A 144,179-nucleotide genomic window follows, 5' to 3' on the forward strand; every position below is an offset into this window, starting at 1 on the left:
AGAAAGATTGTTTGCCAAGTTTTCAAAATGTGAATTCTGGTTGAACGAGGTGGTGTTCCTAGGGCATGTGGTGTCAGGAGAAGGCATCCGAGTTGACCAATCCAAGATCACAGCAGTCTTGGGTTGGAAGCAGCCAAGCTCTGTGGCAGAGGTGCGCAGTTTTCTTGGGTTAGCTGGATATTATCGACGCTTTGTGGAGGGATTTTCAAAAATCTCGAGTCCTCTTACTAGGCTGACTCGGAAGGACCAGCGTTTTGTGTGGTCGGGTGATTGTGAAGAAAGCTTCCAGGAGCTAAAGAGGAGACTTACTTCTGCACCTATTCTCATAGTGCCTCGTAGTGGAGTAGGATATCAGGTCTACTGTGATGCGTCACACATGGGCCTGGGCTGTGTTTTAATGCAAGAAGGCAGAGTTGTCGCTTATGCTTCACGGCAACTCAAGGATTATGAGCGTAATTATCCCACCCATGACCTAGAGTTGGCAGCAGTGGTCTTTGCATTGAAAATTTGGAGGCACTATCTTTATGGGGAGAAATGTGAGATTTTCACTGATCACAAAAGCTTGAAGTACCTTTTCACCCAAAAGGAGCTGAACTTGAGGCAGCGCAGATGGCTTGAATTGGTAAATGATTATGACTGCACTATTAGCTATCATCCAGGAAAGGCAAATGTGGTAGCTGATGCCCTGAGCCGGAAGTCTACAGGCAACTTGGCTTGTTTGATCACTCAGCAGGAGGGCATCTTAAAGGATCTGCAGAGGATTGATATTCCTATTATTTCCAGCAGAGCGAGCTTAGGACTTTTTGCTCATTTGGTGGTGAGACCGACTCTAGCTGAGAGGATCCAAACTGCACAGGCGGAGGATCCTCACTTTCTGTAGATAATTCAGCAAGTCCAGGAGTCAGGCAAAGGAGGCTTTCGTATTGATGATACAGGAGCCTTGAGGTTTGGAGATAGATTTTGTGTGCCAGATGTGAGTGAACTCCGAAAAGAAATTTTGGAGGAAGCTCATCAGACTTCTTACAACGTCCACCCTGGGCAGACGAAGATGTATCATGATGTTCGCAAGTCTTTCTGGTGGCCAGGACTGAAGAGGAACATAGCGGAGTTTGTATCCCGATGCCTGACATGTCAACAGGTAAAGATTGAGCACCAAAGACCTGTAGGGACTCTTAGACCTCTACCCATTCCTGAGTGGAAATGGGAGCACCAAAGACCTGCAGGGACTCTTAGACCTCTACCCATTCCTGAGTGGAAATGGGAGCATATTACTATGGATTTTGTGGTTGGACTGCCGAAGACTACAAAGAAGAAAGATTCCATATGGGTAATTGTTGATCGGTTGACCAAGACTGCTCATTTTCTTCCAGTTAACACCACAGATTCCATGGAGCAGCGGGCTACCTTATTTCGAGATGAGATCTTTGCTCACCACGGGGCTCCCGTGTCCATCACCTCTGATCGGGATCCTAGATTTACATCTAGATTGTGGCAATAATTTGCTAAATCTCTGGGTACCAAATTGCATTTCAGCACAGCTTATCATCCTCAGACCGACGGCCAGTCAGAGCGGACGATCCAGACATTGGAGGACATGTTACGTGCTTCAGTTGCTGATTTTGGACTTAGCTGGGGTAGGCATCTTCCTTTGATTGAATTTGCCTATAATAATAGTTATCACTCCAGCATCGGGATGCCCCCTTATGAGGCTTTATATGGTCGGAGATGCCAGACACCTATCAGCTGGGATGAAGTGGGGGAGCGGAAGATAGAGAACTCAGAGTTAATCCAGGAAACCATTGATAAGGTCCGAAAGGTACGTGAACACTTGCGGGCAGCCCAGAGTCGACAAAAGAGCTATGCTGATCGTCGACGTTGATATCTAGAATTTCAGGTTGGAGATAGAGTTTTCCTCAAAGTCTCACCTTGGAAAGAAGTTGTCTGATTTGGGAGGAAGGGCAAATTGAGCCCTCGATACATTGGACCTTATGAGATACTGGAGCGGATAGGGTCAGTTGCATACCGTGTGGATCTACCTTCAGAGTTGTCACAAATTCACAATGTTTTTCATGTGTTAGTATTGAGAAAATATTTACACGATCCCTCCCATGTGTTGAAAGAGGAACACATTCAGCTGAAGAAGGATCTGTATTATGAGGAGCAACCCATTCGGATCGTTGATAGATGCGTAAAGGTGCTTCGGAGAAGGAACGTACCACTGGTCAAAGTTCTTTGGTGGAATCATGGAGTAGAGGAAGCTACTTGGGAGCTTGAGGAGGAGATCCAGTCCACTTATCCTCACTTACTAGATAACTCCGGTACGTAATTTCAAGGACGAAATTTTTATTTTGTTAGGAGTAGTTGTAACACCAGTAAAAAAAAAAATTTTAAGCGCACGCACCATGCGCGTGCACCCTAACCGCAGCGCACGCGCTTGGCGCGTGCGCTGACTCCTCCTTCCCTCTCCCCCACCTCTCGCAGTTAGTTGCGAGAGGTGGGAGAGAAGGGCGCCGGAGTGGAGTTAACTCCACTCCGTTGCCCTCTCCACCTCCTCTCTATTTAATCTCCACCCAATTCCCCCCTCGAGTTCTTTTTTTCGGAATCTTCTCTTCTTCGCTTTTCCCTACTCTCTTTTCTCTCCCGAGCCGCCAAAGTTTTCGTCACGGGCAGTGAGTCACCGGAGCACCGGCAGCCAACCAAAACCCCTCACCTCGATCGTCAAGTTAGCCTTCATCCCCTCTTTATTTCAATTTGAAAATAGTCTAGTTAAGCATGCGTAATTAGGATTTTATTTTCGTCTTCTTTCACCGGAGAAATACGCCGACCGGCGACCTCGGGTCGACCACCCACCGGTTTAGGAAGTTTCCCTGTTTTTCCCCCTTGCTGTAGGTACCCAAATTGGGTACCCACGGGGTGCGAGGGAGGTGATGCCATGTCGCCTCCCACCGCCGGGTTTCTTTGGCACCAGCGGCCACCATCGGCGGTGGTGGCCTCACTCGTCAACCTCGGCCGACCCACCTCTTCACTTGAAAGAGGTGGGTACCCGAGAAGAGGGCTTCGAGCCCACCTAGCTCTGAGTTGAAAACTCCATGGCTGCCGGCCATGGAGTTCCTCAACTCTTACCCTCCGGTCGCACTAGCCGGAGGTTCTATCCACTCCTGCGCCCAAGTCGAACTAGTCAACTTGGGGAGAAGTTGCTGGAGCCGGGGGGGCTGCCGGTGACGATGATCACCGGCAGCAACACCCCTCTCCTCTGTTTCTCCTTCTTTGTCAAGGAGATGAGGAGAGGGTGGAGGTTGGGTCCCCACCGCTCTCTCTCTATGGGCTGTGGCGTGGGCCCGCAACCCACCTCCTTACTTGTTGTCAGACTGGGCTCTGGAGCCCAGTCCACCATCTGACCCTACTAGACTGGGCTCTTGAGCCCAGTCCATTACCTCTGGTCCAGTGGGCTGCAGGTAGGTCTGCAGCCCACTCTCTCTCTCTCTCACTCTCACTTAATTTGCTGGGCCTTGAACTCAGCCCAATCTTTAACATTTTTAACCCTAGTCTAATTAATTTTGAGTTTGTTATTTTTTTAAATTCTGTTAGCTACCTAAATTGTAATTATTATAATTTTTCTCAACCATGTTATTAATAAAATTAGGGACTATACAAAATCAAATAGTATTTGAATTTATTAGTCTTCTCAATTATCTTCACATTTACAATGTGAACGGCTCTAATGACCATTATTATTTTAATTAGGACAAATAATATCTCGGACCTAGAGAATCAAACTTAAATATATACACAACAAGATGGTTAGTTTATAAGTCCATTAATTTTATGTCTATTTTATTTATAAATTATTAGATTCAGCATTGTGCGGGAAGGATCTTGAAATTCAAGAAGAGCCGACTGATTAGGAGAGTAAGACGGATTCCAGAAATACCCCTAGCGAGTAGAATTTTATAATAATCTTTAAAAATACATGCTTATGTCATATTTTACCTGTGATAGTTAAATGTCGTTTTCTTATGAAACTTATATGACATCACATATTTGCATTTAATTACATATCAGTTCTTACTTATATCATTTATCACTTAATGCACATGTATGATAGACTCTATGATTGTTTATAATATCTGTTATTGTGATGATTACGTTAAATAAATAATAGAAGTCATGGCACCACGTGCACGTATCACTATTAGTCAAGTCCCAGTTAGGCAGTGCCCTTTTACCTACTCAACCCGGGGTTAGGGATAGAGTGTATATTATATAGTATCATATTAGCGGCCTACACCTGAGGTCGGTAGCAGGTAGAGCATTCAGGTGATTACACTGCCATAGTTGGAGACTTGACTAGTATGATATTAGAAAAGATGATTGCGAGGAAGGGATTGTAGTTCTAGCGATACCCGAGGACATAGGGTTAGGGCGTCTATTGAGCTGTGTGCTCTTACCAGCCGTATGTGATGATTTCGCTCTGTGCGATAATTACTAGAACGGTGTTGATGGGCCTACGACTAGGGTCCTTAGTCTGATGGCCACAGACAACCGGTCATATGCAGCGTCGCCAGGCATGTATGGGCGATAATACCGCTAGTTGACTAGTCCTCCTCGATTTTTATGATGCTATGTGAGATATGTTATTGTGACTTGATTCCTATGTGGATTTCTATGTAAAATAAGCTATAATGATGAAAGCTATTAAAAGTCATAATGTACATTTTTCCCTGACATGTTATGAGTTGCATTTTACTTATCATGTAATATTCTTAGATTATTATTAGATTTTACTTACTAAGCCCCGTGCTCACCGTCATTTTGGTGGAAATATTTCAGAGATGATTATAGAGGATGTGGGCATCGAGGAGTAGCAGATTCATTCCTTATTTTTAGCATTGTTTATTCTATCATTTCAGTTGGACTTAGCCCTTGCGAGGGTATTTATGTTTTAGCAAATTTATGATGGACTTGTATTCCTAGAGGCTTGTTGAGGCCTGTGATATTATAATTCAGGATTATGTGTTGGATTATTATAGTATTTCTTGACTTATTCAGATACTTGGTGAGATTATTTCACTGACCGATCACGTGGGAATCACGTGGACATGCTCCACGTGAAGAACACGTGAATTTTTGGAAGTGGGTGTTTCAAAAGAAGCCCAGCAAATATGGTCTATAAGGTAGTATCCTTAGAGAAGAATATAGTAATTGTTAGCATACCTAGAAAGCAGGATTGAAAGTAATGGAAATAGAATATACTTAAAACTAAACCAGTAAAAATTAAAAACTAAAACTAAGTTGTTTCTAGAAGAGCCTTCTGCACTAATTACAGATAAGTAACTTTGATTAATTTCTCCTTAGATTAGTTACTCAAGATGCAAGCAACGCCATGTGGCATAATGAAGAACTACACATTTAAAATTGTTGAAGTGTACAGCCAATAAAGTTCTCTTTACAAAGTCTATCAGAGCAGCATCTCATAAATCTATCATATTATGTAAACCAAAGAAACAACCACAGAAAGAGATGAGTGCTCAAACCTGCAGCATAGCAGCGTTAATAAGAATAAGAATTGTTCTAGTTCCTTATCCTCTTACTTTTCTAGCTGAAGTATCTCTGTCTACAATAATAGCTTTGAACTCTTTACATCGAACGGTATCCATACACTTATAATCTTTCGGTGTTGAGTGTTGGTTCAAAACAAACTGAGCATGAAAAGAGCTATTCAATATGAGGGGATATATAACTTTTATGCATGCTTCTGATGCCATCAATTTAGCTCATTTAACCAAGGAATGACTTGTTAAAGAGATCATCTGAAATAGAGCTTTAAACAGCCAAATAGTCAATCTTAAAAATTACATGCTAATGGACAAATTGAAGCACATTGCACATTCATTGGTCTACTAGATTTATGACAGCATAACTTATTATTTACATTGAATAGTATCCATGCACTTATAATCATTCATAGAAAGATGTCAATATTAGTTCAGAACAACTTGAGCACGAAAAGAGCTACTCAATATGAGGGGATAACATATAGATATCTAACAAGTTCATCTATTTAGCTCATTTAACCAATGAATAATTCTTTAAAGAGCCCTTCTAAAAGCAACCAAGTAATAAATTCAAAAAGTTGCAAGCTGATGGCCGAACTAAAACACATTACCACTTAGATTATTATAAAATAAGACTTAAAATATAGTCAAATATTATAAGACTCTATTTTTATCTTAAATCACGGAATTAGATACATTAAGCTACCTAACAACTAGATAAACACTACATGACTCCGGTAAACCACAAGAACTCACTATAATTCATGTTGTCTCAACAGCTCGTTTTAAATATAAATATATATATATATATATATATATATATATATATATATATATATATAGCAACAAATTTTGGTTCTCTAGATAAATGGGCACCACTTACAAAATTTTCATAGACAAATAAAAATGGATTATTAGGTACACAGCTTAAAGAACTTCTTAGCGATATATCTATAGTCTCATACTTTATCGTAATGGCTTGTCGTATCCTCGTCTCATTTACAATGTAACAATCAAATTCACTATCCATGTTGAATGAAACCCTCATTTTAGATTGTTGCTAACAAAATATATAATAACCTAAAGACACATGTAAAATGATTTTTCCTCAATAAATATTGCTATCAATTGAAAAAAAAATATAACATAAAATCACCTCATTAATTTGGAAAAAAAAAGTAATTTTACTCAAGCTCTAGCTGCATCTTTATCTAAGGCAAGACATGTACGTCTTAAATGTCTTAACTTTATTATAAAAACCATATTTATATCTTCGAATCACTATAAAAGATTTTATTCTCTTTCTAGGTGCATCTTTAAATGTCATAACCATAGGATTGAGAACTTTATCTGATGGATCAATCTTTTCTTTTGATGGTCCATCTACTTTAATATTGTTATGAAATTCAACTCCCGAATCATACTCAAGTGTTCCTTTTCTTTTATGACCTAAGCGTTTCGTCAAGTCCTGAAACTCTCTTTTTTTTACTTCAATGCTTCAAAACATATTTTATTGCTAAGATTAGCCAAAGCACAAATATAAATATTTGTTCACTTCATTGGATTGTACCATCCTTTTTATTAGAAACAAAATTCAATTTTACACTCTTAGTCTATCTTTTCCAAATGCAACACTTTGGAATAATCAATTTATTAAATTTTTTTAAAACAGTAGAAATATAGGTGCAATGAATATCATCACAATCTAGTTCTAATCAGTTGCAAATAATATTATCAATACTAGTAGTTTGTGTAACATCAATAAAAAATAAATCATGAATATGTCTAAATGGAGCTATTGTAAACTTTGAAGACTCATTAGAATCTAGTATATCAATAACTTTATACTTTTCTACCAATATAATCTTAACATGTACCAAATAAAAAAAAAATTTAAGTATACATTTGTGCATCAAATGTTTCTATTTTAATGATATCAATTTTATTTACTAGAATAGTTTGAGATGCTATATAGCATCTTCAACTTGATTTCTATGCATATGAGATAAGCAATATTCATAGTGTTCCACAAGATCAAGTAATAACATTTTTTTGTTAAAATGTTTATGTAATTTAGAATTAAGACTCTCACTTCATTTATTACTTCTCATTCTAAGAAAAGATTTATTTTGTAGGTATATTGATGTCTATAACTTTCTAATCTTATATATTCGATTCATCAATTTATGAATTAAGACTCACTTCACTAATTACTTCTCATTCCAAAAAAAATTTTATTTTGTAAGTATATTGATGTCTGTAACTTTTTGATCTTAGATATTCAATTAATCTATTTATGATCTTCAGAAATTTTATGTTTGGTAATAAATTACTTTCATCTTTGCTTGCAAGAAATTGAATTACTAAAGTCATATAATAATAATTTAAAATTATTTACACTAGAAGAATGTAAGTGATGAGTTTTATTTGTTCAATATGCCATATGGACAATTGATGAATAGTACTTGATAGTATCATTTTTATAACTGTTATTATTGCTCTATTAGTGTTTGTAATTATGGATCTATGACTCCTTCATACATTGCTGTTGAAAATATAGAGAGCAACTATTTATATAAATTTACAATCCCATCTAAATTAAATAATTTCATATGCAAAAATAGAATTGTCGAACAATGATAGTTAATACCTATAACAGGAACGAAATATATTTTACATCGATTCACACGGTAAGTATTATCAAACACAACAATGTTACCAATATTGACAATCAATTTAAAACTGAAATCACATTAAAATAAATTTGCAAAATGACTTTTTATATTGATATGATATTGAAAAAAAGAACTCAACATCCTTTTTTGTCTCTCTCATATAACTTTAAGCACTATATTTGCATCATCTTCAATGATTTTGAACTTTTTATTTCTACAAAAAAAATTATATAAGTCTCTTAACACAAACCCAATAATTTTAAAGCCACCATGTTGATATTTCATCACATCTATTATTTAGTGCTTCCGAAGCTCTACTATTTTTAACATCATTAAGATTAGATTTTTTAACATTATTAATTTTGTGATAAGATCATAAAAAGGAACTTCATCTAATCCAATAAGACCATATTTATGTTCATTAATAAAAAATTTCACAAACTATTTACTAGTATCAAAATTAAGTTGAATAACAAGTTAGATAGGACATTTATAATGACCAAAGGCTCATTCTTTTCTTTTTCTATCAATTATGTTCATATAATTCTCATCTCATGCACTTACCCTCGAGCAAAGAAAATGACAATAGAATATAATACTAGCTTTGTCATGGCATTTTATGTTATATTTTCTTATGCTAAATTCTTCTCGTTTAGTATAATTATTAAAAAAAATTAGATCCTTCATTTTCACTTAAAAATATCATTTGTATTATATTCTAATATTCAGCTAGTGCTTCTATACCAAATTGATATTCTAACATTTCACCATGTTGATTATAACTCCTCTCTATATATTTGATAATAAAGAACACATAGAATGAAATATGATAAATGATAAAGCATGTATCGATCATAATAATATATTAAAGTATAAATAGTAATAATAAAAAGATGTCTAAACATATGCATGTCATAATATAATAAAAGTTAATCATAATATTTTGATATTTTATATTTAATGTCTCTATTTTTTATGGTCAAAACTAAATAAAAAGATTGAAAAGATACCTAACCAAAATAAAACCCGTTTAGATGGGTAAACAACAACCTATCTAAAACAAAGCTTGTGACTTAATTCACCAAAAAAACTATTTATAAAATAGAGAAACACTTAATAATCCTCCATAAATACCAATCGTAATATAACGACTATTATAGCTAGTTAGATGCGAGGGAGGTGATACTCCATCCTCTTTTCTACTCTATTAGTTAGACTAGTAGTATAACTACTATATTTGATTGATCTTCCCAATCCTCATTTCTCTCTCTCTCTCTTAGTAATTTGTATTTTGGGGTTTAATTTTAGAAGGCCACATGTGTGACTTGGCACGCCTATCATCCAATGTACTAGATAGAAGTCACCTCTAGATAAACACTACACAAGAAAAATATTGAAAAAATTAATATTCTAACTTGGACTTGATTAAATCTAATAAAATAGATTAAGATATGAAATAGATGTTCCATAGCCATCCATCCTTTTATTTCAAAGCCCCTAAAAACATTAAATATAATGTAATACCCCCAAAAAATCATGCACGTGCACAATAATCCCTTCGTTTTCCTCATCAAGGCTAAGGTGGAACAGTGCAACGACACTATTCGCCCTTCCTCTTCTTTTGTCTTTTCTTTGCTAGTTATCCTCTATTTTTGTCATTACCTACGTCGGCCATTTGACACCTCGGGGTGATCATCGGAGTCTTGCCAAAGTAAGGAAACCACTCCACCCAACCCAACAATCTATTACCATCAAGAGAGGATCCCAACATGCAAAAGGGGATCAACGTTTGAGGAGAGCTCTTTATAATTTAGTTATAATATCCAAGCAAGTGAATCTTCTATAGTTTAGAGATAATATAGATCTTAGCTTATTATTAATGAGCATCATATTAATTCAATTATAATTATTATATATAGTATTTATTTCACTGTTATTTCATTTATAATATGTTAACACTATATTTCGCTCATACAATTCATGCATTTTAGAGACATGTGATAATGATTACATTAATGATGACATGATGTCATGAACTATCGTAGTAAGGTTGGGATATCAGTCCTAGTGGTACTTGATGATGTAGGATTAGAGTATTTTTTAAGCTGCGTGCTCCTTATTCTGCTGCATGTGATGATTTTCACTACATTCTCCTTATTTTTACTACGTGCGATGGTATAGATATAAAGTTATGGACTTACGACTAGGGTCTCAAGTCTGATGGCCACAAATGTACAGGTTATATGTAGTGTCACTAGGTATATACGAGATATGTTATCACTAGATAATTTAATTTTCACCTTATTATTTGTATGACTTATGGATGGATATGAGATTGCTCTATATGAGCCCATGATGAAGTAAATAAGAATGGAAATAAACTTTGTATAAGTCATCATTATAATTTATATTTCATGATAAGTTGGGACATAATATATGGATATCTGACAATTGCGACTTTGGTTATTTCCTGCATTTTAGCATTTTTACATATTGTCATATATATAGGCATGAAATTCACTTTTGTTATATTTACATTATCTTTTGTGGATTATACTTGCTAGACAATTATGCTCATAACTTTCAATGGAACATATATATATTACAAATTTACAGAAGGATTATAAGTTTGCCATGGAGTAGCTGCTGCACAGACTTAGACATTTCCCCTTTTATTATGTAAATTATGTTATAGCTCCTACGTGAGTTGGATAGTATGAATTTGTATGAACATATGGTTTAGGAGATTTTTTGTAGATTGTGCATTGTGCAGTTCTTATTTTGTTTGATTTATGTTTCTTTTAGTAAATTAGTTTTTATTATTTATAATTTGTGGAAATGTTGATTATTGAGTCACGTGAATATCACGTGGGTATCTGACATGTGATTATTATGTGTTATGTGGTGGTAGTGTTTCATATAGAAAAAGAAAAATGACGTTTAAGAGTAGCTTAATTTCGAAGAATCAACATGATACATCTAATGTCCATATATTTATGCTAAATAAATTTAGAATCATTGAATCTTATTCTAAGGTAATACAAAGATATTTTAATAGAACTAATTTGGATGTCCCTTGTTTGTCTAAGTGTAGGTGGGGCCAAAGTGAGACAGAAGCTCACTAACACTAAAATGAGATTACATTCAATTTTATATGTAATACCTAAGAAACTATAGTATGATCAAATCGAAGAAATTGGCTCGATTTTGTTTATCCTAATCAACCAAATGCAAATAAATATGAAATGATCCAACTTGACGATAATAGACATAGATGACTCCGATAAATTTTATATGTAATGCATCTCAACTGACAATCTCAACTAAGCTTATTGTATGGATAATTCACCAAATATGAGTTCCAAACTTGAAATTACATAATGGTAACTATAAAAATTACTGAAACTAATTCTCTATTCAACAACTTACACAAAAAGAAACAATGCTAAAAGATAATAGCTAACTAAATACCTACATCCCAATGTACCTCTACCACTTTAGGACTTACTCATAACAAACCAAGCCCTAAAGAATCTTAAGACTATCTAGATAAGAGAGAGAGAGAGAGAGAGAGATTGATAGGATTCTAGGGGACATGGTGGATAGAAGAAGTAAGAGAAGTAACAATCCATATATTCTAAAAATGTTTTTTTTTTTAATTTGACTCTTTAAAATTATTGCTATAAAGATTATTTCATCTGTTATCATCAAAGAATAATATGACCAAACTGAGCTCACAAAACAAGTCTTATTGACGTAAAACAAAAGTATGAATCAAACATATTGCTAGAAATAGTAGATCAGACTTAACCCATCAAGCTTCTAGCTCAAAATGGCTTGATCTACAAATAAAGTATATCTAGATAACCTCAATCACAAATAAAACACTTAATAGAGAGATACTTAAGCACAATCCAATCCATTCAAAGTTTTTGTGATATTGAATATAAAAACAACAAAACTAAAATTCAAATTAAACTTTTAACTGTTTCTATCAACCAATCGTCTAAAATTCTTTCTAGAATCCCTAGAAATAGGGATCAAGAATTAAATATTAGATCTAGAGGCTTCCTAATCAGAACCAAAATTGAGATCGTTGATTTGGTGATCAAAGCCACGGATTGAGATAAGAGGGAGGAGAATATATATATATATATATATATATATATATATATATTTCGAAGAACTTGATTTGGGAAAGAAATCACTTGATTTGAAGAGTGGTGTGTTTGATTTGGGGGAAAATTTTGAAAATAGAATGTGGAGTAAAGAAGATACAGCATGACATTGCTAAACAACTATTTCCTTATCAAACAAAATTTATGGTGTACGATTAATTATGGCATAGGCCATATACTATGCTATATTGATGAAACAAAGAGGCTCATTTTTTGACTGATTTCTTTAATCAGGCATCATCAAACAACAAAACCCATAAATATCTATCTCTGAAGCCAACATTGGAGCAAATTGAAAACACAAAGAGATAAAAATGCAAAATGAAAGAAGAAGAAAATAACGCAACCACAAAGTATCTATAGGCATATATTTATAAAAAAATAAATAAATAAAAGAAGGCCAAGGGATGATAGCTAAAACAACGTGAAAAGTTTTGTTGATGCATCAATAGTGATCTTTTTAGATAAGTATAAAAACATAAAAACGTGGTCTTATCAAAATATTGTGTGAAGGTTGATGCTAGCTCCGACGACGCATCAACAGTGATCGCACTCCATCCAACACCTTCAGTTGTGATTGAAAAAAGGCGGGAGAGAGAAAACGACGTGAGAAAGATAAGAATGATGAGAATGAAGAGTGACTTTTTTGTTCTTTCAATAGGTAGGCTTAAATTCAAAAGCAGAAAGAGAAGAAAAACAAAAAGAAGCATCAGAGAAAAACTCGTTCTCGAAAGGAGATAAATATTAAAATTATATTTTAAAAATAAATAATTATCTAAAGAATCAGTAAAACCTTTTAATTTTTCTACGTTCCTAATGTACTCTCGAGGATCTTAACCATTAGATTCCATCTATTGCTAAATATTTACCCCTACGGTGTTGATCTTTGGCTCAAATTCAGATTTCAGCATTTTGCAGGCTTGATGTGTCAGTGCGTTTGAACGGGCTCTGGGGGCATTTGAACATAGTTTCCAAACAAAGACTTTGGTGTTTGAATGCCAGTCTACATTTGCATTGGACACGTTCAAACTTGCCTCGTGGGCATTCGAACACCTCTTTGGTTCTGCTGCTTTGATATTAGGCGCGTTCGAACGCGCCCCCGAGGGCGTTCGAACGTGACGCGGAAAAACCCAATGTGAACCGGCCCTATAAATAAAAATTTTGGGTTTTAGGGTTTTATGTGGACATTTTGCAAGAGAGAAAAACTTGTAGGGGAGAGCCACCATTGTTTATAGAGAGATTAGAGTTGTAAACTCTTTGTATTTGAAGATTTGCATAGTGGATTGAAGATTGCTCCACCCGTGGACATAGGCACATCGTCGAACCATGTAAATCGTGTCTCTCCCTTTTTTCTCTTCATGGTTTGCATCTATTTGGTGTTCATATTTGAGATTACCTTGGGTATTTGAAGTTCTCTACAACTAGCATCTTGTATTTAGAGTTCTCACATCGATATTGATATTAGCTTTGCTAATATTTGGTTTGCCCCAAATTATTGCTATTCTATTTGGATTCATTTGAGGGTGAAGGGTTTTGCTTCCGCTTCCCTCACCCATTTGGGTAATTTGGCACAACAAATTAGTATCAAAGCTTCAAGTTCTCAAACCTAGGGCTTTGAATTTGGGGATAGCATTGATTTGCAAATATGTCGGGATCATCCAAATTAGGGAAACTTATTTCAAATGTAAAATTTGATGTAGAGAAATTTAATGGCACCAATAATTTTGGAATGTGACAATGTGAAGTGATGGACGTCTTGTTCCAACAAGAGTTGGACATCACCTTGGAGGAGAAGCCCGAAGATATATCCGAGAGGCATTGGAAAAAGGATTGTCCATCTTTGAATGGTAAGGATCAACATAAGGGAAAGACAAATATGGCCGATCTTGAAGATGAGTTTGATGATTTGGATCTGGATATTGCACTTAGCAATTCATCTGTACCATGTCATACAGATGAATGGATTTTGGATTTGGGTTGCACTTATCATATGTATCCTCATCGAGATTGGTTTTGCACTTTTGAAGAACTAAGCAATGGCATAGTGTTAGGTTTTTATTTGTTGGCAATTGTGTACAAAATATTCTAAGTGTATTTTTTACATGTATATGAGCTTTACACAAGTCTAGAATATCTCTGGTCTGAAGAATTGTAAGGTTATTGGAGAAAAGCTGTTGAATTCACACCGCGTTCACAAACGCGTTCGAACGCGGTGCGTTCACAAACGAGTTCGAACGCGGTGCGTTCACAAACGAGTTCGAACGCGAAATCTGCGTTCACACAGACAGAGAGCCACGTTCACAAGCGCGTTCGAACGTGGGCACTGCGTTCACGCAGACAGAGAGCCGTGTTCACAAGCGCGTTCGAACGCGGGCACTGCGTTCACACAGACCGACAGCAGCGTTCACAAACGCGTTCGAACGCAACCTGAAGAATTCAAGCTGTCGCGTTCGAACGCACTTGGGCCCGTTCGAACGCACGTGAGATTAAGTTAGGCCGTTCGAACGCACTTGGGCCGCGTTCGAACGCACCTATGAAGTTTGCAATTTATTGGATTTTCGTGAGTACGAATATGACTTTGATTTGGCTCTATCTTGGAGATCATATATAAGAATAGTGTTGCCCTAACCTAGGGAGTTAAAGAAGATGATTCAAGGAGACTTTTTGGAGGCTACATCGGTTCTTCAACAAACAAGGCCCTTCGCATCTACAAATCTTAATCTTTCGTCTTAAGGGCTATCTAGACGAAAGATCAATCTCGAGGGTTACTGAGATTGAACTTCAATCACAAGAAGCAGTGAATCGTGGGTTCTAGCGATCAAGACTGAGAGGAACAAAGTCGTTTGGATCGACGGGTTGTTTTGTGAGTCAGTCTTGTAACTGCTACTATCATAGTGATTGGTTTTGATCCGAGTTTGGATCCGTGGTTTTTTCCCGTTTGGGTTTTCCACGTTAAAATCTTGGCGTTCATCTCTACTTTCGTTTTTAATATTTCTTCCGACTTTTACTTAAGTGAACGAGAAGTATCATTGCCTAATGTTTAGATACATACGTGTGTCTAGGGGTTTTTCAATTGGTATCAGAGCAGGTTCTCTCACTCTTTGAGAGAGATCAGATAGGCATGGATTTTCATAGAGATGGACAATCATCTATTAGACCTCCTATTCTGGATGGATCAAATTATGGATATTGAAAAGCTAGGATGAGAGCTTATTTGAAATCTATAGATGAGCGAGTATGGATGACCATTGTGAACGGTTGGAGTCCACCAATGTACATGGTGAATGAAAAACTTATTGAGAAACCGATTGACTCATGGGATATGTCAGACTATGACAAAGTCGGCTGGAATAGCAAAGCAATAAATGCTATTTTTAGTTGTGTTTCCTCGGAAGAATTTAGAAGAATTTCTACGTGTGAGATAGCAAAAGAAGCCTAGACGATCTTAGAAACTACTCACGAAGGAACCATGGCTGTAAAACTTTCGAAACTTCAGAGGTTGACTACTAGTTTTGAAACCCTACGTATGGAGGAGAATGAGACATTTGATGAGTTCTATGCAAAGCTGAGTGATATAGTCAACTCTAGTTTCAACCTAGGAGAGAAACTTCCTGAAAACAGAATTGTCCGTAAGATCCTTAGGTCCCTTCCAGAAAGGTTTCAGGCAAAAGTTACAGCTATTGAGGAAAGTAAGGATATCGATTCAATGAAAATTGAACAATTGGTAGGAAATCTACAAACATTTGAGTCCAGTCTTTCAAAACCGAGGAAGTCCAAAGGGATGGCCCTATCTACAGTTGAACAAAATTTAGAGGAGTCGGATGATGAAGGTGATTTAGATGTTGAGATGTTGACCATGTTTGTCAAAAAGTTCAATAAATTATTTCGGAAGCCAAACAAGTTAAATGCTGAAAAACTTGAGAAAAGCAAAGCCTTTGTAAAAAGGAAGAATACTGTGAGTTCAAATACAGGTGGTACCAACAACAATGTCAAACAGAAAAATAAGAATTTTGAGAATAAAGTTCAATATTTTGAATGTTCTGGTTTTGGACACATCGCACAAGAATGCAATAATCGTCTTAAGAGGAAGGGCAAAGTTATGAAAGTTACTTGGGATGACTCAGATGAATCTATTGATGATTCTGAAAAGGACGAAGAAAACTTTGTAGCTTTTACCTCTTCTCTACTTTATACTGACTCTATTGTTGATACTGATAGTACAGATGATCAGGATATGTTACCTGCTGAGGAAGATGAATCTGAAATCCAAAAGGCATATAATGACTTGTACTTGGAGTCGTTTAAACTCAAGAAAAGCAATCTTAGACTACTTCAACGACTCAAGGTAATCGAACCAGATAGAATTCAATTTGAAGAGATGTACAAATTGGAGCTTTAACGTGTCAAAGACCTTTCTGAACAACTTGACAATGCAAAAAATAAAATAAAGCCTGATGAAATTGAACTAGAGCGATTGCATAAGGAAGTTACATTTCTGAAAGGGAAGAACAAACTTGACGAAATTCTAAAAGCTCAGATCTCTGGAAAAGACAGGTATGGTGTTGGATACACTAGTAATTCAAATAATAATAAAACTGTATTTGTTTCTGCAGGTATACAAAAGGAAGAATACCTGAAGCCATCAACCGCATTTACAAAGCAATCATGGATGAACCCTTCTAAACAGAACTTGAATATACAAACTGGTGAATCTTCGACGGTACCAAAGGTAAACTCTAATCACTCTCCTTGACATAAGGTGAGTAGAAAAAGGTTTGTTCCGACATGCTATCATTGCGGCATTCTAGGGCATATTCGACCATATTGCAAATTTTTGCAAAAACCTAGAAGTGCTTTTATTTATGGGATGAAAACAAAGGCCATATGGATCAAGAAATCTGATTTGAAATATTATGTTGTGCATACTGCCTTGAAAGCCTTAAATTCTGAATTGTGGTATTTAGATAGTGGCTGTTCAAGACATATGTCGGGTGACAAGTCTTTATTTTCTAATCTCGAAAAACATGAAGGGGGAGTTGTGACATTCGAAGATGGTAACTCATCCAAGGTAATAGGTAAAGGAAAGGTAAGTACTCCAGGGATTCCTAGTCTCGAAAATGTTCTTTATGTTAATGGCTTGAAAGCAAATTTATTAAGCATCATTTAATTTTGTGATGAAGGTTATGAGGTAGAATTCTCTAAAAATGATTGTACTATTCTAGAACATCTAATATGTTTTCGATCTAAAACATCTAATAATTGCTATATTGTTAGAACTTCACATAATCTGAAATGTAACAAGACAAAACAATAACAATAGAACATGTTGAGATAGAGAAACAGTTGGGTGATTTGTTACAAAACCTTTTGATTTACAGAGATTTCAGTATATTCGCACTTCTTTAGTGATTTGTGCTTTGGATTGATTTGTGTTTTAGTTTGCGAGTTTCTTATTATTTTGTTTCATTTTTTTTTAGGTTTTGTTTAACTCTGAAATTTTCTTTGGTTTCAGTTTTAGATTTGTCGAGAGTTTTTGTTATAAAAAATAAATTGATGCACTCTTAGATTCAATAATATACTCTTGACATAAAAATATGATTTTTCTCTTGATTATGAGTTATTATAGTCAATTTTGTCATCTTGTAGTATATTGTTTCAATTTTGATTTTGTCACTCCCTCGATTTCTATAATAATAAAATTTTAATGCACTCATAACGTATATGTATTCTTGTGTGAGCATGATATCATGAATATTTTTTTAAATAGCTCACTATTAACTTTGATTTGCACAGTTTGACCTCATACTTAGTTATCAAATATATTTTTATAAAAGATCAATGAAAAGGGCTACAATGAGTTAGTGTGAAAGCCGTCTTGTTTCGAGTCCAGTTTGACTCAGTACATTATATGCAAATTCAAAAAAAAATGATAGATGTGAATTTCTTCTTGCACTTTATTTGATTTGTACTACAAGAAAAGGGCTACCTACTCATGTGTGAAAGCCATCATTGCACCTATTTTTTTTTTTAAAAAATACAGGAAAAATTCCTGTTATGTTATGGAGAATAAGTCGAAAAGTGCAAAATTTCAATACTAAGTCGATTTGACTACTGTGTTGCATCATTGTTTATATAGGAAAGTTTGTTTAAGAAGATTGGTTCATGTTATCTATGCTCATCTTGCATATGCGTATCGTTATGATCAATCAAGATTAATTTAATTTTGAGTAATGCATTAGAATTGATTCATGTTATCTATGCTTTTGATGACTTGATTGATCTGTGTATGACTTATTTCATTTTATTGTCATATTCTATGTCTTGAATGTATTTTGAATTTCTAGAAGTGCATCTCCAAAGTCTATTGATCTTGATTGATTTCGTGTAGTTTCAAGTTTTGATCACGTTAAAGTAATATCTTGATGTTTTTTGTGCGATTGAACGTGATAACTTGCATTTTTAAGTGGAAGATGGATTTCACTTAGGGTCTTCATGGTTTCTAGAATTTTTGGATTTTTTTTGTATTCTTTGGGCATATGTTGAATCTTGCGACTTTTTTCTTTCTCTAGAATGCCTAAAAAAAAGCTACAGTTACCAAGAAACCGAGGCTGCCTTCTTCACCTACCTCGACTCTGTGTTGACGATTCTTCATCGTCAGTTTCCTCCGAGTTCCTAGTCTTTGGCATTTGTGTCAAAAAGGGGGAGAGTGTCTTAGTGTCTAGGTTAGTATCTAGGTGTCTAGGTGTGTAGGGGGAGTATGTGCATAGGGGGAGTAGTGCACTCACTTTGCAACGGTGAAGACCATTTGGAGTTTATTTCGGAATTGTTTGCAGAAATTGTTTGGATTTGACGTCTTTTGATGCAAATTTGCAGGCGGTGCAATTTTGTGATTTGCAGTCACTTTGCAATGGTGGAGAGTGATTTGGTAGTTGTGAGCTTTTCGCCAAGGTGGAGAATTGTTAATCTTTGGCTCAAATTCAAATTTCAGCATTTTGTAGGCTTGATGTGCTAGTGCGTTCAAACGGGCCCTAGGGGTGTTCGAATGCGGTTCTTAGACAAAGATTGGCTAATGCAGGCATTCGAATGGCCCAGCCGCGTTCGAACGCGAACCAACTTGAGAGCAGTTTTTTCTACAGGCGTTCGAACGGGGCTTTGATTGAACGCTAGTTTGCATTTGCACTGGGTCCGTTCGAACGCGCCCTGTGGGTGTTTGAACGCCCCTTTGGTTCTGCTATTTTGATATTGAGCGCATTCGAACGCATCCCCGAGGGCGTTCGAACGCGACACGAAAAAACCCAATGTGAATAGGCTCTATAAATAGAAATGTTGGGTTTTAGGGTTTTATGTGGGCATTTTGTAAGAGAGAAAAACTTATAGGGGAGAGCCACCGTTATTCAGAGAGAGATTAGAGTTGTAAACTCTTTGTATTTGAAGATTTATATAGTGGATTGAAGATTGCTCTGCCCGTGGACGTAGACACATCACCGAACCACGTAAATCATGTTTCTCCTTCTTTTCTCTTCATGGTTTGCATCTATTTGGTATTCATATTTAAGATTACCTTGGGTATTTGAAGTTTTCTACAACTAGCATCTTGTATTTAGAGTTCTCATATTGATACTAATATTAGCTTTGCTAATATTTGGTTTGCCTTAAATTATTGCTATTCTATTTGGATTTGTTTAAGGGTGAATGGTTTTGCTTTCGCTTCCATCACCCATTTGGATAATTTGGCACAACATATGGTACATAACAAGTGCTCATTATAAAATTATATTACTAAACAAAATGTTCCTCATGATAAATACATTAGAATTACAAGACATAATAAGACATAATGCATGTCACCCATTAGCACAAGGATAATAGAGTTTGATGTCTGCGGATATAAATATAGATGTGGTGGTTTGCTCGTACACCTTCATAAAATATTAATCGGCTCACTAAAATGACACCTCATTGTCCACTATCTTTGACACGTGGCAGACGTCCTAAAGCAAATGCTGTTCGCCTTAGCACAGCATGAGTCCTGCCGATTCTGCGAGGTCTCCTTAATTTTTTTTCGATCGAAATCGTCTCTCTCACGAACGGGAGCGAACGAAACAGAAAATTATATATATATATATATATATATATATATATAACGAAAACCGAGGTTTCCCTTCCCTTCTCCTCCTCTCTTCTCTTCTCCTCTCCTCTCCTCTCCTCCTCCTTCCCCTTCCCCCTCGCCATTTCTTGCTTCAAGAGGTAGAGAGCTGTAGAGGAGAAGACAGAGGGGCAGAGAAGCGAAGGGATTGAAATATTGGGTTGGGGTTTTGGGCTGGAAAAGATAAAGATGAGTAACGTGAATCCTGCGGTCGCGAGCTCCCATGGCAACCTCGATGAGCAGATCGAGCAGCTGATGCAGTGCAAGCCGCTCTCCGAACAAGAGGTTAGCTTCTTCTCTGATCGCTGATCCTTCCCTCTCCGCGATCTCCCTTTGCTGTGGTTGGTGGTGTAGTTTTTCTGCGTTGTTTCTTGTAGAGTTGTTTGAGTGGAAGTGGGTGGTGACGGATCGGAGGTTGTACGAGTGATTTGGGGCGGATAGATGATTGTTTTCGAGCGATCTGATGGAATTAGGGTTTCTTCGCTGGAATATTTGGGAATTAGGGAAGTCCTATGCTGGTTAATTGCTGGATGTGGTAGATCTGCTCTTTGGTTTTGTTTTGTGTTCCTTTTGAGTGTAAAAGTCGTGCACAGTTTTGTGGTACACTTTTGAGAGGATTTAGGAGAAATGCGAGGTTTTCCAATTCGCTAGCAAGAGAATAGGAGAGTGAGGGAAGAGAAAAGAAGAAATGATAGAAAGAATGAGAAAATTAGGAAAACAGAAGATGGCTTTCTCTCGTGTTTTTTTTATATAAATGAAGGAAGAGAAGATTAAACTAATCTTTTTCAGTTCTGTTTTAGGAGACAAAATAAGAACATTCAAGTAAAAAAAAGTATTATATTCTTTATATAATACTTATCTAATTGAGTAGAAATTCTCTGCACTATCTGTTTCAGGTAGTACTGTCAGTATCTTATTCGTAGTAAGTTACTACTGGAAACAATTCGATACTACTACCCTCATGATTTGAGAAAGAGTTATTAAAACTGTTTAGAACAAGAAATTGTAGAGACAATACATTGTAATTCCGTCGAGATTTCTATAGTTCTAAATTCTAATGATATATGAAGGAAACAAATTAGAAAACCTGCTGATTTATTTTCTCTTCCTTTCCTTCTATTTTTGGATAGGAAAAAAGAAGAGGTTTTGGAACCTATTTTCTCCTTTCCTCTCTGACTCTTTCCATAGTATTTAAATCCAAATAAGTTCTAGACTTTCTTTTAAAAGTCTACTTTTCACACTTACTGGGGGAATAAGTTGAACTGCTTTTGGTGAAAGCAAATAGCTATCAAAGTCAATGTTTATGCATTTAGTTACAACCTGACAACAACATTGCAGAATACCCAATTAAAGAAACGCTGACCTTAACAGTGAGTCCCTCCACGAAAAGTGGCTTAACCTATATATCTAAGAGGTTTGGAAACTCACCTATTCCTCCAATAAATTTGAATAATAGACTTATTTTGTAGGAAAAGTCCAAGCTCAGAGGGACACATATATGAAACATTTCATTTGGAACAAAGAATGCTGCCCTTGTAGTGGTTCACTTAGAAGTGTTTATTCTTTCATAGTAAGCTCTATTGTTATCCCAATGATTTGTTCTCCATTAGGATGCTTCAGTTGGGATGTATGATTTAACTTTGCTTTTCTATAAAATATTTTTAGAACAAAGTTTCAAAAGACATGTGCTTATCTATATGTTCGCTTGTATATATATATGTACACACACGTAACCAGCATGACTGAAATTGCCCGTAGTCTCACGAGGTGAAAAAAATGGTCTATTATGAGTCATTAGGGCCAGAATGGTTTGATTCTCATGTATTTTCTTGGTATGAGTAAACTTTGAATGCATTTGACGGTATCACCTGACTCTTTCTTCTTGTTTTTTTCCCCTTGTACTTCTTTCTTTCTTATTCTTAATCACTTTTTTAGCTCTTTTGACTGTTGTATTCTCTCCCCTTATGCTACTATGATCGAACTTCCAAATTTTCATTGCCTCCCGGCACTCCTTACACTTAGCACTGTTCAGGGTTGGTGTATTTTGCTTCTTCTTTCTGGGATTGCTGAAAATTGGGGATGAGTGGATAGGTGCAGGAAATTTCACTTCTAAAGGCCCAGAACAAAAATTTCTTTAATCAAATTTAACAGCATGGTATCCTGTCAGTGATAACTGGATAATATGTTGTAGCCTATTGCTTACAGTACATTGGTGTATAGAAGAACGTCTTAAATTTTTCCTTGAAGACATGCTTTATGCCATTATCATGTATCTATTATGCTTATTTTGTCGTTGGTACTTACCAACTTATAAGATCAGTTAAAGTATCATGCTATCACTTTTACTGTGGGTTTAAATTCACCTTCAAGTTTCAGGTTCTTATACATCTTTCATGCAGGTTAGGGGATTGTGTGAGAAGGCAAAGGAGATATTGATGGAAGAAAGTAATGTGCAGGTAAGGTCTTTTTATTATTTAGCTACTTTTCACTTAATAGATTTTTGTTCAGGCTTGAGCCTTTATGTTTGTCCTAGTAGAAGTTGGAACTACTACTATGTTAGTTGGTATTTTGTAATGCTTTGTGGCCATCCCCATTGCACAGATTAAATTAGGTCCTAACTGCATAACTACATGTGCTACTTGGGATATATGAAAGAATCATAATGTCGGAGCTAAGAAGAACTTTAGGTTAAGGTTTCAGTTCAAGTCCTTTCTTTTACCCTATCATATTGTGCTTTTCAAAGTAGCTTCTTGCGTTGTCACCTTATATACCAACTGAAACATTTTAGAGAAAGGGATGCAATTTAATCAACATTGCATATCAATAGCAAAGCATGCCATAAACCATCACAAATGTCTACTCTGTTGGCCGTCATTGATTTTGCTTCCCTTTCATTTTTCCATTATAAAATGAAAATTGACTAAGTGTTAAATGTCCCTTGTGAAATAATGACTGCCAAAATTTGAAAAAAGAAACATGGAGCTTCAAGTTATGAGGAGCAACTAGACTATGTTATGACTAATGTGATATTTTTTTTGTAGAATATTATAGACAAATTTCTCCTTTTATTCTCTATCCACTATTTGTAGTATTGGCCAAAATTGATATGCATTGAAGGTTACACATCGACGTCGGTTGACTTTGCTCCGAAATAGAGGCAACCTAGAAGCACCAATTTTGATCATAATTTAGCCATTTTGGTCATATAAACCAAGGTTCCTAGTTTTAGCTGATCTGTTTTGGGTTAGTTTCCACCACATTAGTCGAAACCCGATCCATATTGGACCCATTTTGGCTAGATTGGCCAAAACAACCAATACAAATTGGAGAGTATGAGATGCACCTCATCTCTTGGCGAGTTACTCCTCTAACAAAGTTCTTTGACATTGATCCATCAAAATAGAAGTCTGCGAGCTCCTCCTTTGACACTGCATTTTGATGCCCACCCTTTTATTTCTCCTTTTTTTTTTTTGGATTTTCCATTTCTCCTCTCTCTCTCCAATAGCCTCCCAACCTCTCTCTCTCTTTCACTCTCCCTCACAAAGAGAATGAAAGGTAGAGAGAGAGAGAGAGGGAGGAAGAGAAAGAGGGAGGAAGAGAAAGAGGGAGCGACTAAAGAATGAGAGTTCTCCGACTTAGAATGCTAGAGAGAGGGGAAGAAAGTGAGTGGGAAAGAGGGTAAGAGAGTGAGTAGGAGAGAGATAGAGATAGTACTCGAAATTTATATTTTTTTCTTATTTTCATTTTTGTAAAGACTTAAGATTTTTTTGTATTTTAAATAATTTTTATAATTTTATGTAATTAAAAAATAGCTTGATATTGAAATCCAATATTGGTAGCAGAAATGGCCACTACGATTGATATGTATTGTATTTTTGAGTGGTCAATCCCGATTCTTATATTTCGAAACTTGATATAAACCAAAACAATTATAATTTTGAGTTTTCACTAATATAGTTGAAACAAACATTTCTCTCTTTTACTTAAGGTGGATATGTTGTCGGGTCAAATCATATGTTCGATTCAACCAAAATTCCAACTCACGATATAAATAATTGATGTCCTTAGTGCTCATGTTCCCTGTTCATCCCATATTTTTCTTTCTTTCAACTGTGTGCCTTCTCTGATAAATCCATGGTAGGGATCGACTAGTCCAAGGCAAATGCTGTTGGTCAAGATTTTGCGAGGTGATATCTTCTCTCTCATTCCCTTTTTTGTTTTTTTTCCTCTTCTCTGTCCACTTCTATTTTTCTTTTATCACCACCATGTCTGTTGGTTCCCTCCATTACAGAAACAGATGGTCTAAGTATCTTCCATCCTTTATTTGACTTTGCTACCATATTAGGCATGTAATCTATATTTTCTTATCTTTTTGCCAATATGTATTTTAATTTTGTTTAGGAGCTTTCCTAAATTTCATATGATTTAAAATATAGGTAGGTTAAAAGTAGTTGGAGATTGAAGTGAGTGATAAGACGGTCGAAAAGACTGATGTGATCGATGCATTTTTTTTTATTGTTTGATTATTTCTTCTTGGTGAACTTCTCTTTTCTACTTTTTAAGTATTTTGAATTTGAAATATATACTTGATGCAAAATCTTATCAGTGATATAATCTTGTTTTGTTCGTGAAATTGCAGTAACCATTGATTTAGACTTATAGCAGGTAATGTGGTAATCTTTCTCTATTTTTCAACTAAGATGTGTCCTCCCTTTATTGTAGCCTGTGAAAAGCCCTGTGACAATATGTGGTGATATTCACGGCCAGTTCCATGATCTAGCAGAGTTATTTCGAATTGGTGGGAAGGTACTTCATTTTTTTGTTATTAATATTTCATTCTTTACCTGCATTGATCAAAGAATACAATGAGCTACTTTGTTTCATACTTACTAGAACAAGTTTTGCGCCCTTTGAATTGTTATAATTTCTTTATTAGATTCCAAGATGAAGTGTTGTTCCCACTTCATTATATTGACAATATTTTTTTTCTCTTATTGCTAGTGTCCAGACACAAACTACTTATTCATGGGAGATTATGTAGATCGCGGGTACTATTCTGTTGAAACTGTCACGGTAAGAGATGATTGTAAAAACTATTATTACTTTTTTTTTACTTGAACAAACATAAAAATATATCAGTATTGACTGCATCTACAATGTTAATCCATTATCTTGCAATTGTGTGGGAAATGAAATTTGACCATAGTCATTTCTATTTTTACTGTAAGGCCTATAACTATTCTTAGTAGAGGAATTCATTGTTTTGATTCTTTTGAAATTTCAATATTGTGTTAGTGGGGTCAGTCATTTACGAGCATTGTTGTAGACAAGCTAAGTGTAACTTCTTAAAGGTGACTACTAATTAATTGGAACTTTATAATATGCATGCTTGCACTGAATTTGATAAGAACCACGTTAGATCGAATCGCATCATGAGGACATCAGACTCGATAGATAGAGTTTATTTATCTTTTAATTGATTCATATTTATGTAAACTTATAATGCTAGTCTAATTAAGTCATATAAATTATTAAGGCAAGTCCAATTAAGTCATCTAAACCATTAAGACAACTCTAATTAAGTCATATAAACCTCTAAAGCAAATTCTAGTTCGAGTCATATAAGCCTTTAGAGTTAAATTCGAGTAGGACTCATTGTTCCCGACCTCTATATATAGAGGGGCTAGACTTTTTTGTTTAATCATTTAAGAATCCAAACATTGAGAAATTATTTTAGTCTTGAGTTTATCTTAAGAGTCAGAATAAGATAATATAAAAGTAAGAGTAAGATATTCTAGGAGTAGAAGTAAATTAATTATAATTGTTTATTGTTTTAGGAGTAGATTAAGTTAGAAATCCTAATTCTATCTCCAACCAATAGCCACCATTACCTCAACGAGTTATCCTATGGCCGTCCACCACTACCCATTGCCGTTCGTTAGGCTCTGACGATTGCCGCAACGTCGAATAGTTACCGTTTTGTATTGTTCTGACCTGGCTCCACTCTTTTATTTATATATTTTTTATTTTGACCTCCAATTTAGATGAAACCATAATTATAACTTTAACTCATGAGGCTATTGCTATTTAAATTTTCATAATTTTCTTACTTCCAAATTGGTCTAGATCTGGTTCGTAACAGAACTGCTCAAAATGGTTTTGATAAATGATAATAATTTTAAGGCAGTGATAAAATTTATTGGAAAACTATCTTTTTTTAATATGCCAAGTTGCTAACATAAATTTTTTATTGTAGGGGAAGTTCAATATTTTAAGCTCGTGAAGTTATTGGGAAATAGCAAGAACTCATAGGTACTATAAGTCAGTCTAGATCTCTCACATTCCATTAGTCCTTAGGTGTATGTCTATCCTAATGTCTTTGAATTAACCACCTTTATCTTTCTATCACACTAATTGTGGCTCATTTTTCTCCTCTCATTGACCTACTCTCTCAATGACTGGCCATCAAAATAAAAAAGAAATCACACTGACCGATGCAAGATGCCATCTTTCTCAGACTTAAAAACGAGTTTAGTGAATTACGGGAACCGGAGAAAATGAAAAAACTTGAGAAAAGTGTTCATTCCTCTCTCTAGAGTACACATGCACGAAAGCCCATAAACTCATCCTCATAGCAAAACTCTTTTGCAAGAGCTGTCTGCATAGCCAATATATTTTGCCTTCTTAAGCAATTCACTATTGGTCTCTTTCAAAACAGAAGAAGTCACACAGATTACGTTTGAAATTTTGAATGGAACTACATAGAAATGTAATCTTATATAACTAAATGTGATGGTAAGCTGGTGTATTTTGGCCACTCTAGGTGAAATGAGATCTGGATTAGTGGATCCTACCTACAAGTTTTAACTGATTCCTTGCAAGGAATACAATTTATAAAGTTATGTCTGATGACTGTAAGCTGGTGGTTTTGAGCCTTTTGGCGACTCTAGGTAAAATGAAATCTTGATTAGTGGATGCAAATCTACAAATTTTAATTGATTCTTTGAGGAATATAATTTATAAAACTTACATGTTTTTATGTGCTATGTTTTAATATATCTGTCCGTGTTTGCTCTGTGAAGCTATGTTCTTGCTTGGGTTCACATCCATATCCCTGCCATTTGTTTACATGATCAACCATGACTGAGTCAGCTTGCAGTTGTTGTTGTTGCAGCTCAGTTAGTGGGCATGCTAATCTGTATACTTAAGGGCAAAGAGTGCTGGCTGGACCTTTATAGGGTAATATTTGAATAGTCTGGCGCTAGATTAGGCACAAACATTGGGCACAAAATTCTGCCACAGAACCAATGTCTTTCACTTTGTTGATTTGATACAAACACTGGGTTAATAACAAAACATATTGACTTTCACGGTCCAGAAGGTTGTAATTTACTGTTTCTGGATACTGTAGATTAAGGAGAATCTAGAAGGGATATGTTTACAATTATATTTGGTATATTACTGTTTCTTTGTGTCATGTGATCACATCTGGTATGATTCTGATGTCATCCATTCAACTGAGCAGCTTCTGGTGGCTCTGAAGGTTCGCTATCCTCAGCGAATTACAATTCTGAGAGGAAACCATGAGAGTCGTCAGGTATATTGCTTGACATTTTTTTTGCTTACATTTTGTTTATGTCACAGTATTTTTTTCCTTTTTACTTTGCCACCAAATATGGTTAGAACTTGTAAGCTATCAATGTTTTTTAGCAGTAATACCTTTTGTATTCGTTCTCAAATTCTTATCACTAGATATACACTTGGCTTTTGAGCTGAACCACTTCTTAAATCAAATTGCAGATTACTCAAGTTTACGGATTTTATGATGAGTGCTTAAGAAAGTGAGTTCCTCCTTTGCAATTTATTTTTCTTGTTCTGGTCTGATTGAGCATCCTTTGATTGTTGGGTATTGAGATTGATAAACATGATATTCTTGCTGATTCTTCATATTACTTTTATTAATAAGAAAGTTGCTCATATATATTTGTGTGCTGTGACTTCTTTACCGGAAGTATACATCTGGTATCTGAGGCCTCAATGAAAGAACTTTGCTTAGATAAAATATGGAATTATTAAATTGTATTCTTGGAAGGTCTACTATGAGCATTTGTTTTCAGAGTGATTTCTTATTTATCTTTTTCCTTAAAATTTCCATGAAAGTTTTGTATAGACACTGAAATTATGTAGATTTACTGACCATACTTCATTCTGGCATGTGGAATTCAATCGTGTAGGATTCCAGGAAGCCTATAGTTTTCATAGTTTTACATAGCAATATAGCATCAAAATAGCATGCTGTGGTTTAAGGGTTTAAATTAGTGTGCATTATTAATAATTGCCTGAACTAGTGGCAATGATGCCTCAGAAGTCAGAATGATGTCCTGGTACTGTCCATCTTTTCATATTACCACCTGATACACCTTTAAGCTCTCAGATTTGCTCATTATAGTATCCCTACTTGAACTGAATCCAAAAGGTCTTCATTTTTCTGATGGTGATATATTATTATATGTGCTATGGTAGACAGGTGTAGGTTGTTCTCTCTTGTTTGCTTATTGGATGATATGGTGCTTGTTAAATTAAATTTCCAGTGAGAAATCAAGGCCAGAAAATATAAAATCAAATGGTCCTATTCTTAGTGTTAGCATAGTAAAGATAAGAGGTGAATCTAGTTAATCTAACTGCAGAAAAGATTTCATTGTGATTTTCATATTTTGTGGCGCAAATCACTACTGATTTATTGTGCTGTACTGAAGCTAGGTAATATTTTCAGGCAAAGTGCTTGGAGGTGGACAAAACAAAAGAAAATTAAAAGTATAATGCTAGATATCACAATAGAGATCTTTTTGGAGGAGCTTTCACATTTTTAGAAAGTTAGACAACTATGTGTAAGATAATGCCTCTATTCAAAGTTAATGAAATTTGTCCTGATAACTTTGGTCAAGCAAATACCACTTGGATGCAAAACAGTGTGATAACCTTGGCCAAGCAAAAGATATTACCATTTATCTCATCCCACTTTTTCGGTGGGATAATGGTAAGTAATTTTAGCAACTTTAGAAGACCTCATGCCTTCCACCATTTTTTCTCTCTTGTTTATTGACAAGGGAATAATGATATTTCCCATTACAATTCTTTATCATGCCCTCTCAACCAAATGGTGATGGGGAATAAGAGATATGAACCAATCTTATTGTAGGATGAAGCTCTTTATCACATTTTTCTGAATCAAACGACCCCCTAATAGTTGAAGATTATGGTGCTATATACATTGATAATGTTGCAAATCGTATTCACTTAGATGTGCTGCCAAGTCAGATGGAAATAAGCAGTGTTTTGGAAGGCATCCCGTGCGTCTGTCTAGGCAGCTACATAGCGGGGGTGGCTCTCATACTTGCCCTGCATATATGAAGAATAACATGTAGACTAGAGAAAAGCTCTAGACCTAACTCTAATACTCCCACTTCCAAAATTAGCCAGGCCCCAACTCCTCCATTGGTCTCTATAACCATAGACACCTTAAGTGGTCTCATCTGCTCATTGTAGCACTATCCATACCCTTTTCCTACTGTTATAGTAGTACTACTCCCACATGTATTCACTGATGCACCGCCCCACCATTCAATTCTCACTTAGGCCCCACCCCAATTCAGTGCCACTGTGGCACAAATCTTGTCCCTCCTTTGCATACTACAGCACTAGCACTTCCAAGTTCCAATTGCCCTATCTGCTACAACACCCCCTAACCCTTCCCTGCTACATGAGTAATCACCAACCCTTGCTCCATTGCTTTCTACTTCACCATTCTCCTGACATGGTTGATAGCATATTTTTGTTCATTATTTGTTAATAATTATGCCATTGGCTGGTGTAAACTAAGAGTGTCACTTTGTGTGATAGTAAGACTTGCCCTTGCATTTAATAGTTCATGCCTTCATGGGTTCAAGTCTTGGAAACAATCTCTTTTAGAAATGGTGGTAAAGTTTCACATATGTTTCCTCCGCATACCCTGCAGAAGCAAGAACCTCGTGCATAGACGTCTTCAATGAAAGACAAAAAGTCAGATAATTATGTACTTAGGTGATATCTTTGTTAATACTTTCATGACTATCAATTTATCTCTATTATTTCCATCTTATTTAATTTTTTATTGGCTTGTTCTTGTCAATAATAGTGAACAATTAGGAGAGTTAGGTAAGTATCATCTCTTTGTATTCTCCTCCTTTCCTCTATTTCAAGAGACTGCAAATTTATGATCTCATAACATCTAGATCTAGTTTAGAGTGTGTTTTTTCTCTGCATAGATGGCTTAATTGACTGGAAATAAGTATAGGTGTCGTATAACTGCATGACTCAAATACTATTAAGTGTTGGCTATGCAGAAAAAATACTAAAGGAGGGATTGATAGATTTGTGAAACATATTGCCCTTGATGCTATGTTGCACTATGTCTCAAAGTTAACAATGAGGCTCTAAGATAATTAGAAAATAGATAGAGGGAAGCATGATATGAATAGATCAGAGATTAACATATTTGGAAATATAAAGATCTGGAAATATATAATTATCCTCTGGATAATTATATATCCAGAGGATTCTACAGGAAAAGTAAAGATGTAGAGGAAATGACTATTTAGCACAGAGTCTACTAGTGCGCCAACTGATTCAATGGCATCATTGTAAGTCTTTTTTCATTTATTTGTCGTGTTAGTTCATCCAGCATGGACCGTGTCATAAGATACAATCTACAATGAGTTGGTTGGTTCTTTATCGAAGAATGAGTGGCAAAAACATAAAAGTATTTTGAAAAATCTATGAAGGATTGATGGATATGCTGTATAAAATAAATCATAATGATGTTTGTTAATATTCAGTTTGGAATTAGCTTACCTAGATTGATTCCTATATGGAATAACATAATGGGCGCATCATCCCATGCATGAATTTATTTTATGTGAAAATGCTTCTTTACATTCTAATTTGAGGTAGAGGAGTCTCGATCATGCCTCTTTGTATTGATATAATAGGAAGTGGAAACCCTATTTTGTGAAGCATGATTTAAAAATCTAAGTTCAACAATTTGTAAGACATGAATAAAAATCAAGCATGCTCGTAACATGAATAATAAGATACGAGTACTAATAGTGCAAGTAATAAAATGATAACATGCTCAAATTTCATTATGACTTCTTAAGTAAATGTCATATTTGTCACGATCTAAAATAGGAATCATGACCGGCTATGCATCTCAATATGCTTGAGATGCACGAAGCCTTAATAATACTCTCTACGTATACGATGACAAGATAAATAAATAAAATGAGAATGTGCTTTATTAAAATTTTATTACTAAATGCAATTGAAATAAAATAAACAATGTTAATGTTTTTGAGTCTCTAAACTAAAATAAAATAAAATAAAATAAAATCTTCTAATCTAAAGCACAAAATCTAAAAGAGCGGAAAGGTAAATAGGTGAATCCTAAGTGGAGGTGAAATTCGGGTACATCACGCTTAGTCGCCTCGCTGACTATTACCTGAAATAAATAAACAAATACAAAAACAATAGAACTCGTGAGCCAACAACTATAGCTCAGTGAGTGGAATCCACTCGAACCAAATAAATTTTAAAACATATTAATGCTGAATAAATTAACTAAAAGCAACAATATCCATCATAGTATGCAATAGGCATGCTCTCTACATAATAACAATGGTAACAATAGAGAAAATAATTAAAAAAAATATTCAAAATTTTAATTTGAATAATAACTGTTCTCAATACACATGAAGGTGAAATAAATAATTTTTAAAATATTTTTAAAATTTAAAAACCAAAAATAACTAAAATGGGTTTAAAATTACCCATTGGATTGGGCTGGGCTGCTGGCCCGGCCCAATCCAAAAGAAATCAACTAAATCGGATTGGGCCGAGGCCCAGCCGAATTAATTGAATTGGGCTTGGGCTAACCCGCAGCCCACCAACTTAAGTGGTTCGGTTCGGGTTTGTGGATCCGAAATCCAAACCCGAACCGGACCCGACTTAAAAGGAAAAGGTGGTTGGCTCGGGTTTCACCCGAGCCCAGCCAACCCTTTTCTTCCCCCCCTTCGCGACCGACGCGAGAGATGGCTGAGGGAGAGGGTGACCGCTGGCGACCTCTCGCCGGCGACCCCTTCACAACCACCTTCAACCTCTCCTCTCCCTCTCACCCTTCCTCTGTCGTCCTCACGAGGTGGAGGAGGACTCATCACCGACGACCGACGCGAAATCCAACGCCAATCAGAGCCACGAGGGCCTCGTAGAAGACATCTCCGACGCCAGGCTCGAAGCACGAAGCCTCCGGTGATGATGCGGTTGCGACTCGAAGCCGCCGGCCGGCCAGATTTGCCGATGAGGCTGAAAACCCCCAAAATTAGGTATTTCTAATCTATCTCTTTGAATTTAAATTAAACTAGAGGGATGAGAGAGGGCTCACCGGGGAGGAGTGTGGTGGCCCCAATTTACTCCGGCGACGCTCCGACAGGCCGATTTCACGGCGTGACTCCGACGGTGAGGAAGAAGCGAAAGAAGGGAGGAAGAAGAGAGAGAGAGAGAGAGAAAATGGCTAAGATGGTTAAACAAAGATTAGGGTTTTTAATTTATAGATTAGAAAAGGATTAAATCTAATCTGATTCGGATTAGGTGAAATCCCTTCTCTCCCGCTGCGTACCGGAGAGGGAGAGGGGAGGGGCTGCACGTGCAGAGCACGTGCACCCTCCTCTCTCAACCCAAATATTTTATTTTATTTTATTTAATTTTTTTTTTCTGGTCCTAACAATATTTCTTTCTTAGGTTTGTATATGTATATCCACATCAACTAAAAGTCATCCTTAAATAACGCTTGGGTCTTTTCTCGTACTTGATCCAATTAGGGTCTTTAGAAGGTGTTACTATCCACTATTTTTTTTTCTAACCGTTGAGATCGAGATATTAGAGTCATGAGCTTTTTATTTAATATGAGACTGTTACTTAATTCTGCCAAAGTCACCTAAACCGATCATTATAGTAATCAGGACCATAGAAAAATTTACAATTTGTACTCAAAGTCATACATACTCATAATTTAGATTTTGTTAGATACTCGTGATTTGTATACTTAAAAGTTTTGCACGAAAATAACAACACTCGAACAATAACATTGCATGAAAGATATAAATGGCACGAAGAATAACATTACACAAAAATATAATATTTTATGACAAATAGTATACACATAATTTTGTGAAATATGATGTGAAGTATAATCAAGTGAATCCACTCATCTATGGTCTGTGAGGAACTATACATGGAACTATCTCAAATCAAGTATCCAGGTGAAGAAAAATCGTTATTGCCAAGCTAGATCTATGAAGCACGGTGATACACGTTTGAACGCATTTATGAACGTCTGCATCAGGTTCACAGAAACAGAGAACACGAATGCACGTTCGAACGCCTGCATCTCATTCGCATCGACAGAGAACGTCTTTTGTGCGTTCGAACACGATCGGCGGGAATCTTCTAGAATTAGGGTTAATCATTGTTATTTTGACTTGTTGGCTAGCATCTATAAATGTGTGGATGGCAGTCAAAATTATTATGCTATTGGATAATTTGTTTCTTGCCTCCTATTTTCTCTCTATCTTCTCTACCCTTATCTCCCTCCTCTCTCTGCACCAACCTACCACCTCTACTGTTGGCAAGGTCTCTCTTAACTTCTAATCTTCCTCGTCTGTCAAGTCCTTTTTTAGGATCTCAACCATTTTTTTCCCTTCGTTTTCATCACTTAAACATCTAACATCCACCTTCATCTCCATTACCGTCTATAACTCTAACATCTACTCCACCCGTCACCACTACCATTATCTGCACTAAATTGTAATTTCGTCCCAGTTGCAGTTCGAATCTGCAAAGGGCGTAAATACAAAAAACATAACATCCACCTTCATCTCCATTACCGTCTATAACTCTAACATCTACTCCACCCGTCACCACTACTATTATCTGCACTAAATTGTAATTTCGTCCCAGTTGCAGTTCGAATCTGCAAAGGGCGTAAATACAAAAAACATAGATCAGGGAGTTACGGATCGATTCCACTTGGTTTCGTAATTTTCTAACTACGGGAGAATATTTGGTGAATATTTTCCCTTGGTTGCGCGAACTGCTTCCAGTAATAAATCTAGATCTTGAAGGAATTGTTCTGTAACCTATCATTGGTGACCTCCATTAATAGTTGAAACAAGGAAGATAACATCGACAAGGAGACCAATGGAGAGCACATTGACAAGGGAAGACTCAACCCACGATAACTCTAATTGTAAGGCCGATTCATTTGGAGCGACCATGGCAGGACCAAGTTAACCAACGTCCATGGGTGTGAACATGGGTTTGGTGGATGAACTTAGGGGTATGTTCCAAACATTACTGCATATGGTTGATGCAATGCAGAATGATCATAATGCTTTAAAGGAATATGTTATGAATCGATCGGTTTCGTCATCCCTTCGACAAAGATCGGTGTTTAAGAAGGACTAGCGGTGGGACCACATCGAATCAATACCCCACAGGTCCAGGTGCGATATGTTAATATCAATGATCCTCTGTTACCTATTCCTACACATCATCCCCCATCTCCAATTCACAACCCAAGACCGGCGGTGGTGGAACCCGAGAGGTGTGCGACATCGGTGTGCTTCGCCGATGAAGAGGATTGGCACTTAGAGAATGATGATGATCCCCTCAGAGATGGTGATGGATGTGCTTGAGGATTCAGAGGAGATCAACAAGCACAAAGGTTCAGATTTGAACCAAGGATCTTTTGCGAACTTGACAATGCTATTCGAGGGAGAACCGCACGCTTGGACTTTCCAAAATTCCAAGGCGGTGATCCGACGGATTGGGTGTTTCAAGTTGAACAATACTTTGATTGTTAAGGGATAGTGAAGGACGCAAATGTCCAGATGGCAAGTTTTCACCTCCAAGAAACGGCATTGCATTGGTATAGATCGGCTATTCGTGGTGGAGGATTTACCGGTTGGGCTGACTTTTATAGGAGGATTACACGCAGATTTAGGACAGTGGTATATGAAGATTTTGCTACCATTTTAAGTAAGATGATTTAGAAGATGACCATTTTGAAGTATTAAGCTAAATTTGAAAGAGTTAGTATTCGTTGTGAGCCACCTTGGCTCGAACTAACATTGATGAGCACATTCATTTTAGGGTTGCGGGATAAGATACAAGCGGATGTTCGTGCTCTTTGTCCTACCACTCTTGAGGCCTTTGAGAAGGCCGTGAGGATAAAGCAAAAGCATCAGATTCTTAAGATGGCCCCAAAAACAAGTTGGGGCAACCGAGATGGGCGATTTGCGCCTAGAAAGTCGGTTGAAAATTCTGCGAGTTCAAAGACAGCGACTGCTAATACTAGACCACGACCATCTTTGAGATCTTCTGATGTTAGAGGAGGCACAAGACCCCCCATTTGAATTCTCACACCTGCCCAAGTGAAGAAGCGAAGAGCGAAGGGCCTTTGCTGTCACCCTCAGTCATCGGTGTTTTAAATCGATTGGGAGTGATGCTTATCGACGGTCTTGAGGAGGACAATGAGGTCGTTAGTAATGGAGTGTTCAGAGGAGGTTCATGAGGAGGCCGTTGAGGAGGACGCGGAGGAAGATATCAAAGCTGAAATATCGATGTATGCATATTCGGGTACTTCCGCATCGAGGACGTTACGGGTAGACGGATTCGTTAGAAAGCATTGTGTGCACATTCTCATCGATTCTGAGGGTACACAACTTTCTAGACGAGAGGTTAGTGAGGAGATTAGGCTTGGATGCTGAATCGACCACGGGGTTTGACGTTGCTATTGGAGACGGCACGAAGCTTAAGGTGGAGAGCTTATGTCGCCTGGTCAGTATACGGGTGCAAGTACATGACATCGTTGTGGATTTGTATCCGTTGGCGCTACGAGGAGCAGACATTGTTTTTGGCGCTCAGTGGTTACAAAGCTTGGGACCCATTACTTTTGATTTTCGGAGCATGTAGGTGAAATTCAAGCAAGGAAACAAAGATGTGCGGCTTGATGGCGCTCGTTTTTCGCCAATTCCAGCAATGTAACCGATGGTGGGGTTGCCATGTGCGAGTGATTTAGCCTATCTTCAGTTAGGACCAGTAGGAGACGAGCTTCAAATGAGTCCAAATACTATCATCAAGTTGTCTAATTTATTAGACAAATTTGCTGGACTGTTTGAGGAACCCAAGAAGTTGCTACCAAGGCGAACGACGAACCATCGCATAGAGATTGTGCTCGGGGCTGCATCGGCGAATGTGAGACCATATCGGTATCCACATGTGCAAAAGAAAGTTATCTCCAAGATGGTAACCAAGATATTGGAGCAAAGCCTCATACAACCAAGTCATAGTTCATATTCATCTCCTGTGCTATTGGTGGGAAAGGATGAGACATGGCATTTTTTTTCGTTGATTACCGAGCAATAAACGTTATTACTGTCAAGAACCGGTATCCCATTCTGGTCATAAAGGAGCTGTTGAACGAGCTTGCATGGGCAACCATATTCAGTAAGCTTGAATTGAGGGCTGGGTATCTTCAAATTAGAGTTTATCCGGCGGATGTGCACAAAACTATATTTCGGACTCCGAATAGGCACTATGAGTTTCGGGTGATGCTCTTTGGTCTTACCAATGCTCCAGCTACATTTTAAGGTCTCATGAATGATATTTTTCGGTCTCTACTACAAAGATATGTATTGGTATTTTTTGACGACATTTTAGTGTATAACAGGACTGAATTGGAGCATTGGTGGCATTTGGAGGATGTGCCGAATTTATTGAAACAAAACTAGCTAAAGATTAAGAAGTTCAAGTGCCTATGGGGAGTACCACAAGTGGAGTATTTAGGCCACATCATCTCAACGGAAAGTGTATCGGCAGATTCTCAAAAGGTAGCATGCATGACTGCTTAGCCTATTCCTACTACTATCGTAGAATTGCAAGGATTCTTAGGGCTGACTAGATATTATCGTCGAGTATGGCAAGATCACTGCTCTCACTTCTTTGTTGAAGGGCTCTTTTAGATAGACGGATGAAGCCACTATAGCTTTTGAAAAACTAAAAATAGCAATGATGACGGCGCTCATTCTAGCGCTATCGGACTTTACTAAAGAGTTCGTTGTGGAATGTGATGCATTAGGAGTTGGCATAAGAGCCATACTAATACAAGGAGGACATCTCATATCCTTTCTTAGCAAAGCTTTATCACAAAAATCTCAGCAATTATTAACCTACAAAAGAGAGATGTTGGCAATTCTACATGTGGTGACAAAGTGGAGGCCTTATTTGATTAGTGGGAGATTCATTATTCGAATCGATCAAAGGAGCCTTTCATACTTTATGAGACAACGTATTCACACTCCAGCACAGTAGAGATGGGTCACAAAATTACTGGGATATGATTATAAAATTCAATATAAGAAAGGAACGAAAAATAAAGCGACGAATGCACTATCATGCCAACCTAATACCGCCGAGCTTGTAGCCTATTCTTTTTTTACTTTTCTTTTTCTTGATGAGCTAAGATATGCATGTACATCAGACCCAGATGTTTTGAAATTGTTACAGGAGGTGTTGGATGATCCGGAGTGCCATTCAGAGTTGGAGAATCGAGGCGGTTTGCTACTGGACCATGGAGTATTCGGGTGCTCGCAAATGATGGATTGCGGCAGAAATTGTTGGAGCACTTCCACCAAATTCTAGAGGTTGGTCATGAGGGTGTCTTGAAAACTTATAGGAGGATATCTCAGAGTTGTATCTGGCTAGGATTGAGACAGGATGTGAGGAGTTTTATCCGTGCTTGTGAAGTCTGTCAAAAGGCTAAGGCAACCATATTGAAACCGGCCGGATTACTATAGCTTTTACCTATACCGGATTGTGTTTAGGAAGATATTTCTATAAATTTGTTAGAGGGTCTTTCGCTGGTATGTGGTTATTCAGTTATTTTTGTGGTCGTTGAAAGGTTGAGCAAATATATGGACTTTTCTGCATTATCACATCCATTTTCAACTAAGTCAGTGGCTGGAATTTTTGTTAGAAATGTTGTTCGGTTACATGGCATGCCACACACAATTGTCTTGAATTGTGATCATGTATTTATGAGCGACTTTGGATGGAGTTTTTCAGATTATATGGGGCTCGATTGAATTTCAGTTTGACTTACCATTCACAGATGGACGACCAAACCGAGGTGGTCAATTGAGGTATTGAGCAATACTTAAGGTGCTTTGTTGGAGAGATGCCGAGATAATAGTTAGAGTTCTTATCGTGGGCGGAGTGGTCTTACAATACCGCTTACCACAATAGTATTGACATGACTCCATTTGAGGCAGTGTATGAATGTACGGCTCCGACATTACGCATTTATGATCCAGTGGTATCTATAGATTGTACGGAGGTGGTCTTAGCTTTGATGGATAGAGATGCCACATTAAGGAGGTTACGTGCTCATCTTAAACTTGCTCAAAACCGCATGAAGCAAGTTTATGATCGCAACCATAGGGAGCAGGAGTTCGACATCGGTAGTTAGGTGTTCGTGAGGGTGCAATCATATTGTCAGATGACCTTGCGTCCGATGCGAAACCAGAAGTTAGCACATCGCTATTTCGGTTTGTTTCGGGTGTTAGAGCGTATTGATCTGGTTGCATATCTTTTGGAGCTGCCGAGGGGGTCAAGAATACATTTTGTCTTTCATGTTTCATTACTAAGGGAGCGGATTGGAGATTATGAGGTCATTGGATCAGTTCTACCGGAGCCATTGGAGGAGACAGATCATGGAGCCAATTCGTGTACTTGCTAGGTGCCGATGATGTTATGGTACTAGATTAGAGATGGAGATTCTAGTCGAGTGGCTTGGCAAGCCATCCGATGAGACGGCATGAGAGCTGGAGATGGATATTTTGGAGCGTTTCCCTGACTTTTTACCTTGAGAACAAGGTGGGGGGAAGCCTGGTGGGCTGATACACTTATTTAAAGTCATTTTTTTTATTAGTTATTTTTTTTATTAAAATAAATTTTTTTTTTTTGTCTGTATCACTTAAACAACATCTACCATCCATAACCCTAACATCCACTCCACCCGTCACCACCACCATCACCCGCACTAAATTATAATTTTGTTTCAGTTGCAATTCAAATCAGCGAAAGGCGTAAATACGAAAAATGTAGAACAGGGAGTTACGGATCGATTCCATTTGGTTTCGTAATTTTCTGACTACGGGAGAATATTTGGTGAATATTTTTCCTCAATTGTGCGAGCGGTTTCCAGCAATAAATTCAGATTTTAAAGGAATTGTTCCATAACCTATCACACGAATACTTTGTTTGCCCCTCCGTAGCGGTATCCGATACATATCGGATATCGATACGGCATTGATACAGCCCGATATGTATCGGATGCGGTCGGAGGAGAATCTGAATTAAAAAAATTAATTTTAATTTTTCGATATGGCTCCAAGACAGCTTCAATACATTTTTTGATCATCCAATCCGTTTTCCTTTTTCTTGTTATGCTAAAAGATGATATAAAACATATACTTTATATGTAATATACAATTGTCTAATCCTTCATGATACTTTTAAGGCTTTGCTTATTTGATAATGAATTAAACATATAACTTAAAGCCTATTTAAAGATCTAAGTTGGAGATTTATTGCTGAATTAGGTTTTATGTTTCGCTAACATTTTAAGTTTCATATCAGTTTCTATTACAATATTATTCTAAAGTTTTAGGCATATAGATATTAAATATGTAGTTTTTTTTCCTTTTATCTTTTTTTATGAGATAATCATTTTTTACCAAATGTTATATTAGTTGACAACAAATCAAAAATATATTATTTATTTATTTATTTTTTGGAGTATCCATTCCACATTTGTGTCCTACTTTTAAAAATTTATCGTATTCCCGTATTTGTATCTCCGTATCCCGCATCCGTATCCATGTTTCACAGAGCTATATCCAATTATGATTTGGTATTTGACGGAGAGATGCTTGTGGTAGAAGATGCGATCGTTGACTTCTCTCTTTGGGTGATGCTACTGTACCCCTGAGCACTATTCACTTGGATGATACTGAAGTACTGCTACAGTATGTAAAACCGATTTTAATCTCTTTTCTTATTTAAAGAGATACATAATATATAGAAGATTTTGATTTGATTTAATTTAATCCACTCCAAAAAGGTTAAGGATAAAACTAGATCTTTCATAAAGGACTACTCTGATTTTCTATTATTTCTTTTATAAATTTTTGGGTTCTCACAGATCTAATGTTGGATCCGAAACCCAATTATTAAGTTAAGGTTCTCTCTTCTCTCTCACGCGAGATCCAATTATGATTTGATATATGACGTAGAGATGCTTGTGGTAGAAGAATAGCTCATTGTTTTCTTCTCTCTATTTTGGTGATACTATTGTACCCTGAGCAATCTTCACTTGGACGTTACCGTGGTCCTGCTACAGTATGTGAAACTGATTTTAATCTCTTTTCTTATTTAAAGAGATACCTAATATATAGAAGATTTTGATTTGATTTGATTTGATCTAAAACTAAATCTTTCATAAAGGACTACCTCTGATTTTCTATTATTTATTTTATAAATTTTGGGTTCTCACAGATCTAACATTGGATATGAAACCCAATTATTAAGTTAAGTTTCTCTCTTCTCTCTCACGCTTAGAACCCTCCCAGTCCTTTCTCCCAATTCTTCCCTCTCATCCTACGACGAAGTGCAGCAGTGAGCGATGACAAGTGATTTTCCATCTTGAGAGGCCTTCGATGAGTAGTTCTCCGACAAGGTGAGGTCTCTCTCAATCTCTCTTCTTTGATAGGGCTTTTTTTTCCCTTCATCTCTCTCTGCCTTTCTCCTCTCTCTCTCCATTTCTCCTCACTGCTGTAGCAATTCTATCATTACTGCTGCAATAGCTAAGAAAAAGAGAGGGAAAGAGTAGAGAGATACAGCAGGATAGTGATATTCTTATTTTTCTACATTTTATAACAAATTAAAAATTTTATATAATTAAAAAATAGTCTGATATTAAGTAGTTGATTTGGCTGATATATATCATTTTTCAGGCAGCCGGTCTTCGTACCGATACTCAAAACCTTGATTGTTATTGTTATGATATACATTGTTTCTTTGTTACTTAACAACTTAAGCTTTTAGGTTAACCGGTTATCTAACAAGTATCAAAGCCTAATTTTTTAAAGGACTAGACTTCAAAACCTTATTTAGCCTCATTTAATTTTTGTTTTATATTATCTATTATTGTGCCGTGGAGGGCCGCACACTATTATTTTTTAATCTGTCCACATGTGATAGATAGGAGTCACATGTGAGGGGGTGAGCTAAATGTATGATATACATTATCGGTCAATTATCTAATAACTTAAATTTTTGGGTCAACTGGTTATATAATAGTTATATATTCCTTTGTTACTTTTTCTCTCCCTAATAGAATTATTTGTAGATAAACACAAATAAATATGTCATGTTCTCGTGCTTCCACTTCTCTTATTCCAAATATGTTAACAACTGATCATAATTCTTTTGCCACCTTTCATTTTCCCTTTCATCCTTCACTTCTTAGTTGCCGTCTATATTCTCTGATTATCTTCTTCTCCTCGTTGTTATCCTTTGTATGTAACATCTAATTGTGGTTCATCATGCATTAAGCATGTAATTCATGTTATCACTCTGGTAATTATATGTAATTTGTGTTATCACTCTGGTAACCATCAACAGTTCTGGAAGTGAGTCGAATTTAACTTGCAAGAGACTGCTAGTCATTCGTGATTAACATTTCATACATACTTTTGTCCATACAAAATGCAATACATCTTATATATGTTTGGAAGCTAGCAACTGTGCATGTTCATTTTTGCGATGTTAACTTGCCTCCCATTTTTCTTTTACAATTTAACTAACAGTTCTTTTGTTATTTGTGGCAGATATGGTAATGCAAATGTCTGGAAGACCTTTACAGATCTTTTTGATTATTTCCCTTTGACGGCATTGGTTTGTATCTGGAACATAATTTTTATACCTTATACTTATTTTAACACTCCTCACTTCCTGTTTCTTTCTTGATCCCATACATAGTTTATTGTGGAGATTTTTCTATTAAGATTTGAATTTGAAGTTTCCCAGTTATTATTTGACATCTTATAAACTGGTCAAATTGGAAAGGATCCAGTGTGGCTTGTCTGGGATGTGGAGATATGGCAATATTAATGGATGCCATTAATGATTACTTTTGTTTATACTTTTGAGAATACTTTTGGATGAAGAGTTCGGCTGAGTTGTATTTCAGATTCCTAGTCAAGTCAAAATGTCAGTACTATGCTTGGTGTGTTTGAAACTTGTCCTTGTAGACTATTAAGTAGATCTGCTATTGGATTTAAAGGATAATCCAACATATTTCAGACACTTAGCATGAGGATGATAACTGCTGGATCGTTCATAGTCGTAGGAACTTAGCTTTTACTTAATAGGAACATCTTTGCTTCTTAAGTTAGAATTGTCCATTTTTTGCTTTTGTTGTATTCTTGCCTATCTATCACGAGTTATAGCTTTTTTTTTCCTTCTAATTTTCAATTTCCTTGTATTTAATAAATCTTGGTACGAAATTATAATTTAATTATGTATTTTGATTTTCCAACTAAATTCCTATTTTGGTCTATTAAACCTGACTAGATGGGTGATTGTATGTGAATATTATTCTCGTCATCTATTTGTTATACTAGTGTAATCTATCAATAAAACTTTTCTGTGATACATTCTTGAGTGTACACTTGAGGATTTCTAAACCCTAAAATAACTAAGGGCAAATTACAGTTTACACCCGTGTGGTTTCACCTGATTTCAACCTATCCCTATGTACTCTAAATTTAAAGCACTTAATCTCTCCGTAGTCTACACCAAGTTGTAGTCATTAGTCAACCGCATTGTTTTAAATTTTTTGCCCTAGCATCTCATATCATATTTTAGTATGTAGATTGATTCTAAAATTCAAAATTATTCTACATGTTGATAAATTAGTGCATTCTAATAGCTTATTACAGTTCTTAACAAGAATGCATTAGTATACTGTTCGGGTTGTAGGTATTTTTTTTAAAAATTCTACGACTATTATTTGTTTATTTGTTTATCTTTTAACCATCTTGAATTTTGGTGCCTGCCTAGGTAGGTGCCTAGCGCTTAGGCACTATATTATCCCTTGCTCGCCGGTCTACTGCCTATAGTCTTTTAAAACTTTGGTCAACCTTTTAGGGAGATGTAAAGACTTAATTTCCCCCACAGAAATGCAAATTGATTTAATGATGACAAGGAAAGTTTGGTCATTTAGCAACTTATTTGGAAAATGTTGGCACCATTGAGGGTAGGGATATTTTGGTCATTTGCACCATAAGTGTTTGGATGAAAAATCGAACAATTGAGAGAGGGTAAGTGTGCTTAAGTTTAAAGTATGAGTGGGTAGGTTAAAAGTGGGCCGAACCATGGGGAGATAAAATGTAATTTGCCCTATTAACAAACACTAGGGCAGCTTTATCTTCCTCTCGAGATAAAAATTTACTTCATTATTCTCATAATTTGTATGAATATTTTATTTCAGGTTGAGTCAGAGATATTTTGCCTGCATGGTGGGTTATCACCATCAATTGAGACACTTGATAGCATACGTAACTTTGATCGTGTCCAAGAAGTCCCTCATGAGGGACCTATGTGTGATCTGTTATGGTCCGATCCGGATGACCGATGTGGCTGGGGTATTTCTCCCCGCGGTGCTGGCTATACATTTGGACAAGTACGGTGCATAAGTGTGCCTTATTCCTTATCTTTTCCTATGTCTCACTGTAATAACCAAGTCAATTATTTGGTATGTAGGATATATCCGAGCAATTTAACCACACCAATAATCTTAAGCTGATAGCCAGAGCTCATCAGTTAGTCATGGAGGGATATAACTGGGGTCATGTAAGTAGTCCATCTCTTTCTATATTTGGACATGAATTAGCAATCTTCAGTTCAACTTGTTAATATTCAGTTTCGTGAAACAGGAGCAAAAGGTGGTGACAATATTTAGTGCACCTAATTATTGCTATCGCTGTGGGAATATGGCCTCCATCTTAGAAGTAGATGACTGCAAGGGTCATACTTTTATCCAGGTGACTTCCTCATGTCTGTGTTCCTGTCATAACATATTCAGATTATAAGTTTCTAAACACTGTCATTTGTTAAAATCTGCTAATTAGTTTAGGATCCATTTGAGCCTGAATGGTTGCTGGAGTGGAATTAGTTATGTAGTTTTATGGACCAATGTAATAGTATCTTTTTTATTCCAGCCATATTAAGAAAGTGATTTTTCCAGATTATGCAGGAATGCAAATGATTGTCTCCTTAGGAATTACTACTATTCATTTCACTGATGAAATTAGATTTGTTGATATGGTCATCAATAATAGGGGAATATTTGTTGTGGCATAAGAAATGAACAAATATATTCAGTGTATGATGATCTACATATGGCATGTAGATAGATTGATTTCTTGATGTCAATAATGACAGACATAGAAGGTCACATTAAGCTCCTGTGCAATCTTTTGTCAGGATGCACTCTTTTGCTTGCTCTCAGTACTAGTTTATGAAGCACAGATATTTTGTTTGCCACTCTGAACTGGTATCGGATATTGATACGGCACATGTATCGGATACAGTGAGAGAAGTATCTGAATTAAAAAAAGTTAATTTAACTTTCCAATATGGAGTTGATATGGCAGGATATGGCTCCAATATATTTCTTGATCATCCAATCCTTTTTTTTTCTTTTTGTGCTAAAAGATGATATAAAACACATATTTTATATGTATGTACAATTATCCAATCCTTCATCATACTTTAAAGCTTTGTATATTTGATAATGAATTAAACATATAATTTGAAAGCCATTTAAAAATCCAAATTAACTGTAGATTAGTTGAATTAGCTTTCTGTGTTTAACTAGCATTTTGTGTTTTATATCTGTTTTGGTTATAATATTATTCTAAAGTTTTACGCATATAGATATTACATCTGTAGTTTTCGTTCTTTTTATTTTATTATTTCTGGGATAATTATTTTTTACTATATGTTATATTGGTTGGCAACAAATTGAAATATATTATTTATTTATTTATTGGCGTATCCATAGTTCCATACCCTATTTTAAGAATATATCATATCTCCATATCCATTTTTCTGTATTCCCATATCTTGTATTTGTATTCATGTCCGTGCTTCATATGTACTAGTACTTGTCTTTCTATGAATTTTAGTATGCACAACTATGTACATCTAGCTTCACCCCTGTATTCAGATAGTCTTGATGCTTTAATGAGCGTGAGATTCTGTTGTTTTTTCTCTCAATAATGTCATACTTGGAACAGTTTTTTTCTTTTAAATTCTCAATGGCGTTTGCAGACCAAGTGTAATTGAGAGCACACTGATGCCCTGAACTTTCAACAGATATTTGAGATGTTGCTATCAACCCTAATTTCCATTGTAGTTTTTCCAACTTGGGACTTCGCTGCATGAATATCACTAAGATACATGTTATGAGCTTATGATAATCTTCTAATGGAGCTTATATCTGCAGTTCGAACCAGCCCCTAGAAGAGGGGAGCCTGATGTGACCCGTAGAACACCTGATTATTTCCTATAAAGTGCTATTGGAGGTGCAGTGCTTATTTCTGGCAGCGAACGGATGCTAGCTAAATGATGTTGTGGTTGGAGATATTTCCTCAAGATCCTGTGATCCAATCATCATTTTTACTGCAGGCTGCTATGCATCGTGGTTTAGGGTGATGAATAATTTGGTGGGAGAGAAATATTTATTTTGTAGTTAAAAACCTGTGATTGATTTCCACTGAGGTTGCAGGCAGCGAGGCTGGTAACTCAGCATCAGCAGTAACATGTACCATCTATGAGAGCTGTTAGTTTCCCCCTTTTGTCCTGTCTTTCTTCTGCTTTTATCTTTTTGTTTTTTTTTTTTATCTTGTAGAAAGGGATTTTTATAATTTGGGGTTGCTATATTTAACTACGACTACATTCTAACTGATTTGTATGCTTTTTGTTCTGTTTTCGATATTGTATTTCTTCTTGAGCAAGCACGCCTTATAGTAAGTGCTAGAAATGACGTTATTTCGCAGCAGGTGAATCTGTAATATTTTTTTTAATATTTTGTTGTTATTCAAGATTCATTACTCTTTTAGAAGTATATGTTCTTAGAACTAAAAGGGAGGCTAGTTGATAGTTGCCTGGTTTACAATGTTCTGCAGTCAAGCAATGGTAATGACTGCCTTGCTATTAATCTGCAGCTAGTATTTTGAGTTTGACTATTGGTGAAATTAACATTTTCAGGTTTAATCGAAGGATTTTTGTTATTCATTTTGAAAGGCGATGTCTCCCCCCATTTTTTTTTTACAACTATTTCTTGTCCCAAATCTCAGTATGGAACTACTCTATATCTTCTATTGCAGAATCTAACGAGATGTCTACAGTAAATGGAGCTGTAGACAGCTGGAACTATTAATAAGATCGGAAACCCTATTATATAAATTGGTATATTGACCACTAGATTTTGATCCTAGGGTTAGCATCAAGCTGAGCCAATGCATAAGACTTGACTAGATATGGCCCTGTTCATTTGTAAAATAAGAAAAATCTTATATTAGTATAGTAAGTAAATATTTTTTTATGTTGTATATTAGTTTATTAATACCTACTTCTCTCTCCCTTTTTCATCTGATATTTGTAAATTGTAAATTTATCAATTACCATTTTAGCTTTAAAAGACACTAATTAACTTTTACTTCATTCAGTTTCTTTCCGATTATAAATAATATTTTAGTTATATCCAAATTGTTATTTTAAGTTTATGCCATATCAAATATAATTATTATATATTATAGTAGTTTATAAAGAAATATAATAATAGTTTATTTTAGATATAATTATTTTGATGCAAGTATGAGTATAATTATACCAGTATAGAATTTATTCTACATATGATGGAAAGGAAGGATGTAACTGGAATTAAAAATAAGAGATTTTTACAAATTACATCCTATATTTTACCTATTTTGTAATTCATACGGTCTTTGGAGATTTTATAATGCGACCCCTTCAATTTTTTTATAATATTTATTTAACAATCTAACATTATTTTAGCTAATTGACATTAATCATGTTATATAGTTTATGTGACTCTAGTTCAAAGATTATTAAAATACTCTTAAAAGGATCATATCTGATCTAAATCCTCACAAAAAAATTTTTCCCAAACTAAATCTTATCCCATAAAATTTAAATCCTTTTTTCTAAAACTAAACCATATTTTATAAAATTATAATATCAAACCCCACGATCTTACAGGAATCTCTTAAAATTGCTACCACATATAGGTCTTAGAAGCTTTCCCAACTTCACATATTTTTATCTCTCCAGCTCAAACCCCTTTTTCTTATCTTTTCCCAAATTTTCTGTCTCGATCCCCATCTTTGAGTTCGCAAGTAATAAAGTCGGTTTGTTAAGATGGCCAAGATTAGAGAGTGACTCAGAATTAACCCCTTCATTATTTGTGAGTCTCTCTAGAGAAAGGTAAACTTAAACTATAGCGTTGGGATGCACGGATACTCACATAGCCATGTTTGTCTAAACTGTGACTTTGTTTCCCTTCAGGGAACCAAGTCTGAAACGATATGATGATAGAGCTCGAAAAATGGCCATGGATGGGCTTCCTTTCCATCTAGCTTTATTCAAGAGATTGATACATATATATATATATATATATATATATATATATATATATATATATATATGCATATAACACTCAGGAGAAGACCATATATATAGTGAGCTACTTACATCTCTCTCCAAAATACCAAGTATTGGTATATGGCCTGCACAGATGTATAAATATATGTGATCTCTGTCACTAGCAAGTAAAGATATATCCAAGAAGACATCATTTATAGAAGATCTACTTCATCATTAAAGGGACTACATTTTTCTTCTTCTTTGACGAGCGCTTAGTCTTGATCAATTGATTCAATACTTTCACACATCTACTAATAGTTCCTGCCATCTTTGCTCCTCTAACAATCTCAGAATGCTTTGTTACCATAGCCGGATCCCCCTTCTCTTCAACTGCTGCTTTGATCACAACCTCATCACTGACAGCATCACTGCCTTGATAATTATTGCTGAAAGATTTCGCCTCTCCGTTGCTCTCTTCCATCAACTCCTTTAGTGATAGGTGTTGCAGATCATTAATGCTCCGCAGAAGTTTCTCCTCGTCTTGGTCCTGAGAATTAATGGTAGCGTTTGAATTGGACCTCCTTGTTCTTCTTGACATGCTCGGATCATATCGGCGCGGCGTAGTGGAATCATATTGAGTCGCCATTGTTGTTGTTTTTCTTCTTCTTTTGGGAGAAAAGAATTATAGATGCGTTTTAACCTTTTGCTGTGGCTAAAGCTAAGGTAGGATGTCCTTTTCTATGGTTAAATTAATTGAAAGTTCAACAATAGCCTAGCAGCTCTTGATCTAGACATTAGAGTGAGATTAAAGTATTAGGAGGATAAAAAAAATCACATTGTGAGTAACAGGTTTGGTTAGAGTTGTACAATTTGGGAAATTTGATATGAGCTTCATTGCATTAAGTACATGGCAATTGCAGTGACTTTCAGTTATAATGGTCTTCTATACCATTCTAAATGCAATATATTTATTGAACACACCCGCTTTGATTCAAACTACTACCCTTATCCCACGCAAATTCCTAATTACAAATAGTAGTAAGGTAACATTCAAATGTTATTTGCTAATAGAATAGTGTTTCTTTAGTTAAAAGGGGCTCATATTATATGAAGATTTATGAGTTCGAAGTCGGATAACATCGCTATTTAGTTAGATATCGTTAAGTTATCACTTTTCTAAAATTACATACAAATGCTTCGACGAACTTCTCTCTCTAAATCCTTTTTTTCACTTTGTATATTTATAACTTTTCAATAAAAATAACTGTGCCTCACTGACTTTTTTTCTTAAAAACAATGAAAAAAAAATGCAAGGTTCCATCACAGGAACTTTAATTTAATCAAAGGTACACAATATCACCATCATATTTTGAGGTCCACCTAACTATATTCCTTTTCAGGACATAGTCTAGATCTATCTAATGCCTTTAAGACTTTCGGTTTCCTGAGACACGGATTCAACCAGTACGTTGGATGGATATTTTCTATCCTTTTCAATCTATTCATGCTTTTATTAATATAAGTAAAGTTAAGGAAGCAACTCTGGAAATGTGAATTAGATGTTAAATCTTTGAACAACCCGTTGGAAGTCAAGTGCCTGAGAACTTAGCTGCTTCATTGATTGCCAATTGTTTGGAAAACGATGGTGGGTGCCCTACCAGGGAGATCAGTTCTACACCTTAAAAGAAGGGAAATAGGCTCAACCTATCCGTTTTGCTCCTCTGAGCCAGAGTCCATGGAGTGCTTACTCTTACAATGTAATTTTGCCAGAGTAGTGTGGTTCTAGTGCAGACTTGGTATAACGCAGATGGCTTCAACTTTGAGGACTAGATATTTAGAACTTTTGATCATTTGAAGGATTGCAAGGCTCTAGCATTTTGCTTCAATGTTCTCTCGGGCATCTGGAGAGCCAGAAACAATCTAATTTTTAGACAGGAAAAACCTTGCCCGCACAGAATACTCTCCTACTCTAAGCTCTTACTCAACTTGAAAGGATTCTCCTCCCATCACCTCGTTTCCATTGGTCTCTTCAGTCTCGCTAACTCTTCTCAACAAAATTGAGATTGACATTCACTATGGTGATCTGATGGGATTGACAGATGCAGCATGGAAGGGCTCAAATGACGATGGTGCAGGACTGATTATTTTAGAGTTCCTAGCAGATATCTACTTAGGCAAAGCTTCTCTCCTCAGTAACTGCTATAATAGTTTGCATGGTGAGATGTTAGCTATGCGTTTACTAATTAAGAAAGCCTACCTTAAGACGCCCGCAAGCAAAGTCTGGCTATTCAGTGATTACCAAGTACTGGTTAACATACTCAATGAACACAGAGATCAGTTCATATCCTAGAACGAATGAAGGAGCTCCCATCAATACGAATATGCTACACAAGTAGAAAATATAACTTTGTGGCTCATAGTTTAGCTAGGTTTGCCATAGCAATTCGGGTTAGCAAGGTGTGGTTGAACCCACTTTGTGACTTCTATTGTAACCTTTTCTTGTTTGAATGAATAGATCTTTGGATCTTTATCAACAAAAAAAAGGGAATTTATTTTCCCAAAAAGCTATGAAAACTCAAGAGAAGATTTGAGGACTATTCTTCAATGCAATTTCACTGTTATACATCATAAATTGTAGTCTTTGAAAGACAGTATAAATCACTTATAAAAAGAGGCGAGCCAAGTAAATATGAGAATAAACATGATTATCTGGTAAATATGTAGGATACTAGAATTTATTGTGTAAATTCACCGACCGCTATAAAATCTTAAATGGAAGTGGATTCGACTTGCCTGAGTGAAGGTTTATATGATCAGATAAACCTATTGGGTTTCGAAGTTAGGACTTCTACTCTTAAAATCTTCAAAAACATCATATACAAGTGAACTCGACTTGACCAAGTGAAGGCTTATGTGATCTATAAAGAGTGACATTTTTGTGTATGTATGCATGGCAGCTATTCTTTTTAAGATGGCAGTACTTAAATTATGTAATTAGAAGGATTGGATTACTCAAATTTCTATATAGTATAAATAATCTCGAGTACTTAAGTTATGTAATTATGTTTCCTATGTTAAGCTTGTGCCTTGTTCCGTGAGATGATAGAACTTAGAAGTATTGTGCCCTAATTTTTAGCTATTTAACTATTATAATTTAATGCCAAAATTTGTGAATAGTTGCTTTGGAATAAGATTATTGTATCTCTTTTTTATTTCATAGTAGACTAGTTATTCGTGAGGAATCCAAATCCCTCTAATTGAATTTGAATCTAATTCAAATCAAGACATATTTCGATAATAAACGGACTAACATTACCTTCCTATTTATAATCCAATTCAAGTCGAAATGTAACAAAATTAAATAGATACGAATCCAATTGATGTACATATCCGAACCAATCATATCCGATTACACTCTTACCTAGGAGCTCTTGAATTCTGAAAAAAAATGTTATTGAATAAGACCAGCAGAACCTCTACTTAGTACTTAGCCTCGACTCATTTTTGAGGGTTAAAAAAGAGATTTATAAGCTATCAAGAGGAAAACCAACAACCTAGACAAGAGCTGCCAAATCTTTGGAGAAATTTTCAGCTGAAACTATTAGCATCAAATGGAGATTGACAACTGAAGAGTTAGTACATTAATTGCAGGTTCATCACTTACAGAGAATGGAGAAGAGCTTCTTTTCTCTTAAATAGGATCTGCCTGCATCGCCAGTAGAATCTGGCCAAAACAATATTTCAGATACCATATTTCCATCAGAAGATTAGTGTTTCCAGAATTAAACCAACTGCATTAGTTAGTTATGTAGCCGAGCTCAAAGGAAAACCATGGATCCCAAAATCGGCATCCCAAAATCGGCTGATCCGATAACTAATCTCGATCTGGACCTGAAACCAATCGGCCAATCCGTCTTGGCTGAAAACAACAATATCGACTGAAATTGGTTTTTTAAAAAAAATTCAGGTTGAATCTAAAATACATCTAATCTAAGAGGCATTAGTAATTGATGTTATTAGCTGACTTTTTAAATTCAGTTTTGTAGCCTCTATCTCTCACTCTCTTTCCACTTTCACAACCCGGCGAGTCCCTCCAGCTAGTCCAAACTTTGGTGAACTCAAAGTTTTTTTTTTCCTATATTTCTTTCCCTCTTTCTCACTCACTTTTTAAATTATCTTTTCTTATTGCTATATAACAACAATGAAATTCATTATAGTTTAAGTTTTAAGTTTATAACTCATATTTTCATAGTAATTTACGAGTATAAAAATTTATCTAATTTAAATCAAAGTTTTCATTTCTTAGACTTCATTTATAACTATTTTTTTATTTTTTTTATTATTTTTTAGAATTTTTTCTATATTTATGTAATTAAAAATAATCTGATTCGATGCAAACGATCGATATAACTAATACACATCATTTTTTCCAACGGCCGATCCCGATCCCCGATCCCGATCCCGAGTTTCATAATCTTGAGAAAAACATTACATACAGTGAAGATAGCCCTAAAACATAAAACAGAATAATCTAATAATCCTGATTTATTTAACAATCAACATTTACATATTTGAGAAATTCGTCTTTCATACAACGTAGGCCACAGGAACTGACAAGACTAGAACGTCAGATCAAATGTAATGCATACATTCAGAGAAGGAAGCCTCTAAAGAAAAATGGAAAAGGACAAAAGAATATTACTCGGTTATGATATTTCTCTATATTAGTGGAAATATAATATACTCAGCATAGAAGAGATTCCAAATAAACCTATAGAACTCTGAAATTGCTTCCTGCAGGAAAAGGAAAAGAAACTGTTAGCACCCATTATAAATGTTATATAGTTGAGATGTACCTTAATTACCAAAATAAAATGCATCTCAAAGTGTGCGCTATTTCGGTGCCCAAATACCATCAAAGCTACATACACTGAAGAGTATCTCCAGGTAACAGTAACATAATTAATTAGGTGTGGTCCTGAAGGTCCTGTATTACAAATTTATTTTCAATAAAGTATCACATTCTCAAAAAGTAAATGATATGCTTAAGAATTACTTTTTCTCTCTGTAGTTAGCTCCTTGTTCAGTTTCCAACCCATGCATTTTTCTTTCACAATTTGATGATCAGAAATTAATATGATACATATTCAGATCATAATTAAGAAAATAGATTATTTTTTTTTTACCCTCCCTGAACTATCACTTTTTTTCACAATGAGCTTTTTAATTTTTTTTTGGATATATAATAACTCTCTGAACTATTAGAAATACTTTACTTCACTCTTTTCATTAGGGAGTCGTTAAGTACTAAAAATAAAAGTTTAGGATGTCATTTGTACCAAAAAAAAAATTTCAAGATATCATTGGTAAAAAAAAAATAATGATAGTTCAGAAGATAAAAATAGAATTATCCCTTAAGAAAACCAGCAGGTATAGCTGACTATGAGAGAACTACAATCTTTTATGGATAAAACTTTACCTTAGAGTAATTTGCTTGTTCTAAAACCCATCCCTGAAAATCACGCACAGGACAAAATATCAAGTCAAAAGGAGATTATTAAACTTTAGTCAGAAAAGAAGAAATGAAATTACAGTATGCTTAATATAATGCCTCTCTATTCTCTAATATATCGTACATGTTAGTGGCACCATGGAATTCATACCATCAGCTAGCTAACACTCCCAATTTTCTTAGTAGTATGCATTAACATGAGAGGCAGGCAAGGATTGATGTGCCATGCTATGCCACGCTTCCACGCCAACAAATGGCACGGCCAACACCGCAAACAATTAGAAAGGAGAAATAGGAGAGAAAAGGGAGAGAAAAGGGAAAGAAAAGGGAGGAAGCTTATTACATATCTTACTGGTTCGGCGCCAGCATCACTGTTGAGATCTTCCGCCTCTTAACCTGTGTCACGCCTTAGTCAGAGAAGCATCTCTTCTCCTCTTTCAATCAGAGAAGAAAGCTGAACGGATTATCTTAAGACGATCCACTTTGGCGGTTTAATAAAGGATCCACCTAAGCAGATCTCACTTACAACAATCCGCTTGAAGTGGATGGTGAGTAAATCACAATCTGTTTAGAAAAGATATTGTTCTCCGGCGAGTAAAAGGGCATATCAGTGCCCTAGCCTTCTCCAACTATTGTGGGAGGGCTCAAGATGCCTCCTATTGCTGTAGAATGCTGTCGGAAGCCAATTTAAACCAGTCCAAGTTGGTTTTTGAGGGTGCCGTCGACAACTTGATACGGCTGGGGTTGGATATAGTTGTCTCAAGTTGAATCAGTTTTGTTTTTAAAGAATAAGGATTCTGGCTCTCGCGCTTGAACGTGAGGAAGTCGTGTTCGAACGCCTACACACTTTCACAAATATAGAGAATGTGTTTCACTCGTCCAAACACGCACGAGCCCATTAGAACGTGCTTGATGAGGATGCATTACTTTTAGGGTTATGTTTTGTTTGTTTTGTTTGTTAGGTTGACATCTAAATATATGGAAGGCAACCTTATTGTAGATATCGAATGAATTGAGTTTTTTCCCAACATATTCTTCTCTCCTTCTCTTGTTCTCTCCTACCACGGCTACACCGCCTCTAACCCCGTCGACTGGCCTACCACCTTAGACCCTTAGGGTTGGCCTACTTCTCTCTCTTCTTCTACTCTTCTATCATCGCCTTAACCCTATCCACCATCCCTAACCTTCCACTACCATTAATCCTACAGATGCCACCCCATCATCCCCGGTCTACCACTACTATATTCCACCTAGGAGTCCGTGCCTCCACCCACAATTTTCAATTCCTACTTGGATCTTAATTTATCAGTTCTGACCTTCCGACCTTTGTACATTATTTTGACAATATCTCTCGATCTAGCCATCCAATTCGAGTGAAATTAGATTAGTTGTAAGCTCTTTTACAGTGCTACAACATATTAAAATGTCACGTCGGTCCAACAGTTAGATCCGTCAAGAAATATCTCGAAAGCTCCGTGTAAATCTCTGCCCAGATCTGGTTGCGAATCGAATCAACCTTTTCCAAGGAGAGATCTTATCACAACCCTGGTCATGTGCCAACCTAGCATTGGGATGGGTCATGCCTACCAGCACAAGCACCCCTCAGGCAGGACAGGTGGTCTGCAGAAGCAAACCTGAAAGTTCAGGTTTGATCATAGATAAATACCATCATTTTGAAATGTCTTTTTGATATCCTCAATGTTGTATTCTACTAGCTGCCAGAGAACCCTTCTATGGTTAAAGAGATTCCAAAACTTAGCAGAGTATCTAAGATAACTAATGAACTTTGAAGTAGTAGTACCTTCGATGCTGCCTATAGTTATTCCTATTGATCTTCACAATCAGACTCATAGTTCCCATTTATATTTCATGAGAACATGTCGAAGTTCTTGATTTTCATGTACCCATAGATATACCAATTGAACTTAGAAATTGACAAATCATGAATTACCATACCTGAACAAGATATTCTTTTATCACTAGAGAACTGATTCTTCCCAACACTTTACTAGACCGGAAGCAAAGCACTTCCCGAAGCAAGTCCCATTAGATGTAAATGTAGATGACCGCGGACATTACTCTATGGGAATAACAGAATAACCTCCATACTTATCACATACTCGTAGAGTTAACATGATGGATTGCCTTGCTGGTCAACATAATCGGCACATGTTCATACACATCATGCCAATAAATTATTGAATTGATACGAGGGGAGTATCTTGATACTCTATCATGAACATCCATGTAGGTGTGTGCCACTAGGAATTGAACATATCTTACTTTAAACAAACTTAATTTGGAGTCTCTTTCATCCATTATACTTCAAGTTTTAAAATCAAATAAACATATGCTATACTAATATCTAACGTTGGAAGACTTAATTTAGCCCTTAAAACCTATTTTAAGGCCCTAGAAAGGTTCAAAGATTGTTTTTTTCAGCATGTCAAGCTCAATTACATACCAGTTCACCACAGTATGTGCTAGCGGTAAGTACCATACCAAGCTAAGATTCACACACCGAGCCACTAGCACAACTATCCTTGGTTAAAGTAACTCTGCTTTTTTTTCTGCATGGAGCTATTATGAATGTTGTTAGCACAATATGCACAAAATGGGTTGTCAAGTTAGGTCCAGTTGGTGCATGCAGAAAAATCTTTCACACTTTCTGCAAGCCAAACCATTGAAATTCATGGATGTTGGACTCCTACAACATGTTAGATGACATTAAGAGATAGAAAGAAGAGTTCATGCGAACCTGGAAGATCAAACCAATCGCAAGAAAAGCATGTATAGGCACCATTATGTTGCGTCTAAAAGCCTGCAAAACAACAAATTAACAAAAAGGCAAATTGGATTTCTCTAATAATTGATAACAAAATGAGTACCACTTCAAGCAATTGTGAGACAAAAGTAAAGAGGGAAAGAAGATAGAGATGAAGCCACTTTATATGTAAATTCTACCATCAATTATTGCTACAGAAGATCAAGTATCCATGTGAGACATTTCAGCATAAGAATAACAAATAAGGCGATGTTAGGAGTGACAATGGATCAATTTATTGCATGTCCAAATAGGTGTAGTGCATTCATCTTTGCAAATACAAGTGGGCATACATAAGAAAGTCTATAATCTGATCGGTTTAAAATGAAGAGGAATGTCAATAGGATAGCAGTCACATCTATGTTGTTCTGAATAGAAAAATATAATGCACTATTACTTCACATATATAACATCTCCAGGACATAGCTAGGACAAATAAATTAGGGAATCAAGAAAAGAATTATATATATTTTACCCCTCTATACTTATGTATAAAATAATTTTACCACCATATACAATTTTTTGTATTAAACCAGTTATTATACTTATTGACTAAAATGAAAATGTTAGAATTTCTGACCCATCTAACAAAGTTCCACCAAATTACCAAAATGCCCCTGTTATATTAGTTAGACAAACTAATAAGGAGAAGGGTGCTTTGCGCATTTTGGTAATTTATTGTGTTTGTTACAAAAGAGCATTTTGGTAATTTAAGAAATCTCTGTTAATTTGGACTAAAAATTTTACTTTAATCATAAGCATAGGAACAAGTTTGGTCGAAAAAATTATACAATGGAGTAAATTGATTTAACACTAGTACATATGAGTAAAGTACAACAAAAGAGTAAGATGAATTTAACCCTAGAAAAAAGTCAAAAAGAAATCGAGGATGTGACTATAGACTTTTGTTATTTGAAATATATATTATGATAGATCTAATTCAAACATAATACCTAGTTACCTATATCTATATCCTGAGAACATTCTATACGGATTCAGCTGGAAGGACATAAATTCAGCATAAATAAACACTGGGTATAGAAGTCATGTTGGATGGATAGTATCCAACCTGATTCCTCTCCAGGTGCAAAGGGAAAAGAGCCCCTAGGAATGTTTAAGATATAGTAAGTTCACCTGAGGCATATAAATAGCTACAGCAATAGCACCAAGATAATTCGCCAGCAAAAGCCCAGAACCGAGCAATGCGATGTTCCTGACACCAAGCTTTGTTGCCAAGGTTGATATTTCGAACCTACAGAAAGAATTAAACATGTAGAGAACGAATAGTTAACATATGTATGTTTGACGTTCATTGATATATGCATGTCGAATATCCTTATATCCAGTAGTTTTCTATGCTAATAAATCATAAAATTATGACCACGATACAAAAAACTAAAAAATGGATCAAGATATCAGATATGAACACCATAAGAGATGAAATTAAAGTTGAACAGGCAACTAGGAAAAAAAGGGATATTAATTTATACTAGAAACATATCCACTGATATCCACATATCCATAAAAGAAGGAACTTTTGATAGTGTAATAAGTGATGCAAGAAAAAAGCACGAGTAATCCCAACAAAACCAAGTTAGGTTGATTATCAATAAATGAAGAAGAAAAGGTATGACTTTAAAACTATTACACAATGACTAACACATATGTTGCACAATTATATGATTATAACAAGAACGATAATGAGGATGGTGCCACACTACGATGCACAAGTGCAATAGTAGCAAGTTCTAGAGCTGCACATTTATATACAAAATGAAAAAGGAAAAAAAAGAACAATATCAGTCGTGGATGACAGAGGTGCATTGTTAATGTATATAATTATGTTCGTGGAAGTCAGCTAATACGCCAATTTCAGTAGCTATATCATGTTAATCTCCTCACTTGTCACCAAAAAGATTGTTTAAACTCATACATTTCCTAAGATTTATCTCTTATGTTGCTATAATTGCTGTTATCTATTATAGCATTAAGTCTTGCTAGTATTCTCTAAAAAAAAAATCCATTTTTTCCAAATTTAACCAAGGTTTGACTCTAATTTTGTGATACCGTTCTTTTTACAGAAATATAGGAAAATTGCCCTTCATGGACCACTGATTGATGGATTTACATTATATTCCAATTGGTATTTTTTTGGAATTGGAAAATTGAAGAAATCCAAATTTCCCCTAGTTTAGCTGACATTGGGGTCTTAAAATTGGAAGCTAGTTTGAATTGAACAATCGTGTAAATTCATCAATTTCTTTAAACACTTAAGCTAATAGAGAATTGTGGTTATATTCTTTTATAATTTGACACTCCCTCCTTCTCAACTTGAGTCTTTTAATAAGCCCAATAAGTGGATTTGAATTAAATGGGTAGTAGTTTAATATTTAAGTAATGGATAAGCATATTGTGATTCAAACTTAGGACCTTCTCTGATATAATTTAATTCACCAACAACTCTAAAAGCTTAAGCTGATAAAAAGCGGTAGTTATATTTTTACATTCAAGCACATTGATATGTAGATAAACTAAATTTCTCCTACAATTTATCACCAATTTCGCATTAATCTCTAATTTCTTTATTACTAGGAAGATGGAAAATTTATTTCCTTTTTCCCACCAAACAAAGGCATTTGAAGTTACTATGGATTGATTTAAGCTTACTCAATATAATGTAGAAAGCATGGTCAGCAGGATCAGCTGATCCCGATCCAGGACCGATCCAAACTTTCTCTTTCTCTTTCTTCTCACTCTCTCTCTTTTACTCCTTTCTCTTTTTCTTTCTTTACCATATAACCATTGTTTCTCTTACGGAGATATCTAGCTCCAGTAAACTTCGGCGACACAGATCTAACTTCAACAAACTCCGGCAAACTATGGTATATAATTTTTTTATTTTATTTTTTTATTTCTGTCTTCGTTTTTTATTTCTTCCACTCTCTTTTTCTTCTCTTTTCTTCTTCTTCTTCACTGTACCAAAGTTTTTCTTTTTTTTGTTTGGTTTTCTTTCACTCGCTCTCTCTCTCTAATCTCTTATTCTTTTCAGTTTTCACTGCACCATAGTTTTTCTTTCTTTTTTTAAATTTTTTTATCATTTTTCTAAATTTTAAAAACTTTTTTTATATTTTTAAATAATATTTAGAATTTATATAATTAAAAAAAGTCTGATCCGAACTAGGAGAATGATACGACTAATAGGGGCGATCCGGCCAATATGTATCATTTTCTCAGAAGGTCGATCATGATCTCGGTTTTTCGAACCTTGGTAGAAAGCATAAACAACCTGCATGTGGAAGTGCTCACTGAAGCAAACTTCTACACTTCAGCAATAAAATTATAAAAGAAGATTTGGTATTGAAAGATTATCCGTAACTTCTATAATTATGTTTCATACCTAATCTTCTTCCTTTCAATGATACCCTTAATGTCAACTTGCTCCGGTGGCAGTATCCTAAAATTGCAACCAAGAAATTTGAGCAATCTACCTATTTTCTGGCCCTCTAATTGCATGGAATCCATCCACTCCTATTTTGCTTTGGCCAGAAAGTAGGCACCACTTTCTAAAGGGTGAAAATAATGTTGACAATAACAAAAAAACACAATTCTTGTGGAGCCTATTTGTGCACTAGCTAGCCATCAACATCATAGAAAACAAGCTTGAACTATGATGAAGGTACTGATGATTGCCCTCTTAAAAAGTTGGCAGTACTTAGTGGCCAAAAACCAACCTTCATCCCATGAGCTAAGCACAATTTCAATAGTCTGGAAGCCCGTTATAAACCAAAACCATGTCTACTCTAGAAGTTGATATTTTGGAGTTTGGACCTTCTTATAAAGTGGTAAGCAAGTTCAGCCAAAACTGAGACTGACACTTTTGAAGTTCCAACGTTGTGAAAAACCAAAAACATGTCTACACTTGGATCCTAAGCTAATTAAATTTACAAGATCATTTATCTGTTAGGAAGGGAAAAAGGAAACAAGATTAAAAATAGAAAAGTTAAAAACATCAACATATTCTTGCATACAAATATAAATTCTGGCCAGCTTTATGACCTGCCAGTAACTATGAGAAGATAACAATTGATAACACAGTGGTGGTACTTCCCAATGTGTTGAAGTCTGCTTTCTATAAAAATGTAATTTGAGAACACATGATCTAACTAATGGCCTACCAATGGCATCCAAGTCAGCTTTCTTATAAAGCCAAATTAGGAAGCCACCACAAGAGGAAACTAAAATTTGCAAGTCTAAATCCTGCAGAAAGTGCACAGCATGCATATATGTGTCTGCAAAGCTAACAAACATGGAAGACAAAGTTTCAGCTTACTGTAAAGTCCAGGAATCTCATGCATCAATATTCAGAAGGAAGCTATTTTGGTTACTCACTTGCGATCTCCTTCTACATCTGGAAGATCTTTGGTTATAGCTATGACCAAAGCAAATAATGTCACAAAGCACGTGATGAAAGCAACAGGTGAGCTGCAGATAGAAAGATGTACATGGAATTAAACATCAAGATCATGGATGCATGTGTCTTCAATGAGATAGATGCAAGAGCAGCTTTTACAAATTTATAAGTACAGGCATACTACTCATAGTCCATCATTTCAAGATTTCATAGGTATAAGTTAAAGAGCAATGCCGCAAAATATGAAACTCTTTACCTCCATCGAAATGTTAGTCCCAGTGCAGCTCTAGTAGCATAGTATACACCAAAATTAAGGAGAAAACCACGCACCTAATCAATTTGAGAGAGAAAAAGTTGGTGACTAAAAGGCATAATTTGTAATTAATGCTAAGAGAAGGAATCGAGCACAAAATAAATTAGTATAAAGCTCTATGAAAACAAATCAGAAAAAAAGAAGAAGAAAACAATCTAAAGTGCTCTACAGATTTTTAACTATTATAGTTAATCAGCATCCCCATGTCATATGACGAAGCGCCTTCAGAATGCAGTGTAACAAATTCACATCCAAGTCCATAAAAGCATCAGCATTTAAGAAACTTGAAAACCCAGTTTCCAGAAAACCTATCAAGCATTATAATTGATATTGCACGTAAGGTTTCGTTATAGGCTAGATTATGTGAAATGCATATATATGAGTATGATTATGTGATGATTAGTTATACTTCAAACTTGTCCACCTAAGTAGTTAACCCGTGGGCTATTAGTCACATTCAAGGATTGTCACACCAATGGCACGTGTATTAATACCCTATTGGCATGGCACATGCTAGTCGGCATGCCCCAATGTGCCACTGGCATACTAGCATGCTTCTAAATAAGTTCTTTAAGAATATTTATACATATTTGAGTTTTAATATATATGTACTAAAGCCTATGTTAAGAGTTTTTGTTCCCTCGATAATATTGTAAAAGACCTAAATATAGCAATAGTCAAGTAGAAATGATGGAATATGATTCAACACATAATATCACATAATTATCAAATATTTCCTTTCCTTTCCCTTTTGATTCGTATGTTTTGAATAGTATTTTATATAGATCTAGCACAAAATGCTAGATTTGTGTAGAATGACTCGTAAAAATGATAGATCTAGCTTTATTTTACGACATCTAAGATAATAAATCTTATATTTGGTTTCTAAACCAAAGAAAATAAGAAGAGAAAATAAGAAAATATTTTTTTAGGAGATTTGAAATTCCCATCCTTGGATGGACCTCCTCTTTCTCCTCCTTTTATTCTTTTTGGTTTGAGAAATAATCCTACTAACAAAAGGCCTCAAGAGGGAGTCTCTTTGAGTAAGCTAGATAGGTATCAAGCGGCAATAAGGGCATGTAGCTCGATATCTCTCGATATTGAAGAATACAAGTGATACATGGAACGGGCATGCCTTTGCACGAGGGAGTACCATGACATGACCCAAGCTACATGCCGACACACCACCGGCATGGCAATCCATGGTCACATTCACTTCAACTCAACATGATACCAAGTACTCAAATAAGGAATAATCTTTCAGTTTTCATTCCATAGAAAGTACAATGGTAAAAAAGGTCATGTTCAAATTGAAATACTACTACCTAGTTCTCCTTTTGTACTCCTGACTAGAGTCATATATTTATCTCAAATGAAACTATATCTGACCTAAGTACTCAATATATGTGAAAGAGCAAAAGTATGATTATATGGTAGCTCACACAAGGAAGAAATTATTCCTCTCCACTTGGCTTGATTTGTTTTATTTTCATAAGTAATTTTAACCATAGTTCTTAGTTTCGGCCGATCCCGAGTGGGATCGGCCGAAACGGGTGGGAACGGGTCGGATCCATCCCCACCTGCCTCTCTCCCTTTTCTCTCTCTCTCTTTCTCTCTTTTCCTCTCTTAGTCTCTTTCTCTCTTTTCTTTATTTCTTTCTTTCTCTCTTTCTCACCGATTTCTTACTCTCTTTCTCCCCGGCGACTGAGTAGATCTCCGTCTCTCCGGTGACCTCGACCTCCGGCGACGTTCTCCGACGACCTCGATCTCCGGCGACCTTCGGTAAGTTTTTTTTTCAGTTTTTTAATTTTTTCTCCCCTGCTGCTGCTCACTGCTGCTGCACCTGCTGCTGCAGTAGTAGCAAGGTGCTGCTGCACCTGCTGCTGCAGCAAGGTGCTGCTGCAGTTTGCTGCTGCAGCAGCAGGTTCTCTGCAGCTGCAGTTTGCAGCAGCAGCAAGCTGCAGGTGCTGCTTATGGCTTTATGCAATTATGCCTTATTTTAAATTATTTTATATTTTATTTTGATTTTTGTTTATGTTTTTTAGTTGCAGTCTTGTAGAGCTAAAATATCAATGGCTCCAAAAGAGAAGTCATATGATACCGATATTGGGTGGCAACATTGTAGCATTATTGGGCAAGATAAAAGGCGCGTTAAATACAACTGGTGTGGAAAGGAAATGAGTGGTGGTGTCAGTCGTTTGAAAGAACATTTAGCTGGAAGACAAAGAAATGTAGCAGCTTGCACTCAAGTGTCTTTGGAAGTTAGAAAACAGATGTTGGCTCATTTAATTGGCAAAAAGAAGGATAAACAATCTACACAACAAAGAGAGTCAATGATTCGTGAAGAATTGATGCATAATCCTGTACAGATTGATAATGATAGCAGTGAGCAAAGTGAGGAGGATGAGGAGGAGAGACAAATAAGGAGGGCAATAAAAGATAGCAGAAATATGCATAGAGAAGAGGAAGAGATGAGAAGAAGCACTGGTAGTAACTTTCAGAGATCTAGATCAGTTAATATACGAGGAGAGAGAGAATATGAGGGCAGCAGTTCTACCCATAGGACTCCTAGTGTTACAGCAGAGTCTGAAAATATTGGACCAATGGATACATATCTTTAGAAAAAAAGGGGTCGTACACAGACTTCAATCAAGACAGCTCTCAAAGGAATTAAAAATGCAAAGAAACACATTGGTAGAGCTATCTCTAAATTTTTCTTCTACAATCATATTCCTTTCAATGTAGCTAATAGCCCTTACTATCACACTATGGTGGATGCTATACAATCAGTAGGGCCTGGTGTTCCCCCTCCTAGTTCAAATGATATTGCTACTAAATATCTTGACTCAGAGGTAGATGAACTTCATACTTATATTGAGACATTTAAACGGTATTGGGATGAATTTGGTTGTACACTGATGTGTGATGGGTGGAGTACACAAAACAGAAGAAATATAATTAATTTCTTAGTGTACTCTGGCATGGGGACAATATTTTTGAAGTCTGTGGATGCTACTGCTCATTTTAAAAGTGCAGATTATATTTGTCAGTTGATGGATGAGGTAGTACAAGAAATTGGTGAAAAAAGAGTAGTCCAAGTGGTTACTGATAATGGGGCAAATTATAAAGCTGCTGGAAATTTACTGATGATTAAAAGACCTCATTTATATTGGACGCCATGTGCTGCACATTGTATTGATCTGATGTTAAAGGATATTGCAAAAGAGCCTGAAATTGACATGGTCATATGTGAAGGTCAGAGGTTAACAAATTTTATATATAACCATGGTTGGGTTCTTAATTTACTCAGGCAGATGACTGGTGGTAGGGAGATCATCAGACCCGGCGTCACTAGATTTGCCACTCACTTTTTAGCCTTGGAGAGCATCATGCGCTACAAGGATGATATTATACGGATGTTTACATCACAGGAGTGGTCTATGAAAATTAAGAATATGAAACCTAAAGATAAATCTTTAGGTGAAACTTTGAAAAATATGGCTCTTGCAAATACATTTTGGGATAATATTACAATTGCCACCGCAGTATTTGAGCCTCTTGTCAAAGTATTAAGACTTGTAGACAGTGATGACAAGTCTGAGATGGGTTTCTTATATAAGGCAATGGACATAGCTAAAGAATCAATAAAAAAAAATGTGGGCCAAAGTTATAAGAATTGGTGGAAGATGATTGATTCTAGATGGAACAAACAACTACATAGAGATATACACGCTGCTGGTAAGCATGCTTTTAAGTTTTAAGTTTTAATTTACTTTTATTTATGAATATTTAAAAATTTGAATGCTTACAATTTTTAAATTTTTACAGGGTATTTTCTTAATCCAAGATTTCAATTCTCTAAAAATGTCAATAATGATAATGAAGTCTTGTTGGGGGTTAGAAAGGTAATCAGCAAGCTTGAGCCCGATATTCATAAACAAATCCTGTGCGATAAAGAAGTAAGTTATGATTCAATTAAATAATTTTATTATTATTTGTTTCAAGTTTTAACTTTCAATAATCAATATAATCAATAAGCTAATAATATATTTCTGATTTCAGATGGAGAGATATAGATTGAGAGCTGGGCAATTCAGTACTGCTAAAGTTGCTGCAGCTATATCTCATAACACTCCAGCTGAATGATGGTCTATTTATGGATGGGAGGCACCAAATTTGACGCCAATAGCAAAGAAGATTTTAAGTCAAACTGTGTCTTCATCACAGTGTGAAAGAAATTGGACTACTTTTTCCTTAATCCACACAAAAACACGCAACCGATTGACAATGGAAAGATTGGAGAAGTTAGTTTTTTGTCATTATAATATGAGATTGAGGGAGAGAAATTTAAGAAGAAAGGCAGAAAATGAACAACTGATTGATTTAAATCATGTTTTTGATGAAGAAGACCCCTTGACTCCATGGATCAGAGAAATGGAGGACAAGTTATTAGATGACAGAGATAACCCATAGTTAGATAAAATATTAGGAGAGACCACGACGAGGGCAGAGGCTGATACGAGTCATAGTCCTGATGATACATATGGTGGTGAGATCGTTCCATCTAAATTTGTTGAGGAAAGTCAAGGAGGCATAAGGAGTGAAGACAGAGAAACTGAGGATATATATACATATCAGCGACGTCGTCATGAGATGCATTTTGGTTCCTATGATTATGGTACATCGAGTATTTATTGTTTGGAGCCATCACAAGATCCATATGCTAGTTATTATCCTCAGTATACTCAGTATTCTCAGACACAAGATCCAAATGCTGGTTATTATCCTCCTCAAACGCAAGTCACACAACAAGATCCATACAATATGACTAGTATGATGGAATCACTTTTTGGAGCATCAGGTCCCAGACATCAATATTTACAAACTTATGGTGATTATGATGATGAAGACTATAGAAATTTACGAGAACCAGCTCGGTATTCAACAAAGTTTTAAATTTTGAGTAAGTTAATACATTATTTTAAGTTTTTAGACTTCATATGTGAGTAATTTTTGTTTTCTTATTTTTTGTCATTTTTCTAAATTTTTCTGCATTTTTAAATAATATTTAGAATTTTATATAATTAAAAAATAGTCCGATCCGATACGAACGGCCGATACGGCCGATACGTATCGTTTTTCTAGACGGCCGATACCGATCCCGATCCCGATACTGGGAACCTTGATTTTAACAAGGAAAACTACTTGAGAACACAGTAGGAGCAAGACATTCTTTTGCTTCATCTACTGTTCTTCACAAGGTTCCAAAAATCGATATCGGTATCGGGATCGGGATCGGCTATCCGGAAAAACGATATGTATCGGCCGTATCGGCCGCTTGTATCGGATCGGACTATTTTAATTAAATAAAATTCTAAATATTATTAAAAATGTTGAGAAATTTCTAAAAATTTAAAAAAAATTATAAGAAAATAAGAAATAATAATTACTCACATATAAAGCCTAAAAAGTAAAAATCTCTTTTCCTCCCTCTTCTTTCATATCCCTCTAACTATTAGTCTAAAGTATCCATTCTCTCCCACACTCTTTTTTTTTCCATCTTTCTCTCTCTCTCTTTCTCACCCTCTTTTTTTTAATCTTTCCCTCTCCCTCACTCTCTCTTCCTTCCCCCCCCCCCCCCCCCCCTCTCTCTCTCTCTCTCTCTCTCTCGCCCTCTTTTTTTTAATATTTCCCTCTCCCTCACTCTCTCTTCCTTTTTCCCCTCCCCCTCTCTCTCTCTCTTCCTCTTTCCCTCTCTCTCTCCCTCTCTCTCTCTCTAGATGCTGCTGCAGCCGCAGGTGGCTGCTTGCAGCCAATACAGGCCGAAACCACTTGTACAGGCCGGCCTGGATCGGGATCGACTGTCTGTCTTCTAAGGTGCACTAAGCAGATAACAGATTCCACCAAGACTTTGATAATTTTTGGTAGTGAGTACCTAATACCCATGCACTTAATGCACATAAGAGGATGGTAAATGTAAAAATGATTGGCATAGGAGATTATTCCATTATCTCGTAGCACAACCATTTTCTTCACAATTTACTATTTATCCACAAGTGAATTCTAAATTTATGGTCCTGTGGTTTCCAGTCAAGTGCTTTGTCAATGTTTAGTAAATCCAGGGGCAAGCAAAAGGCCAAAAGCATACCGTGGCAATGATAAGAAATGCAGCAACAGGATATCTCTTTAATCTGAATGGAGGAACAGAATATATGGTGCCAAGAAAAAGTCCGAGGCAGTAGAGAGAAGTGATGAATGATCCAAAGTTCCATGCAACAATAAGAAGTCCAGCTGCTGCAAAGAATAATACCAAAATCCATGCTGACTGGACTGAGAGGTCACCAGCAGCTATCGGCAAATATGGCTTGTTTACCCTGAATAATCATAACTAATGTAGGGAAATATATACACTGAGGCAAACAGCAAATAAAGAGTTTAGAAAATGAAAGCTGCAATGATGGGAATTCCATCAACTAGGAGAAAGATGAAAAATAGGATTGCATGGTGAGACATGAGGGATGTACTTATAAGCAGATAGTGCAACATAACTAAAGTTAAAAGCAAAAATATAAGATCAACATACTTGTCAATCCCGATATCATAAATCTGATTAATTCCAACAATATAACCATTGCCACAGATAAGTGCGACAAGTCCATAGAATGCCTTGAATGTCAACCACCAGTTTATGAGGTTTGGGTTCTCTATCAGAGCTTTTGCGACCAAAGCTCTAACATCAGAAGAAAGACAATTGAATATGAATCAGAAGTCTGAGGAGCTCCATTCAAGGTTGAAATGGCAGAAACTACTAATAAGTTGAAAACACATCTAGTAGAAGTTTAGGCACTTACGAGGATCCTAAAGCAGTTCCGCGAATGGTATGAGGCCTCAAAAATCTCCAACATGAATCTCTTAACTCAGAAATTTTGTTCAACAATGGACTGGACCCGGCTGCATCAGCTTGAGAAGATGCCTGTGAACAACCCAAACTTGTGAGATTGTCTTGAGTGAAAAAGAGCTGCATCGTTGCTTGTTGATAATGTATTTTTCCCTTAGCCACATGAAGAATAGTACAATATAGATAGAAAGATACTCTTTTGTGGTTTTCTAAGTTTGCTGGTCCTTCATTTTTTTAAGGAAACAATATTAGAGACAGAAATAGTGAAATACTACATCGTAGTAGCTATGCGATCATTGCATTTTATTCTCAGCAAAGTAAAGTAGCTAACATATATTTAGAAATAGTTAAGAATATAACTACAAAACGTAGTGCCAACAAACTATGCAATCCAAAACTGAGGGAAAAAAAAACACATAAGAAGAAAACTTGTGTCCTATGTGATTACAAATTGGGAAGACTACTCATATTAGTTTACAATTGAGATAAAGTAGATATCTGAGTTTTACTATAATATCTAAGTATCTTATAGACTGTTTAAATGAATGGAACTTCGGAACATGAGATATTGCATATTGTTCAAGCATACAATTCAATAAAATTCATATTCTTTTTACTACATCTTAGAATTCAAAGCAAGATAAATTGGGAATGCCATGCACTAATCATACTAAGGATGCTAGCTACCACTTGTCATTAGTTAAACAAAGGCAAATTGGATTATACCAGAAGATGCCCCATGATTCCCAACTTGTGGAGCAGGTCCAAAGCAATCATATTGATATCACAATGCTGACTCAACAGCTACAGTATAGCACATTCCAGCAAGGGTCTTTCTTCATACCTATTTCCTTACAAATTGTGGAATAATGCCAAATTTAAGGTTCTTAGTTTTACTAAATAACTCTTTTTTTCTCTGCAACACTATAATAAAGTTATTAATTATATTAGTCTAGACATTTCCATTCATACATCTTGAAATATGGCACCTTAATGTTGCAGAACCTAATGTCTGGTCAATTATTGTAGATTAGGCTTCAAAGAAATTCCAAAGTATGAATAACTCAGTTGAATCTACTGCAGTGAAACTGCTTCTTTTTAGCTTGATATTTTTTGTATTAGGAAGTGGATGTGTAAATGTAATTATGTAATGGATTGAACGTTAAATATATTTACGAGTGATTGTGTATGTGATGTTGCTTAACATGAGTTAAATTGGTTGTGGAGGAGTCAAATATGGTAACGCTCCTACTACTAGTAGCATTTGATGCACTCAGCTTACTGTATAGTGTCATTACGTGTATGCACTATATCTACATCTGTCATGCAAAACCTGACACTTCTCTTGGATTTCTTTCCTTTTCAATTTGTGATTTAAAATCATGAGGAGAAAAAAAAAAGTACCTTTAAGAGGGAGGTTTCAAGTTCCATATCAATGAAGGAGGCTAAATGGACTTAGACATCCATTTGTCTTGTTTCAACAACGTAGCTTTCAAGTTGAATAAAGTTGTTGACTGAGAACTTCTTTAGTAGTTATGGACACCACTAACACCTCTAGCAGCAATGGCTTAATAATTTTCGCCTATCAGACGTTCGAGATATCCTAAATTCTTAGCACCAGAACTTCATCTGCAGCTTAGCCCACTTAGCCATTTCCTGTTTTTCTTTTTCCCAATCCATTGATATTGGCCACGAGTATCTTGAAAATATTACCAAGCATCCGTTTTTAGCAAAAGGAGCAAATTAAACAATATTGAGAACTCTGGCGTTCAAATTATCAAATTAGTACTCAAGCTCATCGTAAGAGAACAAAGAACCCCCCCCCGCCGAAAAAAACATTAGTACTCCATCTCAGACCACAACTTTAGTCCCAATATGATATATTATAGAGGGGGAGAAAAGACTGCATACTCATAATTCATCCTTTTTTTCCAAATTTCCTTTGATATTGCAAAGGCGCCTCCTTTAGTAAAAGGAGCAAATCAAACTACATTTTGGACTCAACATACAAATTAACAAGAAATAAGCATGGACATTCTAACAAATACGCGAAATCAAGATCATAGTTGGAAAAAGAAAGCCTCAAACTTTGAGACCTTTGGGGCAATAAGATACGTCTTGTATAGATAAAAAGGACCAGATACATACCCGAACGGTGAAACGTGTCTTCTTTCTATAAAAGTGGCCTCTTGTGCAGGAAATGGGCTCCGAAACAGTTAGGAAACGAGACGAAGAAGAAGAAGAAGAAGAAGAAGAAGAAGAAGAAACGAAGAGAGAACATAGTGGATTCGTGGACGGCCCCCCGGTGGGCGCAATACGGCGATGAGGGCGGTGGAAGCAGAGGAAACGTTGGGCGCCAGCGATTTGAGGTGAGGAAGCGGGAGAGCAAGAGTGGGAAGACGGGAAGGACGCAGCCATTGGGGGAGTTTCGCGCACTATCTCAAGCGCACCAAATGCCGTAGAAACATTTGGCTCTTGTTTGTGATAAGAGGTAGAAAATTTCCAGTTTAATATCTTACGGTCGTAAAAGGAACCTAAGCAATTTTTCCAAACTAGGTTTTTTTTTGGATAAATAGGTGAATTAAAACTACTTTTAGTGAAAGCGATTCTCTATTAACGTTAGTAATTCTTTACGTGAATAAAGTTATAATTATGCATATAAAGCTACTGAAACACTATCATCATCAGTAATTTATTTTATTTTTCGTTAGAATTTTGCTCTCAAATATTATAGCGAAAAATTATTAATGAAAAGAGTGAATTATTTTGGCAAATGTGATTTTTTTTATTATGAACCTATTTCGTAAAGTATTTTTAGAAACTAATGTATTACTTCGATGAGCTTGAAAAAATAGACCTAGTTAGCTAAAAAAAGGAAACTATTTGGACGATACGACGAGTGAATAGTTGAGTCAAAAGCGGTAGTACTTTTGTAGACACTAAACAAAATTATGTTATTGGAGAATAATTGCATCGAGAAAAATGGGGATTTAATTATATTTGAAATTTTATTTAGAATATAAAATTGATTTTTATTAATTTATTAATAAAAATTCCTGACCTTTTTCTTCATTTTTTTTAATTAATACCTGGGGGGGTTATTAATCATTCGATTATATATTTTTATTTTCTTGTCTAAAAAATACCGTGAATTATACTGATGAAATAGAGAATATATCATTATTTTTATAGTAAAGAAATTGAAATACTTAGAATACCTCTGGATAAAGTCGACAAACCTAAAAGAGTAATGATACTATTTCTCATGTGAGTTAACTAAAGTAGGGGCATAATAGTAATGCAATATAATTAATTTAACAAAATGGTGTTTTTAAGTAATAAAAGCAAAGCTCATGGATAGTACATGGATTTGCTTCTTGCTCATTTATTCATTAATATTTTCGTTTTCTGTTGAAGAATCACCCAAGTAAATATTATTTTGATCAAAATGTCTTTGCTTTATATTTGGGTTGAGAGAGCAATACGGGTGTAAACGAGCCAAGCTAGAGTGAGCTAGCTTCGGCTCATACTCGACTCGGTCGAAATAAATTCCGTACCATAGAATTAGGCTCAAGCTCGGCTTAGTTTAACGTGAGCCTAGCTCGAGCCTAAAATAAGCCTATTGTCAAGTCTCATTCAAACCGAGCCGGATCGAACTAGACCTAGTCAAATCGAGCCCAAGCCGAGTACCACCACAACTTGAGGAGGAGGAGGCTAGCACTGTGGCATCACGACCCTCTGGAACGTTGATTCGATTGCCATGATCCCTTCCTCCTCTATTGCCATTGTCACCTCGGCAATGAATCAGTTCCTAAACGGATCCATCTTAGTAGGCGGATTGAGCTTCAGCCAAGCCGAGTCCGAGCCGCTCGTTTATTTTGATAGCCCTAGAGAGAAAGGCTTATTTTGCTTTTATGCTAATTCATATATATATTTTTTTCAAAATAAACTCATTACCTTTCAAGAAAAGACATACCTTTTTAAAATAAATATATAAAATACTTTTTAAAATACATACGTAAACTGTTTTCTTTTTCTTTTCGATTATTACATATGAACAAGTAGAACCAAATCTAATATATTCAATATCATACGAATCACTCAGTATGCAAGTATTTAAATATCAAAAGACATTAGAGAATTTTAATCAAGCATGTATTTGAGTGTCATATATACTCGTATATTTATCTTCGAATTTATAATATTTATCATATTTTCCCAAGGATAAGCCATATAATAGTAAAATTGTATTGTATTTATGCATAAAACCAAATAAAACATATCTTAACTCAAATTAAATACTCTTCAAGCATATATTTGAATGACAAATAACATCAAATTAAAAAAAATCATATTAGTGAGCATATTTGCTTATATATTTATCTACAAATTTATAATATTTATTAGCGGATAATAATATTTGTTAGCATATTACATTAACTTTTTGTGGATTACAACAATTATCATCGGAATAATTCTTTTTGTTTCTAGTGTTATATATATATATATATATTTTTAAGAGAAAAGGTTTATATATAGCCTACTCGGTCTCGAGCATATTTTATGTAAATATTTGAGTGTCAAAAGACATTAAAGAATATCACCTAAACATGCATTCAAATGATATATGTGTGCAAATTAATCTACAGATTTAGAATATTTATCAATGGACCACAATATTTATCAACAAATTATAGCTTTTATCAACCATATGATAACTAAAACCAAATCTAACATACTCTACCTCAAATTAAACACTCTTTACATATATGTCAAATGACATCAAATTAAAAAATATTATATTACTTAGCATATGTACTCATATATTAGATGCAGATTTACAATATTTATAAGCGAATTACACACATTTAATACATTGATTTTATGCATATTATGATATTTATCAGCATAATAGTATTTTTTTTTAAGAGGAAATTCCTAAACAACGTACTCGGTAATATATAGGACACATTTTATTTTAAGTATTTGAGTGCCAGAATGTATTAAAGAAAATTTATATTAAAATTTTCAAGAATATTAATATAAATTATATATAAAAATATATACACATATATATATATAATTCTATAAAAATGAACCTGATTTATTTTGAAAATAGAATAGGCGCGCAATTTTTATAAAACCACAAATCAGTAATTTTAACTCAACTTAGAGAAACCAATATCAAGAACTATGAACATTCTACTCGAAATCTTTCGCATTGTTTCTTTGATAATTAGTTATCACTGAGCAATTTAGACAAGTATCTTTATACGATATCTTTATATGAGTGTTTATACTTTATACTTATTAATTGACGTTATCTTTATGTCTATTAAAAGGCTATCAACCTGTAATATCTTTTTCTAACCTATACTTTATCGCTTATAAGTACACTTTAATTAACACAAAAATGTTAAAAAGAAGTATAATGAATGATATATGTAGCAAAAAAACTGAAATACATTGTCAATGACCACATATCACATCAAATATTCTAATTTAAAATTATACATATGTTCTTAATATATTTCTTATATAATCTAATTGCTAGCCCTTAATTCCAATGTGAAGAACTGACATCGTAATTCAATATATATATTTATAACACATAGATCGTCTTTGCATTTGATCAATCTTTTTTTAAATAGTAAACATAGCCTATATATTTCATAATTAATTAAAATTAATTCCAACAGAACCATGACAAAATGGAATCCATATCTAATAGACAATTTTGTCAAAATACTTATATTAACACAAGAAAAACTACCATGAATCAAATATAGAATACGATCAAAACTTGATAATTAGTAAATATATACAACTTGGGTATTAGTTTAGTTATCGATCACATAGGGTTTACTTAACAATAAGATAAACGAAAAAAGATGATAAAGGAAGACGAAAACAAATGTTGAAAATACTCTTAAAATATTTATACGAACAAAGGAAAATCACTAGTGAAGATTAACATCCGAAAGGAATGACAGTGGCGTTAGGATTTCTGATCTTGCTCTTATGCTTCAAAATAATAATTGCCCCTAAATCTTTAACCTATTTATTTGATAAAGAAATAAGCAGCTACAATGCTAGGAGGAATAAAATATTGTATCTCATCTAATCCATCTTGTATTTCCCATATCAGTAGATTCAAGCAAAGCATTTAAAGAAATACAAAGACAAAATAAGTTAGAAACCAATATGGTTGTATGATTCTACAATGAAACAATTACAATGTGAAAAAACTTAGGTATTTTGCGCAATACACTCGATATCAACAGGAATATATATTTTAATTAGTCGTAAGAAAAAGGACATTTTTGTCATTTTGGGCATTCTGAATCTTGGTCTAACCACAACTACATGGGGGTTAAATTGTATTTTCCCCTTTGTTATATGTAAATATCTAAGAGGATGCTTTGTTCGTAATAAATCTGAAATATAGGTGGCTATTTGCAAAAAAAAAAGAAAACCTTGGTGAATAAATAATTATATTATAAATTCCAATTTCATTATATATAGACACACACATACATACACAAGTATATGATTGCCTACTATGAATAGTAAGTTGTGATTAAACCACGATTGTTTGCCATATAATAATTACGATTATATAAGAAAATTCCTCTTTAATCATAACATATACAGATATACAAGCATTCACAGAAAGGCCACAACTATTAATGATTTAAAATCACACTGGATCAAACTATAATGCCAAAAACATAGTGGCTGACAACTAGCTAGAACAAATATCCTCCGAATGTTCTTATACTAAATATTCACAACTCAGAAGCAAGAACTTTCATGTACTTAAGGATTTTAAAAGTGAAACTGTTCAACATTACATCAAAACTCAGATTAGAAAATGGGAAACATTGGTTTAAGGTTAATAACTGATATATATATATACAACTTGCAAATGGTGGTAAAAAAGACTGAGCAATACTAAGGTACAGCAAGCTTTCCATAGGAATGTATCTTAGAGGCACCAAGTTTGATGTCTAACTGTGACGCTTCACAAAAGATTCAACAAGGGGATTTACAAGATTTGGAGCCTCATCCTGCATGCCCATCACTACACAAGTCAGCAAAGAAAAAAAATTGTCCTTGAACGAATAAGCAGTACCATATATGCATATATTAACCTGCGGGCAGTGTCCAACATTTGGAAGGACAATAAAATCTTCTACAACATCATAATCTGCATAAGCTTTTCCAAGTTCCACAGGCTCCCATGGGTCCTTCTCACCCCAAGCCAATAAAACAGGGCACTAAATAGAGAATACAAGAGAAGGGAATGCGGTAAAGCAATGAGTACTAAACTATGAGAAAATAATAGCCACCAGACATTCTACTAACCTTCACTTTTGGCAGCAGCTCTTCTGGAAGAGGGCCATCTGAGTAGCAAATGAACTCAAGAAAGACATCAGCTGCTGCAGGATCAAGTCCTGGCTGCAGAATTATCTGAACCAACTCATCTGTCACTGCAGATGTGTCATAATAACACTAAGAGAAATTTTATCAGAGTTCGTTCACAAGTAAAACAAACAATGAAGTATGAGTTGTATAAACAACTGTAAATTTTATGGAAAATCAACATAGCTTATTAATGTCCTTGTAGTTTGTGTACAAGTGGTCATGGTTAAGTTTGAGGGCATATAGTATTGTCATCAATCACTCGATAGTCCTGCTTTTTTGTTTTATTTTCGTTTGTCCTCCCTCTTGATCAAACGCTTTGGTTTCAGTCACAGATAAGTTTGTTGCCTCTGAAACTAGCAATTCAACTTGTTTTCGGGGCTAAAGGATTGGTTGTTGCTATTGTTGTTGTGGGTTATTAATTGTGAATTCAGAAAGCTAATTTATTTGAGTATAACAATATGCTCCCCAGCTAACTCTCAAAAGTTAGTGTTCAGCACAGAATTCACACGATCAAATGGTAGTGAAGTGAGAATTGGTTCATCCACATCTCCCATTGGGTGGGAAGATCTATTAGCGGGGTCGATGTGCTTAACAAGTCTTGTGAAATTGTTTATGCTTAATACTGTTGAACAAGAATACCTGGCAAAGGATGCTCTTCACAGATTCTGGTGTGGCAACTGCATTAAAGAAAAGCTTTCCCACAGCAGTGTTCCTATCATATCAGAAAAATCTTGAGCATGAGCATGATTAGACACAATGAAATCGTTTAAAAGATTAATTCAGAATAATCAGTTACCTTAGCAGACTCTGAAATGATTTGATAAAAGGTCTCCCGTACCAAGGTTGTTTCTTGATGTGAAGCATCCGTAATGAGATATCTAGTAAGACAACACCCTTACAGACCAAAGGCTCCATGACAGCTGCCTGAAGACCAACAAGTCCTGTGAAGCAGCTTCTCTATAAAATGGACCTCAAAGGATCTTATCAATAAGAGTTCAGAAGGTCCACTTTCAGTTCATTTTGATAATAAAAGAAAACAATTTAATGAAGGTGATATCAAATCTGCAGTTACACATAATCACAGAAGGCCAAGCACAAGACACAACTACATACACAAGGCGAAATATGGCTATCTTTGGAGCAATAACTTCAATACTCAGAACTGAAGCCACAACATTATATTTTCTCTGCCCCCACAGAAGTTATACCAAATACCAACAAAAAGGATGAAACATAAATGTTTCACCCAACACCACAAGATATTGGGGCTCCTTTCCTAGTTCTAGTTGAAAAAAGCTTGGAAATTATCGGCTGTATCAGTAGTGATAGTTATACTGACTGCTCGTATCAGATCGAATTATTTTTAGTTATATAAAAATTTAAATATTATTTAAAATAAAGAAAAATTTCTAAAAATTTATAAAAAATAACAGAAAAATAAGAAAATAAAAATTAGTCACATATAAAACCTAAAAACTAAAATAAATTCAGCCAAAACTATAATGAATTCCGACTTACATTTGATAAATTTTTATACTCATGAACTTCTACTGCTAAACAATAGTGAAAGAGAGATTCTTCTTCACTAATGTTCTGTAGTAATAAGAAAAGATAGTTAAAGAGTGAGTTAGAAGAGAGAGAAGAGAAATGAGGAAAAAAAACTCATTCGAGTTCACCAGAGTACGAAGTAGTCGAAGGGGCTCACCAGATCGGCTACCAGATGAGCTTGGTAAAGTGTGAGAGTGGAAGGAGTGTATGCGTGAGAGATAAAGAGTAAAAACTAAAAACTTGAAAGAAGATAGCTAAGGAAATCAATTATAAATGTCTTCTAGGTTAGATACATTTTAGATTCGATTTGAATCTTCAAATCAACCAAAACTGGCCGATTTTGGAAACCATGATATTAACAGACATAGGTATATAAGCATACATATGCATAGGATGGTCGTGCCACAGGCACAACACAACATGACACGTGCTGCAAGAGAGAGAGAGAAACAGATAAGAAGACTACTCACCTTCACCGTTCGCTACTCACCGTCAACACTTGTCATTGACCTTATCATCACCACTCGATAACAAGGTCAGCGACAACAATGTCTACGACGAGTGACAATGGGCGAAGACGAACAACGACGTCAAAGGCAAGCAGATCGCTACTAAGAGAGGTCCGTGAGGCACCCCTCGTATCACATGCCCATCAGCACGGCTTATATTGAACGAAATAATATACACATATATTCCTATTATATGTTGCTTTCCTAACCTAGATATAATAAGCAAGTCATGTTGTTTTAGTTACATCAACATTTCAATCATTTTAAAGACAAGATATTTAGCTTAGATTTAAAATACAAAGATACAACGGAATAGTCATAAGAAGCAATTCATTTTTATGTGCTTCCTAAGAAGTTATAATACAAATGAAATAAATTGTATAGGCAAGACAGCACAACTCTGTTATATTGTATTCAATGCCCTAAAGTTTGCTGCACCTTGATTGATCTTTTTTTTTATTGATAATGCAGTCTTAGTATGAGGCTTACCTCCAATAGAGTTGCATATAAAGAAAGCTTCACCCTTAACCACTTCGGAGCAAAAGTCAATTAGCTGTTGTGCCCATGTCTCAAATGTATAGAAGGAGCTCCCACCAAACTCTCGTGGATTAGGTTTATCAGAATAACCATAACCAATAAGATCGATAGCATACACTCTATTCGAGATTGCAAGAACAGGAATATTTTTTCTCCAATGGTCACTGCAGAGAGAGAAGGTAATCATGACTGTAAGTGTAAGTGCATCCATCATGTAGATCAGAATCTACCAACCATTTACAGATATATAACAACCCTCGGGAATTGAAGTAATACATGAATAATATAGATGAAGTTACTAGAACTTTAACATGATTAGTCTATTGCTCAAAAGTTGCAACATATAGAGTATTAAGATGACTACTATCAAATGCAATCTGCCATAAATTAGGAAGAACAACAATGCTTTGAAGCCTATCATTGAGAATATTCATTAGAAAATTTGAAACCTGTCTAATAAGGTATTGCAATTAGCTTCATCTACAACATGATTCAAGTAAAAAATGAAAACAGCTGCTCCAAAAACGCAGTAAACAAGTGAAAATTCAGAAGGTAGGAATAAATCTGAATGCTTGGAAATACAACAAAACTCTCCAAGTCACCAGAGAAAATATCACCTCCTCCAACTTGGAAAGAGTTCCATCACCATTATCATTCAAGACTTTTACAATATGACGGTGTCAGATATAGCTGGTAATTTCACGTCCAAAAGGCATATAGAAGGATGGAGCATACTTTTATTGCTGTATGTGTATGTGAAATTAACACCTTTTAAGGATCAGAATGACAATTTCTTTAGTAATCAAAGATCACCACACACAATAATACTTTCAGACTTGGAGGAATGGAAGAAGAGTAGGTAGTCTATCTCAGCCTTATTTTGCTGACTCTTGATCTGGGCTTAAAAACTTGTAATCTAATTTTCCCAACTTCTGCTGAAACTTTCATTGAATTGCCAGGATTATTGCTCCTAGATGTCATATCCAAATTCTAACCTTCTCCTACATGAAACTCATGAAAAATATGATCATCTTCGGATTCTGGTAAGCATTATTGTTATCTTGGATACCCTCAGTGTCACATGTTAATACTTCATCAGAAAGGTAATTGTCACCTGTGCCCATCAGGACAACATGGCACAACAATCCTTGGTCTGAAATTTAGCTCAAAATTGTCAGGAGGAGAGTGTTGGATTGAACAATGTCCGAAAGTCTTAAAAGAGGAGAGGACCATATTAATGTGAACAGGGGCATAAAATTTAGTTGATATGAATTAAAAAGTAATGCAGAAGACTATATGGTGTTATAGACTTATACTGGCTTATCTGTCCCTAAATACAATATAAATAAGGGTGCAGATTATTATATGCAAAGGAAATTGGGGATGGATAGGATTATTTTGGAGAAGAATGAGAAAGAACTGCTGGAGATCCCAAGGGATTCAATGTAAAATCTTTGGGCCTTACCTAATACTGTACAAAGAATGCTATAGTATCTTTTGTAGTTTTGTAAATGACATAGTTAAACATACCTATAGACAGGGGAATATCACTAAGAATTGGGCAGCTAATATTAGGAGATTTCTTGGTGATTGGTATTGGGAGAGAGGGTTAAGGGAAATGCCTCAGTCACTCAAAGACTCATTTTTTCACCAATCCGGAGCTGCATTGGTTCGGAAAATGTAAGCAAAATTTTCTGCTCCTGTTATCTCAAAAAAATATTTATTTCTCTTTAGTAAAATATTTTCCTAGCAATCACTTTAAGAGAATTATAGTACCTTACTGTTCTTCAAATAGTACCAAGTATACTATAATCATAGACGAGATGACTTCTCTGTCATAGTATTGTGTAACATTGCGGTGTTAGAGGTGTTAGGCTGTTAGCAATTTGATTAGTAGTTGTGGGCTATGAGTTCTACTTGCGTTATAGCATAGACTTATCCCCTTACACTTGATTAAACGAAAAGTGAAAATTTGTATCAAGATCACATCTTGCATCTCACATGATGATGGACTCACCTGAATGTAATGCACGACAATAATTGAATTAATCTTGTACATGCTAGTAGCCTAATACAGGATGGTAAACTGAAGCTAGTCTTAGTTAGTAATTTAACTATACAGATTCTGAGATATTTATAGTTAAGAAGTTAAACCTAAGGATAAGTAATTAAATGCGAACTAGAAAAATGAGATGAGAAGACAAGTCAAATTTTGTTGTTTCTAGTCATGCAAAACAATCTTTAGGGGTATCTTCATTCTCCATGAAACTGGAATGAGCAACAATGGTAATATTTGAGATTTTAAAAATATACTAGAAGCATGGGCATGAAGGAAGGAAAAGGAAACAAAATTTTGAGTAATATAAAAATCAGACATGATCTCAGCTGAATCTTGTAAAGGTATCAAGACAATGGAACTAGGCAGGTAGTCCATTAATGTTGACCAAAGGCCTTAATTTCTGAATAATAAGGAAAAATCAGATCCTTACAAAACCACAAGGAACTGAGGAAGAGTTATTATTCCTTTATTTTAGTTCTTAATTTCTGAATAACCAAAAACCTCTGAGTAAGCATTGTGTACATTTGAACAAAATAAACTGGCTTTTAGGAAAAGTATTGCCAGCCATCAAAAGCCCTCACTCTTTATCTATCTATCTATCTATCTATCTATCTATCTATCTATCTATCTATGTATGTATATATATATATATATATATTATTTCTTGATTTTATTCTAACTAACAATTAATATTAAGTGTATGTAGTAATTATCTGAATTCAAAGACAACAAGAGCATTGAAATTGCAAAACAGAGATCAGAACCAACATAATCTAGTGTGCATGATCAAATTTCCTGCACAAATTAGTCATAGCATGTCGATGTTAGTACCTATAAAATAGAGTTGTTTGCAAGTGGGGAGAAATATTGTGTATGACGTACACCTGTTTGCCCCAAAACCATGAACCAGAACTAATGCAGGGCCAGAATTTCCAGCTTGCTGATAACGAATCTGGTAATTTCGCCAGTTCCACATGCTGCAAGACAGTAGATATAAAAAATCAACCCTCAAGTAGAGAATTACTAGATCACTTTTTTTCATCCTTTTCCTACTCTGTGGAAAGAAAGATAATATATAAGTGTTACAAGATTTGAATGTAGAGAAGAAAAAGAAAAGATTGAAAATGAGAACAAGAAACCAGCCATATTCTCTTTATTACATGGATGAATCCAGGCATATTGAATCTTTTACATACGCAAAATAAAAAAAAGAAACGATTAATATATAAGCAAATAATTTCCCGCGAAACCACCAATCACGATTAAGATTTAATCCAAAATGTGCTTGATAAAGTTTACCACTAATCATGCAATAAAGGAGTGAACTTCCATTGGAAGAGAGTAATACCCAGTTCGGACTTCAGGCTCAGGCGACATGGCCATCCCCGGCATTGGATCGGACGGCCGCTTCTCTGCATCTGCGTCAGCTTTGGCAGCATTCAGACACGCAATTGAACTAAACCCATTTGAGGAGAGTCGAGAAGAGAGCGGAAATTTGCGCGGCGAGATGGTTAGAGAAGGCTTCGATATGATAGCGAGGAGTCTATTCTGGGGATCGAGGAGAGGAGGAGAATGAGATGAGATGGAACTCGCCATTGTTAATCCCAAGAAGAGAAGAAACTCCTCATGCGATCAGTAGATATGGGGAAAGAGGGCAAGAGGAGAAGAGGGAATTGAGGTTGTATGTTATTTGTGGTTAACGGCATTCAGTGGAACACGCGGCTTACGGAGGAGCAGGGAAGGATGTGGATTTTGCTGTTTAGTGACCAACTGCAAACCGGAATTGAATTTTTTTTTCTTTTTTCAATTATTAATCATGAGTTCTAGTCCAAACAATAGTAATAAAAATTCACAGAATATCAAATTCCAATAGTGATTAAGCGAAGAAAAGAAGAGAGGCTACACTACACTAGTGGGGCTCTCGCTCAATGATGGCTGATAGGATTGGCTACCAGATGCGGTTATTGAGGAAATTTTGAAGATTGCCAGGAGCTTCCTTTGGAACAGCGGGCAAGGACGTGGGCTCCATTTGCTAAATTGGGATGTAATTACCATTTCTACACGGATGGGAGGGCTCGGTGTAAGGAAACTCAAGATAGCACGAACTGCAATGGTAGGGAAGTTGGTGCTTTGTGTGCTTAATGGCGAACGAGCTCAGTGGGTGGAGATCTTGGTAGGCAAGTTAGACCCGTGGCGAACCGGAGTGAAGTCCAACTACTCGTGAGGATGGAGGACTCTTTGCCATGCTGTAGGGGAGATGAAGATGGGATGCCAAAAACTGATCGGGAATGGGAGGGACACCTTGGTAGCGACGGAACCGTGGGTATTCTCCATACCATGGTGCAGGTAGGCTCGGGAAGTGTACCAAGATTTGATGAGTGGAAGCCTGAAGGTGGAGGACCTTATGAGTGGCGGCCAGTGGAATACAGCTAATATCAATGATGAAGGTGGATTTGATCTAGCGTTTGAGGTGGCTCCTACCACTTCTGATCAATGGATATGGTGGCCTCACCCAAAGGGGAAGCCTGCTGCGAGCTCCATCTACAGATTTCTCACGCCGAGGGAGGAGCTTTGGACCAAATGGCGGGCCCTATGGCAGTTGCGGGTTGCAACGAGAGTACGCTTATTTTGCTGGAAGCTGGCCTGGCAGCGGATCCCGACAGCTGCCTACCTTGTCAACCTCAACTTGGGCATTGGAGATGTGTGTAATATGTGTGGTCTTTACAGCGAGATTGCCACTCACCTTCTATTCAACTGTTGGTTTAGCCAGGAAGTGTGGGCGCATGTTGATGAGGAGCTTGGTGGTGACTCAGACCTTGCGGCGCAGGTGGATACGGGTTGGTTGGCGAAACAATGGATGTAAGCAAACCATGATGATCTTCAAGTCAAAGGGACTATTGCAACGATGCTCTAGGGTATATGGAAACAGCGGAACAGAGTGGTTTTTGGAGGTGACTCCCTCCCAGTGTGCACAGTGGCCCGACAAGCGCTCCAGATGGCAGAGGAATATGGAGAGGTGCTTAGAAGGGCTACAGCTCCACCTCAACGACAAGTGATCTAGGTGAAGTGGAAGTTGTCGGCGCCGGGGTGGACAAAGCTCAATATAGATGGGGCATGGTTGAATGGAAGCTACCAAGGAGGATTTGGAGCAGTCCTAAGAGATGCAGCTGGCCGCGTAATTGGCATTACTTGGGGTCCACCCAAGGTGACTCAGCGCCCCAAACTGAAATGGAGGCGTTAATTAAGGGACTGAAAATGGTCCAAGCAAACGGGTGTGAGCGGGTAGAAGTGGAATGAACTTGGCTATCCTGATACAGATATGTGACAGGAAGTTGGAGTGTCCGTGGAGAATCCGGGGCGCGGTGAGTGAATGTCTCAGAATTATGGCTGGGTTTACATAAGTGGTTATCCGGAATATTTACCAGGTAGCCAATCGGGTGGCAGATTGGGCTGCCAAACGTGGTCAGCCTATGGCCGTAGTTTTTGAGCAAGGGCATGCTGAGGAGCTCCCCTTATAACTTTGTACTCTCCTCAATTTTGACTGCTTGATAGAGTCCCTAAGTTGGGTGGTCCTAATATAAGTTGGCTTCAGCTTCTTTGATAAAAAAAAAAAAATGATGGCCGATAGCTATGATAGGTCGGCATGCTTACAAAAAAAAAAAAAAAAGCCATCCATGTAAGAGAAAGGAAAGGCTAAGACTAAGAAATGAGGAGGAAGAGACTATAGAGATAGGGAAAAACTTAATCTAACTAAATTCATCTCATATATATTTTATTTTTTATTTTGATTTAGAAATTATAGGACCAAATTTGATAGAAAATCTTTCATATTAGTTTTTCCTATCTGGACTTATAAAATTGGGTTTTTTTTAAGTAAAAAAGAGTTGAGATCAACCATTAATAATTCTGTCTAAGGAATCAATAGAAGAATCCTCCAAAAGAATGTTACAAAGTTCAGATGGAAATAGATTGCCTAACCTTAAAACACAAAAATGGGTTGCTCTCCTCCCTGTCTAGCTGTCCAGCCGACTGATTACATTCTACATAGACTTGAGAGATCCTGACATCAAAAAAAAAAAAGAAGGATATACCATTAAAAAAATATGTTCTAGATACACCATGGAGCTAATATCTTCTTTTAAAAAAATTTGTGCCATCTTCACTGAATATCAGTCTATGATGATTTTACTTCCTGGGCTTACCAATTGCAAACCTAATTGGATCACTCACACCTTAGACAGCAATGCTAACATCGTCGAGGTCTACTGCTAAGAGACCGCAAGGAGCATGCTCGAATTAGAGCAGAGAATGACACATGTCTCTCATTGGCATACCCCGATAATACACGAACAATCCATGTTTAGCTTAACCCAATCTTGATGCGAGGCCACCCACTTCTCTATAGCCTAAGTGGAGGGTCACTTGTGGCCTAAGGGAATGGCCATAGTTAGTGGCATGGTGAGCAACCTTGTGGGCCTTACTCCTTGGCCAATTAAAAGTTCTTCCAAAGCAAGTTGCATTCTTTTACTTTTATGGAAGCCACAAACTAGACGAGTCGACCGTTAATCCTATTATTTCTTTTCAGCTCCGTATGCCAGCTGGTAGATCTTTGGCATGGTCCACCACCTCCCTATAAGCCGACCCAATCTCATCCCAAAGCTCTCGAGCATAATGACATCCAAATAAAAGGTGATCAGTAGTCTCAATATGTAACCCACATAGAGTATAAAAGTCTTAGGCCCCATCCTCATCTTGTATAAAAAGGATTGTGCTGAGAATCTATTTTACAAAAGGTTCCTATAGGAGGTGTGCACACATGGAGCGACCACAAGGCTCCACAAGGTTTTTTTACCTAGCCAAAAATTTGAAAAAATAGAGGATAAGAAGAAATAGATTGAAGAAGCCTAAGACTCACTCTTGGGGTGTGGCCACTAAATCCACACATTGGCTATGGTAGGATCTCCTAAAAATGAACAGTTGCGGGAAAAGTAGGTCTCCCTCTCGAAGGCGCCACTACAGCACAATCTAGTTGGTAGGTTTCTTATTGATAAGGAAGACGAAGTAGGAAGAGGTAATACATGCTCTGATTTATACACATAATTTTGTTAGAAAGCCCATCCAATGTAGAGTGCTAAGAATCACCTTCCAGTCGACATGATCATAGGTTTTTTTCATATCAAGCTTGACCATCATCATAGACGGGTTGTGTTTGTTACTGGACAAGGATGTGCCACTTTCTGAGCAACTAAGGTATTGTTAGATATGTTTCTTCCTACAATAAAGGCAGCTTGCTCGGGGCCGACAAGTCTAGGGAAAAGACCTTTCAATCTTAGCAATGAGTTTGTAGATGACATTGCATAAAGAGATGAGCTACTAATCCTTCATTGTTGTTGAATTTTCCTTTCTTTGATATCAAGGTAATAAAGTGTCCTCTATTGTCCAAGCAAGGAGGTATGGTTGAAGAAATGCATAATAGCCTCACAAAAGCTATCCCTAGCATGGACCAATACTTGACATACAACTCTACTTGCATATCATCCTACCCGACGGTTTGTCATAAGGAAGACTCCACAAAGCTTCTTTAATCTCCTTCAGATGGGGCCTCCAGACCCACTACTTCCAACTCTAAGATGCTTGCGATCACCGGCAACTGTCAGAGAATGCTTTTCAATCTCACAAGGATTTTGCACTCACACCCCCTCCTCAAGCAAGAGACCAACAGTGTAGTTGCACCTCATAATTGTTGCCATGAGGTGAAAGAACTTTGAATTGCTGTCATCCTCCTTCACCTACTTGAGCCAAGATCACTGGAGCCATTTGGTATTGATACGGCGGCTGAGTGCAGATTTTCGAGAAAGGCATTTCAACTTCACCAAAACCAGTTGAATCCAATTGCCCTTTGGCATCCAGCTTCTCCAACGTGTCAATGGACATCTTGGCATCCTGAAAATTAGTTTCCAAGTTACCAACAGCAGCTGAACTCCACTTCCAAAAGCATGCAGAGGATTGCCCGTTTGCACCCCCCTCCCACCCCTACCTCATTCACAATTTCCTCACAGCCCACATGTTCAACCAAAACAGCTCGAACCTAATAAGTCGAGCCCTACGTTAACCATTATAACTATGGATCATATGCATGAAAGTGAGACTGCTATCTGTCTATGGGTGAAAGAATTATTTTCATACTTCTACTTTGACTTCTGACTTCTATTTCTCATCTTTCTTTTTTCCACGTGCCTAACTGAGTTCGTAAAATGGTGGATCAATTGAGAAAATTGTAATGGCCTAAATACCATTTAATTGAGACCGTTTAATTCCCACTGTGGTGGTCTAAATTGTTGAAATAAATGCTGATACTCATTTCTCGATTGAAATGGGGTTCAGAATAGGATGTATGAAACTTTCCTAAATGAAACAGAGGTAATCTCACTCCTTGTTGTCAAGAGGAGAAATAAGATTGTATGCCCCCATAACAATACACCTCCCTAAACAAACATACAGAAGGATTATTAGAGATATCAAAAATTAAATATCATTTTAAAGCAAACGTAGCTCGAAAATGCCAACATTCCATTGTTTCATCAGCAAGAGAGGACAGTACAAAAGCAAGATAACAGATGACAAAGAAGGATAGGAGATTAGATATAGCATATACTGCACAAGCCAATCGCAAACCATAACTACTAAGTGATACTAACAACCTCAATAGTCTTCGTCCTGATCCTCCTCATCATCTGCACCCTCTGCTCCAACTTCTTCATAATCTTTCTCGAGGGCAGCCAGATCCTCTCGTGCTTCAGAAAACTCACCTTCTTCCATTCCTTCACCAACATACCAGTGGACAAAAGCTCGTTTTGCATACATGAGATCGAATTTGTGGTCGATCCGTGAGAACACCTCAGCAACGGCAGTATTGTTGCTGATCATGCACACGGCACGTTGAACCTTTGCAAGATCACCTCCAGGGACCACAGTTGGTGGTTGATAGTTGATCCCACACTTGAAACCAGTAGGGCACCTTCAAGTAAGTAGAAGAGTCAACATCCAAGTAAGATAATCTGGTAAAAGCTGCAAATCAAATTGAAATGATAAGTAGAGAATGGAAGCTCACCAGTCAACAAATTGGACAGTTCTCTTGGTTTTAATGGTTGCAACCGCGGCATTAACATCCTTTGGCACAACGTCTCCACGGTACATCAAACAACATGCCATATACTTACCATGCCTTGGGTCACATTTTGCCATCATGCTGGAAGGCTCGAAAACAGCATTAGTAATCTCAGGTACTGACAACTGCTCATGGTATGCTTTCTCAGCAGAGATAACAGGGGCGTACGAGGAGAGCATGAAATGAATTCGAGGATAGGGAACAAGATTTGTCTGGAATTCTGTGACATCAACATTAATTGCTCCATCGAACCTCAAAGAGGTGGTTAATGAGGATATGACCTGGGATATCAACCTGTTCAAGTTGGTGTAAGTAGGCCTCTCAATATCCAGGGATCTCCTGCAGATATCATAGATTGCCTCATTGTCCAGAAGAACTGCAACATCTGTGTGCTCGAGCAAGGAATGGGTGGAAAGAACGCTGTTATATGGCTCCACAACTGCAGTGGAAACCTCAAAGCCAGGCAGGTTTTGCAGGATAAGTCGACTATACCAAGACAAGCTTTAAAATAAGGAATATTAACTGCATTCAACAATCCAACCAGTAGCATCTACTGATGATGTCATGGGGCACGAAAGACTACTTATTATATATGGGCATGCCTGCACATGGACATAGTCGCAGATCTCAGCATGACCATGTTGAAAATTTGATCTATCACTTAGCAACTTTGGTCAAAGGACTGCAGTGAAAGGTGAAAACTTGGTAGCATATACTCCTAGACAAAAGTGAAGTAAGAAGAGATAAGACTCTAACTTTCTGGATTCCTAGATGTTATAGTTTCTACTTGTTAATAATGTACAAATGCTCAGGGAAATGGACACAATAACTTGCAAAAGTCTCACTACTGTAAGAAGTCCATGATAGCATATCCAAGTTTGATAATGCACAACCATATCTGAACACAAATAATTCTAATTGAGATGAAATCATACTTAAACAATATATATTATGTAAGTTCGGCTGCCAATTAGCTCACGCAGTTTCCCTTTTCATGGTATGATGTTCAAATAACTACATGCACATGACCATTAATAATTTGCTATGTGGTCAAACTTCATTGACTATTAAAAGTTTATTACAAACCTTCCATTGTTTAATGAAAAACTTCACAGCATAGAATATCACTGAAATGGTTAATTGAAATGATAAGGAATAGAAATAAAAAATCTAGTACCATGGATATTCCTGTGCAAATAACATGAGAACTATGCTAAATTCATTAAAATTTAAATAATGCTATACCTGTGGGGAAGGATAGATGGTGAAGCCAAGCTTTGACTTCTTTCCATAATCCACAGACAAGCGTTCTAATAGCAAAGAACCCAAGCCAGATCCAGTGCCACCACCGACAGCATTGAAGACTAGAAATCCTTGCAAGCCAGTGCAATTGTCGGCCAACTTCCGCACACGATCAATACACAGATCCACAATTTCCTTCCCAACTGCAGCAGAACAAACCAATCAAATTTAACATCAGGATTACGATAAAAGGACTATAATGGGGCATGAAAGGGTGTGGGTGCATTACCTGTATAGTGCCCTCGTGCAAAGTTATTAGCAGCATCCTCCTTTCCAGAGATGAGCTGCTCTGGGTGGAATAATTGGCGATAGGAGCCTGTCCTCACCTCATCGATGACAGTCGGCTCTAAATCGACAAAAATGGCTCTTGGCACATGCTTTCCTGCACCAGTCTCACTGAAGAAGGTATTGAATGCATCGTGCGCTACCCCAATTGAGTTATCACTGTTGAATGGATCAAGAATAGGGTATTATCTACATCAAACAACACATAAACAGAACTGAAGGGAAAAGATGACTAACAGACTAATTATACCAAATAAAAAAAAAACCGAAATTGGTTTATAACACCGAACAAATACTCATGCAAAAAGCAAATCCAAAGAAAAATCAGTCCAAATTAGAAGGACACAAAATCGCATATAGAGAATTCCAAAAAAAAAAATGATAGGTCTACCAAATACGCTGCAATCTTTTTGTGAAAGGAAACAAAAGTCAACACAATTCTTCCCTTGGTCTTTCCCCTCGCCCAAATGAAAACAGAATCCTCAGAAACAAATAGACCAAACTATTTTTTGCAAAAAGAAAATCGAGAAATGGAAACATTTCGCCGTTCATCTGTCATCTGATAAGCATTCTTGCTCTTGAATGCAAACAACAGTTAAATCAACCAAATTTAACCATTAAAAGACGAACCCACATCAAAGAATATAGATCTAACCGGAAAAAAAAGAAAATGGGGAAAAAAAGGGGGAAAAATAAACGAACCTTGGCATGATGCCATCCGGCTGAATGCCATGCTCGAGGCAGTACAACTCCCAGCAAGAGTTACCCACCTGGATCCCCGCCTGCCCGATATGGATGCTTATAATCTCCCTCATCTCAGCCGCAAAACGAAATCCTAACCCTAACCTTAGATCTGTTTCGCTCCTTCACTCACTCAACTACGGAAGGTAATAAAAGACGAAAGAGGGAACGGTGCTGCTTTAAAGGACGTCAATCGAAACAAGAAGAAGACAGCGAGGCAACGAAATATATACAAAACACGGGGTACTATCTGCATATCGCTGCCCCCACCGCAGATAACGTCGAGATATTTTGAGTCTTTTCCACTGGAGATACCCGAAAAGTGAAGATCAAGGGCCGATTTTAATAAATTCAAACAAAGAGGAGGTTTTCTGACTAATGTACGTGCCGATATGCAAAAAGACACCCTGCGATATTTACAACCGACTAAAGTTACCAAACTACCCTTTCCTTTTATAGACTCTGCAGCCGCTATTCTGTCATTCCGTACTTTATTGAGGGTAAAAAGGGATAATGCTGACTTTGCCGGTTGCAGCGGATGAGGACAAGCATGTGACGGGTGAGCTGTACCACGACCAATATTTATCAAACAAGTCCTCAACTTCCCACCAAATTCGGAATCAGGACAGCGTCGGTGGCGCGGTAATAGTCGGTGGTCGATGGGCGATCATGGCGAATCTCGGCCGTCCGTTTGTGCCAAGCTGGATTAGAGATATCTGAGGGGTGGGCCACGTGCGAATGCGAGTTGTGAACTGCCCAATTATAGTGGGAGGTAGCCCATCATCAATAAGATTACGTAATTTTGCAACTCCGTCCATTATAATTAGTAATCATGGTGTAGTTTTCTGCAAGCAATGGATGAGAAATAGTCAAATTTTTGGGTTAGAAAATTGGGTCATTTTTATCGTATCATATACTGCATTTAGTAATCCATCGGTCGTTTTAAACTTTTCTTTTTCAAATTGGAAGATGCATTTCAAATCATAGAAAAGGTCCAATTTGACTATATGAGTATCCATTGGATACTCTGAGAGTGGACAATATTAGATCTAAAATTGTCCAATATTATCTTCTGGCTTTCTTCTAGAAGAAACTCACTTTTAGACAACATATAGTATGAATACAAAATATTAATTTCGTACATACCAATAAATAATAAACATGCCACCGAATTCCAGAGCAGCTACCGAATTGGAAGATACGATCCCATGTGTAAGACTATAGAGCGGATTGGAAGATACGATCTTCCAGGGTATGATGTAGGCAAAGCAAATTCCAGATCAGCTATACATAAAAAAGAAGAAAAAAAAGAAAAAGAACATATTCTTAATTAAAAAAGGAAAGAGAGAAAATTACAAATAACACCTAAAGCCCTCTCTTTTTTATTATTTATAAATAAAGCATCCTATGTAGTGTAAATAGTGATGAAAACGGGTGGAATTAACGACCCGACCCGCTATTCTATCATATTTTGATACGGATAGAATTTATAAAAAAAAATTTAGATACGGATTCAAATGCAAGTCGGATATAATTTTCGGATATGGATATTAGATATCTGTATAGTTTTTTGAATGGTTTATAGTTTTTAGTTTGCTTATTCAAATAGTGAACATTGATATTGTTATTAATGATGTGATATATATTATTTCTAGAGATTAATTTTTTAATTTATATGTATTTGACATACAAAAAATTTATTATTTTTGAAACTCTTAATATTTTTGTATTAATTATGTCTAAATAAAATATTATAGTTCGTTTAAAATTTAATCAATATCCGTTTAAGATCTGACCCTCAATCTGAAAATTATTGGTATTGGTTTAGTTAGGATATAGTATTAAATTTTGCTATTCGTCCAATATCGGTATCCAAACTAAAAATATGAATTTGGATGTAAGTTGTGTACTATCCGGTCCGTATTCGATCCGTTTTTACTGAGCAACATCTTGAGTATATTTTGATTTAAAAAGCACCGAATAATATGTAATACAAAACTATAATATTACATCCATTTTAAATATTTTTTAAATTATTCTGTATCTTATCTTATTCTCCTACATGACATTTGAGATTAAACAATAGTAACTTTGAATGCTTTGATTTTATAGGATCTAGTGTTTGCTTGCAATTTGAGAGGCTTAATTTAATGCTGTATTGTTGAAAATCAATGTTCCAAGTTTGTCTCTAAATTGTTTTGGAAGATTTTTTTTTTGTAATTAAGTTAACTTAATAGTCAAATTAAATAATATCTATATGTAAATAATAAAAATAGAGTGTTTTACTTATACTATAGCCAAAATGTACGGCGTTATTTGTAATTTTCTAAAAGGAAAAAGAAAGTGTAAGCTAACTTATTTTGAAGCTAAATGAATAGGCTACTAATTCATCTATTTGATTTCATGTATTAAGAAAAACTTCATATATATAACTGAATCGGATTTGGTCAGATACATCCAAAAATTAGATCCATATTAAACAGCTGGACTCCAATGAGATGCAAATTCACTATATCGAATCTGGATTCCTCACAAATAATCGGTATACTATAAAATAAAAAAATATATATAATAACCTTATTTATTTTTTGGGTAGAAAAGGCAATAGTATTATCTCAAAAGATGGCACAAAAATACATTAGGTGTTTGAGAGGATACCCTCATCCCTATACAAAATGCTATATAAAAAATCGGGGGCACTGTCAACCCAAAAAGATAAAAAGCCTTGGTCTCTACCTAGAGCTGCTAACCAGTATCCAGCCTGGTTAGCCTCTCTAGAGCAATGAAGGATGGTTATATGCTGAAAGTCATATAAAAGTTGGTTTATATTGAGGAGAGTGTGTTTGATTCACCAAGGTCTCGGTGATCGGAGTCGTAGGACATTAGCAAGAGACTCGAAATCAACATCGAGAGAAACTTTTTGAAAGCTAAGCTCTTTGGTTTTAAGGAGAGTGAGCTTCGCTATAGAAGCCTCTACCTAGAAGGTGTTAGAGGCAAGGATGCTAGAAGCAGCCAAGAAAAGAGGGCAGTTTGCCTTATCCTTAGTAATTAAACTAGCCCCTGCCTTTAGATCACGGTGTGAGAAAAAACCATCAGCGTTTATTTTGATCAATTCTCCCTTTGGCGGTTTCCAATGGGCCACCTGCCTCTTCAGTTTTGGTATACTGTAGCCTCTTCAGTTTTGGTATACTGTAGCCTCTTCTTAGCTACTTAAGCGCCTCATGTGCCAAAGCGATGGTCCTCTACAACACTTGGTTAACTTTGGTAGTCTTCTGTTGGAAGATAGCCTCGTTGTGCGTCTTCCAAATTTGCCATAAACCTTGTCCAATAACTCACATGATGAGTGTAGCAGCTTCTTTGCCATCATCTGGGCCCTCTTTTATCTAGTCACCATTGGCCCATGCAGTCTGATGCTTAAACCTGAAATTAAGATATAGTTCGACGGCCTTCCAAAGCTCCTTGGCCCAAGAGCAAGTGAAGAGGAGGTGGATGACTGATTCAACCTCCATCCTACACATAAGGCAAGCAGGTGAGGTTGCCAAGGAGCTACAACCTTATTTCGAAGCAACAAAATATAATTTGGGGGCACTCAATTAGAAAAGTTTTGTTATGATCCGACTAAGGAAATCGAGTTAGTTAGGTTGAGTTAAATCAAGTCTAGTCTGTTATATTTGTTTTTTATATTTGATTTTGAATTAAAGCATATAATTCATATATTGATTTAATTCGCTAAGACTACTTCTGTAAATAGGAGTGCTCATAGTTCATTTGAGATTATTGAATGTTGAGAGAAATACTAAGTTAGTTATTTTTTTAATTGTTATTTATCTTTTAATCTTAGCTATCCATTTCCTTAATTATAGATTTAATTAGAAAACCATACTTCTACTTTTAAACTCTACTTTCGGTTTCAAACTTTAGCAACCATCACCCTCCACAAGCCACCCCACCCATAGGGTGAACCTCCTCTCTCCTACGGTTGTAACACTTGCTACCAAATACACGTTCCCCTCATGTGAGTAGAACTCACGTGGTTACTACGTGACTTGTTGATCGATAGTAAATTCGCTTCTTGATTGGCGAAACGACTATCTGATCGTCTATAATCAATAGACTAAGACGTTAAGCATGGGCCCTAATATATATATATATATATATATATAATAAATATCCCCCGCTCAAAGTACTATTGAAATGTAAATGTCACTCCTTTTGTGGTCGGGCACATATGCTAGTGGCATGATATTATATCGTACAAAAAATATAACAAAACTATCATTATTATCATGTATTATGTATTATTATACATAATTATGTCAATAGATATGCATAGAAATTATGATACACATAATCTTACCGAATAGCATACACCATATGCATTAATAGTAGAAAGAAAATATATCGACATTCATGATATAAATATGATGATGCCGTAAGGTAAAATATTGCATTATCTACACTATTAGATTATAAAAGTTTCACTTACCTTACAACGTTTCTCAAATAACTAGCTTCAACTGTGCTATAAGATCATCCTTACATAGCACGAAGTCCACCTCGATAATGACGGTAATAAAAACATAAGTGCCACATTCCTAACACTAATTAATTAAATAATTCTACTGACGTCCGCTAAAAGCTTGGGTAAGTTTATCTAAGAAATCATTGCATTTAATAAACAAGTACAGCTGGTAAAGCTATACCAAGACTTGACGCGTCATTAAAAGCATTTTAAAATCATTCATCTCAATTTATCATTCAAATCATTATTATCGATTTACAATACATCACATAGATAACATTTAATTAATCATTTTTGTTAAATAAGATACCTTACTTAATACCATTTTTCTACACTGATCTACATTAATTCTTCGATATGAGCAATTAATATAAATACACTCAAACCTCTAACTCATTTGTTAAAATTTATTTTTAAAAAATTATAATAAACTGCGCTAAATTCTAATTAGAGCTAATTTTCCTTCAGAATAATTAGTAATGGCACTCTCAGGTCATAATCTAATTCATTAAAATTAATTTACAATAATTATTATATAGCAAGCTCTAAAATGATTAATTAAGGCTCAAGTTTGACATGATTAACTAACTAAAAATATTAAAATAAATTAAAAAAGATTAAAGAGTATTTAAACTAACTTGGGTCAGCCTAAGACTCAAAGCAATGGGTTATGCTACAACAAACCTAAAGACCTCTATAAAACCCACAAAAGTTAGGCCCTATGCCCGAACTAACTAAAAAAAAGGGCACTTGGTTTGGGTCGCAACTCAACCTCTAACCCAGAATGGGCTGGGTTGCAGCCCAACCCACAATTCAAAATAGGTTAGACAACACCCAACCCAAGTCCACAACCTTAGGCTAGGCTACACCCAGCCCAACCAAAGTCCAAGCTGGGCTGTGCCGCACTCAACCCAACACCAGCACCAGCTGGGCTGTGCCGCACTCAACCCAACACCAGCACCAGCACTAGCACCAATCCCCTTCCCCCTCCACGGCTCCACCTCCCTCGACCAACGATCACCGAAGGAGGAGTAATGGCTATCAGCGAATACTAGCCGATGCTCCACCAGCCGATGCATCGCTGGAACACTAGCCGATGCTCCACCAGCTAAGAAAGGAACCCACGATGCTAACACAGCTGTCGGAGTCGGAAACTCCACACAACATAGCAGAAGAAGATCGATAGAAAATGGGGAAGTTACTAATGATTGTAGCCACAGGAAACCCAGTCGACTCCATTCAAAAGCCATAGGCCAGCAAAGGCCAACCAAGGGGAGTTCCACCGCAAGAGGCTGGTGGCTAGGGTGAGAGGCTATATAACGACTCCAACCATGAGGGCACCATTGGACAACACTGAAAGCTTGATCACAAAAAGGAGAGAGTTCCCAACTGAACAAGGAGGGGAGACATCGGTGAAAATGGTCGGCAACCAACTTAAAAAACAACAATAGAGGCTACCTCGTGTAACCTCCATCAAGTTACGAGATGGTCCACAAATAGCACCATCACCAAGAGGACTGTGAAGGGAAGCTAATGGTGCTGACGTGAAGGCACGAGGACGCTAGTCAGCTAATCACTTGATGGGATTGACGGAAAGAAAAAGAAGGGGAAGACACCTTGGGGCTAATTTAAACTAAAAATTTAACTTCACAAGATGGGATATGACTCACCAACGAGTATCTCTGTGGCGACGGCAAGCTCTGACGACACTCTGGTGCGATGAGATCTAGAAAGGGGAAGACGACTACTGTGGGTGAGAGTGAAAAGAAAGAAAGAGAAGAGAAAAGAAAGGGAGGGCAGAACAGAGAAAATGAGTGCATGTGCCTCGCAAGTGCGCATCCTAAGCTACAATGCAAGTGCCTGTCATGTGCATGCCAAAATTATTTATTCATCTTTTGACGACTGCTACAACATCTAGTATTTACCATTCTGTCCGATATCGATCTTTCTTCATTGTTTTAATTTTAACTTTTCACCCAGACCTTAGAATCACGTCAAACAAGAGCCAAAATAACTCTAACTCACAAGATTAGCAAACTCTAAAATCTCATAATTTTCTTGAACAGATTGATCAAGATCTGGTTCAAAACAAGTTTAATAGCTGAAAATTAAAGCATAATATTTGAATAATTTCATAAAAAATGGCACAAGCTTAGTATATTAAGCAATAGTTGTACCAAGGTTATTTTTTGAGAAACTTGAGATTATACATATAATATAGGAATTAGAGTAATTGAAAGCTTCTCTTTACATAATTTAAGTATTTCACTGCATAACCGTTGTCTATGAACTTAAAAAAAAAGAAAAAAAAAAGAAAGAAAAACTTAAATATCCTTTGGAGCTAGTGAGGATCCAATTTGAACCCACATTAGATGGGATCTGAGAGTGCTCAAACTAAATTTAAACCATTTATTAAATGGTGATGTAATGTGGGTCTAATCGGGTCACCTCACGAGGGAGATATTGGGTTCACTAGCTAGTTAAATTGATTAATTATTCTAGTCGAGTTGATTAAGAGGCCTAGTCCAATTATTAAATGTATTACGAGTTTGAGTACTACTTGATCTAGTCAAGTGGCTTGATGTCATCAGAATTCGAGTTTGAGTTTGGTCCGAGTTAGCCTCTCTCTCCTCTCTCTCTCTCTCTCTCTCTCTCTCTCTCTCTCTCTCTCTCTCTATATATATATATATATATGTAGATAGCGACCCCTTGATACTTATCTATTCATAATTGAAGTTTATCTCCAAAATCTAATCTCCTCAGGCTCTACTTTGTCATTTCTCTCCCTCACATTTCGCTCAAGTCTGAGGGCTTGCGCTCATCTTTTTCACGTAATTGAGAGGATCCTGACCTAGGGATATATCAAATGGATTGAAAAATTGAGATCCGACTTCAGGTTATTTGAATTTGGAACAGATTAACATACGATTTGGATTCATTTACACCCCTAATGATAGCAACAAAATTAGTTTTATGTACGCTTATGTTGCCCTGTAATCTTATTGTAACTCTCTTTTCATTATCTTAATGAATCTTAAATTAGAATTTAATGCGAATCTTTTTTCACAAAAATAATAAGTAAAATCCGTTTTTGACTTATGAATCTTATATTATATCATTTCCTAGTGCCAAATTGAGGTCCTATACAACATCTTAATATCCACTTCAATTTTAGAGGATGTGAAAAAACATACAAGTTTTTGACTAATCTATTCCCGGTCAAAATAATTTTAGTTATATAAGCGCACATCAAAAAAGAAGCAAAAAATAATTTTAGTTATATAATAATATACCTTAGAAGACAATCCTGTTAAATTAACACAATGATTTTATAAACCACTTTCTATGAGTGGTTTATGCATACGTGGCAAAAATAAAGTAGTTTGGTAAATAATTTGTAAACTATAGTAGAATAGTAATAAATTTGAGGAGGAATTGGTCAAACTCTCGTTAAAAATACAATCTCTAAACCTTTTATGGGAAGGAAAGAGAGAAGATTCAAGGTTTTATTTTGCAGATGATTTCTAATTTAACACTAGTGATGCAGAATCTTAAAAATGCATGACACCAGACAAGCCTTTAGTTAGGCTTGTGATGTAAGTATGCCGGAAAAAATGCTAACATTATGGTGATTTTGCCTGCATCAACACGAGGCAGCTATTCCTCAATACCAAATTCAAATGTCAAGATAAAATGTCTACACTGGCTGTTCAAGATTCCTTACTAACACAGCAAATGATTCTATGCTAGAAAGCCAGCTGATGTTGCAGGTTCTGTGCTGGTAGAGCAGCTATCTGAGATCAGATACTCTCAATATTGATCATCACTCTGTCAAAATACTCATTCCACTTTCCTCTTTTATTAACATAATATTTCTACATGGTAACTCAGTACATTTTGCAACTTCCCTACCATCTCCACAAACACACATGAAACACTTGGGGAGACTAATTAATGAATCAAATCTTGGCTCAACTTCCCTACAGTCTCTATTAGTAACACCTCATCTTTTCATGTAGCATGTGAGATTGTAGGTGTAACTGTTGAACATATCTACACATATAAATTTAATCATTTAATTACTAGTAGAACATATCTATACATTTCTTCTAAATAGTAAGAACAATATCAGTTCACTCAATTATAGTATGCCAAAGAGTAGTACAATTTGTTAACAGAAGAGGACCTAACTATCTGTTCAACCGTGACTGCAAATACTGAATTTGCACATGCATAATAAGTTCACTATCTACAGCATATTGCTCTGTAGAAACAAGAGGCACTCCTTTGCTATATTTGATGGTCGAAAGCAGAGTTGCTGCTGCGCTGCTGTTTGCACTGGTTTAAGGACAAGCAAAGGCAAACCAGATGTCTAAAGTTGCAGAAATCAGCCATTGGTTTGTCAATATCAACAGATTGCAGCCAACAAGCAGACTGCAGATCAATATGATCTGTGGCACTAACTCTAACTTTTAGTTGAATAGTAAATGACTAAATGTCCCACTTTTACTGGCTTGTGAATAAATGAGCTTTCTGAATATCAAAAAGAACTCCTGTTGTATCACCTACATCCACTGATCAGTGACAATTGTTGTACAATTACTGAAGTCTCTTCATGCTGTTTAAAAATTTGTGTTATGCACTGAGACTTAGCTGATCGTCCTATCATTTGATACCCATAAAATAGTAACCCTCTACTTTTCAGTGCTACTATACATCACTTTATACTGACATCAATTAGTTTATAGGATGATCTAATTCCAGACTATCAAGTGATGGCTGTCATGGACTCTAGAGCAGATCCAGAAAAAGTCTGATCCGAAGTTTCAATCCAATAATTCATGTTATATAGTAGCAAAGAAAACTTCAAGAAACATAGGAGAAAGAAGGAAATAGAATAAGGAAGAGGAGGTAGGACGGAAAAATAGAAGATAAGAAGAAAGAGGAACAACAAGACTGAACCAATTTAATATCACCAAAAAACACTACATTAATACAAGACTGCACAGGCTCGTCCAAGCAGTTTTTTATTATCAGAAGGCAATTAAAGGAACTCAAATCCATGTCCTATCTGTATGTAGCACTATTCAGATAGAGCATCACAGAGTACTCTCTAAGTTAGATAAAGCTTAATCAGGAACTCTGAGCTCTGATACAAATTAGATTCTTAAATACAGAGGTTTATCACTTAATGACTAATTACATATTAAGGATCGTAACCACAAGGAAAATTATACAATAAACTTTACTGTCAACTTTAGGAGCTAATCTCAGTTCCAGTCAACAGTATTATGAGTGAGTGTCCAGGCCATAGTCATGAGGGGAAGAAAGGTAAGTTAGGGGGAAAAGTGGTAAAGAAGCATAGTTGCCCAGTGGTAGTTATAATGGATGAAAGTAAAGGTGAGATATGTGCTGCACCACCCAGGTTTGTAATTATTTGAGACAATAACTGTGTGCTCAAGTTCATTCTTTGCTAACATTGACATTTCTCCATGTGATGTTGTAGCAAGATAGATGAGGAGGGGCCACTGAATCACCAACTGGTACTACAGCCAGGGCATACCGAGCCTTTCGGAGCACCTTTACTTTGAATAGTAGTATTGATTACTTTCTAAAATGGAATAAAATTCATGGCTGAAATTAGATCAAGTTTCAAACAACGGAATGCTTTATTTTACACTGGAAATTGGCTTCAAGCACATGCTTAGACATTTTATTTAAGTGATGGAAGCTGCAAATAAGCAAACCACAGAACAGTTGGGACTGGTTAATTTTCATGGTATTGTTCATTGAACAGTACGCAGAAACAGCTCTAGAATATGCCAAAGTAGCATCCCTTGGGATTTGAGCTGATAAAAGAGGCTTTAACTGTTGTTTTCTTTTATTTTTCTTGAACATCAAATAAAAAACTTGAATATAGTCATTCACTCTTTCTTTTCTTACTCCCCCTCTTATCATATCCCCTCTCTTCATATCTCTCCAAAATCTACATCATTTATCAATTTTGCTGCTGAAATCCATTTCTCCAGTTCTTTGACTTCATACATTTGATAATGAGATTTTCTTTTATTTTGTTTCTTAGTTTGCTCCTTTCCTAAACTACAAATTAGAAGAAATTGTTTGCCTCAGATCTAAAAGTTCCTGTTTTGATCTTTGTTTCATGCATATTATATTCTTCTATAACACTATATTGTGATATGCTGTAGGATGCAGTTACACTGGAAGTGAAGCATACAACCATACATCATTTGAGATGCAAGATAATGGTTACTGACTTATTATCAGATTGTATATTACTAATTAATATCACAATAAGTAAATCCTCCATTTATGCCATCAAATATGCACATCTTTTGCTAAAAGGTGTTCTACTGCACAAAGACTTGATACAAGTGAAAAGGGGGTGGGTAAATAGGTGTGTGGAGCACTTTGAATCTTGGTGCAATCGTGCATTTGATCACTGCTTGTGGTTTACAAAGGGCAACCTTAAATCTTCTAGGCATTCTGTGACTCTAGGTAGTAATCCTGATTAACAGTGATCCATTTCTAGTTATGGTACATTCTTAGGAGCGTGCTTGGTGTCTTGGACATCCAAGAAGCAAATTGTGTTCCATATACTCGGTCCCTGCAACTTATTATGGTGCTCCTCCATCCCCACGTGCTCCCAATGACAGATAGGATTGTTTCTCTATTTGGATTTTGTAGGTATGTAATCTTCTCTGTTACTTTATGCAAAGTTGTACAGCTCGCATGTAATTTTTATATAAACATTTAATGACATAATGTTTTTGGTTATCATCAAAGCATCCAAACATCTCTTAAAAGGTTGCATCTATAAAATATAGCAAGCACTTTAAGTCTCTATGTTAATATAGCTATACAAAAAGATTAGGAACTTCTCACTGAATTATGGTGCAGAACAGAGAAACTAAATCCTGACACATCCCTTTATTGACAGCGATACAAATGTGTCAAGATGGACAAATAAGAGGGTTCGAATTTTGCAATAGATATTTGAAAGATTACTATGCAATGACAAATATCTACGATTAATGAGCGTAAATAACAAGAAATAACTAATGAAATTCGCATTCTGAGAAAATAATTTCTTTGACCTCAATATAATATGTCAGAATTAGTTCGATAATTAAAGATTTTCCTTCATTTCGATTGGACTGCATGGTGCTAGCAATAGACAAATAAACTTTCCTGAAAAGGCCGACATCAGAACAGTGGGAAGCAGATGAAGCATAACAAGGATACAATTCCACACAATTATCCAGGATCATTATATCAAGCAGTTGTGTGAAAAAAAAAAGTTGCCTTCACCAATTATTAACAATTCCACAATGCTAGCAAATAAAATGAGAAAGAGAGCTATCCATACCTCTTAAAGATCTCTTCTTGGAACCCTACTGATGATCAGACGACAGCAGTCCCACTTGTTCTTCATCATCCACCTTCCCCAATTCAACTCCATCTGGCTGCACCCCTACTTCGCCCTGCACAGCGGACCCCGGCCTCTCCTCCGCCTCGGGATCCGCGCCCGCCTCATCGCCGGCGGATTCCGCTCTAGCAAACTTCCCGTCAACACGGGGCCGGAGCTCCGCGTACGCCTTCCTAGCCTCGTACCTCACCGTCTTATCGTACCGCCGGCTCTTCCGCTTCTCCTTGTACCTCATCACGCTGGCCACCCGCTCGTGGGGCCCGGGCGCCTCCGCAGAACCGGATAACCGGCGGCGCCGGCGCCGGCGCACACCGCCGCCCTCGGCGTCCGCCTCTTCCTCGTCGGACGACAGCTGCACGACGTGGTTGGGTTCAGGGTTAGGGTTCGGGTTCGGGTTCGGGTTGGGAATTGCGTAGGAAGGATAGCCATAAGGATAGGGGTAGGAATTAGGATTAGGGTTTGTGTTAGGGTAAGGGGGGACGGCGATGATCCAACTATTGCCATGGACGATGGGAGCGCAGCTGCCGCAGAGGAAGGACCACTCGACGCGGCAGAAGGGGATGCCGGGGGCCGACCGGCAAGATTCGCACTCCCTGGCGGCGATCCCACCGGCTCCGGTCGCCGGCCGGACTCCTCCGGCGCCGGAGCCGGAGCCGCTCCCGGTTGCCATTCTTGGTAAGTTATCGGGGGAGTTTTTTTAGTAGTGAAAGGGGTTGGGGGTTAGGGTTTGGGGGACGGGAAAGGCTCAACTGGAGTTGGCTACGCGCATACGTGGAGGCATCGATGCCACAGAAGAGGTGCGAATGGTTTTGGTCTCGTTGGTGAAAGTGGGAAGAGGACTAGAGAAGAGGGAAGGTTTACGAGAGAGGTGGACCCACCGGTATTGAGTGGGGTTACTTTCGGGTCTTTTGTGAGTTCTAACTTTGGGTCCGAGAATTATTTTAGTTATTCGTTTTCAGCGTTTTTGTTGGGTTAATTATATATTTACTCTTCAACTATAATTTCGCATCTCTTTTAATTATTTTACTAACCCTATCCGTGTAGAAATTATGTTGGTAAAATATTTAAAAAATTAAATGAATAAAAATACTCTTACTTCTTTTCCCTCTCTTATTAGAAATAAATTTTAAATGAATTAAATAATATTAGTTTAAATTTTAATATTTTGAGAAATTATCATAGAAGCTATCAGAGAAATGAAGATTGAAGGATATAATAATAAGAAGGCAGCGGTATTTTTATCCACTTCTTAAGTTTTAAGGTATTTTTTTTAAAATTATTTCTATTAAAAATTTAAAATAAAATATTGATTAATATGGCTTAGTTACATATTTAAATAGTTTAAGGATATGTATCTATTTTTCTTTACCGAAGAGTTGAAGATAATACTATGCAATAATTGAGAGATCAAAATATAATTAAATCTTTTAATTTCAACTAGTCTGACAACAGCTGAGCGAGATAAGGTATCCACATCTCTTTTTTTTGGAGACAAAACGAATAATAAATGAACAATAAATTTGGTTATTATATCTCATTAATTGTGGAAAGGAATACTAATAAGGACTGAATTAATCTAGGATATATCTAAATTTAGCCGTAATATTATTCAACTTTATACCATAATTAGTATAAATACATGAGCAATATATTCTGCTTTACTTGTATAAAAGTACAATATCAGGTCTTATTCTTCTCTTATTATAGTTTAAATTATAATCTAAAACTATAAGAATAAATAGATATAGATTAAAATAGTATTTTCTAACCCATATTCATATCCATTATATCGAAGATGGATAAAAAAAATTTAGATCCAATCTTGAATATAGAAGCAGTGAGATATTATCTGACCCACTTTCACCACTATTAATAAGGTTATTATAGTCGACAAAATATTCTAGAAGGGAAATCAATATTTACATCTAGGCTGTCAAAAAGTTTGTGGGTTCATTAGGCTCGTGGGCTTAGTTCGTTAAGAGCCCGGCTTGAGCTTGCCTCCTTTAAGGCTATTATAGCTTTTAATATATATATATAATTAAGTTGTTAGAAATTTAGAACTATTAGATCTAAGATCGAACAGATGATATGGCATATATATATATGTCTTTAATCAGCCAATGCCAAGGCAACAAAGCTAGCATCAAACTAACTCGTACCAAATAAGGATAAAAAGAGCATTAGGTATAGGAAGGATTGATTACACGAGCACAAGAGAACTAAGGGAGGAAGGAATTGATGAAACAGATCAAAATACAATGAACTTTTTAATATAAAACATCGAAAGCCCTAGTTATTTCTGCTTCTCATCTTGCCTAACTCCCCCTCCATCTGTGGTCTCTGCCCATAAGCATCTCAACTCCCCACCCTCTTCCAATAATCCTAAGGCTACCTCCCTCAAGATCCTCCTCCTCACCAACTCCCCCCCTCCATTATTTGCTACCGCACCAACTTCCCCGCCCTATCCCACGTGTCGCCTCGTCCTCAAGCTTGTAGACGGTGAATCCCTCGACTCCCTCCTCCAACACCGAGGAAGAAACTTCTAGAGTGAAGACAAATAACTTACCTTTTAATTTGTTGTCCTCTTATTTTCTGATATTAATAAGCAAATTCATGTATGACTAAGATTAAACGGACCAAATTCTAGTATTGACTATGAAACTAATATGATTAAATCCACTCCCACAACATTGTCCATGACTCCATGGCGACATCAATCTCTTCAACCTTCTCATCAATGTTGTCGGCGAGGTTAAGATCACTGATTTAAATGTTGAGCCAAGCTCGAGCTTGAGTTGAGCCGAGTCAAACCAACATTTTCTAGCTTGTCTCAAGCTCAAGCTGAGAAAATATAGGTGTCAAGCCGAGCCAAGCTAGCCCGAGCTCGCTAAAGCTCGGCATGTTTACACTAGAGGCTCATTCATAATATTTATTTCATTACAAATGATGTCTTCAGATCTCTTGTGGTGCTCATGGGAGAAAAAAAACGAAGAACACTAACCAACTCATATAGAGTTGGTAGGTATCCTTCCTACGACCAAAGAGATCATGTGATCAACTCTAACTTTAAATAATTATTATAGAGAAAATTATTTGGTAGTTTGGCGAAGTAGCTTGGCTTAATGATTCGGCTCGCTTTTGATGGCTCGATAGTGCAGTTGGCTTAAAAGAGTGGCTCGGCAGTGCGACAACTTACAGCAGGTCTCGATGGTATTTTTAGTCCGACAATATACATAACGTTTTGTCTAACTCAATATAGAGATAAGAGAGGAGCAGGACTCACTATGTGAGGAGAGGAGAACTTGTCGTGTGGAGACAGAGAAGTGTTGGAAATACTGCAAAGAGTCTAGGAAAATAAAGAAAACACAAGAGATAAAAAGACATAAGACTTTTAGGTGATTAACTTAATCCAAAAATTTACATTATTTCTCTTTCAACAAAACTCATGCAACTCATCCCTCTCGCTATCACAAGTTGTCACCCTTTTTTTTTTTTCTTTTTGATACCAAAGTGATGCTGAGTCATAATTTAGTGAGTCAAAATAAAATACTCTTCTTTTATTGCTCAGGGGGTTTAGGGTTTAGGGAGAATATCGCTTTTATATACATTGACTCACATTTTGCAATGTTTATGAAATACTCACTTCTAAACATATGGGCTCCTTATGTAGTCATGTGACATGTTAGTCAATATTTTTACACAGTATCTAAGAAAAAAAGAAGTTAAAAATAAATATACAACGAAAAATAATACACGCAAAGTATATGTCTAAGATCCCACCGACTATAACAAGCTCTTTAGAATATCAGTATATATACAATCAAAAGTAATAATACTCGTACATCCAATTCTATCTATATAATGAATACAAAATAAATTAAAATCTAATTAATCTTCGCCACCTCCTCCATGATCTCAAAATCATTTACTAATCTAAAAAAATATTCCATCAAAGGTTGGTGAGTTTAAAACCATGCATCATTGTCGTAAAAAAGTAGCTTAATAAAAATGCAACAGAATATATCATTGCTCAAATGAATCAATTCACTCTTACAATATGCTCATCATAATGATTAGTTAACTACATGTCTATAGATACCCTATTGAATTAGCTAAAATTCTTTTATTAATTAGCTAAAATTCTTTTATTAATTATCATTTACATAGAGTATTATCATCTTGCTTAAAATAACTTAACGTCTTCTATTTAGACAAAAGATATGAGTCTAGAGTCTTGTACCAAACCACAGCAAAGAGGACCAGATAACTCTAGCAAACGGCAGATAATCTAGTTTTTTTTTTGCTTAAGCTTCAATTACGATTTCTTATACTTATGTTATGATTACAGTGATCATATTAATTAAGCATCAATTTTTGAGAAACATAAAAGTTGAATAATTGAGAAAATTTTCGTATTTTTATTAAAAATAAACCTAAACCGAACTCTACTCTTCGGCCACGGGTGAAACACTTAACCATCATCTGACAAAAAGATTCACCTTTTATTTGTAGAAAATTTTGACTCGTTTCCTGCTTTAATTTTAAATAGACCTAGATACATGTATATATATAAATTCTAGGTAATAATATCACCCTTTTGTTTAAATAAATATTAAAAAACTAAAGCCAAGATGAACACCAAGATTTTTACGTAAAAAAAACCCAAACGGAAAAAAAATCACGGATCCAAACTCGGATCAAAACCAATCACTAAAATTATAGTAGTTACAAGACTGACTCACAAAACAACCCATCGATCTCTACAACTTTGTTTTTCTCAGTTTCGCTCGCTAGAACTTACGATTCACTGCTTCCCATAATTGATTTTTAATCTCAATAGCCCTCGAGATTGATCCATCATCTAGATGACCGTTAAGACGAAAGCTTGGTGCGATATAGAAGAAATAAACATTGTTGGCAGAAGAACGATGTAGCCTCAAGAACTCTTTAATAAAAGCATTCATCAACCGCCCTAGAGTTAGAGCATCATAACCCTTATATATGTTATCAAGATAAGGCCAAATTTAAGTCATATCAAAATTCACATAAGTCTATAATTTTGCATATTATGTAGGCGCATTCGAACGCGGTCCAAGTGCGTTTGAACGTGCTGACTTATTCTCAGGTGCGTTCGAATGCGATGACTTGATTTTCACTAGTTGAGTTCGAAAGCGCAAATACACTCCTCTGTATATGTGAACATACTGTGAACGTATGCATAGTGCGTTCGAATAACCCTTGACTACGTTCGAACGATAAAAATGTGTTCTCTGTATTTGCAAACGCTTGAACACGCATTCGAACGGTCGAAACCCGTTCTCTGTCGATGCGAATGCCTGAGTGCACATTCGAATGCGATCTGGATGCGTTCGAATGCGGTGCAAATGCAAAAACTTTTCTTGTCTTGATCTTAAAATTCTTCAATCCAAATACTTTCAAAACTTGTATAAATACTCATGTACATATATAAAAACACTTAAAACCTAACAAATTTATATAGAATATGTATGTGGAACAAACAAAATCAAAATATGAGTTTTACACTAAAAGATATAAGTAATATATTTTTTTTAATTAATAGAGATTTTTACCAATCAAACCTGTGATTCACACTCTGTCTTTAATGATTTTGTAACCTGACCCCTCATTTTCTTTTATAATTCTTATTTAACACCCTAACGTTGTTTTAACTAACATCCATCAAATTATTAAAATACTCCCACTATTTTCTCTCATTTTCTATATCATCCACCATCTTTCTTACCTACCTCCTCCATCATTGTCGTTGCCAGTTTTCCTCATCTTCCCCCTCACTCATTCCTCCACCTCCTTTCTTCTTCTTTTTCTTTCGGAAGAGGAAAAAAGGATAAAAAAGACATGAGTAATTTAGGTAATTATAAATTATTTTATATTTTATAATATAATATATTTTTCTAATATCGTCTAAGTTAAATAGTTAACCCAGGGTGTTAAATGAAAATTATAGGAGAAATTGATGAATCAGATTATAAAATTCCCAAAGACGGTAAATCATAAATTAAATAAAATATAGAGTGTGATTTGTAAAAATTCCTAATTAATAAAATATATTTGAGACGTAGATAATAATAGAATTTGGGTGAAAACCACAGCGGGACATAGTAGTCTTTGGCTTTCGAATACGGATATCTCTATAAAATTTATTATTTAGTCAAATGATCTCCGTTGTTATCATAAACCCAGGTCTTTTATTCGTTTGGCAGCATAATGATCCTATCTCTTTGATAAACTAGTCGATTGATGTCATCTAGCTTCGTTTGATAAGATAAATCCCAACTATTCGTAGCCTTAATGTGCTGATCCTTCTATTAGTCAGTAGATCATTTGGTCAAAGAAGAGGTTCTTATTTTCTTTTCTAGCAGAAAGTTCTGATCTGTTTGCTTCTGGAATTCTTGGCATACATAATTCCTATTCTTTCTTAAACAATATGAAAGATGTATAGATATGTATTCTTGTTAATATAATTTTTCAGTAGATTTTTCGGTCAAGCGCAGAGAATATTAGAATATAAAATATAAAATTATTATTTTTTAAAGTTATAAGCTTTTAGAGCAGTTGATAAATTAACATAGTTTTACAGTCAGTCCGTAGAGAGATTAGATTGTCAAGAATCCTAAATTTCTGGATTCTAGATAGAAAGCAACGTTACTACATATTCATATAATAAACGACTAACAAATAAAAGAAAAGGTTGAAATTATTTTTCATGGAAATGTCCTTAATTAAAGTAGTTCTAATCTTCTTCTTATAATGATTATGTATCTGAGATTACAAGCCTATTCATATATTTCTAATTTGTGGATGATTATGCTTGCAACTGTCTGAACTATCACTGATAACATAACTAATTAAAAGGCTTCCCAGCAATTATCATTTTCAAAGGCTTTAGAGATCACCATAAGAATGTGAGAGCAAGTATTGAAATTTATGTGACAACTTGAAATCCTTTTAGATATCACGAAAAGACTATAATAAAAGCAAATTACAGTTTCCTCCATGTTCTTTTTTTTTTATTATTTTAGTGAAAGGCCGTAAGCAAGAATATTTTATTTACTTCCTTGGATTATAACAAGGATTACAACGTGACAGTCTGATACAACACAAGAGCCCAACAGTCAAATACAATGAAAAACGACTCCAATAAATATATAAGAGTATGGAGCCTTGAGTTAGTCTCCAGTTCCGTCATAATCCAACTATTATGCACCAATCTGGACGTAAGAAAATTATGATATTTTATATGGTGGTAGTCTTGTGAGTTAGCATTTCAACGATTTTGGTTTCGCGAGAATTCAACTTCAGGATAAAAGTTATAAATGAAACAGCGGAAGAAGATCAAAATAGGGAAGAATAGTAAATATCCAACGTTGCTGCGGTTGTCGAAGGGTGACGGAAGACCAAGGGTGGTAGTGGATGGTCGTAAGGTAAGGTTGCTGTTGGTGGAGGAAGATGGTTAGGGCTTGGAAGATCGGAATACTTCTACGGCTATGATCTACTTTTAGAAAGATAAACATGATTTAATGGCTACGGTGAAAAATAAAAACAAAAAGAATAATGTGGTAAACTTAGATTCATTCAATGATTGATTTCCTGATAATTATTAACACATGTCCACTCCTATTTATAGAAGTAAAAATTCCTAGCGGATCGAATCTATATGTGGATTATCCAATTTTATTTGATATTTAAAATAATTAGATAAAGCTAACTAACTCAAATTGACTCGACTCAACTCAACCGAATTGACTTGACTCTTGTGGTCAGATCATAACATAGAACTGATTGGAAAGCCGCCGTCGATAGCCCTTCAAGCTGCATGGCCGCCGATCTGGCGTTTTAGCGCCACCAACGACCATAGTTGGCCTCCTCAAGCCGACTGCCACCCAATGGTGGCCGCTGCAGCCATCGAAAACCATCGCATGGCCGAACCTGATGGCCATGATATGGATCATGTGTCCGTTCTCGATCAAGCTCGGATGCAAGGAAGCAATCCACGCAGTCAGAGGAGAATATTCTCAAAATATTCTTTCATAGTAAAAAAATTACAAAACTAGTAGTGATCGTTTCATATCTTCCTGATCTACATTTTTTATATTCACATCCTTCATAAATTCTGACTGCACTTGGGGGAAAATACGCAATATTACGATGAAGGTGGAGATGACGGGTGATGGTGATGATGGTGATAAATGTGATCATAATGGTGATGGATTTGATGGCACGTGGTGTTGTAGGGATAAGGATGAGGGGGGAGAAATTGGTTGAGATCGCAAGAAGGAGGGATGCTTGATAGTCGAGGGGGATTAGAGGTAACCGGCGTCGAGATAACACATGGCTAGGGCTTAAACGAGGAGGGAGAAGAATTAGGGTAGAGGAGGAAGGGAAGAAAATTCAATATTCATTCATAATAATCTCTTAGGTTGACATCCACGTCTTAAGAGGCTAACCTAACAAGCCAAACTAAAAAGTAGTAACCCTAGAAACATTGCATTCTCGCCGATCGCATTCTTTGTCAGTGCGAACGTATGTAAGCAGTCGCACGTATATGTTCGAATGCACAATTTGCATTCTTTGTTGATGCGAAAGTATGCAAGCGTTCACTACATCCAAGATCCTTATTTTCTGAAGAAAATAACTAAAACAAAACAAGAAATATGGCTTATAGGTCGTATCCATGCACGAGATGACTTAGTGTGACTTGAATCACATCAGGCCACGCTCACAGTGTTATTGCTTAAACGAGGCCACACCAGGATGGATTTCGTAGGCCTCGCCACCGCCTTGGCTCCACGACAGTGGGACTACGACCACCAACTAGAGCCATTTGGGGCCGAGGGACTCGCCAGTGATGTCCCTTGGTCGTTGTTGCAGCCACTCGAGCCCGACCTTGACATTTGGCTTCCACCGCCACTCTACCACCGCATGGACTTGCCGAACGCCATCTGCCACTAGCTAGTAATCTTGCCCAACTATCCCCGACGCCCATGCAACCTACAGAGGTGCCCTTAGGTCGAAAAATAATTTCAACACCAGAGTCAGGTTTTTGGCTATTAAGCTAGAGAGATGAATTGCACGTATCTCAATGCATATTAAATTTTTGTGATTTGACACGACCATCTCATGTGAACCAGTTTAAGACTTATATGCATGCCCCCGAGCCCGAGTATGAGCTCGAGGATAATTGGTGGAACAATTCGGTGAACCCACATCAGCTAATTAAGTCGTATCTACATGCAAACCTGTGATCCTATGAGCATGACGTAAACCAAAAGATGCAGTTGAGTGCTAGACACTTTCAGGAGAAGGTGTCGAAAACGTGGTGATTGTTATGATCCAACCACGAGAGTCGAGTCAGTTCGGTTGAGTCGAATCAGTTCGGTTGAATCGAGTCGAGTTAACTTGAGTTAGTTAGCTTTATCTTATTATTTTAAATCAGATAATATGCATGTAAATCTGATTCGCTAGGAATTTTTACTCCTATAAATAGAAGTGAACATGTGTTGATAATTATCAAGGAATCAATCATTGAACGAATCTAAGTTTAGCCACATTATTATTTTTATCTTTATCTTTTATCGTAGTCGTTATATTGTATTTATCTTTTTAGGAGTAGATCATAGTCGTAGAAGCATTCTGATCTTCTAAACCTTAGCTATCCTCTTCCACCAGTAGCCACCCAACCTTACGGCCATCCACCACCACCCTTCGTCGTCCACCACCCTTCAACAACCGTTGCAACATTGGATATTTACTATTCTACCGTATTTCAACCTTCCTTTACTGTTTCATTTATAACTTTTCATCCTGATGTTGGATTCTCACGAAACTAAACTAATTGGAATTCTAACTCATGAGGCTATTATCATATAAAATATTATAATTTTCTTATATCTAGATTGGTCCAAGTCTAGTGCGTAACACCACTAGTCCAAGATTCGAGTATATGAATCCCCTAAGACTAGAAGATCTAAGATCACCAATCCAACATATAAGAATAAAAAACTACAACATACAAAATGCTATATCAAGGTAATACAAAGAAAACATGATAAACTCGCACAAAATACACAATGCCAAGATCCAAACAATGGCACGACAATCAGGAAGCAAATCCATTGGCAATAGTGGTGACAATTGGGGGGAGGGGGGAGTTGTTAGATTAGGAACACAAACAAGATGTAAGCTACAACTGCATGGAAGAAGGGAGGGCAATGGAACTAGAAGGACAAACCCAATTCCACAAGATCCCAACAAAATCCCATCCCTAACCACAATTATCACCACCTAGCCCATGCACCCACCCCTACCATTACAAAACCTGAACCCGACTCTTTGTACCTACCTTGAAATTCCATGAATCCACCACCTTCATTGTCATCAAAGCTGAAAGAGGAGTTACAGTGAGGAAGGGAACAACTATGGAAGCGGGCCGCTAAGGTACAACTATAAAAGCAAGCTAATGAGGGGGCTTAGAGGATGGGCAGAGCAGGTAGAAAAAGAAGTAAAAGGTTGTGCAGTCAACAATGAAGATGGCATCAATCAAGGAGAGGACAAAGGGGGCGGCGTGGAGAGAATGAAGACAATAATGAGGTCGAAGAAGGAGGAGAGGAGAACATTGGCAGTCATAGAGGAGAGACCGTGAGGGAGAAATGGAGGATGAGGCTAGTTGATAGTAAAAACTATGAGGTGGAGCAGAAAGAAGAGAGGATGGTGAAGACAGTGAGATGGAGGAAAATAGGAGAGGAGAAGAGAAGGGATAGTGAGGAAGAAGAAGCCCATAAAAACTTAAAGTGAGGTGAATCCCTCCCTTCCTCTAACCTCTTTAGCTAACAGAGGGGGAGAGGTGAAAGCGGAGGAGAATAGCAATAGTTTTTCAAAACCCTAGTAAATCTAGTCTGCTAAGGTTGGCCCAGGTTACTCTATGTAGTCCAACCTTTTTTCAACTTATCCCATGTAATTTGTGGTCCATACTAGGTTATGGTTATTAAATTTTCTATTCAAAATTAATGGTGTGAATGTTAGAATCACTACGGCACTTTGACAACTAGTGACCAAATAACCAAACCGCTTAATTATAAAACTTAACCTTCTTACAAATAAAAGAAACAGAAGAGGACATAAATTTTTCTCCAATGGACAACCTTTAGCAACCTTCACCAGCCTCTTGTAGCTTGTTTCCATTTGTCAAAACAATGAAGGACTGCACTGAGCAATCATATTGTTTCTACATTGAGAGAGAGAACACCTATGAGGGTAATCAAGTCCTTTCCTATTTTTATTAATGTTTGATTAACATCTTGGTGTCGAACATAGGAGATTAATCGTTTAAGTTTGAAGTACAAAATGATAATTTGAAAATTGCCCTATAATCGAGTTTGATTAAGTGTGAAGTATAAAATGATAAGTATAGAAGGGAATAAACTATAATTTGCAATTTGCACCACATAAGCTGCAATATAATTTTCTTCATTCTAACTTTACTTTACCAAGTGACTAAACAACCCCTAAGCTCTTCTGCAGCAGAGTAATTATTAACATCAAGAGACAGAGATAAACATCACGAACTTGGATTCACCCAAATCATCTTCTTGAAATGGTTATGTCACAAATATCTTCTTGTAGCACCACATGTCATCTTTCTACATTGCCACTGTCAATAAAAATGCAGGAAGTCTTAACTGGTGGGCCAAAAGGGACCTTCTCTCATTTGTCACTTACTGGTAGGATCCCCCGACACTTCAACCTTCCTTGGCTTCCTTGAATTTTCCTTCTCCTTGGAGCAAGAAGACATGCCATGGGCTGCCATTAAATTTCCTATAAGTATCACATGAACCCCAAAAGATTCATAGATTCATAGAGCGCAACCTTCTTCTCCTACATATCATTCCAGTTCCTCCACTCTTTTACTCTGCTTCCATGGAGAACGAGACCATAGAGTTGAATTTAGATGAGTGGGTGTTCCTCCCTGACAACAAGAGCTCCCTGCTGGAATTTAGCCATGATGGCAAGGACGACTTCTTCAAGGATTCCTTCTTCTACCCAGAGGGGATTATCTACATGAACTACATCGACAATTATCACTCTACCGATAAACTGGAGGAGAATTCAAGCCCCACAAACGAAACCAACCAAGTCTTAGCTCCAACTCTCACAGAGCCAGACGTGGACAAGAACCCAGATGATATACTAGCGAAAGAGTTCAAAGATATCGCCGTCGTCCTACCGGAGATTGAGTTCGCTCAAGACATCGTTTCGAAAATCTTCTACAAGAGAATGATGGAGCCCGAGTTCTTCGACATCGAGATAGAGCCTCAGCCAATCCAATTGGAGGAAGAAGAGGAAGCCTACAATCTGCCACAGAAGTACTCGGATTCTGAGATCAAGGGCATTGGTTGCAATCTATGGAGATGGGGTAGAAGAAGTATTGGAGCGCTTTGTTCTATAGGTGTGGCTGCTGCTACCTTATCAATTCTTGTATTGGGAGGCCAACAGCAAAAGAACAAGAACCAAAGAATCTACTTCCAGATCTACACTGACGACAAGGTTAGTTTAATTCCTCAACCATCATAAGTATCCTATAAATTTGGAGCTCAATTCTCTGAACAAACTGTTGGATTCCAGAGGATGAAGCAGGTGGTGCAGCAGGCTTCAAGGTTGAACCAGGCCATGTCAGCACTGCGAGGAGCTCCGGTGATGACGGCGGCGCAGATATCGTTCGGAGGGTTCTACGATGGGTTTTGACGGATTGACATTTTGCTAGATGATCTGATCAAATGATTTGGAAGAAAGTATATAGCAGGGTGTATGTAGAAATAGAGGGAAATGTATGATAGACAATTTGCCATTGTTTCATTGTTCTAAATTCTTGCAACACAGTATTCAAATGGATAATTAAGCATAGTAAACTGAACAAAGAATCTGGATATCCATTTAAATTTGAAGTACATTTCCAGAATCTAGATCACTACAAAAAATAATAATAATAAATCCCCAATAATTAGTCAATGCGCTGCATAATTGAATAGTAGCATGTACGCAACTATCAATGGCATCAACTGACTAAGATTTTTTTTATTTATTCTTATCTAAAATTATAATACTAGTTTTTGCCACTATTTTAAGGGGCAAATTATAACTTTTTTTCAGTCCTTTAGCTCAATTTCAACTTAACAATGTATTTTAAATTTAAGTATTTAATCTTCTATAATATACATTAAGCTGTAACTATTTGTCAAATATTTATTGAGATCTGAAAAGGCTTCAATTTTAGAATAATATAGTTAATCACGAAAGATAAATTAAAATAGGGCCAAACTAGCAGATAAACTATAACTCTTATACCACAATATCTTATCCAGCTACATATATAATTGATATTAGAATCTCTTCTTTTTAAACTCTTTTAAAATTGTGATTATGATTAGTTTTAGTGGGAATAAAATATCTAACATCCAAGTCGAAACTATAGACCGCAGTAGTATTCAACATTGGAATGTGATGTGGCCTTTGAGAAGCCAACAAGATGGGTATTTGTGAACAGATGGTGACCCCAAGGGTTGCCAATTTATTTACGGCATTGTGGACTTGGCTATTTCCATGCATGCCTGCCTGCCAGTCTATTCACTGTGAGGTTGGTCTACAGTGTAACTTTCTCCTTAGCTTAATATTATGGAATGCCGTTTAAATTGATGCACATTTCCCTCGAGCGTTGCTCATTTTCCATATTTTAATCAGTTTGGTTTAAAAAAGGATTTATGGTAAATAATACTAGTGAAGGTTTAGAGTTAAATATGATTTGCTCCCCTTACTTAGAGATCAAAATTACAAAACCTTGAGAACAATTTTTTTTTTCACATATATACTCTTAAAAAATATTATATTCTTTTGTATACCCTTCTAAATTTAATACTTATATGTATACCTTTTAAAACTAGGACCGTTAATTTAGCTCGAACAACTTGTATTTGGCTTGAAATTTTGTTGGAGATTGACTTGTTCAAAAAATAAACAGAGCTTCTTAGCTAGCTCGTGCTCAATTTAATATAACTTGATTATATATATATATGGATAATTTTATTTTCACCTCTAAACTATCTCTTCATTTTTATAATGATTCTTTCAACTTTTTTTGATATAGACGAACCTTTCGAACTATTAGAAATATCTTATCCCTTCTAATGTCATTGACAGAATCGATGAATCAACCAAATTATCTCTCCATTTATAATAACAAAATAGTTTAAATTTTATTTCTCCCAAAACTTCTTTCATCACCAAACTCCTCTAGCTTGCTAGTTAAAGCTTGCATCTTCTACACATGCCATATCACCTCCTCCGTATTAGTTGCTTCTGCCTGCTATCTCGCTGCTCCAAGCACAGTTGTAGAAGCTTGCGCATGTGCTCTCATATATATATATAGTTAAATTTGATAACTAATTAATAAGTAATCTAGCTATTAGAGTGCTATCGGTTCTCAATTTAGCTATTATTTATGATGTACTTGTGCTATGACAATGTTATGACTAATGAGTTCTTAATTCTTTGATAAGTGAATAGAGCTCATTGAACTCTAAATGAACTAAATGAATTGTGTTTTAAATGAGCTAGACTTGGTTCGTTAGGCCAAATAAGTCAAACACGAGCAGATTAGGATTCTTTTCGAGCCTAATTTAAGCTAGGATTTCAGCTCATTTTCTCGGCTTGGCTCATGTCTCAATTTGTCAAATTTAATTTCAAGCCGAACAAGAGTAAGGCCGTGCTTATTCGTGCTTGTTGCCACCCCTATCCAAAACATACTTGTTTCTATGTATATCATTCAAGCCTTTGTTTTTTTTGCATGGATACCTCCTCTTAGAGTTAAGTAGCTATTAAACTTCAAATAATTTAGACATAAAAAGATAAAGCTATCGTTACTCTATAGTTTTAATAAATTTATTTTAGTTAAGAATATTTTTTTCTATTAGATTATTGAGACTTAATATGAAAAGTAATCTGGTATGTATCTATGCAAATAATATATATTTTAAGGGGTATAAATATAAATATTACTGATTTGTTGAACTTTTGAAGAAGCCGTAAATATTAAAGGTTGTGTTCACTTATGGAGTAAGGCTAGAATATGTATTACAATTCTAAATTTTAATATCAAAATAAGAGAGGTAATATTAGTATAAACTTGTATAATATTTAGTTTAATATTAGTATAAGGAGTAGTAATTATATTTAATGTGACATATATTAAAGTATTAAAGAATAATAAAATTGTATTGAGAATTTGTGATGTTTTAAACCAAATGATAAAAATACCATTGAGTATATGTTAAAATACTAGTAAATAGTATTTTCTAAAATGATATTATTTTTAGTGATAATGAGTGGCAATGCGTGGCTATGCAATGACAATGCATGACTATAAAGTGGTTATATAGTAGTTACATAGTGCGCGTCTATACAATGGCAATGCGTGGTAATGCCATGGCTATGTAGTACGTGACAATACATGGCTATACAGTGATAATGCATGGCTATATAGTGGCTATGTAATGCGTCATAATGTATTGCTATGTGGTGACAATGCAGTAACTATGTAACAACAATATATGACAATGTGTGGTTATGCATGGCAATGCATCGTTATGCATTGCAATGTATGATGGTACAAATATTTATACGACATAACTATTTTTTAAAATAAAAGAGGAGAGAGAAAAAAAATCTTAACTGTAACTGAGGTGATGTGTAATTAAGTGATGTCTAATTTAAGGGCAATATAATAATTATGGATTATTATTAAATTATTTTTTAAAAGTTGTATGGAATAAGATGAAAGAAGATGATAAATTACTATTTCAGAATAAGCTAAGATATTATATAGTTACTACATTAGAATAAGAAGATTTATTCTAGAATAAGATCATTCTTATTTCGCAAGTGAATAAAGGCTAAATATTTTATTAAAATTTCACTAGATTTGTGATTTTTTAATCTTAGAAAGTATCAATAGTTTGAACACACAATATTTTACCTTATATTATTATTATTATTATTATTATTATTATTATTAGCTACTCGAAACTATATTAAAAAATATTTATTTAACCGAATCAAAATTATTTGTGTCATTTTGCTATTTCCATTAAGTAAATTTCAACCTAAATACGGGAGAGAAAAAGGTATTTATGTGATAAGATTATCTTGAGAAGATTATCTAATGAGAGGCATATGTTTTCCTAGCTCGGGGTTTAAGGAGTCGTTTTGATTCTTGCCATGTTTTAATTTACAATTAGTTGTCTACGGTTCATAAATTACTAGTTTCATTCAAAATGAGGATGTCTAAGTCTGTTTCTCTCTCTCTCTATGTTTAATTCTTTTTCCCGTTTTTCCTATTAAACTATCTTCATATTTACCATAATCAAATAAGCCACTTGTAATCCCACTAGGGCCTCATAAAGGTCGATCTCCTCTATTATCAACCTCCTCCACTGTTCTTCCTCATTGGTAAGAAAATTAGGTTCATCTCAAATATTTGTCCTCCATAACTATTTTTTGTGGATCTCCACATCTACTTATCTTTGCAGCAGCTTTCCAATTGTTCATATTGATGATCTAAATTATCTTATATATTCACAATCCTATCATAGTCTCTATTTCCAACCTCTCTTTTCTATTGTTTTAGATAATTGTACAAATATTTGTAAATGCTGAGCCAAAGTTCTATGAGATTATAAATTATAAGGATTGCATATAATCATCACAGCATATAGCACTCGACAATATCAAGAAATTTTGATTTAGTTAACAATTCCAAATAGATGAGTTTCTTAGTTATTGTAGAATAGTTTCACATGCATTTTTTCTGTTAGATTTAGAATATGCATTACAACAGTTCTTTTGATCAATGTCTAGGAAATGAGAAGTCAATATTTTCGTTGCTAGTGGTTGACGATTATCCTAGCAAGAAGTTAATTTTATTGGGCAACATAAAGTTGATAGTTCAGATGTTCCACCTTTCAAATGAATCTCTATTTTGAGAAGATGATTCCATTTCAGTGAACATTTGCAATTTGGTTAAACTCCTATTGAACAAGGTGGTTAGCTCTTCTTCGATGTACTAGGTGTTTGACAAAGAACTAGTTAATCCTACAGAATATGGTGGTTTGCTCTTCTTGAACATGTATTTACACTAAGCATTCACTACTAAGAACAATAATTTTGTATATTCTACAATGAACAGTTATCTCGTGGAGCACTACCAAGTATGTCATTAGTTTATTTCACTACACTCGTCTAACAATTTGCACCTGCCTGTAATGGATTGTGAAAAGAGGATATGGATGCATAATTGATTGAATGGTGTCAAATAGAGAAACGATGTGAATTTTATGGTATATAATTTCAGCATACATTTAATTGGAGAATTTATATATTATTTCTATAATCCATAGTTATATTGATGTAATTTGTAACTAAGTATCTCATAAATCTTTCATAGGCACAATAGGCAAATGAGTGGATGTAAATTACGATACCAACTATTTATTGCCCATCTAAGAATCTTCAATTTATTATGATGATTGTATCTATGGCTAGGCATTTGAAAAAGTTTCATTTGAATGTTGCAAAGAAGCCGTTCGAATGCTAAGAGTTTTTTTGCGTAATAGGTAGTCTAGGGTTGGTGCTTTTGAACACTTAGAAGAGCCCTTCAAATAGGCTTATAATGCTTGATTCCAAGAGTGCAGTTTTAGATTTTTGATAGCGTGTTCGTATGCCCCCACCAAGCTATTCGAATGCCTAATGCTAATGTCATTTTGTGTTATGATTAATTTAAATATTTTTCAATTTCTAGCTAACCTCTATGTATGGGAACAACATCTTTGTTTGGGATTATCAAGGAAAAGTTCTTCTTCCTCTCTATCTCAATCTTCTTCTTTGATCTAAGACCAACCTCGTCAAGCCAATATTATTCCCTTGCTCCTTAAGTGCCAATTCTGCTAATCCTATAGGGTCGACCATCTTCTCCAATCTTCTTACTTTCTATTCCAGATTTGCCCATCATCACCATTAACCTCTTATGTTCACCACCTCATAGGTCAATTTATATTAATTGGTATTAGAGCTGATGGTTCTCGGATCAAGACCATCACCAGATTCATGGCAGTGTGACATTAAGAGGAGGCATCCGCAATAGTGGATCCATCTCGAGAGAACGAGACGATCCCCTCATCTCCACCAGCTTTAATGGATAGAAGGGCAAACGCTTGTCCAACCATCTAGGACCAAGACCACCATTGATTATAGCTTCTAAGCATCCCTTACCAAGCTGAAAGAAAGGACCATAATGAGGGTGTATCAAGAGGAGTTTGAATGTATTGGCAACCGAATATGGGGCTGATTAGATTTGGTATTAAAGAGCATGCACATAAATGGCATTTGATGGAAGATACAAGCCAAAGTGAAGATGATTGGGCTAGCGACGCCTCTCAAAATTTTCTCCACTGCCCAAATGATGAAAAAGAAGATCCGAGAGCTTAGGAGACACTAGAGAGCCAAAGCTATTTGTCATCGAATGCAATGCATCCAAAGTTGGGATTGGGGCCGTGTTCATGCAAGAGGGCAGATCTACAGCTTACAGAAGTAAGGCATTGATTAAAAGATCCCTATAGATCTTCACATACGAGGGGAAATGATGGCAATACTCCATGTAGTGACGAAGTGACAACTGTATTTGATCGGGCGCAAATTCACCTTCTCGACTGACTAGCAAGGATTGCGGTATTTCATTGACTAAAGGATCAAGAACCCACCTCAGCAAAGATAAGTATCCAAGAGCTCCTTGGGTATGACTACGAGCTAGTCTATAGAGAGACTATAAAAATGAGCAAGCGGGCAGTTGATCCCTTATCACGGCAAGTTGATCGAGCTGAGCTTGCCAATTTTTCATTGCCAATTCTCTCTCAATTTCAAGAGCTACGGAAGGCTTACGGGGAGGGCGGTGAAATGGTCAAGTTTCCACTTATCTTTGGGCTGAAACATGTCAGTCTCAGTTTCAATAGTTCTTTTTATAAGTTTCTGTGGAAACTAGTTCATTTCGACTTGTACTCTAATAATTGTTTAGAAGTGTTTCTATCTTGGTCTGTATGATCTTTCCAAGTTTGCTGCTTAGCTAGAGAAAAGAAGTAGAAGATCGTGTAGTTACTATTTGTTGCTGTAGGAAAAAAGAGTAAAGAAGTCCTTCCAAATGGCATTTATTAATTTTCTTCTATACTTATATCATTTTCTCATACAAAATGACAAACATAAAAGATAAAATCTGTAATTAGTGTAAAAGTGAACATAGTTGTATATTCTCATAAAAATTACACGAGGTGAACAAAAAGATTTATATTGATTTTTTTTTTAAATCACTCAAAATTTTCTGGTAAGATACACCTAGTTCTGTGGTGTGCAACTGACATGGAACAGTCGAAACTCCACCGTCTATAAACTAGACAAACATATCATATTATGTTTTGCAGCCCAAAGATGCGCTGGAAGCAACTGGAAGCCAGCTAGATTGCAATCCTCTGTAAGATACATGCATGCACCCCTCTCTCCCTCTCTCTCTCTCTCTCTCTCTCTCTCTCTCTCTCTCTCTCTCTCTCTCTCTCTCTTATTTTACACCTCAACCTAACCTACCCATAAACCAACCAACCAAACACCGAATCCAACCAGAGGCCAGACGGATGTCTCTCCTCGGGCAGCCGGGGCAGACTGCCCTCACCCCTCCTCCTCAACACCTCACCCCTCTATAAATAACCCCTCTTCTCCTCTCTTTCTTCCCATCTGTCTCAAAACTTCTTCATTCCTCTCGCTCTCTCTACACCCTTCCTCCAAGGAGCTCGTAGAGAAACGTACCAAGAACAGCTATGGAGGCAACAAGCTCGAAGGCTCGTTTCTTCGCCATAGCCATGATGGCCATCATGGTGGCCTCATCCATGGTGGAGAGAGCCACAGCTCAAGCCCCTGCTCCTGCGCCCACCTCGGATGCCTCATCCACCGTCCCAGCTTTTGCTGTTGCCTCTTTGACTGCCCTCGCTTTTGGGTACCTTCGAAGATGGTGATGATGACGATGGTGGTGGTGATGATGGTGATGATGATGCTTCCATGAATCATTAATTAATGCCTCATTCTTTTTCTTCCATTTCGATTCTTCTTGTGGTTCTTGGTAACTGGTTGATCGTGGGAGTTGTATGTATTCGCTCATGTACCGAGTTTGGGTTATTGTTTTGTATCAAGATGCATTCTTTATTATTTCCGAGTAAATAAATTTGATATTACTTTTCTTATGTTGGTGGACGTGATCTGTGTCATATTCTTCTTCATGTGTTAAGAGATAATTTGGCCTGGCAATTTCATAAGTACTTAACATTATCATAAGATCCTAATTTCAGAATAATTACGCCTAAAACTCCTAAGATATTGCTCGATTACTCTTACACAGACCCTTAACATTTGTTTCTGTGGCACATTAAACTCTGCAAAATGATTCAAATGTCTTTTTTAATGAGAAAATATCATATGACTACTAATTTTAGAAGCTTTTAAGACTATTAATCTTTATTTTAGAAGAGAATAAGTACAAAAGTTAAAAGGTAAAAATAAGTATTTCATATTTTATCTATACTATCAGCAGCGGCGAGTGGTGTTTAATAGGCAGTAGTTTAGGGAGTCGTGTAATTAACCCTTTTATTTTGTTTTAGAGTAGCTTATCCTATGTTCCGTCGTGCATGCCCTATCATAACTTCGTAATTGTCACCTTTAGTAATTTATAGTGTTGATATAATTTGAGTTCTTGTCACATTAATTCTATATATTCTTCTTCCCCAATTATTGTTATATAAATTATTTTTGGCATACAGTGGACCATATATATATATCTTCTTCTTACCCATTTGCATGGGGGGGAGAGAGAGAGAGAGAGAGAGACGGGCTGGACCAATCTGGGTATGCACATGTCTTTCATAATCATCATCATGCATCATCCTACTGTTTTCATTTTCCTCTTAGTTATGGACCCACATTATTGAAGACATGCATGCCTCTTGACAGATACATCTTTTGACTATTTTAAGTTTCCTCCTAATTTTCTTTTACATTCCTAATTTAGTTTAAAATTTTAAAATTAAAACTAGGTATATTTGAAAATTACTATACATTCAATGACTTTTAAATATAAGTCGCTAATCTAATCAACATAGAATTTTTTTTATACTGATAATCTTTTTAGAGAATTTAAAATTTTTATATAAACTACTAATTCAGTCAACTACTTATATTTAGAAGTCGCTTATTAGGTTAGCATCTTTTTATATTTCATTTTTAGAATATACTAAATATGTAAAATAAAAATTTTGAGGGCTAATTTGGTCAAAATAATCCTTCACATACAATATCTGGTCCCACTAATGCTCTATTATCATGAGTTCTAAGAGAGCATCAACAACTATCTAATACATGGACCTAGAGAGGGACAATAGAATACTTTCCATGTGAACTGTCCACTATATACTAGTTGTTTGATTAGAATAGAATATGTGGCAAGAAATTAGGACCACATATAACATTATTACTATCGAAATTATAAATCTTTCAAAAATATCATTTCATCAGTTAAATATAACTAGTTACGATTAAAAATAAATTTATACTAGGAAAATATTATTTTCCCTCATATAAATTGCTTAAAATGATTCAAAAACTATCTAATATTACTTGATATCATAGTACAAGAAAAAGAATACTAGCTTTTGAAACAAAAATTAGTGGTAAATATTTGACACTCTAAACATCAATAATACCTATATATTTGTTAAATTTATAGGAATATTGTATAAATATTCTCTTAAAAAGTAACCACATCGGTATATCTAAAAGAGTAGAGGAATTCAACAACAGTTGTAATAACTAAAAAAAAAAATGTAGTGATAATTATGATATTTTAAAATTTTTTGGTGGCAATTATTACGATATTTTTGGTAGCAATTATTAAGATAATAATTGCTATAAAATTTATTAACTAAACTTAATTAGACTATCAAGTTAACTATACTAAGGACATTATCATTTAAATCTTTGATTTTTGAATGTTATATCTAAAGTTTACTTTAATAGCAATTATTATCTAATTGCCTCTGGCGTGTGGACGTGTGGGCTAGCATGTGCCCCCTTAGTGGGGTTGTTATAATAGTTCTTTTGTCGCAACTAGTTGATTTGATAATTTGGGATCTTAAATTTTATCTCTAGTCTATTTTCGTTCGCAAAGTTTGAGTTGGATCTTATATCTAAAGTTTAGTTTAATGACTAATGGTGTAGTATTTCAAACTAGGGTGCCCGTTAGAATGTTGTTGTGAGAAAAATTCAATTTTGTGTCATAGTTCGAGGATTCTATAATCTGTGATATATCTTTGTAGTCATTTGTGGTGTAAGAGTTAAATTTTATCTGGGATATTTAATTTTGCCACCAATATTCTTCAAAATTGATGATTTTAATATTGATAAGTGGTTAAATCTTTAACTCGGGATGTAGCTATTAAGTTTTTGATTTTGGAGTTTTGTCGATCAATCTTGAACTAGTTGTGGTTTATCTTTTAATTTTGAAGACGAAATTTTATTTTTTGGTGGGAGTGTTATAACATCCCTAAAGAAAATTTTAGGTGTGCACATGATTGGCACATGCGCCTATTGCCCTCTTTCTCCTCCTCCCTCTTTTCTCTCTTTTCTCCCATTTCTCTCATGTCACCGCCTGACCCTCTTCTTCTTCTCGCCTCATCAATCTGTGGCAATAAGTGTTCTATCCTCTCTTGTATGTTAATTTTAGTGCATTTGTCTAGATAGCGTTTTCCCATTTTTCTTTCCTTTTTAGCCTTAAAAAAAAATTGGCCGGTTGACGACCTTGGGTCGACACCATGCTGGCCTGTCCTACGGGTGTAAATGAGTTGAGCTTGAGAGAGTTGGACTCAGCTTGGCTTAGCTCAAGAGATGGAAAAGCTCAGCTCGTCTTAAGCTCAAGCTTAATTTGAGCTGAAAAAACTTAGCTTGACTTGGCTCGTCTCCAACTTGATGAGGCTTGAGCTCGGCTCAATGGCTTGTCGGATTGCAATGCTAATAAGGACAAAGAACTTTCTGAAACAGAATTGAACAGTAAAAAAAATGGCAAAGCATGTGATAAAACTCACTTGCCTTAAGAAGTTATCTAGGTAATTAAGAAACGATATAAATATTTGCTAATATGCCCAAAAGGTGCTACATTGTAGTCTTATAGACAAAATGACAGCATATCGAAGTAGTTAGGCTTGAAAATTCACATCGACGTGCTATATTAGTAGGAAGAATCAACTTAACACTTGCTATAAATTCCGATATGAACTTTTCTCCTTACTCTAAAGTCTAAACTGATACAAGAAATTTTTATGGATACCTATATGTGCCTAGATGAATAGAAATCTATGAACAAAAATTAGAGTAAATAGGGGAACTTGGAGCTTGGAGATGGGAGCTTAGAGCTTGGAAATGGAGATGGGTTTCGGTGGAGATGAGCTCCATAATGAAGGTGGAGATGAGTTTTGGTGGTGAAGAAGATGGGTTTCAGCTGAGAGAGTTTGGGGAGGGATATTAGTGAGGTTTAGGGTTTTTAGTTATATACAGTTCATACTATCCATGGATCTAAGATCCAACGGTTCTTAACCTATTATATATCTATATATAATATAATATAATATACGAGCCTAATTGAGCTGAGCTTGAGTGAGCCAATGCTGGCTCGGCTCGATAATATATTCAAGCTCAAAATATCAGCTCGGCTCGGCTCATTTAGAGCTCGAGCCGAGCTCAAGCTGAGCTAAGCTCTAAATGAGTTGAGCCCGCGAGCCTCATGAGCCTACGGGCTTTCTTAACAGCCTTGATTTGGCCACTCTTCATGGGCTCTTCTTGCTCTTGGGAGAGACCACACCTTGAGGCCATTCCCCGCTGGCCTTTTGAGCTATTTTCTAGTTGCCGTCATTGCCGACCTCGCTCCCCATTCGTTGAAAAGGTTCCCCACCATGAGGGGAAGCAAGCGCACAACTTGCTTCGAGGCTCTCATAGCCCGGGTGGTGGTGTGGGATAACTCCATGGTTGTCGACCATGGAGAAGCTTTTCCTATCGCCTCTGGCCACCCGTGTCTCATGCGCACTCTCCTCGACCTCCTTGCCCTATTAGCATCCTCCCTTCATTGGTTTCTCGGGTGGATCATCGATAGCCTCTTCCCTTATCCATGATTTATTTTTCATTTGTGGTTATCCGTGGTCTCAATATTTCGAACCAGATTTGGCCCTATTCGGATGTAAGAAAATTATGAATTAGGGTTCTAAAGTTTCACCTAAATCGGAGGTCGAGATGAAAAGTTAAAAATATAATAGTGGAGATACGTCAGAGAGGGCAGAACGATAAATATCCGACGTTACAGCAGTCGTCGAAGGGTGGTGGTGGATAGCTTTATTGTAGGGTGGCTGCTGGAGGTAAGAGGTGGCTAGGGTTTAAAAAGTTGGGATGTTTCTACGGCTATGATCTACTCCTAGAAAGATAAATATATATAATAGTTAGATAAAAGATAAGGACAAAAATAATAATTGGCTAAATTCAGATTTCTTCCAATCATTCCCCATTATCAACATATGTCCACCTCTATTTATAGGAGTAAAATCCCTAGCGGATCGGATCCACATGCGGATTATCCGATTTATTTAAAATTCAAAACAATAAGATAAAGCTAAATAACTAACTTGACTCGACTTAACTCATGTGGTCGGATCGTAACAGGTCTCCTTTTCGACTGACAACCTTGTGCTCGCAGCTTCCTTCCCCGTCAAGGGAGGCTGGGTGGGGACTACTCGATCGACGACGGTTAACTTCTCCTTATCCCCTCTATTGTGTTGAGATGGAGGGAGGGTGGTGCTTTGCCTAGGTGGGCTGCTCGAGTGGGCTTGGGCTGTTGGCAGTATAGCCTAGTTGGTTGTGGTTCACTACAACGTAACCCAAGATGTAGTCTTGGTGGGTTTGAGCCTTGGGCTCTTCCAGGTGGGTTAGACTGTAGCCTAGCCCTTGTTGGCAGTCATGTGTTGTGGGCTTTGGGTTGGTCCCTAGTGTTGTGAGTGGGTTATAATGTAGTTGCTTTGGGGTTTGGGCCTAGTTGGATGAATTAGTTTGTATCTTTAGATTAGTGGTAGCCTAACCTTTTTCTTAGGGCCTTGGGTTGGCCCAACTAGTTCTAGGTCTGCTAATTACTCTTATTTGATTTTAATCAATTAATTTAGTTAACTTTATCGAGTGAGCCCTTAATTGGTGACTTGTCATTAGTAAATGAGTTGGTGATATAGGTATATTTGTATTAAGCAGGTTGTCTTATTAAACAAAGCTGATTAATTAAATATTATTTGTGTGATTTACTATAAATCGATAATAATGTTTTCAATGATAAATTTAGGAGAATAGTTTTAAAAGACTTAATGTTGCATCAAGCTTTGGTACAAATCGCTAGCCCTGCCTGTTTATTAAATGTAAGAATTTCTTAGATGGACTTACCCAAGCTTATAGGGAATGTTAGTAAGACTATTTAATTAATTAGCATAAGGAATGTGATGCTTCTAGTTTTATTTGTCTTTATTATCAAGATAGATTCCACACCATGAGAGAATTTCTGAACGCAGTTGTAGTTGTATCAAAAAAGCGATGTTAGGCAATTGAAACTTTTATAGTCTAAGAGTAGTATAGGAAATGAGTTGTCTTACTTATGGCATCATTACATTCATATCATACATGTGTAGTTTTTTATTTACTATTTTTAATACATGTGGTGCAAGTTAATGATGATGTATGATAGAATATAGTACATGATAATGATGATTGTTTTATTATACTTGATGATGCAGTAAAATACCATGCTACTATTGTTTTATTATGCTTGTTAGTATGGTATAATATCATGTCATTAGCACATATGCACGATTATAAAGAAAATGACTTTTATGTTTCGATAATACCCGACACTTTTCCAGCCAAAATAAAAGGTAGGGGATATTATTATTACTTATTTGTTAGGGCTTACATCTTAGGTCTTAATCTGTTAGTCCTAGACAATCAGACACGTCGTTTGCGGGGTAGTGGACGACTGACCATTGATCAATAAGAGTCAAATCTTTTAGGGTGTTAAAGATGAAAAGTGAATGATAGGATGACGCAGACTTGTGTTACTTGATAACACAGAATGAGTGCGTCCTTGAGCGATGACTCATGTGTTGCACATAGTGGTGTGCTGATTATTGAGCTGTGATACTAGCGTTGTATTTGGGTAGTATCGAGATGCGATATAGATAATTGAGTGAGGTCCTTAATCTATGATGCAGACAATTGGTTATGATGTTCGTCGTGTAAGTGACAAGCGATATCTACCATTAGGATCTATCCTTCCTTCGAGGAGTGTGGTTAGATGTGAGTGTCTTTGTGGTATATGGGCATAGCTCTACCTGAGCCTAAGTGAAAACTCGATAGTCTGATTGATGGTATTATGTGTATAGTGCTGATATGACCTATGGGAGGAGCTCTGTGTGAGATTGAGTTTAAGGACGTGATAGTTCATATTGATGCATATCTTGTTATGGATTGCTAATATGTGCATTTAATATGAACATGATAAGTTTGTGGTATTAATACATTGATTGTGATCATGATGAGCATACTCATGTATACAAATTTAGTGTATATTTATTTATGCTTCTTTTAGATTGTAGAAGTGGATTCTTATTGGACTTTATGCTGATTACCTTTTAGTGAAAGTATTTTTAGATTAGTAGATGATCCCAAGTCTTCAAAGGAGCTAGTGAGGATAGTTGATAGTGTTTATATTTTATTTATATTCTTGTAAATTTGGTAGGAATTATTGTAACGTAGCCCTTAAGTGAGCATTTATATTTGTTGTATATGTATTTTGGGACTTGTTGTGACTGATGTACCTTTTTGGATTCTCTTATTGCATAATTTGTAGAAATGTTAGGCTTTTATTTGGTGGCGGTGGGTGTTCCAAAAATATTCTCAGCCAACTCCTTTCTATCGCTAGAACCGGTTGTTCATCCACTCTAGTGACCTCTACAACTAGAGCACCTCTAGTTGTGAGCCAAGGCTCCAAGAGGAGAGAATCCTTCTCCTTATCAGCTGCTACTTTCTCAAGGCTTAATTAATATACCCAGTAGCCAACTTGGGGGAAGCCTCCTTCTCGGGGAGTTGAGAGCCAAGAGCCTAGTCAAGCTCGAAACTACCCCTTCCATGGCCTCAGGGAATTGTTAGCCATCTGTTTGAGTTCTTGTATTCTTGAGAAGATGAATGTCGTCTTAATGGTGCCCTATATCGTGATATTTGTTGCAAAATATAGGAAATTTCTCATAAACAACATGATAGAAATAATTTTTTCTTTCTTGGTGTGTTTCTCTCTTTAGGGGGTTTGGCTAGATCTACGCCTATGCTTGAAACCATTGTATCATCAATGTGTAACGGTTTACAAAACTTTCTAGGGTACTCTTGTGGTGCTTGTTTAGAAGAGGGGCTTGATTTGAAACATCTTGCCCCTTTTAAGAGGCTCAAGGGAAATCAAGCTGAATCGTTAGCTCATAGCCCTCGAGTACGTAGAAATAACGGTCCTTTTTTAGCTACTATGACTTCTTCCCTTTGGTACCCACTTATTAGTGAGGAAGAACCCACTTCTTAGTCAGGAAGAACAGATGCAACAACGTATCATCTAGTCTAGTTCAAGGCCATCTTAACACATATTGCTTGTGACCCTTTAAACTAATAACCAATTAAATAATATTTATAAATAAACAATTTCTCTAAATGTAATTCTTACTTTTTGAGATGTAAAATTACTAATAAAATTTTTGTTTTGATACTATTGTCAGTCCATTCAATCTTTATTATGACATTGTTAATCTCAAGCATGATTTTATTAATTTTGATTTTAACAAACTCTTTTCTGTAGCACTACCATTACAGGTATTGTCAATAATAATATTCTGTATGTCATTTGGAAAATAGTTGACTATTTTTATATAATTTATAATTTAATTGGAGAATTAATATCCATTTGTATAATTTCTTTAAAAAATTTAAGTTTAGAAAATAATTCCAAACTACCAGTGTTAGATAATTCGTTGTGTTTTAGAAATTTTTAAAATTAAGACATTATCTTTGCAAGCCCTCGTAGTCCAAGTTGGAATTACTTATGAAATTTTGTGGAGAATTCTTTTCTTGATCGTTCGATTATATTTGCATAGTAATTAGACTTTGTTGTACCCCCGGACGACAATTAATTAAGACCGAAATTCCTATTAATTAGGCGTGGAGGAAATCGTTATCATAATTAACCCGTGAGTTCTTCTCTCTCCAACCATGGCCTAAGGGCTGTCAAAATAAACCAGCTGCTCTTGGGCTCGGCTCGTAATGAGCTGAGCTGAGCCTAAATAAAAAATAGGGCTTGAAATTTGATTTCGAACGGAGCCTCAGCCAAAGCCAGTTCGCTTTCAAAATTATATATATATATATATATATATATTTTAATATATTCTTCTACTCTCTATTCGACACCTCGCAAAAATGGACAAAACCTTTTTAAATCTTCTTTTGACACATGGCTAAGAATACAAAACTCTTTTAAATGCTTTTTCTTCTCTTGATATGACCGATCTAGTCTTTATATTAATTTTTTAAGCCACCATTACACCTTCTCTCTCCCATCAATCACTAAATTTCCATTTTCTAGACACCACTAATTCCTCAAATAACCGATAGTTCAATAAATAAATAAATAAATAAATAAATAAATAATATTTTTCTTCTCTCTCGGTGGCGACCGATTGTCTTCTTCCTCCATCGGCCTCCTCCTTCGTCGGCCTTCTCCTCCTTTGTTAGCTTTCTCTTTTGTCGGCCTCCTTCTCCATCGATAAGTGTTGTCGTCTCCTCCTTCTCCTCCATCAGCAAGTCGCCACCGCCTCCTCCGTCGACCTTCTCCTCCTTTGGTAAGCTGCTTCCTCCTCCTCCTTTCGCAAACTACCTCCTCCTTCACCGGTCTTATCTTCCTTCGGCAAGCCACTATCCTCGTCGCCACTGTCTCGTCCTCTAACTAAGCTCGGGCTTGACTTAGGATTGGCTCAGGCTTGGTCTAGCTTAGCTTGAGCTTAGCTCGAGTTGAAGTGAGCTGAATCTAAACATCAAATTACGGCTTGAAACTAATTTCGAGCTGAGCTTGAGCTAGAGTCGGCTCGCTCAGGTTCAACTCGTTTGCACCCCTACATAACCTAATGTCTTATGGAATATTTATTTTAAATGAACAATATCTTATGGAGTTTTCTTGTGTCATTGGAAAAGTATTGATTTAAATAGATGAAGTTTTATATTTTTTTGAGTATTTTATAAATTACATCCTATATTTTACCTATTTTATAATTCACACCTTGTCTTTAACGACCTTTTTCTCTATAATTCTCATTTAAGACCTTGACGTTATTTTGACTAACTGATATTGATCAAATTACTAAAATACTTTTATCACTATGTTTTCTCCTCTCCGCCCCTCTTCTGAAGAAGACATAGGTAATTTAAGTATTTATAAATTATACATATTATAACGGAATATTTTTTTACTAGTATCGTTTAAATTAACGAATAGTGTTAAATGAGAATTATAAGAAACTATATTTTTTAATGATGAATCAGATATTAATTTCCCAACACTTCAAAAGCTTAAACTATCATTTTTATGGAGGCACCAAATAAATGCCATCATATGCTGCGTGGAGTTCCTTGTTCAGTAGTTCATTCTTACTTTCAAGCATTGTTCAGAAACTCGGCCGAGTTGACTCGATTCCATGGAAAATGGAGAGAGTAGACATGCAAACTGGCACTGTGTTTCAAACTAGTCTATCTTGGATGGTTGGAAATAGAAAAAAAATTATAAATTATCTTCTTAAATACATTAAGAAAAGGCATGTAAAATATAAGACGAAGGCAAACTTCTAAGTTTCAAACTAGTCTAAAATTTCGTAAGCTTGTGTGGAGGACAACTTTGAGTTTTGATCCTTCTCTGCTTCACTATTTTCTCGCCAAGAAAGTCTTATAGTTTTGAAAATATTTAGCTCGGAGAATGTAGCTTGGCTACTACATATCAAAACTTATTTAGCATAGTTTGGGATGAGAAGGTTCGTTTTTAATGTTTGGGATTGTCCGAGTGGTGCTTAAAATACGAAAGAAAGAAGTCCAGATAATAGCCATTTGATAGAAAAGCAGCAGTTTGATCAAGTTTGCCATTTGCAGTGGGCTTCATTTATTTGTCGGCAATGATTGAATGACATACCTAAGTGGAGATTTAATGCAGATGATGTATATACAATTAAATCCTTCAACAAGTTCATGAATAAGGGGAGAATTCCTAGTAATATCAGAGCACAATTAGACCTGATCGTTGGGTTCGACCTGCTCAAGCCTGGTCTGAGCCTGCTTGATTTTAAGTGGGTTAAGCCGGGCTCAGGCTCGAAAGCCCAGCCTGCTCCCATTCCTATGATTTTTAGTCCTATATCAGATATTTAGGTTTTTAGTTATCATTATAGGGTATATTTCTATGAAAGCTGGACTGGGTGTTTTAATTTTATGATTTGTAATAAAGTGGTGACCATTAGACCATCTATTCCTGTGTTAATCTTTTTTTCTTTTCTGACAAATTTTCGAGTAGATAATACTCATCACTTTAGATGCCAGAACAACCTAACGTATTCAAGAAGTTTGATCTAGTGAAGGAAAGTATCTCAAAAAGGTAACCCTTGGAGGAAGATTTGGATCGTTTTGGTCCATCTGCGAAGAAAGGAATAAAAGAATATATCAGAACGAAGTCTAGAGATGGGAGGAGACTATTTATAGCATTACATCTATCCTTATGTTGGATAGAAACTCAAGGAGAGAAAGCTCGAAGCAAGGTAAGAAGGTTGCTGACTCTTTGATTCTGGATGATGATTGAGCATTCTTATTTTGAAATATATGGAGTGGTTGGGATATCCAATCATTCGTTTTGTTGCGTTTATCCTTGCAGATCGTCATCGTCTTCATCGGAATATTTGACCACTTGATAAGTGCTGCATCAACTTCTCTTCTCGATCACTAAGAAGCACAGCTATGGAGATATTGATATAGTCATCACATATTTACTGTTGGGAGGGACTCTTTCTCTTTGAGCTCTATTCTGTTGGTCTACTTATCTTCTCTGACTGGGCCTTTCTCTATCTCAAAACATTATCCAATTCAATGGCACAGTACAATACGATAATGTTTGGCCTCATAAATCGTCCATCTGTATTTAAAAGTTTCATGGATTTCCTTTTTGTGAAAGTAGTTTAGGATAAATTTTGGCACACCCAAGAGTTCTCCTATCATTGATGAGTTGAAAGAGTTCACCTTCGAGGTGTTCAAGAGATCAGAGTACCTAAGGAATGGTTCCAAAGATTATAAGCATTTTAGTACCTGCAGAGGAACAATTAACGAATTTGTCAAGTGTCGAGGTAGAGTTCGTCCAAAGCATTCTTTGTTACTATCACCAAGGAAAATCTAGAGAGATCATACCGCAGGATTGCAATGCAGTATCAGATTACATGCTCTATCTCCTTATACTTCGCACTTTATGCTTACCTACTAAGTTGGGGCAAATCTGATGTAGCATGTAATCTGATATTGCTTTGCTAATCCTGAAGGTTGAAGTGATGATCTCTAGATGTTATGTGTCTAATCGGAGGCGATGTACCACAGAATAATGCTTTGGTTGAACTCTACCTCGACACTCTTGACAAGCTCCCCAATTTGTTCCACTCCTATGAAGTATTTGGAATCTTTTGCAATTGGCTAGAGTTTCTCTTCATGAGAAACAGGAGAACTTCAACTCCGGTGTTGCCAAATTTATCCCAGATTTCTTTCACATGGAGTAACTTCAGGAAACTTGTGAATGCAGATGGTCGATCTTGGAGGCAAAAGGCTATGAGATTGTATTGTGCCATTGAGTTTGACATCTTTGCCTACTCTGCCGATGGAAGTAGGAGATGATGGATCATATTATGCTCAACGGCCGGGATAATCTATTGAGATCTTTAAGTCGGAGAACAGCCTACTCGATCGGAGAATAAAAGTAGACCACTGGAGTAGAGCTCTTAAGAGAAAGAGCTCCTCCCAACAATAAATACGTAATGACTAAATCGATCTCTCCATAGCTGTGCTTCTTAGTGACCGAGAAGAGAACGAGAGGGGTACAAGATAGCAGAGAAAGTAGTGCCGCGAAGAAAAGGACCTATCGTGGCATGAATCAGAGTCGATTTAGATTAGAGCTCGGATTATGGAGGAAATAAGATAGGCTCTACCGTATCTCTTTGAACCTTGTCTCTATCTCATCTTATATCATGTAACCTTTCACTCAATCTGTTGTAATAAATATGCTTGTATAAATGACTATTAGAAGAGATGTCAGAAATATTCTAAAGTTTCTCCATCTTCCATTGTTTATCTTAGTATAGGAGTCATCTGTACAATGTCAAGTAGTCCTACTTCCACCTCATCTAGTCTTCTTCCCTTTCCTCCGCATTAGCCATTCCCAACAATATAAACTCGACTAATGAAACTCCCTGCTATGGCGCAGTTTCTCGCGATGTGTGGCGCGCTCTAGAGCGTTTGTTTGCTTTGTCCTCTAGAGCTGAGTGCAGCAACCCAATTATCAGCTGCACACCATCTAATAGACCAAGCCATCTATTATTTCAACATCTATGTAACAAAATTCTGAAGTGTTGGTCTTATTTTTTAGACTTAACTTCTTAGAGAGTAAACCTAGTTAATATAAAAAAGATAAAAAAATATTTAGTTACTGAACTAGATTAAAGATTCTTAAAATGTTCAAGGACTCTCCCTGAGCTCAAACCAAACGAGCCCGAATATTCTACTAGACTTTATTACACCTAACATTCCTAAATATCTATAAATTTGTTGTAACACCTAACATTCATAAATATCTATAGATTTTTTGTATTGCAATCCTTTTAAGCTCTATTTATAGAGTAATGGTAATGATAATAAACATGGATAATTACCATTCGCAAACTCTTTTATGGTATTAGAGCTTGTCGGTCAACAAATGGAGAATATCAACGTGTCATCTTCCTCACCCAAACCCATCAACTACTATTACTTCTGCTATCTCACTTCTTACTTTTCCTCTCGAAGTCATTGACTACGTGGCCTTGTTGATGGTACTACCATTGCACCGCCTGCCAAGATACTAGCCACTCTTGACTATACAAATCTTGTTGAGAGTCCAGAGTTTATGGTATGGGAGACTGCGATTGAACTCTTATGAGCTTTCTTCTATCATCCCTATCTCCTAATGGTCTAGGCTATATTTATGGTTGGGCCACCTCGCGTAAGGTGTAGATCTGCCTAGAGACTCTATTCCTCATCATCCAAAGCACGTGTGCTGCGCGTCTATGCGCACAACTTCACTCTCTGAAGAAAGGTAATATGTCCATTAATGATTATATGGATAAAACTAAAGTTATTGTAGACTCTTTAGTTGCCTCTAGCAATCCCATCCAAAAGAAGATCTCCTACTTTTCATTCTTCATGGATTGAGTAGTGACTATGATGCTTTGTTACTTCCATCAAAATCAAGTCTTGATGAGTGAAACTTGATGAGTCACACAGCCTTCCCCTCATCCATGAGATGCGACTTGATACCGCTACCCAATATATTCCATATGATCTCAATTTGTCCAAGGCAAATCTCCAACATCGGCACCACTACACGTATCTTTTCTCAGCAAGATCAGGGAGGCAATGGTCGATATAACAACTCTTGCTGCCGTGGAGATAATCATGGACGCGGTACACCACCACAACATTCTAGCATTCGCTCGACCCAAGATAACTAGCATCGACGATGTCCTTAGTGCCAAATCTGTAATTGATATAGACACCATGCTCTTTAGTGCCATCATCTATTTGATCACAGCTATCAACTTGATGCTCCAACACCTCAAGTCAATATTGTTGTTAAGATCTTGCGCTAGACAATGATTAGTATCCTAACTCCAGAGCCATACACCATCTCACTAGTTATGTCCAAACTCTCTTGGATCTTTTTGAATATGGACGCACTGACTAGATTCGTGTTGAAAATGGTTTAGGTTTGAATATTCATAACGTCGGTATTTTATCTTTCTCATCTAGCACTTCTATGTTTCATCTACCACATGTTATACATGTCCGTCACATCAAGAAGAACTCAATCTCTATCTCTCAATTTATAAAGGATATCATTGCTATTTTGAATTTCATCCTTCCAAATTTCTTGTCAAAGAGTAGCACACAAGGCGAGTTTTTCTAGAGTGACCAACTAAAAATGGGCTTTATCAACTAAACTTGAATAGAAAACATGGTGGTCAATGCTTGCTTGGTGAACGTGTTTCTTTGCACACATGACATGAACGTTTGGGACATCCAACTCTTTCTATTTACAAACGTGTTCTTATCAGCATCATCTTCCCATTCAAGGCAATTCTACTGTAAAAAAACTTATGTTTAGCTTATCGTCTGGGCAAAAGCTGCAAGCTTCATTTTCAACATAGTTCTTTTCTAGCTTCTAGTCCTTTAGAAGTGATATTTTTTTGATATATAGGCACCATCTCCTATTATTTCTACTCAAGGGTATTGTTACTATAACAATTTTCTTGATGCTTTTAGCAAGTTTATATGGTATTATCCCTTAATCTAAAAATTTGATGTCTTTCCTAAGTTCATCGAATTCAAGAAGATGGAAAATTTATAGGACAAGCAAATAAAAAAATAATTTCAAACAGGCGGTGGTGGAGAATATTTGAACAAATTTTTTCATGAATTCTTTGATCACAATGGCATTGTGCACAGACAATCATGTCCATACACACCTAAACAAAATGGCTTAGTAGAACGACATCATCGCCATATCTAGGGCTGTTAGGCTTGATGGGCAACTCGGGCTTGGCTCGGCTCAGCTAAAGCTCGAGTTCAGCTTGGCTCGGTCAAAGCTGAGCTGACCTCGAGCTGTTGTAACAGGCTCAAATTAATATAGAGCCGAGCCTGAGTTGGAGCCGGCTCGCTCAGGCTTGGCTCGATAGAATCGATAGCCTGGCTAGCTATAACTAAGGACACGTGGCATAAAGAAATATTGCCGCGTGTCCCTCACTAACCCATCCTCACCCATAACTAGGGGTGGAAATGGGTCAGATTAAGTCCAACACGACCCGCTATCCGATCCGAATCGGATCGGATACGGATAAGAAATTCTTATCTGATCCGGATTCAGATTTGGATACGGATACGGATAGCCATTTACAAAAATGTTCGGATCCGGATCTGGATACGGATAGCCTTTTAGAAAAAATTTGAATCCGGATACGGATAGCCTTTTAGAAAAAAATTTGAATCCGGATACGGATACGGGTATAGTTGATTTTATCAGATACGAATTTGGATAACGGATATCCGTTTACCCGCTTAATAAATACCCAACTAAACCCTACCCTTTATCTCTCATCTACTCACCATCTCCCCAAAATCTCCTCGATCCACATTGCCATCACCGCCCGCCACCTCCATCTAAAATCCATCATTGCCATCACCACCCTCCTTCCTCCGGCCCTCCCTCGTCGAGCTCGGCCCTCCTCTATCGGCCTTCCCTCCACGGGTCCTCGATCCACATCACCATCACCACCCGCTGCCTCCATCTAAAATCCATCATTGCCATCACCACCCTCCCTCCTCCGGCCCTCCCTCGTCGAGCTCGGCTCTCCTCCACCGGCCTCACTCCACTGGTCCTCGATCCACATCGCCATCACCACCCTCACTGCCTTCACTGCCCGGCGCCTCCATCTAAAATCTATCATCGCCATCACCGCCCTCCCTCGTCGAGTTCGGCCCTCCTCCACCGGCCCTCCCTCCACTCCACTAGTTAGGTACTACCATTTTTTTCTTTCAAGCAATCTGCACATACTTTGTTCTTATTAGCATCAATATCCCTATCACAATGGTATTTGCTACTCAATCCTTGTTTTTTTGAGAAAAGTGTGCCATTATACCTAATTCTTCAAGCATTGCTCTTTAGAAGTTAGCCGAATTAGAAGCTTGATTTTTTTTTTCTTCTCTGACATTTTCATTTTACTTCATTCATTGCTGGAAGAATCAATTGTATTACTTCATTCATTACTTCATTCATAGCCATTTTCTTTTTTACTATCAGATGAATCAATTATATTACAATAAGACCATATTTGCTTTTTCTTGGAAACCCTTGTCTATCTGTGCAATTATAAAATAGTGTATTGCTAGAAGAGGAGAGATTTACTTCAAAAATATTTTATATTGTTCCTTGTTGTCACCTTATTACAGATAGAAGCCACATTTTCATGACTCCTTGACTAAATTGCCTCTGTTTGCACATTTTGCAGCTATTTTTTTTTCTCTTCTTTTGTCTGATATTTTTGCAACTTGGAAGAATAATTAGTTTTCAAAACTTATTAGACTGGTAAGAATATTTTTGTATTTAATGTATTCTCTCTTTTATGCTTTGACATTTAATGTTTTAGCTGTAATTAGTTTTAATATCCATGTTTAGGAGTCAATGGCATCTACAAGTGCATCAGTTCAAGGTGACACCTCAAGTAGTGTTTTTAATGATGATAGAACAAAGAAAAAGTTGACATCGGATGTCTAGAATAATTTTGAGAAAGTTGAAGAGACAGAAGTAATTGATGGAAAAATAATTCGTAAGTACAAGGCAATATGTAAATCTTGTCGAAAGCAATTTAGTGGAAAAAGTTCTATGGGAACATCACATTTGAGGAACCATTATAAAAACAAGCATAATAGAGATAGAGAGCAAATGGTACTCAATCTCACAAAAATTGGAGAAGATGGAATGTTGGAATCATGCAAATATAATGAAGAAACAAGTCAAAGAAAACTTATCATGGCAATAGTAATGCATGAATATCCTTTCTCTATTGTACAGCATGAGTATTTTATTGACTTTATAAAATCTTTACGACCTGCTTTTCCAACAAAGTTACGGATTACTATTAAAAAAGAGATCTTCAAACTATATGTTGAGCAGAAGAAGATTTGGTATGATATGTTTGCTTCACTTTCATGCCGTATGAGTGCTACCATGGATCTCTAGATTTCTAGACAAAATAAAGAATATTTGTGTGTTACAATACATTTCATTGATGATGAATGGAGTATTCAGAAAAGAATCATAAATTTTATGCATTTAGAAGGAAGATATACATGGTTGAATCTCTGTCAAGCATTTCTAAAGAATATGATTGATTGGAATATTGACATGAAGCTCTTTTCATTAACTTTAAATAATGATCGAGCTAATGATGTTTGTGTTAGAGATGTGGTTACTTGGCAGAATAGATAAGAAGCTTTTATTTGTGATGGTATATTTTTTCATGTTAGATGTGCCACACATTATTAATTTAGTTGTGCAAGATGGTTTGAAGAAAATAAAATATACAGTGGAGAAGATTCGTCGTATCATTATAATTCTCAAAAATTCACCTTTGCAATGGGAAAAGTTTCTCAAAAGAGTAAGAGAATGCAATTTAGATACAAATAAGTCTCTTTCAATTTATGTATCTACAAGATGGAATTCTACCTATTGGATGCTTAAAGATGCTATATATTATAGCAATGCATTTAAGAGACTTTATTGTGTTGATCCAATTAAATTTGCTGTATGTCTAACAAATGAGCAATGAAAAAAAGCAACAGTCTTATGCAAATGTTTGAAAACATTCCATATGATAACTGAATTGGTTTCAAGAACTTCAAATCTGATAGCTAACTTATTTTTCAAAGAATTTTGTGCTATTCAATTGCAAATTAAAGAATGGTGCAAAAGTTTTAATGAACTTGTTCTTTCTATGGCAACATCAATGTAAGACAAATTTGATAAATATTAGAAGCAATGTAATCTTATACTAGCAGTGGCTTCATTTTTGAATCCTCAGTACAAAATGAAACTTAAGGTGTATTACTTTCCTAAAATTTATCCTCTTGGTGGTGTTAAGGAACTTAAGGAAGTTCGTGAAGTCATAAGGAATTTGTATAATGAATATGTATCCAAATTTTCTTCTCCATCTGATCCGGATGTGAATATAAATAATAGCCAAGTGTTGTAGAGTGGTAGAGTTAATTTTAATATTGATGAAGATTTAGAGTAATTTTTAAGTGAGGAATGTCAACAACAATCTATTAAGACAGATTTTGATCAATATATTAAGGATGCCTCACTTTTATGGTAACGCAATGATAGTAAATTTGATTTATTATTTTGGTGGAAGACAAAAGGTAGTGGAAAATATCATATACTATCACGAGTTACCCATGATGTGTTAACAATTCCAATCGCCACAGTTGCATCTAAATCTGCATTTAGTATAGGTGGCCAAGTAGTTGATGCTTATCGTAGTAAGTTAGATCCCGGATAAGTGGAAGCTTTAGTATGCACTCAACATTGGATATGATCTATAAGAAAAGATAATTGTTATAATATTTGATAGTATTTTTATAAAATAGTATTGTTTACTAATGTTCATATACTTTTTTTCTTATTATGACAAATAGCATCAATTATTTAGAATGTTGAACAATATGAAGATGTTGATTTACACGGTTACATATTTAACTTCACAAGATTAAAGGGAGAGTAATCATATTGTAAGTATTTTTCACTTTATATTTTAAGTTGATTAATCTAGTTTCTTTATATTACTTTTAAGTTGTTTATTTAGTTTCATTTATTTTGCAGATGCACTTGAAGAGGAGGATTGTTTGAATGGTTGGATGTTTTGATGTTTTGTCTCTCTGTAACTTTGGGATGTTGATACTTTTTAAAGTTGATTAATTTTATTTGTTAAAGTTCATATAAACTTGTGTCTAGACTCTAAACTTTATTTTAATGGATATTTTAATTGCTTTTGTGGTTGATAATATGAACTTGTGCAAGAATAATTTATTTATTTTTATGTTTGACAATGTGAACTTGTACAGGATATTATATTTGATTTTATGGTTGACAATGTTAACTTGTGCAAGGATGTTATATTTGTTTTTATGGTTGACAATATAAACTTGTACAAAAATATTTTATTTGCTTTTATTGTTGACAAAGTTAGAATCTCATTATTATTATTGTAATTTTTGGGTCAAGGTTTTTGCTTAGGTATATTACTATCTTTTACATATTGTTATTATGTAAGATGTCTTTCTTATGGTTGATAAAGTTAGAATCTTACTAAGATGTCTTTCTTAGTGGTTATCTTTTAAGAATAAATATGACATGAAAACTTATATGAGATATGTCTAAGTTGGAAGGTCATAATTTGTTCAAAATTTGATACGTATCCGTTTAAGATCTGAAAATTTATCCGAAAACTATTCGATCCATATCTGTAAACTATCCAATCTGTATCCGAAAACTTTCCGATCTATATTCGAAAACTATTCGATCTGTATCCGAAAATTATCCGTATCCGTTTTCTTAGGATATGGTTTTAATTTTTACTATCCATCAAATAAGATAGCTATGAGCCTTCGGGTATCACCTACCCCACAATCACCCATCACGTCACCCTCCCCCATCACGTCACCTTCCCTATCCTCACCCATCAGGCCATCACCCTTAATTCCCTCACCCACCCCACCCTCACCTTCACCCTCACTCTCACCCTTACCCTCACTCTCATCCACCTGATCACCACTCATAGCCTCACCCCATGCGCCGCCACCTCCTCCCTCTTCGTTGGCCTTCATCGGCAAGCCACCACCACAGCGCCACGTCCTCCTCTCCATCGGCCTCCTCCTCCTCCTCTTCCTCCTTTGTCGGCCTCCTCCTCGTCCACTCCGTCGGCTTCCTCCTCTTCCTTCATTCACCGTCTCCTCGTTGTCGCCTCCTCCTCCATCCGTCTCCGACTCCTTCGGGAAGCCGCCGTCCATGCCGCCACCACCCACGACGCCACCGCCTCATCCTCTAATGGCTCGGGCTCGGTTAGGCTCAGCTTGAGCTTGGCTCAAGTTGAGTTGAGCCGAGCCTAAGCAAAATTATGAGGCTCGAAAATAATTTCGAGCCGAGCCTGAGCCTGAGCTCAGGCTCAGCTCATTTACACCCCTAGCCATATCATTGAGATCGGCTTATCTCTTATGTGTTCGAGCTTTGTTTTGGCTAAATATTGGGACTTTACTTTTGCTACAGTCGTTTACCTTATCAACCAGCTTCTCACCAAGTCTCTTCATTATGTCTCGCCATTTCAGAAACGCACTTGCCGCCTATTTAGCTACAATGCTCTCAAGGTATATGGCTGCACTTGCTACCCATTTTTATGACCTTATACTCAACACAAGTTGCAATTCAGGTCCTTGCCATGTGTATTATTAGGCTATTTTGCAAGTTACAAATGCCATATTTGCTTATATCTTCCAACTAATCACTACTATAAATCCAGATATGTGGTGTTTGATGAGACTTCCTTCCCATTTGCTGCACCATCACCTCCCATTTTATATTTCGAATCCCAACCTTTTAGTCTTCCTATCTCTTTCCCATTGCCTATACCTTTCTCATGGCATGAACCAAGTACTACATCCTTACCTATATTGTCCCCTTCCCTAGGTGTCTCCTCTTCACTGTCATTTAAAACAATCGACCATAACCTTACTTCTTCGGTATTTAAACACACCATAGCCTTACCTACCATCCATTGTTATCCACTAACAAAAAGCAATACAAACTCATCTTCTCCTCTTTCTATTACCAAAGTTGACATTCCACCTATTACTCTCCAAGTTGACATTCCACCTTCATCATCTCCCTCTGTATTGGTTCAGTCTATTACTCGTACTCATAGAATGATCGCCCGTGGCAAGGTTGGCACCTTTAACCCAAAGTCTTTCCTTGCAATTAAACACCCACTACCCCTTTTATTTCTTAGCAATGGTACATCGGTAGAGCCTACTTATTATAGTTATGCTATTAAAGACCTGCAATGGCATGCAACAATAACAGAGGAGTTTAATGCTCTCATCAAAAATAAAACTTGGACACTTATTCCTACCCCAATCAACTGAAATATGATTGACAACATGTGGGTTTACCACCTCAAGCATAGATAGGATGGTTCCATTAAGAAGTTCAAAGCACGCTGAGTTTCTAAAGGCTTTATACAACAAGTTGGTCGTGACTACGACGACACCTTCAGTCCCGTTGTCAAACCTGCCACCATCCGAATTGTTCTATTTAATGCTCTTTCTAATTAAAAGCCAATTCGTCGACTTGACATTCAAAATGCCTTCTTGCATGGTGTTCTTTGCGAAGAAGTCTATATGCAATAGTGGGTGCTCTACAATATTTGACACTCATATTCTAGATATCTCGTATGTTGTGCAACAAGTTTGCCAGTTTCTTCATGCACGATGCACTACCTACCCATTTAGTAGCTATCGAGTGCATTCTAAGGTATTTGAAGAATACTATTTCTTATTGCATTCTTCTTTAGCCGTGCTCTCCCTCCTCTTGCTCCTCTTGCTAGATTGGGCTGGTTGTCCGGATGATCGTTGCTCCACAAGTATATTATGCATCTATTTATGTTCCAATCTAATTTCGTGGTGTACTAAGAAGCAAACTATGTGTCCCGATTGAGAGTTCCAAAGCTAAATATAAAGGTCTAGCTAATGTGTGTGCCAAAGTTATTTGGATCCAATCCATACTTCGTGATCTAAATATATTTCTTCCCCAAGCTGCTACACTATATAATGATACATTTTCACTATCTACATGTTGGCAAATCTAGTGGCATGCAAATCACTTGTTGTATTGTATATTCCCAACAACGATCAAACCGCTAATATCTAATATCTTTACCAAGAGCTTAAATCGAAAACAATCGCAATTTCTGCGGCACAATTTAATTGTTTGTACCAAACCGATACACTTGAGGGGGATTAATAGACCAAGACATTTATCATCTCCAACCTCTATGTAACAAAATCCTAAATATTCTACTCTAACATTC

General features: G+C 36.2%; 8 protein-coding genes across 11 annotated transcripts; 4 read left to right on the plus strand and 4 right to left on the minus strand.

Annotated features, from left to right (window-relative positions):
• The first annotated feature begins 20,550 nt into the window (after window positions 1-20,550).
• LOC140759453 (serine/threonine-protein phosphatase PP2A-2 catalytic subunit) lies at window positions 20,551-46,742 on the plus strand. The gene is made up of 11 exons (XM_073096021.1): window positions 20,551-20,839; window positions 22,954-23,010; window positions 25,277-25,360; window positions 25,556-25,627; window positions 28,080-28,151; window positions 28,355-28,395; window positions 42,598-42,664; window positions 44,262-44,453; window positions 44,534-44,623; window positions 44,707-44,814; window positions 46,281-46,742. Exons 1-11 carry the CDS (start codon window positions 20,744-20,746, stop codon window positions 46,344-46,346), a joined length of 945 nt encoding a protein of 314 aa, XP_072952122.1. The 5' UTR covers window positions 20,551-20,743; the 3' UTR covers window positions 46,347-46,742.
• A 6,214-nt stretch (window positions 46,743-52,956) lies between these two features.
• LOC140758860 (probable homogentisate phytyltransferase 2, chloroplastic) lies at window positions 52,957-70,875 on the minus strand. Its single transcript, XM_073095231.1, has 10 exons — window positions 70,549-70,875; window positions 68,354-68,475; window positions 68,086-68,232; window positions 67,651-67,876; window positions 61,446-61,519; window positions 61,168-61,260; window positions 57,913-58,030; window positions 56,713-56,775; window positions 53,922-53,954; window positions 52,957-53,236 (listed from the first exon to the last, which is right to left on the minus strand). Exons 1-10 carry the CDS (start codon window positions 70,816-70,818, stop codon window positions 53,162-53,164), a joined length of 1,221 nt encoding a protein of 406 aa, XP_072951332.1. The 5' UTR covers window positions 70,819-70,875; the 3' UTR covers window positions 52,957-53,161.
• Window positions 61,530-66,707, plus strand: LOC140758861 (uncharacterized). Of its 2 annotated transcripts, none has more exons than XR_012104165.1 (2): window positions 61,530-65,461; window positions 65,565-66,707. XR_012104165.1 is itself a non-coding variant. In XM_073095232.1 (2 exons), the coding sequence occupies exon 2, from the start codon at window positions 64,271-64,273 to the stop codon at window positions 65,261-65,263; it is 993 nt and encodes a 330-aa protein (XP_072951333.1). In that variant the 5' UTR covers window positions 61,530-63,284; window positions 63,548-64,270; the 3' UTR covers window positions 65,264-66,707. The 2 variants fall into 2 exon arrangements, 1 of the variants encoding a protein (XP_072951333.1); XM_073095232.1 differs by having other exon boundaries at window positions 61,530-63,284; window positions 63,548-66,707.
• Window positions 70,876-75,123: 4,248 nt separating the features above from the next.
• Window positions 75,124-82,185, minus strand: LOC140758609 (uncharacterized). Its single transcript, XM_073094834.1, has 8 exons — window positions 81,830-82,185; window positions 81,366-81,458; window positions 78,375-78,586; window positions 76,625-76,769; window positions 76,468-76,540; window positions 75,769-75,915; window positions 75,555-75,680; window positions 75,124-75,470 (listed from the first exon to the last, which is right to left on the minus strand). Exons 1-8 carry the CDS (start codon window positions 82,075-82,077, stop codon window positions 75,411-75,413), a joined length of 1,104 nt encoding a protein of 367 aa, XP_072950935.1. The 5' UTR covers window positions 82,078-82,185; the 3' UTR covers window positions 75,124-75,410.
• A 670-nt stretch (window positions 82,186-82,855) lies between these two features.
• On the plus strand, window positions 82,856-83,999 carry LOC140759136 (uncharacterized). Its single transcript, XM_073095621.1, has 4 exons — window positions 82,856-83,308; window positions 83,396-83,497; window positions 83,543-83,686; window positions 83,907-83,999. Exons 1-4 carry the CDS (start codon window positions 82,856-82,858, stop codon window positions 83,997-83,999), a joined length of 792 nt encoding a protein of 263 aa, XP_072951722.1.
• A 2,998-nt stretch (window positions 84,000-86,997) lies between these two features.
• LOC140759290 (tubulin alpha-3 chain-like) lies at window positions 86,998-90,168 on the minus strand. The gene is made up of 5 exons (XM_073095805.1): window positions 89,939-90,168; window positions 89,181-89,395; window positions 88,895-89,094; window positions 87,593-88,101; window positions 86,998-87,499 (listed from the first exon to the last, which is right to left on the minus strand). Exons 1-5 carry the CDS (start codon window positions 90,049-90,051, stop codon window positions 87,184-87,186), a joined length of 1,353 nt encoding a protein of 450 aa, XP_072951906.1. The 5' UTR covers window positions 90,052-90,168; the 3' UTR covers window positions 86,998-87,183.
• An 8,365-nt stretch (window positions 90,169-98,533) lies between these two features.
• LOC140759531 (uncharacterized) lies at window positions 98,534-102,756 on the minus strand. 3 transcript variants are annotated; one of them, XM_073096115.1, is made up of 2 exons: window positions 101,887-102,756; window positions 98,534-98,552 (listed from the first exon to the last, which is right to left on the minus strand). In XM_073096115.1, the coding sequence occupies exon 1, from the start codon at window positions 102,614-102,616 to the stop codon at window positions 101,912-101,914; it is 705 nt and encodes a 234-aa protein (XP_072952216.1). In that variant the 5' UTR covers window positions 102,617-102,756; the 3' UTR covers window positions 98,534-98,552; window positions 101,887-101,911. The 3 variants fall into 3 exon arrangements, with proteins under 3 accessions (XP_072952216.1, XP_072952215.1, XP_072952214.1); XM_073096114.1 differs by lacking the exon at window positions 98,534-98,552 and adding an exon at window positions 98,636-100,079 and having other exon boundaries at window positions 101,887-102,755; XM_073096113.1 differs by lacking the exon at window positions 98,534-98,552 and adding an exon at window positions 98,636-100,110 and having other exon boundaries at window positions 101,887-102,755.
• Window positions 102,757-113,729: 10,973 nt separating this feature from the next.
• On the plus strand, window positions 113,730-114,912 carry LOC140758967 (uncharacterized). Its single transcript, XM_073095393.1, has 2 exons — window positions 113,730-114,528; window positions 114,607-114,912. The coding sequence occupies exons 1-2, from the start codon at window positions 113,902-113,904 to the stop codon at window positions 114,724-114,726; spliced, it is 747 nt and encodes a 248-aa protein (XP_072951494.1). The 5' UTR covers window positions 113,730-113,901; the 3' UTR covers window positions 114,727-114,912.
• Window positions 114,913-144,179: the final 29,267 nt, after the last annotated feature.

The sequence above is a fragment of the Typha angustifolia genome, chromosome 4 (genome assembly GCF_048772165.1).
Source record: "Typha angustifolia cultivar Huaian chromosome 4, ASM4877216v1, whole genome shotgun sequence".
Lineage (NCBI taxonomy): Eukaryota > Viridiplantae > Streptophyta > Magnoliopsida > Poales > Typhaceae > Typha > Typha angustifolia.

Bases quoted from the DNA above. Each gene is read 5' to 3' on its own strand.
- LOC140758861 (XM_073095232.1), top strand. From the start codon at position 64,271: ATGGTGGATGCTATACAATCAGTAGGGCCTGGTGTTCCCCCTCCTAGT.
- LOC140759136 (XM_073095621.1), top strand. From the start codon at position 82,856: ATGAGTGGAAGCCTGAAGGTGGAGGACCTTATGAGTGGCGGCCAGTGG. The intron at 83,309-83,395 runs GTGGATACGGGT...ACGATGCTCTAG, and splicing joins ACTCAGACCTTGCGGCGCAG to GGTATATGGAAACAGCGGAA. The intron at 83,498-83,542 runs GTGCTTAGAAGG...CAAGTGATCTAG, and splicing joins TGGCAGAGGAATATGGAGAG to GTGAAGTGGAAGTTGTCGGC.
- LOC140759290 (XM_073095805.1), bottom strand. From the start codon at position 90,051: ATGAGGGAGATTATAAGCATCCATATCGGGCAGGCGGGGATCCAGGTG. The intron at 89,396-89,938 runs GTTCGTTTATTT...TCCATTCAACAG, and splicing joins CCGGATGGCATCATGCCAAG to TGATAACTCAATTGGGGTAG. The intron at 88,102-88,894 runs GTATAGCATTAT...CCTGGCTTTGAG, and splicing joins CCATCTATCCTTCCCCACAG to GTTTCCACTGCAGTTGTGGA.
- LOC140758967 (XM_073095393.1), top strand. From the start codon at position 113,902: ATGGAGAACGAGACCATAGAGTTGAATTTAGATGAGTGGGTGTTCCTC. The intron at 114,529-114,606 runs GTTAGTTTAATT...GTTGGATTCCAG, and splicing joins AGATCTACACTGACGACAAG to AGGATGAAGCAGGTGGTGCA.
- LOC140759453 (XM_073096021.1), top strand. From the start codon at position 20,744: ATGAGTAACGTGAATCCTGCGGTCGCGAGCTCCCATGGCAACCTCGAT. The intron at 28,396-42,597 runs GTGAGTTCCTCC...TATTTGTGGCAG, and splicing joins TATGATGAGTGCTTAAGAAA to ATATGGTAATGCAAATGTCT. The intron at 42,665-44,261 runs GTTTGTATCTGG...ATTTTATTTCAG, and splicing joins ATTTCCCTTTGACGGCATTG to GTTGAGTCAGAGATATTTTG.
- LOC140759531 (XM_073096115.1), bottom strand. From the start codon at position 102,616: ATGGCAACCGGGAGCGGCTCCGGCTCCGGCGCCGGAGGAGTCCGGCCG.
- LOC140758609 (XM_073094834.1), bottom strand. From the start codon at position 82,077: ATGGCGAGTTCCATCTCATCTCATTCTCCTCCTCTCCTCGATCCCCAG. The intron at 75,916-76,467 runs GTATTCTTGTTC...AATTTCTCTTAG, and splicing joins TGAAGAGCATCCTTTGCCAG to TGTTATTATGACACATCTGC. The intron at 75,471-75,554 runs GTTAATATATGC...ATGGGCATGCAG, and splicing joins ATGTTGGACACTGCCCGCAG to GATGAGGCTCCAAATCTTGT.
- LOC140758860 (XM_073095231.1), bottom strand. From the start codon at position 70,818: ATGGCTGCGTCCTTCCCGTCTTCCCACTCTTGCTCTCCCGCTTCCTCA. The intron at 68,476-70,548 runs GTATGTATCTGG...GGTTGTTCACAG, and splicing joins AGACACGTTTCACCGTTCGG to GCATCTTCTCAAGCTGATGC. The intron at 53,955-56,712 runs GTTCGCATGAAC...CGTGATTTTCAG, and splicing joins CGATTGGTTTGATCTTCCAG to GGATGGGTTTTAGAACAAGC.